This window comes from Hirundo rustica, chromosome 8, assembly GCF_015227805.2.
Source record: "Hirundo rustica isolate bHirRus1 chromosome 8, bHirRus1.pri.v3, whole genome shotgun sequence".
Taxonomy (NCBI): Eukaryota; Metazoa; Chordata; class Aves; order Passeriformes; family Hirundinidae; genus Hirundo; species Hirundo rustica.
The window spans coordinates 30,742,286-30,886,464 of record NC_053457.1 but is presented as its reverse complement, the minus strand read 5'-3'; the positions used below and the strand labels follow the sequence as shown (position 1 = coordinate 30,886,464).

The following is a 144,179-nucleotide window of genomic DNA, read 5'->3' as shown; positions in this document are numbered from 1 at the left end:
AATAAAAAGAAATGTCACGCTGCTATACTCTGATGCTTGCTTTATCTGTTCCCTAGGAAATTGAAATCTTTTCTTAATAACAAGCAGAAGCAATTGTAGTTCCTTGTTTTCTTACAATCGGCTTTTAATTTGTTGAAAAAGAACGGGGGTTTGTAGGAAAATTATCAAAATTAGTGGAAAGCCTTTTTTTTAATTTTATTTTTTTATTTAATGGGACTACACTGGGTTTAACTTTCATTATCCCTTGACTCTTTGGGTTCCTTTTGGTCCTACATTCACTCAGCCCATCTTCCTTCTTCTTTGGGTTAAGACAAAACTAAAGAATCATCATTACATCCTATTCTTAATTAGCTACCAGAGCAGCCTCACACCTTTTCACTCATATAGAATGAACACTATCTATACATCTGTAGGAGACCAAAAACTGCCTCAGGAGGCAAATCGGAGCAAAGCACTCCATGGTTCTTCAACTGAAAATGCTTATTCAGGAGAAATGAACATTTAGGATCTCCTTCCAGGGAGGAACTCTGATCCATCTTTCCTCCTCCAGGATTTTTCCTCCTAGAGTCTGGTTTTATTTCCAAATTCCATGCCAGCTCCTGTCATTAGATCACTGTTACTTCCCATTTGACTTTTTTTTTTTTTTTTTTTAGCAGAGTCACTGTTAATCAACCTCTGCCCTCCAAGGAGTCAGGATTTTCCCTAATTACATCAGTTTAATGTTTATTTGCTCTGTTGGTTCAACATTGAATTGTCTTTATCTTCCAGGCAAAGTCTCTCTGATAGACATCCTGTAAACCTCTGGGTCGTCCTTTGGCAGTTGTGATGTGTGTGGAATTATCTCAACCTTCCTGAACACCACGAGCCCATTCCTTTGGAGCTGGCTGGGATACAGCTGTGAGCAGCTCCCTCTTTTTTTGTGGTTTTGTACTGTTCTTTCTAATCAGTATTGGTAAATACTCTATTTCATACCCTACTCTATAATTCTTAGTACTTCTGTTCCATTTAACGCTTATTTTCTTACTCATATGCTCTGTCATATGTGATAGTCTCTCAAACACATATAAGGATATATTTTTAGGATAACATTCAGTGGCTATCATTATACAATATACTTATTGCAAATCCCTTTGCAGTGAAATCAAATCCTTCAGGAACTGTGGCTGTTTAATCTAGAGATGAAAAGACTAAGAGAGACTTCATAAAGTTCTTGAGTGTGTTAAATCACACTGTAAAGAAAACCAAGGCAATTTACTCCCATAATGAACGAGCATTTTTGTTGAAAGCACAGAAAACTTTTTTCTGTTTGTTTTTTAAAAGAATAACATTAGCACAGAACTTGCCTAGTCCATCAAAAAGGTAAATACTGTCTTTGAAACACTGATTGTGTCTGTCTTTCATGAATATGGAGAGCTACCAACAAAAATAAATATCACTATATAGGAAACCTGGAAAAAGAGAAAAGTATTGTTCTACAGTATGATTTTTTTTTTCTTTTGCATGAGCTGTCACTTTCACTCTCATTCAGAAGTTTTATTTTTCTGTAGAATACATTAATTGATTCTTGTAAGGGAGTTAGATGCATGACTTTGATCTGATTGGATAATAAAGTCAGCGAGAGCCTGCACAGGTATAAAAATTAACCATCAGTAGTTATGATGGTCTATGTAATTATAAATAAAACAGTTATGTCAAACATTTAAATTAACTTGTCACAAAAGCTTGATTTAGTAACACCCTGTAGGCAAAGTTCCCCTTCTGACCTCGCTTCCATTTTTAATTTATATGAAGAAAGGGTTGTGGTGAGCACTTCTATTTGCAGGCTTTATTCATTCACCTCTAGGAGAGCAGATCAATCTTCTGCACCCAGTGATGGCCACGGTGATGGAGCTGCTCCAGTGACTCTTTGTAAAACCTCTGCATGAGGCTGCTCTCCGGAGCTGCTCCAGCTCACCCTCTCACCTCTGACGGGAACACTGTGCCCTGACACCTCCAGGGCTCCCTGGAAACTCCTGGCACAGATTCTTCAGAATTCCTGACACTACACACTTGCAACACGTCAATTAAAACTCGCTTTCGCCGTTTTATCTTTTTATATTTTACCAGTGAGGTTGCTTGTGAGAGAATCTACTACTCTTTGACTAACAACTAACCAATCCACTGTGCTGGCACAGAAAGGGCAAGGAGGAAAATTAAGAAATCTTTAGAAAATGTAAATTAAGAAATCTTTAATTCACACTGGCTGCCTAAGAGACAATGAGAACCGTATGATTGGGTGGACTGTGCCAAACTCACTGTTCCCTGGACACAGCCTTGGAGGCATCAAGATGAGCTTAGCACCCACCAGACTGAGCCAACTGGAGCAGTTTGGTCTTCAAAACATTGTTTTTTAGTTTTTTAGCTAAAAAAGCTTTATAACGATTGGTTAAATTGGTAAGGACATGACAGATTCCAGCCTTGGTAAAATTAAGAAAAAAATGACAGAGAACTTCCACAAAAGAATAAAGCTACTCACACAGCCTTCAATAGGGAAATGTATTACAAGAAACAACGTTTATCAAGAAATTATTTTTTAAGATCTGTCTCAAAGCATGAATATTCTGAATGAGGTCCTAATGAGCAGTGCTCTTACTCTGATTAAGCAACTCTAATGACAGACCAACCCTATTTTTTCATTTGCACAGTTGAACCACGGGCTTGATGTAGAATTTTTCTTAATCTTGGAGGTTTCCGATGTATCATTTCTTAGAACCAACCTTTTATTTTGTTTCAAGCCAACTTTTTATCTTCTTCAGAAGAGCAGAAAATTAGAGTGGTACCAATCTGCTAAAGGGCCAGGCCCACTGCTTGAGCAAGAGGCTAACCCTGCTGTGAATGCTAGCAGCAAAAAAAATTGAGAAATTGCCAGCTGTTGTCTCAAACTCCTCAGGGAGTTGTAAATAACCATTATACACAGTTGATAGATGCCTCTGCAGGAGTTACCTATCATGAAGTCCACATTAAAGACTTATTTATGTCCTTAACAGGAGAAGCCTTGCTGATCTGAGTGTCTTTAAATGAAGGATTAATTGCCTCTCCCTTGAATATCTGATTTTGTTCCATCAATCTGATTACATCAGCTTCCCTGGTCTACAGCACAAAACTTCACTGCAGCCCAAGCCCTGCGAGCAGCTCTATTACCATAAGAGCCAAGCCAGCGGTGATTGCAATGGAGCACCATTATTCAAGGTGATTTTAGCTCTCTCACTTCATCCCTCATGTTTGCTTATCCCTGGGGCTTACAGTCTTGCAAACAGGGTTTAATCCTCCAGGACAGGGAGTGTGAGCAGCAGTCACCCCACATAACTTCAGGTAATGCATCTCAAGGAAGGGGGCTCAGTCCTTTCCTCGTGCCCGGTAACTGGTCACTCATTTATTAAATGTGGGAACTGGGCTCTTCCCCAGATCACAACAGAAAGAGAAGGGTTCTGTGAAAAAGAAATGCTCCAAAAGCCCAGCACCTGCCTACTCACTGCACAATCCACTAAATTGTTCAGCAGAGAAAGGGTTAAAAGTATCCTGAGCTAGAAACAACCAACAACAAGCCTGCTCCATGAAATTCTGTTTCTTTCTCTAATTTCTGATGAAATATTTTTCTGAAATATGTTGAAATTACATATGGAAATTACAATATGGAAATATGCTTAAGTATGTTCTGTCCCATCCCTGGAAGTGTCCATGGTCCGGTTGGATGGGCCTTGGAGGAACGTGGGATAGTGAAAGCTGTCCCTGCCCATGGGAGGGGCTTGAAAGGAGATGACCTTTAAGGTTCCCCCCAACCCAAACCATTCCATGGTTCTATTATCAAATTTCTGTTTCTCACAGCTCCAATTCCCTTCAGAATTGACCTATTCAAGTTCAGTGGAAGATGCAAGAAACTAAGAAAATCCTCCCTTTGCTTTCCTGGTAAATGAAAATACATTTATTGCTGTGGACATACCCAAAAGCTGATCATTCTAGACCAGGGATACCTTTATCCAAAGTTTAGCCCAAAATAATACATTTCTGTAAAAACTTTTCACTGGGAAGAACCAGTGGGCCCAATTAGTTAACTTTGAATTGAACACCCCAAAAGGAGAGGTTTCAGTGCCAGAATCTTGCCTTAACCACTCTTTTAAAAGCAAGCCCTAAAGGACACAAAGATGGAAAGGTGAAAAAGCACATTTATGCATTTTAGAAGCACAAATTGTACACTCCAGTGCCCTGCCTGACATTTCAAAGTAAAGGGACAGTGAAAGGGACTGATTGTTGGCAGAGCCAGTGGCTAAAATCCAGCATCTGCCCCACAGCAGGTCCCCAGCACACCCCACTGCTCCATCATTTCTTAGGCTCCCTGTGAGAATTATCAGGAAGAATAGCAGGAACAATTGCTGAGAACCACACAAAAAGAGCGCCAGGAATACTGCAGCTCCTTGGAGAGCCCTCCAGAAGGGCTGGACTTAGACACAGCTCAAGTGTTCCCTCTCAGGCACGTCCTTCAGTCCCCCTGAGCTTCCCAAAATCACAGTGCCTGGTCAGCCTGGACATTCAAATGCTGATTGCAATAATTTATAGTTCTCTATTAGAGATAAACAAAAGAACACCTCATTGAAAAGCAGTCTGTTTTTAAAAAAAAAAAAAAAAAACAAAAAACTAAACCCAATAACTCTTTCATTAAAAAAAAAAAAAAAAAAAAAAAAAAAAATTATGTGATATCACATTTCCCCTGCTCCCTCCTCATTTCAGGGAGCTTTATTTATTTATTTTTATTTATTTATTTATTTCCCCCCCAATAGCAAAAATAAAAAGGGAAGAATGCAATTTAAAAAGAAAAAAATAGACTGAAAGTTAAATCAATATATCTGTTCAAAAAAATTTACAAATAAACAACTCTTTCACAAATTCCACAAAAGATACTTGCAGTTTTTCACTTTTGTTAATGAAAATACAGTTTAAGGGGTTACATTGATCTGTAACCAGTAGTTTTAGGAGCTGAGAAGACTACACATTATACACGTACCTCCTACTCACACCTGAAATGTGATAAATACTTTGCTAAAGTACTAAAAATACTTTACACTTTTTAAATGACTTTCCGCTTTTCCAAAGATTTTCACACACACCCCCAAGTCCCTACACCCTTTGAAATGGTTCAGTTTTATTTTTGGAAATACAGCACTACAAAGAGCCCTACAGTGATGTCTCTACCCAGATCCTAATGAAGAGTCATCCATAAAACAGATTACTGAGAAGTGGCTATAAAGCCATTGAAATCAGACAAGAAGGCTGTGGCAATTAATATGTAGATAAATTATATTCAGTAATTAGCAGGGAGGTGCAAACATAAGCCTGACAAGGATCTGACAGCATAAAATGTAGCAGGAGCCTCTAAGAATGAGAAAAAGGAGGAAGATCCTCCAGAAAAAAATTGCTTTATTTGTTAATCTCAGAGAAATATCTGCGTCTTTCTACACCTCCCTGTTAATAGGAGAAACGTAAAAGGTCAAAAAGAAGGAGAGGAAAAAAAAATTATCAGCTGAGGTCTGGAATGGCTTGGCTAAGATACAGCCAAGCTGAGCAGGCTTGGAATTGTCACCCTGGGTGCTCAGGGGATATATAGCAAAGGGATGGAAATAAAGGAGGCAAAACCAGGAATTCCAAAAAGAATGGAGCTGTTTGAGCACTGTCTCTCCAGAATAAGAGCTGGGCACACCAAATTAATGTTCACAACAAGTAAAGAGAGGCAGTTGGTCATCGAACCCATTGTTCATATTAAAAATTGCACATCAAGAAACAGATAAGGACTGGCTGAGGATTGCTAAACACTCACACAAGTATCTCCTGGGGGGTTTGGGGGGCTGCCTCAGAGCCTGAAGCCACTTGGAGTGGTGGGAGCCAGCCTGTCCTCCAAGGAGCGCCCTCCTGGCACAGGCAGAGCCATCCTGCCTAATGCACCACTTGAATATTTCTGTTTTCTGCCCTGGACACCTGGGGAGATGATGAACACCACTGCTTATTTCCCTGCTGTTTGGCAGTCAGGCTTTTTAAGCACTCAGTTGTATCTGGATATTCAGCTTTTATCCTAATTTGCACTGAAATAGAGCAGAACGAGAATGCTGACTACTTTTGAAAACTTCATCCCAAATTCTGACAGGAACAGCAATCCCAATGACTGCTGTCATGTCTTTATCAAAGAATTCCATGTACAGAACTCTTTAGAGTAAACACTTGCAATTTTTTACTTAGAGTTCCCACTGGAAACTATGATAAAGATAATGGTAAGAAAAGAATATTTTTCTCTTGAAGCGTTTACCTCTCCCCAAAGAAACTCCTCTTCTTCCTCTGGGGTACCTAAAGCAACTTGAAATGCTTCTTCTTTATTTTTATAAATACAGAGAGCTAGATGTTATGCAAGAGCAGACCTACACTTTATCTTGGCTGGCTAACCAGTGTGTTTATTTATCCTCTCTTTCCACTCACACAAGAATTCTCTGAAGCCCAGAAAATTGCTGCCCTAAGGCAGACTAGATATTCACAGCCATGAAAAGTGATACAAAGAGCCACAGCTCCAACAACAATAACAAAAAAATTTAAAGCAACAAAATAATATAAAACCACCTAAACTGTCACCACCTTCCCTGCTGCAGGAGCACAGGACCCTCTGGGCTCAGAGCTCTTTCCCCAATTTGGACAGAAAATATTCTCCTCCTAGAAATCCCTGAAAATGTTTAGTACTAATTAACTCTGTTGGGCTTAAAATATTCATTACTAGTATCTATACTATGATACTACAGAATGCTTAAAGGATTGACTACAAGGCAGTTTGGTATGGTCAAGCCTTAACTCTTTTTGCAGATAAAAAAATACTAAATAAAAATTAAAGAAATAAAAGAAAAATAATAATATTGGGGAAATTTTACATCTTTCTACAAGGTGATTTTTTTATTTTGTCTGTTCATTGATCTCCCCACCCTCTGCATGGCATTTGTTGTACGTGCTGTACACCTTGTCCCACAATGACAAAATTAATGACTGTATTGAAGAATGCTTTATGTAAACAGAAAAACAAGTAGTAAAGTACAACTGGAATAATTTTGGGCTACATCTGTTGTTTAACTTCTATCTTTCGAGGGAAAGTGAATGACACCCCACATTTAAGTTCCTCACTATCACATCTTCCCTGGTTTACAACATTTGAGGACCTGCCTCACTAAAAGAGTAGCTCCACTAAGAACCATCAACCCTTAGATTATTTAGATTAAAATAAAACAGTTAACCTGAAGATCAATTTGAGAAGCAAAAATAAAAACAACTAAAGAGATGTGAAAATAAAACCCAAATCAATTGTGTTATAATTATGCTTTTAACAGATACATTCTGAATCCAGTCACTTCACTAATAAAAGTTGTCACTGGGAGAGAAACTTTAGAATTTTTACAAGCAAAAGTAGGGCAAGTCCTAGGAAAGCAGTCAACAGCTGTGCCACTTGCTCCCATTTCTGTTTCACTGCCTATCAGCCTCAAAGCTAAATTCTGTGAGTTTATTAAAGAAAAAATATGGGACAATCGAACAAAGAAGAAATTTAGAGAGGCTCTAAAAAGCACAATAAAGGAAGTGAAGACATTTACAAGGTCACTGAAAAATTATGAAACCTTGGGAAAACTGCATAAATATATTTGTCTGAGCTTGTAAAATGTAGGTGATTGATGCTGAAACTACAGCCTGGACAGACAAACTAATGTGATACTGAAGGAAAAACACTTTAAAAAGGTTTTACCCTGACATGAATGGTACAAGACACTGGCTTTCTTCAGCCACTTTAACTGGTTAAAAAGTGATTTTGTTATCTTTTCTTCTTTCCACAGGGGAATTAACATCCCATTTAGTACTACCTTGGGTGTGTATGAAAATTTATTTTTGTTGTCTCGTCACCTGTCTCCTTAGGGATTACCTGGATTTTATGCAGTGGCTTCAAAACACAGCTCAACACCATGGTACAAAACCCCACCTTCCATTTTTTGGGCTGCCCCTAAGATGGGGGACTTCTCACACCAGCATTGGCCCCATGGGAGAACAACTTTAGCAAGAGGAGGAGACTCATCCTACAGGTCTTCTCCAAACTAATAGATTCCCTGATTCCGTGACATCTTGGAAGAGCCAAGCCAAGGGTGTTGTACTTGCCAGGAGGTGAAAATAGAGCAAAGAAGAACCAATCCCTCATGTGGAGGGGGAGCAGAAGAGGGGAAATGCCTTCAGGGAGAGCAAGAGGCTCCCCGGTGGTACCCAGCACTGAAGACGTGCTGAGAATCCCTCCAGGGGCAGTAAACGTCCTTCGGTTTGACACAAGAATGTTTCACTTCAATTTTTTTATACAAAATATTTAGATACCAAAGTAAGGTATAGGTGAAGAAGCAGACACAAATATCTCAAAAGCATCCCTCTTCCACTCCTCCCTCTACTCAAATATTGGGTTTTCTTTTGATTTGAGCATTGGGCATAAGAGATTAGGGGGGAAAAACTCTGTCTCTTTTAAGCCCAAAGTAGCAGGAGATGAGCAATTGAGACGATCACTGACTCTTGAACAAGTACTCTGTGTTCTATTATACAAAATAATTTGAAAGTTTTATTCTCTGTTCTGGTGGGGGGCACATGGTGATAAGAATTTTAAAATTTATTTTCCCTTAGGTGTGTTATGTAGTCCCTTTGGATTTATAATTCCTGGGGTCCCAAAATTCTGGGTTCAAGTGAGAGTCCAGCACAGAGCAAGCCCATACCACAAAGAAGAGGTCATGTCTGGTTTTCATCTCTCCTGTTGGTGTTTAACAGTTGAGTTGCCTCTGCTGGAAACTCTCCAGAGCTCCGCAAAGAAACTCCCACCACTCTGCATATGTTGGGTAATTATGAACTGCAGAGAGTAATTACTGAAAATATATTATACTTCCATGCTTTGAGGCATCAGTGGCTGCAGGAAAAATGCCTTTTTGAACTCAGTTGCTGTTTGTTTCCACAATGAGCCATATGCTGTTGGCAACGTGCAAAGCTTTGTCCCCAGGTTACACAATTTTAACAATGGGCAACCTCTGGAAAACAACATAATAAATGTGCCACAAAGAGGTACTCTGTAGAAATGACCATTTATGATATTGTGGCACACTCCATTCTTCCTGCATCATCTTGTTTCTGCATTTTCTCATTTATTAAGCACAAAAAGAAGTTGGGAGAGCTTTCTTCCTAGGAGCTGCCCTGGACTGATCTTGTGTGGAAAACATGGAGCTGGGACTGGGAAAACTGAGACACTTCTGAATAATCCATAGCCAGTCTTGTGGCCGTTGTTGTTTCTGGATTTAATCCATGGAATACTTTTCCTTCTGCTGATCTTGGCAGTTTCCCTTTGAGGATGTCCTTGCTTTGCTGAATTTCACTGTTCTAGCATGGCACCTGCCACAGTTACAAGAGAAGCCATAAATAAATGGATTTAGGCTGGATCATGGATCCTGATCACCATCTCTGCATGTCCTGGGTAGAGGTGCCCTCAGCCTGATGCTCTGTTGGCTTATAAACAACCCCAGAGCCGCTAAAAACCCCTGTCCAACCAAATAAACATGTTTATAAACTAGACAAGCACCTCTGAGATACGTTAACAATTTCACATTTGGCATTGCAGTAACACAGACATCAATATTTTGGTTATGTGTAACAACAACTGAGAACATGGCACGAGGCACCTTCCCTTAGACTACATGACAGGGAATATTTATTTCCTTAAAATTTTATTATAGATATAATGGGATCAGACTCTTCATTGGCCTTTAAACCCTGGAATGCTAAGCAGAACTGATAATGAATAAAACCAGCAATATTTTCATGCACATGGTGGGCTTACAGTTGTGGAACATTGTTCTTCTTATTAATAATTAAATCTTGTTCAGCCAAGCTGAGATTGTTAAAACGCTTGACATTCAAGCTCCATAAACACTATCGCATGGCAATTGCCTGGAACAAGTGTCCTGAGTGCTACAGCTCTCACCTTCTTCTCTGTTGCATAGTTTGATAATATCGAGAGAAAAGCCCAGAGGAGGCACAAGAAAAGGGAAATCTGTTAACAGCAGCAGGTCAGGGATGCTCTATTCAAGAAAATCAAAGTCAAAAGGAGAGCAAACAGAGCAAAGCAGCCCCTGGGAGGGGCTACAGAATCAACCTTACTGCTGAGCTTCTACCAGAACATTGAAAGAGTTTGGTTTTCACCAGGGTCTGTGAAATACCGAGGTGAAATTTCACATGTACCTCAGCCTGGAGAGTGCTCAGACCCAGGCACGACCCCTCTGTGATCAGCAGAGACAACTGGAGACCCAAGAGACGGAAAAGAGAAGGCAAGACTGAACCCTGGGAACAGAAAGTAAGGCAGGTGACAGATCCCTCTGGCAAATACTTTATTTCTGTGTGAAACAGAGGCAGAAATAAATTTAGGTACACTGTTACTCACTGTCAAACGAACATGCCCTACTAGAAAACCTGGAGTTCTGTTGAGACCTTAAATAAAAATATCTCTAACATGCACGGCTTTAAAAAAATTCTGTAAGCTATTCCCCAAATGCTTAAAATATATACAGAAATGGGCAGCTGTCCCTGTAAATTGAATTGAGTGATGGGTGTTGAAGTGTGGGGGGTCTGAGTATTTCTCTGATTCCTCAGGATCTAAGAACTATATTTGTTATGGTCTTCCAGCAAACTAAAACAAAAAGAATTCTGGTGGAGTAGAAATGAATTTTTTTTTCTACTTTACACAACGATGGGGTATTTAGTAGGATTGCTAAATAGCAATAGCATGCTTTAATTGGTTTTGCATCAACTTTTAGAGAAAAAAAGTCCTGATAAATTAACATGAGGAAATATGGTTTCAATTTCATTGTCACAGCACCAAGTACTCACCAAAGTTTCTGTGTCCTAATAAAAAAAGATCAAAGAGGGAAGATGCAGATAATTGAAGTCTAGTGTCTAAAATCACTGGGATGTTTAACAAACACAAACAAAAAACACCAACATGGCAAAAAAAACCCCAAATACCAACAGTTTTCATGCTGTCCACAGCATTTGTGGAAGTCAAAAGGGCCCCTGTGAGGTTTAACAGCTTATTCAAAGGAACAGTTCAAAACTCTGTGTTGCTTTTCAAGAGGTAAACTCCAAAACAAGGAAAATACCTTTTGTGATAACCCCATCCTCTCCTCCCCTCGGAAGGCAGTAAGAGATGCACAATTTGCTCACACATTTGTTTGCTCCAGGTGCTGCCCTCGAGCTCTGCTCCCCTGCCAGCAGCACTTCAGAGCACCCAGGGACACAACAGCTCATGGCTTTGCCTTGTCATCTCTAATTAACAACAGTTAACATTTTCTTCTCACCCTGCTCCTTTCCTTTCAGTTCATTTTTTGCAGTGAAAAGAGATTTTTGACATCCTGTTTCATCTTCCCTAAACACAACTTAGAGATTTTGGAGACACAGCAGGATTTCAAGCTAGGGTGGGTTTAAGGTCAGGCAAGAGCAATTAAATTGTATCAGGCTATTTTCAATACATATAGATAGATAGATTTGGCATTGTCCCAGCTAAGACAATTAATAATGTATAAAAAGCTGAAATGTTGAAGTTTTCTGCCATTAAATTCCCATCTCGCTGTTCAAAAGGATTTGTGCTTCAACATCTGAAAAATCCACAGTGTTCAGACCCAATTTTGTGTAAACTGGTGACACACAGGTTTTGGGAGAGACATTATCCTCAGAGGCCATTATACAGATTTTATCCAGTGGGAACTGAGGAAATAATAGTTATTGCTGTGGATGTTGTAATTCTAGCTACGAGACACAGCGCAGCGATGCTCAAGGGTGAAGCCTGACAGAGCAATAAAGCAAAATGAGTCCATTATCCCAAGGAAAAAAGTTCCCTGATTCCAGCCAGGTTCTAAACCAATATTGTCACCAGCAACAACCTGAGGATTTATGCAGGCATTTCCATCTCCAAAGCCCTTCATGCACATTAAAGCAGTGGGCTCTTGCAGAGTGAGCAAACTTCATCCTGGCCATCCCTCCATCCCAAAGAAAGGAAGGGATTTTTTTCCACCGGCTCACCTGCTGGCTGCCCCAGTGTTGGCTCATTTACACCAGAGAGGTCAGGCTGCAATGCCATCCCACAGCCATAATCCCCCTCTAGTCACACTTTACAGAGCAGCCCCTTCCCAGCACACCCCACAGAGCACAGCCTCCCTCCCCGGGTGCTTTTCCTACAGTTCTCCTGTCCTATTGCCAGGGAAAACAGCCTCACACACCCCATAAATCTGCACCAACAGGAATAACGAGGGGAGAGTTACATCTCCACCTCTGAGAGAGCCATTGAGACAGAGTTTTATTGTCCCTGCTCCAGGCTCAGACTGGCAGTGAAGGAGTAGATGGAACATCTGTCTCTGAACCGACTGTACCGAGCAGAGCTGGGAGCCACAGGCAGCCCCGAGGTGCAGCTGGGCTGCAGCTCCCCAGCAGAACCAGCAGAATCCCTGGGAAGTGACCTGCAGGTGGATTAAACGTGGCCTGTATGCACATGGGCTGCCTGGAAAATATAAGGAGGTGGGTCTGGGGGGTTTTTATGGCTTTCTCTTCAGGCTTAGTCAGTGCCAGCAGAAATACAGTCCTACAGAAATACAAAAATCCCTTATTTGGGATCAGAGCTCATACCACATCAACCTCCACCCTTCCGTGCCCATGCCAGGCTGTAGGGTCTTTCTTGCCTCTGCTCCTATTAAAGCAGCAAGTCCTTGACCCCTGCTCCTATTTGTAGCAGGATCATTCGTGTGTGTCCTCGGGCAAGCTGTGACACAAAGGTTGGGCAAGCTCCTCGGTCACACGTGTGTCTCCAGAGCGGAGTGCCCGTGCCCTGGGAGCTGGGGCAGCACAGCCTCACCTGCTCCCTCCAGCTGGTGGGGACAGGCCAGGTGAGGGGCACACACTGCACTGCAAGCACAGCAGGTCACAGCAGCTCTGGCAGAAGCACATTCCTTAAACCTTCCTGGCAGAAGCACATTCCTTAAACCTTCCTGGCAGAAGCACATTCCTAAACCTTCCTTGCCAGGGCGTCGTGTTTGTGCTTGGAGAACACAGCGCTAACGATGTAGGCTTTAAGGGGACAAGGTCAGGCAGGAGGAGCAGGCTGGCCTCTAATTTGAGGTTTCAGGGGGTTTAAAGTCTCCTTAGATCACAAGTTAAAGTGTTCTTCTTCTTTTCAGCTTCTCTGTGTGGTGGGTTGACCTCGGCTCGTTGCCCATCAAGCTGTTCTATCACTCCCCTCCTCAGCAAGACAGAAAATGAGATGGAAAAAAAAAATAAAAATCCAAACCAAAATCCCTCATGAGTCAAGACAAAGGCAGTTTAATAAAGCAAAACCAATGCAGAGGAGCAAAGAAAACAAAAGATTTGTTCTCTACTCCCCAGCAGCAGGCAATGTCTAGCCAATTCCTGAAGGAGGGCTGCAGTACCTGTAGCAATCGCTCCAGAAGACAGATGTTATAATAATGAGCACACACACACTCCCCTTCTCTTAGCTTCTACTGCTGAGCAGATTTCCAGCGATAAGGCAGATCCCTTTGGTCACTTTGGGTCAGCTGTCCTGCCTGTGTCCCCTCCCTGGATTTTGTCCACCCCCAAGTGAGGAATGTTGGAGAGAGAGCCTTGACGCTGCGCTCCAAAACACCGGAGTGTTCTCAGCCCCTTCCTCACCCCCAGCACACAGCACAGCACTGGGAGGGCTGCAGAGGGGAAAATTAACCCCCTCTCAGGCAGACCCAACGAATTCTGTTCAGCCAAAACCCCAGCCACGTCCCCCTGATGAGATAATGAGATAAGCACCAAGCCTCTCCCAAGGTTTGTCAAGACTTTTGTCTGGAAAGCAGAGTCCCGCCCTGGATTTGGAACTTTGATTGAGATCACACTGCCTCAAAACAAAAACCAAAAAATTTCAAATCCAAACAGGCACTTGGGGCTGAAATTTGGCTTTGTCAGAAGAATTCTGAGCAGGTTCCCTCAGGACACAGACAGTGCTCCCTCATATCTCCTTTCCTCCTGATTCACTTTCATTCCTCCACACCCTTTAATTCTTCATTTTCCTGTGCTCTGGGTACAGCAGGGAAAGAGCATCTCAGGGCTGATTCTTCCCCTCTCTTCTTTTACACTGTGCAACCAAACCAACAGCAGCTTCAGGACCTTGAAAGACTGAAATAATAATTAACAAGGCTGATAAAATACAATTAACAAAGAACAAAACACCAAGCTAAGAGGCAGGAAGGATGGATGTTTAACACTACTTTTTTCTAGCCTAAAGACAAACAGATTGATTTTTAGGATTCACCCTCGTAGTGTTTCAAACAGAAACTTCATTAGTATGAGCCATTGATCTAACAGCCCGAGATGTCTCTGTTGTTTGGATTTTGCTGGCTGAGCCACCTGGGTGTAACAGCTTATTTCAAAGCTCTCTACTCAGAGGGAAGTCAATATATTGCTTTGCTTCTATAATTTCATATGAGCTTGTGCTCTGAAGGAAAAAAGAAAAAAAAGAAAAAAAAAAAAAAAAAAAAAAAAAAAAAAAAACCAAAAAAACCCCACCAACCCCGCACCCCCCCCCCCCCCCCCCCCCCCCCCCCCCCCAACCTAAAATATTCACAGTGGGCTGCAAAGGATTAACTATTTCCAAATTCAGGGCAGAAGGGTTAGAACTTTAAGGATCTTTAAGGTTTCTTCAAACTCAAACCATTCTGTGAGTCTGTGATTTATCTCAGGTGTTCCCATAAAGAACACTGATATTTTCTGACTAATTATAGTTAAAAAAAAAAAAAAAATCTCTGTTTTAATTAAAGAATTTGCTGCAAACTCAGCTGACTTCCTACACACACCTCCCATCCCAATCCTTTTAGAATTCTAATAGACATCCTGTTGTTGGTTTTCATAAGGATTATCTGACTAAGAAGGCATATTCCAGAAAGAAAACTGCTAAGTCTGGTTTGGATTGTAATACCTGCCCTGACTGATGTCCTGCTGTGATTATTCAGCAAGTCCTATGCCATGAAATAGATAAAACAATATACAATCACAATTTTTGCTCTGTGTGAAATAAAGCTCTGCTCCAATACACCTGATGTAACCCAGTTTGTTTCCCTTGCAGATTTTGTTTTATGTCCAAATATCCAAATTAATCATCTTCCTTCAAACTTAAAAAAAATTATGAAAATCACACCCCAAAAAAGCAGAACCCGAGCAATTTTCCTGCTGCCATTTCATTCTCAAGATAAATTTAACAAGTCCCAACGTGAAAACCAAATCCACTCTGCTAAGTTTTGTGAAATGGGCTCCACAAAACATGTGTGCAGCAACAAACAGGAATCACTGCAAATATTTATACAGGTATTCTTCAGGAAAATGCAGTGTTGCTCTCAATTTCACCCACATTCATTATTTTTTTTTTTCAAATTATGACAATTGGATAACACATTAAATTAAAATATGGCTTAAACTGAAATCAGCCAGTCCCCTGACCCTGTACAGCCCACAAAGGACTCTCTAGTTAAGAATACTGTGGAAAGTTTCTATTAATCCAAGAAGAAATTTGGAAAGTTTTTATTAATCCAAGAAGAAATTTCAGTCTTAGATTAATATGGACTTTTGCTTTCCCACTGCACCAGGTTACAACAGAATAAATTTACAAACTTAATCTCTTTGCTTACCAACAACAGCAATATGAAACAGGAAAAGCCATCAGAAACTCTAAGTTTAATGCTTAAAAATACAGGGTTGAAAGGGAAATTAATTATGGGGCTTTTTCCTTCTGGTTATGATTTTGGGGATTATATATATATTTTTTTTTTTTTTTAACAGTCTAAGCAGTGTAATCATGGCTGTATATTTTCTGGAGAGCAGGGTGTGTTTGCCTTAAAGGATGGTTGAAGATGAGCAGAATCTAAACCTCCACGCCAGGAAGAAATTGAGGTTTTGGGACATTAATATTCATCCATGAAATATGGATGGAAGGGGTACCAAAATTAGCCTCTTACCTGTGGGTCAAGTTCGGGGCCCTTGGCAGCAGAATTTGGGAAACACACGCTGCTGCTGCTTGGTGGAGACACAGAGACCTTCTGTCTCTGCCAGAGCCCATCTGGCATCCCCCACAAGCCCTGAATTCACTTACCCAACACAAACAAGTGAATAAGCCCTGTGTGTTTAATACTCCACAGAATTTCATCTTAAAGGGAGCTGGGGAAAAAAAAAATAGGAAGGAAGGGATCAGTCTGACTGTTTGTACAACAGACCACACACTGTTCCTCTCGGTCAGGGCTAATTCCATGCACTGATATTATTTGCATGCTCTGCTGATTGGCATTGGAAGAGAGACATGATCTCATACAAATTGAAAACAAGTAAGTGAGTATGGGTATTTTGTCACCCTAAAATAGAACAAATTCAAGTGGCTCAGTCAGATGAACGCTATTATTCTGTCAGTCCCACCTCAGTTACTAAATACTGTTATTTGGGAAAAAATACACGCACAACTTGGTCAACAAGCCAGGATTCCTTTAAAAGAAAAGATAAAACACGCTAGATTTTTTTTTTCCTCCCTTCTCTTTGAGTGCTGAGCAAGTGAGCTGTGAATTCAGCTGCAGAAATAAACTTTGCTAATGTATGAGGTCACCAAATTTGAGGATGCATTTAGTCAGAGGTGTCTGACACCCAGATCGGTGGACTGATGCCCTTCTCACTCAATTTTTAGGAGTGTTGAGGCACAATGTGTCTTTAAAGGTCTATTTCTAAATGCCATGGCAGCTGCATCAGAAGACTAAGGAATAAATTTATTTAATTATCTAATTATTTATTTATTAAAATCCTCAGCTGCTCAAGCCAGATTGCTCTGTAAGGATCTTCATTTTGTTTGAATGAAAATTTCAGTCTTGGGACTCTCAGAAACAGGTTTTTTGCGGGGTTGTGCTCCTTTACAAGATTAAATCATCTTCCAGGATTGTAGATAAACACTCTACTAACCCTCCTGTGAGCCCTCTGGCACCTTTCAGCATCACTCAGAGGCATGGGATTTACAGACATAACACTCACTTATTTGGCTTTAAAGATTGGTGGTTTTTTACTCTCTTGTCATGAGATCGCTCCACGCAGTTTCGTACAAGGTGTTGCTTAAAGCACAAGTGTAGTGATCCCATCCCAGCTGCTCCTGATGGTCAGCCATCATAAAGAACTGGGTAAAGTCAAGTTATTATGGTCATAGAAGTGTAAAGAGAAATTAAAGAGGAAGATCTGGTTAGGTAGGAAAAAACTGGGGTTTTTAAAACAAAAAAAAAATAATTAAAAAATAAATAAACACAAGTAATATATATTGAACTGCGTGAATAAGTAGTTTGGCTCAGGTGAGCAAAATCTTTATCACAGACTGTGCAAAAGGCAGCTTAGCTGAGGTACTTGGCCAGTCTGAAGCAGTTTCACAGGTAAAATAACTCATTCCTCTTGTATTATGACTGATCCATGCTTGTAGCTTATTCCTTTGTAACATCACAAAATTCCCCCTTGCCTTGTTCACATATCACCATCATTAAGTGATCACACTTAAAACTTCAGTGAAAGAACATTCAACACCGCAGCCAAAGCTCCTCTATGACATTTATTTGGTATTTGCAATCCAACATCAACTATAATTTGAGTCATGATCATTCTTCTTTAACGAGGAGGCAATTTACTGACAGCAAATGAACTGGGACTAACATGTTTGTAGTGCATAAATCCAAGTCATCAATAGTGTTTCCTATTGGCAGAGAAAGCAAATTTGTTTTAAAAAAAAGTAGGGGAAAAAACCCACCAAAATTATTGGAACGTTATAATTCTCAGTTCAGAACTGGCTCCATGGTAGAAGTCAGAATCCAAAGTGTTGGGCACTTTGGCATTGACACACCTCTGGTTCTGCCTTGGGTTCATTGTTTATCCCAGGTCAGAGTGAAAATATCGAGCCCCAGCTCTCCTACACCTCCTAGAAGAGGCCAGAGCTCCTCAACAGGGTGGGATTTCCCTGTTCTGCATTGGGCCACACAACTCTTACCACTCGATTCCTAAAGTCTTTTGTTCTTTCCTCTTAACTTACAACTTTCAGAAAAAGACAGCTTCAAGGAGCTGAAGCTCCAAATCTCATATTTCATGGAAAGTTGGCCAAGTTTATACTTCAATTCTCCTTAGAAATCCCAGGCTATGTGTTATTTGACTCTGCCCTATTTTCTGTTGCTTGAGTCCATACTTTCCTGGAATTTCTGATCCAGCTGCAGGGGGCTTAAGGAAAAGCTCCATGGAGTGGAGCTCTGGAGGGTGAGTGGGCAAAGCTGCTGAGCTCCAGGTGTCTGGAGGGTTCCTACACCACGGGAGGAGGTTGGAGAGCCAAATGTGTGATCATGGTGGTGTCTGGACACAACACTGCCCGTCAGCCCTCCCTCCGTGCTCGGTGGGTGCCGCGGGTGAGCTCACAGGAGACAGGGATGTCCCAGCCCCTGTCCTGGTGGCCCAGGCTGCTCATTTCCCACAGCAAATCTCTTCAGCTGGGAGAAGCAGAGCCTTTGGGATGCCTGGACGTGGGGCCAGGCCACCACAAGTGGCGTGAAGGTTCAAGTGGCACCATTTTCTGGCTCTGTCACTTCCACGTCACGCCCCTCAGAGTTTTTCCTGCGCTTTTTCCTAGTGCACAGTTTGCCTGTGTTGCCTATAAATCTGAATCCCTTTGGGGCAGATATTTTTCTGATTGCCTGTTTGTACTGGCAGAGGCCCCAGCTGGATTCTCCAGAGCCCAAACTCATAATTCCAGGGCTGCCTTTTTCTGCCTCAAGAACTGTTTTTCTTTAAGTCAGTGAACATTTCAGAACACGAATCTGGAAATCTACATACTGCTTTATTACAAAAGTGTTCATGCTTTTAATTCTTCCTTTTCTCTGTGTAACGAGATTACAAAGCAGGAATCTTTCATAATAAAATTTGATGTAGATATGCCTGGAAAATGAGGTCAGAAGGCAGCAGGGATGGGAAAAGCCACCATCAATCACTGCAGGCAGACTGCTCCCCTTGACAGCAGTCAGACACAGAGGTAGGAAATTCAGTAATTTGATAACAGCTGCAGTAGAAAACCGGGAATAAACATTATGATGCCAGTCACTACATATTTAGTATCAGATCTGACCTGCACATCAGGCTCACGAGCAATGGGTACAGCAGAAATTGCACTGAAGTCGTCGAGCTGCAACTGCTTATTCAGGACTGAATTGTTCTTGTTCTTGGTTCCACTGCCTGAAGAGGGTAACCCAGGACTTTTCTGTCACCTTCTTCCTTCCACACCCCCCAAAAATAATCCAGGGGGAGAGGCACAAGCAGATGGAGTTCCCCCACCTTACTCCTGATGAACTGACTTCTCAAATTTTTCTCCACTGACCACAGAGATGACTTACATTAGAAAACTGATTTTAGGATTGGTGTTTCAGGCAGAACAGCTTCCTCCAAACTTTATTTAAGTCTTAAAAGGATGAAATACTTTTATGGAATTCACACTACAGTACCTAAATAAACACAACCATTCACCTCCTCAGCATTTCTAAAGCAAGAGGGTTGAGGTGCCCTCCTCTCCCCTGCTCCACGAGGAGCATCTGAAACAGCTCTTTCTCCAACAGGAGCCTTGGGTCTGAACAGAAACCATGGCTTTTTATAAATTTACATTCATTAACTCTTGCACAAGTTTGCCTGCACATTTTTTTAGAGACTGGGAGATGTGCAATGTAGCGAATTGCTCCAAACGCCCAAATGTCTCTAGTTGTCTTCAAATACAAAACCAAAACCTGCATGAAAGCTTCACAGACTTCTTTCATTAATGGGAGAGAAAGAAAAGATTATTAATTTCAGCCCCAAGTTCAGGACTTACAAAAACCAAAGAAATAGTCATAAATCAAGGTTTAGACAGACAAGAAGATTCTTGTTGGAGTTTCCAGTTCTGTTTGCAGGTTGTGGGGGTCCTTTCGAACACAAAGGATAAAGACTAAATGATATTTTTTATAGCAAGCCAAAGCAAACTCTAGCATAAAATACAATAAAATGAAACACAAATTATTCGAAGGCAAACTCAAACTCTAATGTTTTTAATTCCAATTTACCCTAGTGAGTAATGGCAAAGCCTACCAAAAGACAGCCTCAGAAAAACTTCCAAGGGCCTCCATGAATTATCCTGTCAACCACAAGTATTCAAAAAATCTGTGTCAAACCAAAAAAATATTTTGCTGCCATTTTCTGTGAATTCAGGCAGCTGAAAATCATTTTATTGAAAGATAAAATACTCATAAAACATACCATATCTTCAGACAAAAAAAAGTCAGTCATAAGTTACGACCACACATTTTTTTCTCTCCAAGGATCTCTGCAACTCTTATTTTCAGACTTCTTTCTCTCAGTGAAAGAGAGAAAAATATGTTGGGAAAGCATTACGTTTTTGGAAGAGAAAAATAGATTTTATAGATTAAAATAAAACACCACTAAGGTCATAGGTAATCTCTTGAGAGAGCACTCCTGAAGCTTTAAGTCAACAAATGTGAAAGGCAAAATATTCTTGTGGAAAAAATGTATTCTGGCCTGGGTCCTTCCAGTGCATTAAGGGCCATCAGTCATTACTTGTTAATGGAGGCAGCACCAAAACACTGGAGCATCTTTTCTCTTTGTCACAGGCAGATCCGAACTTCTGAACCTAGGAATGCAAATAGCACCTCCTGTCATGCTGCTGCAACAATTTAATGTTTAGCCACCCCTCGTGACAAAGTAGATTTCAGTCAAAAAAACAAAGGTTGCATTAAAAAGATTTTATCCCTCACTAAAGGGAAAAAAAAACAAAACAAAAAAAAACATTGTGTTTTATCTGATAGAAATAAATATGGAACTGGGAAGTTCAGTGGTGTAAAATGAGCTCTTAAAAAAATTAAAAAAAAAAAACAAAACAACAGACACCAACTCAGCCACTCCATAAATAAATCTTACCGACCTGTTTTCAACAGAAGCCAAGTGAAAGAAACGAACTAGAAATATATTACAGGAAATTTCGCTTGACAGAGGAAGAAAATTTGCATTTTACGGCTGTTTATGTATATTTGTGATACATTTAATATGCTGCGACCTTCAGAAGTAATAAAATTTGAGTTTCCATCCCATCAGAACCTATTTGGCATGCTGCAGGCTGCTGAGGCAGACCATCACTCCAAACTGGGAAGCAATAAACTTGCTGGACTTATTTCCCTGAAGCACCCTGACTCCTGGCTGACACTTGGAGCAGCCCGAACTAATTATAATTGCTCCATAAAAACAAGACTTAGGCAAGGGCAACTTTTTAACAAAGTATTCCCTTAATGGCTTGGCAGAATTATATCATTTTCCCTTAACTGCTCGGAGATATCTTTAGGTGAAATCAGTTGAGTTACCTCTAGTTTCTCTACTGTGAAGTTTGCAATAACAAGGAATAATATTTCTGCTTGCCCTTGAAAATAAAAATACAGAGCAAAATCGCCATTGTTATAAATCCACAAACAACAATAAGACCAGGCTGACAAGTGAAAAAATAGCATTGCAAGCAGAGTTTCATGATAAGTAATTTTTATTTTTTTTAAATTGCATTTGTAACTTCTCGGCCCAGAGTGGCACTGTTAAATTGCATGTGATTTAAATCCCAGTCCCCTGGAATTTGTTGGATATTTATCACCAGGTCACATGGGTTTCCCACAGTGGATGTAAAAGGCAGTGCCTCTCCAGCGAGGAGCAGAGAAGGTGATCACATTTATCAGAACGAGGTACAAGGGTTGGTTGAGCACAGCAGACTGTTTGAAGGCGCAAATTAATTCCAAAATTTGCTTTATTCACAGGGATTCCCTGGCTAAGGAAACCGTTTCTCCCCTTTCTCCGTAAGATGCTGTGTGCAGCACGTGAGAAGAGACGAGTGCTGAGTCGGGGAACCATCTGGCTGAATCAACAGTGTAAAAAAGACATTGATAAACTAATCAGGGATAGAGTAACCAAGAGTTTCGCTGGAAATTCCCCAAGAAAACACGTAACTAACTCAGTCTGCTCATCTCTTTAGGTTCCCTGAGTCCCACAGTGGGAGCTGAAATGTCTCCCTGATAACTCAGCACCAAGGTGTGGCAATTATGCTTCTCACCCACTTTGGTTATTTACATCAATTTGTACAGAAGCACAGCAAAAAAACTGACTCAAGTTGTTTCAGCAGACAGCTGAGTCTTTAATTTTTACCACTCTTACCATAGTTAGATTACTTTTAAGGTCAAAATCCTTCTAATAGCTTCTCTTTTTAAAAGATTGGACAGTATTTCTTACAGGAACTGTTCTTCTCCCCCCGAGAGCCTGGTCACATCTTTGCCAGCTCTAATTTAACCAAGGAGATAGCAGAGAAATTAACCTCTCCATAAAGGCAGAAATATCTCTTTTACCCCAGTGGAATTTATCTTCACTTTCTAACAACACACTCCCATTTTTTAAGCTGTAACCAGACAGGCTATGACCCATCAAATCCACTCAACAAACAATTGGTGCCTCACACAACAATCCTGCGTGTTTTGAACAAGATAATTCACCCCCAGATAAATTTCACACACACACACATAATGTTAAAATACTTTCAAGGCCGTAGCAGCAAGATTCTCAAAAAAAAAAAAACAACACCAGAAGTGCTCAGCAAGCCCAATTGTGGCTGCTGGTGTTGTTCTCCCATAGCTTCACTGAGTAACTCAGAAGTAACTCAGAACATCTTTCTCCCCTCATTTCCCAAAGATGATATTCTTTTAAGTGTATAAAAGGTGAAGGCAAGGACACAGAGCAGTAGAGGTCACTTTGTGGCCTCGGGGTTTCCATCTTGACAGCACTAGAACTTTGCCCCAGCTCTGTGTTTGCTCGCTCAGCTCCTAGAAGGAGTCAGTTTTCTCTCACAAGCCATCACCGCTGTGTGGAGGGCTGTGTTGGAGGTTTGTGCACAAACACAGGGGCAGGAGCACTGAGACACATTCCTCGAGCTTTTGTTGTGACATCAACCTCATAATAACTGGGTTTGTGACAATTGAAAGATGGCAACAGCTCAGGTCTGCCAGCAGCAGCCAAAGATTTCTTTGTTACAGGGCATTTTAAAAACGTTCCAGCCAATAGCACATCGCTTACAGACGTGCTTACAGACAATAGCACAAAGCTTACAGGCAATTGCTCTGGCCAGTCACTAAAAGCACACATACACCTGCTCTGAACAATGCTTGCTTGTGCGCTTTCTGTTAACAATAAAAAATGCTCTTTTTAAGCTTAAAACCTTCTACTATCTCGTTGGGCGTATTTTTCTGCAGTCTTAAGGTCTATCCTAGCCAAACCTAAGACTCAGACTCTTGTTTCCTGCCCTTGCTTGCTGTACTATTGTAACTTTTCCTACTTCCAGGCTTTGCAGCTGCAGCTAAAACTAAACTCTTCTGCTCTTTCTGGGGCTTGCTTTCACAGCTTTCTGAAACCTTCTTACCTTTAATATTTCCCACATAGGGCAAGGCCCAGAGGCAGAAGTAGAATCCAGGGGGATAAAAGCAGAAGGTGTTGGAGGAAATGCAGGAAATTTTGCAGACACCAGGATAAGTTTGAGGTGGCACTGCTGGCTCAGTACACCCAAGGTCTGAGGATAGACAGCTACAGCCTGACGCTCTGCTGTGTCTGACAGGGATTTTTAGGGCTTGGCTTAAGAGTCAGATGCTCAGACACTTCAGGCTGTGGGAAATTCCCAAAAACTGCAGCTCTAAATGTTTGCAGCTTCTCAGAGGGGCAGCCTCTGGAGCAGTGCAATCACAGTCAGAGCAGAGCACTTGGTAACCCAGGGGCTCTGGAGGACACCACTCCCTCTGAGAAGCATCCTTTCATCCCTGGAGCACTTGCCCAGACTCCAGAGTTTTTTATTTTTCCAGACCTTTTGTAAGGGAGAGCTCATAAAGAGGGTAGAGGAAATTAAAGGCATGCAAATTTATCAGAGGTCAGCCTCCATGCAATTAACATTTTGTTTTAGTGCAGTCATTTGAGAAAACGGAAACTAGAGACAGACAAATTAAAAGTGAGCAAAGGGATTTATGATGCTGAGGACAAGGAAGGGTTTTTTTCACAAAGAGGATGGGAGAAACATTCCCTTAGCTGGAAGAACTAGAGAGGAAATGTTCTTTAATTTTGGGAGTGTTTATGCAGAGCCCGATTCATTTGAGATAGACTTCTGGATTTACAGGAGACAGAGAGAAGCAAGTAACACCACACCTGCTACTCCTTCTGTATGGGGTTATTTTTCACCAGCCACAGTTTTCATTCATCTTCTTAAATAACTACATACCCTGGAATTAAAAAAAAAAAAAAAAAAAAAAAAAAAAAAAAAAAAAAAAAAAAAAAAAATCTCATTATTCTTACAATAAATGCTCTGTTCACCTGAATAAGGTATTTATTTAATAACTGAGATTAGGAATCTTCAGTCCATCAGTATTTGGTTTCCTTCTGTAATCAGTGTAGTTTTCAACAGCAAAAAAAAAAAAAAAAAAGTAGATTTTTGCTTTGGGAAGAAAATTTTGACTATTATTATCATTGTAAAAAAATTGTCCTGCCTATTACTGGACCATGTCCCTAGATCTTGAAAACTTGTAGATGTAAGAGCACAGTCAATGTGCATAAATATTTATAAATTGTTTGCACTGATTCGTGTTATAAAATTAACTTCTTTGAAAATTATGTGTCACAGATTCTATGCCATCATTGTGAAATTTTCACAAGGTTCATGTGTAATCTCGCTGGAAGTCCTGTGTCATTTAATAGAGACAAAACAGCCTCAGCTGCTCCTCTTAAGATGTGTTTCCTTCCCCAGCTTCATCCCTTCTCTGGACAGCTCCAGCTTTCAGAGGAGACTTTGGAAAAACATCCTCCTAAAACTAACCATCCTCCTTTTAAAAAATAGCAAATATCTCTTAAAAAAAAAAAAATAAAAACACCCCTGAATCACCAACTGTAAAACCTGTGCATTTCTAGTTAGTCAGAGAGCCCAGCCTGAATTCCATGCTCCTTTCTGTCAAATTTATGCCCACTGACAAAGCTCCAGGCACGGCACAAAACCTTCCCGTTCCAAAGTTAATCCGTAAACATTCCTTTAAACAAAAGTTCATCCTTCCAAGCAAGTTTTCTCTGATCAGAACTTTGTGCCAGGCAGTCACAGCATTTCTGATCCTCCATCCCTGATTGAAAAGCCAGGTTTATCACATCATCAAGCCCCAGCTCAGCCTGCTGCTAAGCCTTCCCACCACGCAGCTGTCTGAAGTGTGGCTGATGATGAAAACATGGTTTGAGTTTCAATTTTTACCTCTTTGATCCCCATTTTGTCCAGAAATCAATTTTCAGCGCTAAAACGCTTGCATCCCAGATGTGAGCTGCCTAAACAAGGCAGTAGATAAATCTGTAACCATTTTCAGATCTTTTGTTTTTTCCCCTCATGACTAGGCACATGAAATTTTAAAAGAGGAAAGCAATAGTGGTTGTTTTGTTCCAGGAGTTGCTTATACATTTGAATTTCCCAGAGGTCTGATGGATTATAGCAGGTGCCAAGAGGAAGTTGAATAGTTTTATTCCCATAATCCACACTCATTCTTTTGTCTAAATTAGTGTTGGCAGTGCTCTCCTGGTACATCATCAGGCCTCTACATTAATATTGCAAAGAAATCATCTAAGAAATCTCCAAAGTCCAAACTTCTTGTTGTGTGATTTTTGCCTTATTTTACTTAGAGGGGAAGGTATAAACTGTTACTCTGTCAGGATTGCTCCATGAACCTCTGGCACCGGGCGCCCAGAGAGGTGGTGGATCCCTGGAAGTGTCTGAGGCCAGGTCAGACAGGACCCTGAGGAACCTGGTCCAGTTGAAGATGCTCATTGCAGGGGGCCTGGATGAGGTGACCTTTAAACGTCCCTTTCAGCCAAACTATTTTATGATTCTAACCCACTGAGCTGGAGACACCCCTGATACCTCTGGTCATCTCCCAGCTCAGAATGCTCTCACCCTTTCACAACCCTGTTGGGCCAAATTTTATTCTCCTGAGCCCAGGCGTGGCTGCAGATCCCAGGAGGCACTCCCTGTGCACAACTGCTTCTATTTCAGATAGAAATTGTGCGTTCAGCCTTTTCCCACACTGCCAAAGGTATCCCAGTGGCAACCGTGACTTCCTTGGGTGCCCAAGCCAAGGCAATCAAATCAGAGGAGCGCATTTCATCAGCAAAACCCCTCAGCAGGCACAGCTAATTAATCACTACAAACACATTTTCTCTTTGTCTGGCTGCTGAATTCTCTCACACAACCTCAATGCCCATGCACAACCCTTCCGAGAGTGATGACCTTCCAGTTCTTGTGACACACGAGGTGCCCTTCCTCCAGCAGGAACTGCTCCAAGGCTGGCATTGAAAAACTGATGAATGGCTTTCCACAGGGCAGGGAGTGAAGAATGAGGGGTCACAGGGGGAAAAATTAAAGCACAGCCCCAAAAACACCTCACAGGAGCTAGAGATTCCCTTGCTTCCTGCAGAAGCCATTGAACTGCAGTACAAACTTTGCTACTCCTGTGACTTACCACTGCTAATAATGAGTTATCAGGAGCTCAGCATCTCTCTGCATGGGAGTGCCTTAATTAATTCTGGAAACTAGTCTGTGGCATAACCCCCCCTCATTTTAAATACACAGGTGAGCTCTCTGCAGCCAGGCTGTAATTTGGCTTTGTTTAAAGTCAGTTGGGAGTGGGTATTCGAAGTCTTGAGGGTCACATTGACACTGCCTGCTGGATTTTCCTCAGCAACAGAAGGACAAAAGAGGGAGAAAAACTGTGAGCAAAACCGTGCTACAGTGGCCACTGGAGATCAGAAACACAGATGTTTGGGGGATTCCCTTCTCTTCTGCAAGTGTTTCTGGGTCACAGTCCTGAACTACAGCTCTTTGCTCTCAGATGAGAGCAGCATCCCAGAACATCCCCTAGGAGAAACTGGACCACTCTATTCTCTTGCAGCCTCCTGAAAAGAGAGAAGGATGTGCCGAAGCACAGAATTTAAAGCCTCTCACGTTCGTTTGTTATTCAGGACCTGGGCTGTGGAATGCAGGGTCTCTCACCAGAGCTGCATTGAAAGAGAACCTTTGGAAAAACCCCGCTGCCAGCTAAACACCTGTACAGACAAAGGGAGCTTGGAGCAATTGGAGGGAAATTGTACAGAAATGCCGTGGAGACTGGAGCAATATGTTTCCATTTGCACGTGTGTACTTCATTTTTTGAAACAAGAATCTACAGGGCAGAACAAATGTATCGTGCACGGAAGCCAGCTCAAAGACTCTCAGCAATTAGTTTTCTTCATGCTTTTTCTGTGACAATAAAGCCCTGTGACCATTCTGCCTCCCAGCAGATTGCAGTGCAGCTCTTCTGTAAATTCCCCAAAGCATCAGGAACGTATGGCAGGGCATGGTATTGCAATCAGGATGTGGAATGCTCTGAATGCCTGACTCTACCTTCAGCCATCTGGAGCTCCTCCTTTATTAAATTATTTCTAGTGTTTCTACAGTCTCCTGCTAATTCATTTAAGAGATGAAGTACATTTGTTGTCCCATGTTCAGAAAACTGTCGTTCTTCAATTTGGTGGCAACTCGAAAGGCTGCAGACAAAGTGATGATTATGTCAAGTATATTGATATAAAAATGCAAGGCTATTAACTTGAACACCAAACTCACACCACCCCCTGAACAAGAGCTGAAATCTCTGATCTCTGTGTTTGCTGTAGAGAAAGGAGGTGATGCAGTTTTGGGAACAATGAGGAAGGAGTTCTAATGAAGAAAATCTGGGCACAAAACAAAGTCTAGAGCAGAGCCAAACTGACACCCCATCACCCCTTATCACACGAGGTGTGCAGATACAGAGGATACAGAACCCTGAGGGAGGCAGGAACCAGCTGCACAATGAGATCACAAAGCTGCAGAGGCCTTGAGACCCATCAAAACCTGTGGGTTTAATGCTGCAGTTGCCATTACCCCAAATAAAGCATGGAGATATTGCGTATTTGGGGCTGCTGTTTGCCCCAAAGATCTGCAGGATTGTGGTTGGAGCAGCTGACAAACCAGAAACCGGTGTGGGGCTTTTAGGGAGGTTTGTAACTGTCGTGTGATTTTTTGTCTTTATTCTTTTCAACAGAAGCTTGAATTGCATTTAATCAGAGAAAGGGTGATGCACATAATTACACCACAGCATGGATGTGCCATTATGGGCTGGGTTGGGTTTTTTTTTCCCTTTTAATTTCAGTCAGTGATTTGAAGCACTGATAACCTTCCTAATTTTTTCTAACTAACATAAGCACAGATGCTAATCTTACTTACATAAGCAGCTCCCCCTCACCGCTGTTTTCCAGGGATTCAATTGAGTTCAGCAAATTCACTGCACTCTGCAAGGGAATTGATGAATCTGTCCGTGAACATTTGATCAATTCAAACTGCACCCCAGCTTCTGCCACCAAACCCTGCCTGAACCAGAGTCCAAACTGGTCTGTTTGTTTCTTACTTGGACAGTTGGCACTCTCATGGAGGATGAAATTCCCCTGAAAAATTTAGTTTCAAACTTTCAGAAGCGTTTTTACCAATAGATATCCAATCCTAAGGTATACAATTAATTGGGGACAATTAATTATCAATCAGTTGCCATAAAACCTAGGACTAAGTCCAGTCAATTTGCCTGCACAGAAGTGTATCACTACACAATCTCTAAAGAATTTAGGTCATGTATTCTGCCATTAAATTTTAATTTCCTCTTAATGAAACTAAACTTGCTCATTACAGCAAACATCCCAAGACCAGTCCCTTATTAAATTCTTTTCATATTGGTACAGCTTGAGAAAAATAGAATTTTATTGGGAACTGCCTCATATTTTTCACTGGTAAGCTACAAGAATTGAGATAACATTACTAAAAGGATTTCAAAAGCATTTGATAAAAGGTCTTTTAATAGTGGGTAGGTGTGAGAATTGAAAGAATCTACTAATTGCACAATTTATCTTGCAGTGCCTCCACTGGGAAGGAAGAATATCTGTAAGTAAAAATAATTAGATCTGTTTTTCAATATAAGAGACCACAGTGAAATGTTTGGATACTCTCCTAGCAGAATTCCAGGCTTAATTCTCCCCAAAACCACAAGCACATTACCCTGCAAAGACAGAAGAGCCATTTGGGTAAGAAAAAGGATGCTTGCAGGCTATTGTTTGTTTTTCCAGATTTAATTAAATGAGGAAAACTCTCCCAACTCTTGATGGGGCTGCCCGAAAAAAGATACTTTTAATCTAATGTAATTAGATTGCCCTCAAATCTAATTCATAGTTTGGACTTACTCCTGGGTTTTTATGGGCCTTTTTGAGGAAATACACTGAGACCTAAATGCTAGCAAGGCTAGTTTTATTTAAGCTTAACACTATGAAATATGCCTAAATACACAAGGGTGATTGGAAAAGAAATAAAATAAATACACAGCTCATTATCCAGAATTTTGTACCAAACCAGAAGAACCAAAATAACACCCCTGAAAGCCGCAGTCTTGTGGAAGGCTGAATCAGAGGCAATATTTCCAATAATTCCAGAAGAATAGCATAAAAGTTGTGGGAATTCTGATAAGTCACTTTTATCCTTTACTTCCTACAAATATAATCACACAGACACTTAAACACAGTCACTGCAGCACATTTACTCTTCACCATCAATTTATAAGCAGTTTAGGCTCCAGAAATCCCAGCTGTAGTTTTGTTTTGGGGTAGGTTGGGGTTTTTCGGGGTAATTTCAGGCAAAACTAAAGTCAGGTAAGCAGAGATGGAAGCAATTATTCAGAAGCAGAAAAACATATTAGTTCAAAAGTGCCATAAGTGTTGTTCCAGCTGTTGGGACCAGGCAGATTTGTCTTGCAGTGCTCCATGGTGCAGAGGAGCTGCCAGTTCACGTTAAAGCTGCCACTGCAGAGCACAGAATCCTTCCCAATTCCCTCGGAGCCGCCCCATTTCCACCACAAACACGGAACATATCACTGAGCCACAGCCTAAACACATCCCAGCAACACTGTTTGCATTGTATTAGACTGGTTTCATCAGCATTAGACACCCTTTTCCTCTTCAATTTTTTTTTTTTTAATACTTCATCATATTTATTCATTGTGGCGAAATGCCAGACCCCATTCACTCATTTCCAAACTTGTCCCAGCCACTCTCTACACCCTCACAGCAGCATCCCAGGAGCTAGAGCAGCGCTCAGCCCACTCTGATCTCTGCTGTGAGCAGGGCCAGGGCTGAAGCAGCTGCACTTTGAGCCTCTGTGACCACGCAGGGCTGCAGAGATCGATATCGATCCGGCTGCTCCCTGGTGCAGCAGCTGCCTCTCGCAGAAAACACAGCAAAAAAAACATCCAACAGCTGCTCAAGAGCTCCAGCAAAAGGGAAAACCAGGTGTAATGGGTTCCTCTTTTCACCCAATACCACCAGGTGGTATACAATTATCTTATTTCTGGGCAACTATCCTATTTCTGTAAAAATAAAATCCGCGAAGCTGCACTGGGATGAGCAGTGTGCTCACCAAATTAAAGAATGCAGCCTAAGGATGAACAGCTCATTAAAAGACCAGTATTTTCTACACCCAAAAAAAAAGAGCCTTGAATGAGGTTTTTTCTTAGTAACTTCACGGCACTGAGCTAGAACTTAGATTTGCTTATATTTGTCACTCAGATCCTTTGGTGTTGGAATAAAACATCAAAGTGTTGGAATAAAATATCAAAGAACGCAAGGTGCAAAGGTGCCCAAGAATCTCCAACAACAAATGTATCCTGTGCTGTCCTAAATAAATAAAACTGAATAAACCTTGTGGAAAAAAACATTCCTAGAAGTGTTTCATATCCCATACTGCATTAGAACAAATGGATGAGGCTGGAAAGCACAGCTTGAATACTGATGGTTACATCTGAAGGAGTTATTTTTCTGAATAAAATATTTTTGGTCTATTTCAAGCAAGCAGTTCCATTTCTGTTAGGTATTTTTAAGTGATTACCTTAAAAGACCATGTAACTTATTCCAACTTTCGCCTTGATTGCATAAATCTGCAGTCATTTTAATTTAAGTGGAAAATATTCCGACTCGAGACGCAAACAGGGCAAAGTTTCTGTCTGCTGGAGCACCTATGTAACTTGGGAAGCTGTGTGTTATTCAGCCTGTCATTTCTGGTTCCTTCAGCGGGGAAAGCTGTCTTTGATGCCACCAGCCCTGCCGAAAGAGCAGCCTGGAGTCTGCACCCCTGGCACCAGCCAGGGCCAAGCGAGCAGCTCCACTGCTGATGGCACTCAGCCTGGGCAATGCTGGGATTTAATTACTGCCACACGAAGCACCAGAGCTTCCAGGACCTCTCCCTCATCTATAAACTCTGCTCTCAGGAACAGCAGCCAAAATAAAAAACTCTTTTCCCAGGATGTGGTGGCCATCAGCCCCTGAAAGCAACAGGAGCTCTCTGAGCAGTGCCCTGGGGAGGGGGTCAGGAGAGATTTGGGACCAGGAGGATGCAGGTTTGGGTAAGGAGTGTCCATGCAGGATTTGGGACCAGGAGGATGCAGGTCTGGGGGAGGAGAGTCCATGCAGGATTTGGGACCAGGAGGATGCAGGTTTGGGTAAGGAGTGTCCATGCAGGATTTGGGACCAGGAGGATGCAGGTTTGGGTAAGGAGTGTCCATGCAGGATTTGGGACCAGGAGGATGCAGGTTTGGGTAAGGAGTGTCCATGCAGGATTTGGGACCAGGAGGATGCAGGTCTGGGAGAGGAGTGTCCATGCAGGATTTGGGACCAGGAGGATGCAGGTTTGGGTAAGGAGTGTCCATGCAGGATTTGGGACCAGGAGGATGCAGGTTTGGGTAAGGAGAGTCCATGCAGGATTTGGGACCAGGAGGATGCAGGTTTGGGGGAGGAGAGTCCATGCAGGATTTGGGACCAGGAGGAGGCAGGTTTGGGAGAGGAGTGTCCATGCAGGATTTGGGACCAGGAGGATGCAGGTCTGGGGGAGGAGAGTCCATGCAGGATTTGGGACCAGGAGGATGCAGGTTTGGGGGAGAAGAGCCCATGCAGGGAGCTGAGGGCAGTGCTTGGTGTGGAGAAGCTGTGAGGATACCTGAGAAAGATTATAGAAGCATGGAATGGGTTGGAAGGGACCTTAAGACCTCCTCCCACCCCTTGCCATAGGCAGGGACACCTTCCACCATCCCAGGCTGCTGCAAGACCTATCCAGCCTGGCCTTGGGCACTGCCAGGGATCCAGGGGCAGCCACAGCTGCTCTGGGCACCCTGTGCCAGGGCCTCAGCACCCTCACAGGGAACAATTCCTTCCTAATACCCAATCTAAACCTGCCTTCCTTCAGCTTGAATCCATTCTTCCCTTGTCCCATCACTCCATGCCCTTGTCCCAGTCCCTCTCCAGATCTCCTGGAGCCCCTTTAGGCACTGGGAGTCTCTAAGGTCTGTCTGGAGCCTTCTCCAGGTGAACACCCACAGCCTCTGCTCACAGGAGAGGTGTCTCAGCTCTCTGAGCATCATCTTTCATCGTTTTTCCAGATGTTTCACAGGCCAGCAATAAGCTCTTTTTTCTTTCTCCACAGGCTTCCGAGGTTTTCAAATTAAAATCCTCTCTGCTTTGCAAATAATTTTTCTTTCTGTTGCCTATTTTCGTCTTCTAAGCAGCAAATGAAGCTTCCAAGCCGGTGCTGAAAAAGAAGCAGGAGCGTGGAGGAAGGGCTGGTGCCAAGTCCAGAGCCTGCATTTGGCTCTTCCTCTGCCCAGGGCATGAGGAACCTTTCCAGAGCTCTGACATGGATATTCACACCTTAAATTCAATGCCATGACCCAACACTCTCCAGTTTTTGCCATTTCAGTGCAGCAGGCTCCTCACCCCATCAGGGTGATTTAGGCTTCACTTGCTTTACTTTTTTTCCCAATCAGCTGGATTTGGCCACTCAGTCACCAAACCTGATATTTTATCTAGCAATATTAATTAGTCTGTCTCGTAAGCCTAATGAAGAGCAAAGCTTTGTATTTCTCTATTCTATTTCCTAATTCATTCACTGTATGCACTTCACAAAGTGTTTTATAAGGAAACAGATACAGGCTGCCAAGTCCTCTTCCTCTGTAAAACCCAGGCTCTGCTGCTTGTATTGGAAATAATTTTAGCAGGCTGAAAAAACCAGAGTGAGGCATTGAACAGAAATAAACATTCATACTGAGAGATTAAATGCATTCCAGTCCAGCCATAGGATTTTGAACATTTCATTTCCACCAGGGTCTCATTTTATGAGCATCTAGGTATTTTTTTCCATGGCATGTGACTGCACTGATTTTGTTGTTGCATTGTCTCAGAACTATCTATAAACTCCCAAGTAAGGGACAGTGAGCTCTGGACAAGGGGATTTCCTTTCCCTCTTTCCTCTCCCATCCACAATCCCTTCTGAGCCCTTGCTTTGCTGTCAGCCACCATCATGAGATGGAACGATTTTTAAAAGAGAGGAAAAATATTGAGGTTGTTTGGTTTTGACACCCCTTGGGGAATGGGCGACACTCCACTGGCACTCCAGTGGGAGGAACAATTTATTTCAGTTTCCCATCGTTTGATTTCGCTTCCCTGAATTTACATATGACATTTTTCCTTAGCAGATATCAGCTTTAATGCTGATAAAAGGTTAATGTAAGTGTGATCTAGTTTTGGGAATTTATCCTTTTTTGGGTGAGGGGCTAAACATTTTAGGGTGTGTTTTAGTGGTTTGTGGGGTTTTTTTAAAGCTTCTATTTCAAATAAGCCATTTGATGTGAAGAGAAAAACAGAAGCAAGCGAATGTCATGCAGGAAAGCTGTTTTTATTTGGCACAAATAGTTTTTAAAAGATATATATTTATTGGCTGATTCCACACATCCTGTCCAGACTCCAGATTTTATCCCATTGCTTCTGTTAGTCTGTCTTAAATAAGCTTTCACAGAGTAAGGAAAGAGTTGGGCAAAAAGTTAATTTGAAGCAATTTTGATCTATGTGATTACACATTGCTGAGAGGAAAGACAATGGCGCAGAACCAATAAAAGGAGGGGGGAAAGCTGGAGAATGGGAGAGGAAACAAAGGTAAAAATGGGTTTAATGCACTGAGATCTATCACGCAGAGATGAAAAGCCAGACTCTGAAAAGCCAATTAGTGCACCAAATATGAAAAGCACCCGAATTAAACAGAGAGAACACCATCAAAGAGAGCTGAGATAGGGATGTTCCCAGCATGCAGACATAAAGACATTTCAGATGAGCATATAAGAAAATGTTTTTAAAAAGAAATGAAATGCAATGGGAATTCAGTAAAAACAAGCCTGAAATGGGCAAATGATAGGCTGTGAAATAAAGTATAAAAGCCAAATCTTTGTAGTGTCTAACACTGACAAAACACTTTAAGGCTGAGATTATGAGGGTCTGTGCCATAAACATCAAAATTTAGAAGGGAGATTTGTTGCTTGATGCATGTTTTTATTTACTCTCTTGGAGCGTTAATGAGCAGAAAGATGGATTCTAGTATAATACCCGTGTTACCAGAGCAAAAAATAAGGACCAGCATTAGCACTGATGTTTTAAATGATTAAAAAATGTCTAGAAAATTGTATCTCCTATTAAGCAACTTGGATCCTCTTTGTGGTCTGACCACACTGAGAACTGCTTTGATATAAAAATCAAATTTGTAAGTAATTTGTAAGCCATTTGGAATGGACACCTAATGGCTTTTATTCAAAGGAGATCAAAGAGAAATGTTTCTTTTAGTCTTTTTCCATTTGGATAAAGAAAACTACTTAGGCAGTACAATAACAAATAAAAAGTTGCTTGAGTTTCTAGCAATTACTGGCAAAAATGAGTTTAAAACCCAAACACAATGAGAAAATATTTGGGCAAACTATTTACACTGAGACATGAGAACCCTGAATTAAGGAATGTGAGTGCTTCCCGCAGGCTAAATGAATCCTGTCTCAATATCCTTGAGTATTTTATATTTCTGGAGGCAGTCAGTACCTCAAGATAATGTCAACACCCAGGATTCTCACTGAGCTCAGGTTAATATTTTAGTTCAGTCACCATGCCAAGATGATTTGCAGTGCGTGTGGAAACTGTGCTATGCCTGCTCTTCTTATGCGGGGTTTTTCTTCCAAATAATAAATTCCCTACAGTCAGAGGTTAGCTTTGCAATCAGGACAGTAAATACAGAATTGCTCTGAAACCTGAGCACTGCCTTAATCTTTGGGTTTTGTTTTTTGGGGTTTTTTTTGAATGTTTCACCTTTGTAGTTGTGACTGGTACCAGAGGCTCTGCTCAAGCTTCGAGGACAAGACTGACCTGTATCCACAGCAGGGGCTTGGAATGAGATGATCTTTAGGGTCCTTTCCAACCCAAATCATTCTCCAGTTATGAATTAACTGTCTCACTGATCTCTCCTCTCTCTGACACGCCAGGATCTGTTTTTTTCAGTCCTGGCTCAAAGGTTGCATCGTGAAATACGATGAGAGAGCTGGCAGGCTTTGGGTTGTTGCTCTGCCCAACAAACCACAGGGTCATTACAGGCTGGATATTTCACTTCCCAGAGAAAGCAGCTCCATGAAAATTCCCTAAAGAAGTTAATTCTAGCTTTGAGCTGAAATGACACAGCTGCAGGTCAGTGGAGACCTCAACAGATAATTATTGCTGAAGGAATGAACCTCCTGCAGCTCAGCCTTCAAGGAAACACCTCCAAAGCTGCAGATGAACCAACCTTGACTGTGTTAGAAACGGCAATTTTGCTACTTCACCATCTCTGCAACTTTGAATGTTTGATTTCACAGCTCTTCAAGTGTTATTTTAAAGCTGTTGACTGAAGACTGTGTTTAAGCTCCTGCTGATGTCTTTCAATTTATTCAGTGTGTAAAATTCAAACCTTTCCTATTTTTCTGTTACTAGTTCTTTAACCCACTAGAGCCAAACAACTTAACCAAGGATCCTCCAGAGATCTTTGATAACATTCTGAAGAATTTACGTATATATGCATGTGTCCATGTTAAAAAATAAATATATATATATTTACAAAACTTCCATGCCTACAAATGTTTCTGGGGTGAGAGAAATTCTCTCTCCTCCTGGAATTCTGCTTTGCTGGCTGAATTTTCAGACAGCACAAATTATTTTTTTCCCTAAATTAAGTATTAAATTCACTCTATTTTCCAGAGCAAATAAAGCCCCTAACAGATGGCCAGCCAAGGCTATTACAGGCTGCCATTACTTCCCACACTCACTTGTCCCTCCAGATTAGGAAATATGACTGAAAAGTTGCTTTTCCTCATGCACTTTTCCCTATTTCCATTGCCAGTGAACAGATGATGCCTCGCAGACACCTCCAGCTCTTCCCCAAACACTCTGCTGCCATTCCAAGGGGCTGCTTTGCTTTTCTGTCCGAGAGAAGGAAAATGGAAGTTTTGAAGAAGTACACCTGCTCCCTGCAAAAGGGAGTGCAACACATCACCACACAAATAAAATCTGGTTGGGACAGGACTTGAAGAAAAATCCGATTTATGTCCAAAAACAGGTGTTTTCCCCAGAGCCATCAGGATTACATGCCCACATCCAACAGGCAGACTAAAGCTGCAGAGTGATCATTCACAAAATAGACACATAGGTTGTTGTAACCAGAATCAGGAATTTCTCACAAACCAGGTGTTTATTTCTTCATTTCCAGCTCCTTTCTTCTCTCCCCTTGCCTTGTAGGACACTGAGGCACAGCAGCACTTCCAGCAGTGCAGGGAGGCTCTGGGGCTGGCTGGGGATGGATGTGACACCTCCAGGAGTGGAAGGAAGCTCTGGGGCTGGGTGAGGATGGATGTGACACTTCCAGCAGTGCAGGGAATCTCTGGGGATGGATGTGACACTTCCAGCAGTGGAAGGAATCTCTGGGGCTGGGTGAGGATGGATGTGACACTTCCAGCAGTGCAGGGAAGTGGGGGTGGATCTGACATTCCAACCTTTGAAGAGCAGCTCCCTTGACTCCCGATTTCCTCTCCCCACCTGAGCAGCAAACTGATCCACACGCAGCTCTGGGGGCTGTGGCTGTGCCCAGCTCAGTTAATCAGTGTTAAGTGGAGTGTGTGGTGCTGCCTGAAGGCAAACAGCAGCTGATTTGAGTTAGGATGGGTTTGTCATCAATTACAGAGATCGATTTCCAGTCTGGTCAGATTTGCCAGGACTGTGTTCCCAAGCAGGTGCTACAGATGCTGGCACCTCCTAACTTGTCTTTTTAGGGACTGCCTTCACCTGGCTTTTTGTCTTTATGTGCACAAGTATTTACACAGAGCATAATTCAGTCCTTCTTCTGCAAGGTTCCCCAATTGCTGCTGGTTAATTTGAGCACACACAGCAGGGCTGTGGGTCCTGGGGATGTTACAGCTGCTCCAGCTCAAGTCTTGCCCCACAGAAAACACAAACACTCCTGTGTTCAAGCAAATATCAGCTGAGCAGCAATTCAGGGGAGTTCCTGAAGGTGAACCTGAAGGAATGTTGTGGATGTGAGTGAGAAAGGGAGTTTTAACACCCACAGTGGACAAATAGATATTTGTTGGATAGATATTTGCTCTTGTTATGAGGCTGTTCAAACCTCCTGTCACAGGTGGAGTGGGAGCTTCAGACAAAGTTTATTAGAGCTTAAGTAACCTGGTCCCACGGGATTTAAAGATGGCAAATCAGAAAGGTTTATATAAAATTAATTATTTTCTTATGACAAATGATTAGACAAAAGACCTTAATCAGAATTATTTGCTGCACAGAATAAAAGCTAAAGCTACTCCTAGGGGAGCATGATGGAGTCAGATCAATAGGGGTGATAATCACTGCTGCCCTCAGTTCGCTGCCTTGCTCCTGCACCACCACTCAGTAATTCATTATTTATTAGTAGGCAAGAGCTGCCAAATTACCCTCAGGTTCTTTCTCCTCCTGTATTTACCTTTTCTCATTCAGAGAGCCAGTTTTAAACTCCAAGGTACTGTGTCACTCTGATGGGCTGGTGATTGAGGGGATCTCTACATTTTCTAAATGAATGTTTCTACTGTTGTAATTCCAACAGCCCTGCAGTGATCCTGGGAACTGTTGTGGGGGCAGTTTCACTTGGAGGAATGGCAATGGCAGCTGTCAGCAAAAAACTGAGCTCTAGAGGGCTCAGATGCATGATGGATAAGTAAAATAATTTTAATGTTTGTTACATTTCTCTACATTGCAACCCTTTGCCTGTCATAGAGCTCATATAAATAAAGGATTAACAACCTTCAGTTTGGCCTAAACCTTAGATTTATGCTGTAAAGGACTGTCTTTGATCCAAAGAAATGCAACAGTGTATTTAGCGTAACTTATTTCCCAGTAATTAATCCATTTTTCACTCTTCACTGCCTCCCCAGTTTTGCTCTGTATCTGCAGGAAAAGCAGGGTGACGGAGGAGCCACGGAGAGCAGCAGTGGTGCCTGATACAGCCCAGGCGTTCAGCACAACCTGAACAAACTCCCTGGATCCTGGTACCCACTCTGGTTCAAGTTATCCATTAACAATTCCAGTTCCAGCGTTGCCACCGCTCTGGTCACTGTCCCAGGCACAACGTGACAGCAGAGTTTCTGTGTGACTCCCTGACCCTGCACAGCCCCTTGTCTTGGCTTGCAGCGCAGGATGTAACCAGCAGTTTGTGTTCTATTGCCAACTGTTGAAATCAATTAGGGAAGATTTTTTTCTTTATCTCTTCCAGGACCCATCCTCCCTGCAGGGGATATCTGCTGTTAATGGGCCATCGAGGCTCACTGCTTGGCTGATACAATTACATCATCCCAGTGGGAGGAGCCCAGCATTCCCACCTGAATAAACCCTGAGATTTGGAACGCCAGCACAGCCTTTTTGCACTGGATTGCCAGAGAACACTGGACCCATCTCGCCGCCACTGGATCTTCAGGGGAAAATGACACCTTTCTACAGGATCACTGCTCCAACAGAGCCACATCTGTCACTGCAGGAGGACTTGACTGGACTGCTCCCAACACCCTGACCAACAGGGTGTCAGATTGTATTCTGACTCTGTCAGTGTTTTACTTTTTTATGTTTGCCTTTTTCTTCCTTTTTTTTTTTTTTTAACTACTTCATTTTTATTTTTAATATTCCTAGTAATTAATATTAATATTCCTGTCATTCCTATTCCCATATCTTTGCCTGAAAGTCCCTTAATTTCAAAATCATAACAATTCAGAGGGAGGAGTTTTACATTCTCCATTCCAAGGGAAAATCTAGCTTTCCCTGTCTTTCCAAACCAAGAGGCCCCTGGGCCAGGCACTGACTTTGTTTTCATTTCTATTGATTGAAGACCTGCAGGACACAATGGAAATGCATTTTGCTGACATGTCCTTGCTCCTGGTCATGCTTTGTGACCTTTTTTGTCAGATTTTAGCACAATCTCAGAGGCTAGAGCTCAGACAGTCCATGAGGGTGCTTGTGCACACAGCAGCTTCAGTACTTGAGCCTGAGACACAGAAAATGTCAGAATAAAAAGAAATGGGTTTTTTATTTTATTTTTTTTTCTTTCTTATTTTTCCCCCCACAATATCAATTCTACAGCTAAAGTTTACACTCAGTGGAAAATGAAAAACTTGGCATAATCAGACTAGATGGGGCTTCCACTTGCTGACAGTGAATTTTTTCAGCATGAGGATTAAGTAGATGTAACAACACTTTCAGAATTAGCTTCCAAACACCAGATGGAAAAGTAATTGGAGTCAATGTAAAAATCTGTATCCCAAATCACTGATGAATCCTTAACTCAGGGTTACAACAGGTATCTTTCATTTGCATTTTTTATCTCACCTCTGATCCCTCTGGGCTCTATCACGCTCAGTGATGATGAATCATAAGCAGTGAAGGACATGGCTGAAATTCCCTTTTAAAATGTCATTTACAGAGCAAGCAATAAGGCAGAAGAAATGCCTTTTGTTGTTGTTGTTGTTGTTGGTTTTTTTTGCTTATTAATTGAGCAAGCTCACCTGGGAAGACTAAAGTGACAAATAAATGTGCCATTTCCCAGTGCCACTCTCAGAGTGAGTTTCCAGAACAGAACCATACTTTAACTTGAAAGCAAAAATTACCTCTGCCAAGTAATTGTATGCCACCACATAATAAACAATGTGATTTTGATTACAGCTCATTAGTTTTTGTTTACTGTGTCAGAAAGTGCCTACGAGACAACAGCCTGGCCTGATGTTCATCAAACCCCTTGGGTGGATTGCCACCCAAATATTTTTTGATACTAAAGGAATTAAAAAACAATACTTACAATTTTGAATACACAAGGCTTTTCAAGGGATCCTTTTTAGCCCGTTAAGATTTCCTACTTGCAGGTTTTTGCAGGCCCAAAAGGCTTGAGAACAATCCTGTTCTCAATGGAGCCACTGCTCGCTGAGTTCAGTGACAGGTACTGCAGAAGCAATTAAAACCTTGAAGTGCTGAGCAGCTGAAAGAAAATTCTTGCTTTTTTTCTTGTGCAGAAGGTCACTAAAGTGAATTTGAAGCTGGTGTGATAGCACTGGATGGCTTCTAAAAGCCTGACACAGAGTTAGTAGAGTTTGACAGGGTGTGTCAAATGATTTCTGTGGAGCTCGAAATACTCATTCCTGATTATTTTGGAAGAAAAGTGACACAAGAATATGGAAGTGCTTCTTCAAAGTTAGATAGGGAAATAAGCTTTAATAATTTAAGCTCATCCATGCCATAAATACCAAGCAACTTCTACTCTGGAATTTCTAACCCAGAAGAGAGGCCAACACTAGCTCAGCAAAAGATAAAACGAGTCGCAGAAAATGTTTTTGATCATAGTAGTGGCCTCTAAAGCTCTGAGGATGTTCAAAAAGATAACATCAGCTTTTAGAAACTGTTTGACTTCAAAGAAATTGCTGTCAGAGAAAACTGAAAATTGATGATCCCATTTCTCTATCTTACCCAACCAGGTAGTTCAGAGCTGCTGTTGCTGTAAAGGGAGCATCACTCCATAAAATCCTGAAGTAATATTCACAGCCTCCCAATGAGAGGGGGAGAAACAGTGAAATATTGCCATGGCAACAGAAAAAGCTGGAATCTAGAAGACAAACCACTTTCACACAGGCTGCCCCTAATTTTGGGCCATCCTCAACCATGAAGAGCCAGTGGCTGCAGAAGGCTGCAATAAGCGGAGTTTTTTTCTCTTTCAAAAAGTTTTTCCCTCTTTCCTCTTTCTTGCTTCAGCTGATCATTCCTGGGCTCTGCCACAGTGAGCTGATGCTTCCCCAGCCTTCAGAGTTCTCATAATTATTTTTCTTTTGCTAGTTCTGTGAGTTTTTCCTTTCTTGTTCCTCTGAGTCCAGTAGTTGAGCAAAAGTTAGAAGACAGTGGTGTACCCCACTATGGAAGAATGCAATAAAACCCAGTTACATGCAAAAAAAAGAGTGGTTTCCATTCCAGAAAGAATCTGTTGGAATTTTACTCTGTTATTTATTCAGGGCTGCACTGTTTCTATGATTAATGCTATATTTGGTATAAATTAATTCTAACTTTTGCCCAGCTACTGCACTAAAAAGTATTTGTATTGCAAGCTGCCAATGCCAAAAGGTACAGCATAAAGATGTGAGTGTGTAGATTGGAAGGAAATTGATTCTTTTTGTCTACTTCCCTCATTTATCAATGCTCTGTGATACCTATCAGTGCATACTTCATTCAGAAATATGAAATATTATCTAAAAGTTTTCAAAAGAGCTTCCAGACCACTTGAATCTGCATCTTAAAGGATGTAAGCAAACAGGAAGGGATGAAAAAAACAGGAATTACAAAAGCCCAGGCTATTAAAGGGCTTTTTTTAAGGAAACAAAGCTTCTGTGAGCAGCACTCTCCTTTAGAACTTTAATTAGGTCTCTGTTTAAAGTATATCAAAGAACAGATGGTTTTCACAGTAAATAGACAACTTGGAACCATTCAATATCAGTCATCCAATTCTAACAGAGCTGGAACTTTCAGATCCTTCCATACAGAGGCCATACCTGTCCTCCCCTCCCAGTGATCAGGCATTTTCAGAGGCCAGTATCAACCAGGACAGAATTCACTCTTGTTTTGAAAGACAGCGTCAGATGTAGGACTTTGAAGCAAACTCTACCTGAAGCACAAATCCTCAATTCCAGGATCTTTTATTGGGTTCTGAATCTCACCCATGTGATGGAAAAAAAATCCCAGAAGAAACAGCCAGGTTCAAGAAAAGGAATTGCAGTTTGGTTCTACTTTTCCTTAGTAAGTCCAAGTTACGTTGCTGAGCTCTGATAAGGATCCTCTGGGTTTAATCCCTGCATTATCTATTAACTTCTCAGGAAAGTTCTGCTTAAGTTTAATCACTGTCTCTGCTCCCTCAGGTGAATATTTTTACTCCTGAATTCTTTATTTGGCTCTGAATTAAGTGCTACACAATAACAACCTCTCTCTTCTTCCCTACAAAACCCTGTTGACTATAATGAAGTTCTCAATGCCAAACAACTTTTCCCAGCACTGATGAGAACTGGATGTTGCCAGAAACTGAGAAGATTCAAGTCAAAGAAACAAAAAGAAGGGACCCTAAAGCCCATCCAGTGCCACCCCTGCCGTGGCAGGGACACCTCCCACTGTCCCAGGCTGCTCCCAGCCCCAGTGTCCAGCCTGGCCTTGGATATTTCCAGGGATCCAGGGGCAGCCACAGCTGCTCTGGGCACCCTGTGCCAGGGCCTGCCCACCCACAAAGGGAACAATTCCTGCCCAATATCCCATCTAAACCTACTCTAAAAGCAGATTATTTGCTCATTTTGGTTCATTGTCTTGATAGGGAAATGGGAGCAGGTTTTGGATGAAGATACTGACTTTAAAAAAATTGATTGTACTGTGATCAGATCCAGACACTCACCACGATGTGGAGCCTCCCAAAGCCCACAGTAACTTCCATATTCCAATATGTTCATATTCTGGCCTTAAAACAGTCTCATATCACAGCAGAGACAGGCAGCAATAATAAAGCTGCAGCTCTTCCTGTGTGATTTGAAAATAACAAAAGAAATTGGACTTTTGACTGATTTCCCTAAAGAAAAAATAAATCTTGACTGCTTGGAAATATAACTGTGCAGCTTTGGAACTATGCATTTATATAGCATTTTATGTACAAAAGTAGGCTTTTTTATCCTTTAGAGGGAAACAGAAAGAAAATACTGTATTTTTCAAGGTGAACTCGTTAAAGGCAGTGTTTAGGACTTGAACATTTAACCTTTATTGCTATAGTGATGCTGCAGTGATATTTAGCAATGCTCCAGTTTGTTCCACTTACTTTTATCTCTTTCTTTTCCATAAGCTACATATAGTGCACCATTTAGAGACTGATTTTTATATATGTATACAGGAAAGTGAACTCATACATATATGTATTTTTTTGGCCCTGAATCTTCTGTCCTTGAAAAGCAATGACCAGGAATTCCTGCGAGCGAAATGCACCTTCCATTTAAAAATAAACCAAATTGTAGCAAGCTGGCTTCATGTGACAATTCCTCCTTTTACTAGCTAAATACTCCAGATGGGCATTTTCCATTCTGAGAACAGAGACCATTATTCCTGGGTGACATGTAAAGCCCAGCTCCAGCAGCCTGGTGAACGTTGACGCTTTGATGAAGAGGATTCTCTGCCTTTCTGAAGGCTTGCAGGGAAATGCTGATGTTTGGAATGAAAAGCTGCCACCAACCAGCTGAGTGCTGTCCCACACACCTGCTCTGCTCAGAAACGCTCAGCTGAGCTGAATTCCAGGGTCACTTCTTGCCTGAATACTCTGTGGTTAGATGAGGTGCAGAGCTCCCTGATGCTCCTGCTCTCCTGGGTTCTGGTTTCAGCCACAGCAGGGCTGCACACAGGAAAAGCAGCCTTGCTTCCCTCTCTTCCTTCCCTCAGCTGCTTGCTGTAGCTGTGTCCATCTGTTCCTGCTGTTGGTGGGAGGGTTTGAGAAATGAAACTCAACAGGTGGTGGGGGTTGCTGCTGGCAGCCCATTAGTTATCATTAGCTGGTACAAGGAAAACAGTGTTCAAGCAAAACATTAAAAAAAAAAAAAAAAAAAAAATAGACAGGGCTATAATCCCTGTATTTGGCATTATTTTTAATTTCAACAAAGCCTTAAACTATTCATCAAGTTCTTTTCCTGGAGGAATTTCTCCTCTGCGTACATTCAGAAGACAGAATTTGCAAAAAATTACACTGATATGGCATCTATTTAGGACAAAAAAAGGAGAGTGATCCCTGTCCTTCATTCCAAAGTGCCTCGAGAGGAAGGCAATCATCCCCACTGAGTTACATCAGGCTGAGACCAAAGACACGCAACAAACACGTCAGAATTTAGCACAGTGTTCTATAGTGGCGTTAACAAAAGACACTGAACACTGGGAAATATTACATAACAGGCTGATCAAAAAAAATCATATTAAACCAGTCTTCTGGAATATATTTTCATCTGCATTAGACAGATTTTTTTAGTTCATTTTTCTTCTTTTAAGAAAGAGGAGCTGGTGTGGACAAGCTGAAGGCAGATTCCTGGTGGGACACTGGCCCTGCCTGCTTTAATCAACTGTTGTTCCTGTAATAATCCCTGCAAGTACAGCAAAGCAGGCAGCAGGAAAAAGCAACACAAAATGGTTTTGGAAAGGAGCCACCACTCCATCATTGTCCAGCTGACCCCCAAGCCCTCGCTGCTGCTCTGCAAAGTGCCAAAGTCACCTGTGAATGCAGGCTGGAGAAGGAGCAGAGCATCCACCCCGTGTCCTAAAGCCGCTACACCTGAGAACCCACTGCTGCAAACCTCCCCCCACTCCTGGTTCATTGGAGTGCTGGATGTCAGCAGCAGAACACGCAGTGTGTGATCAGGTTAGAGAGGATTTCGGAGAGGGAACTAGAATGGGCTGTCACAAATGGCAAGTGCCTTGCTCCCAGTGTCGCAAACATTCATTTCAGCAACTCAACAGCTCCCTAAGTGTCTCCCCCCAAGCTTTAAAGTTTTGTTATTCAGGATACTTTGCTGCCACTGCTTCATTTTAATATTTTCTGTGAGGTTGTCTGGGCTTTAGGGCAGGGTCCCACTTTCTGATGTTTTGGGGCAATACAGTGTTTTCTTCAGTACTTAAATTTAACTGACAGCCATAGCTCAGTGGGATAAGTGAGCTGCCCCAAATTGTTCCTGAATGAGGAATTCTCATGTTTCATTCACAGTAACCTCATTCTTTACACCTAAGCTGAGCTTAAAAAGAATGCCTGAGCCCAGGGCTGAGGGCAGAGGTCTCAGGTGAGTCTGTTTTGATGCCTTAAGTTTGAGCTTTGATGTACTTCAGGTTCTGCGCTGCCCAGGTGCAGCTCTGAGCTCACACTCAGGGTCACTCAGCTCTCTGCACACAGCAGGGACACAAAACAAATCCTTTTCCTGCTGCACACCAAGGAGAACTTTTAGACCCAAAAGCACAAACAGCAGTGGCTGGAGGGAGGAACAAGAAAGATGGGACCTCACAACCTGAAGCTGGAATTGGACAATTAAACCCCAATGTGCAAATGGACCAGAACTTATCAAAGTGTGAGACCTCATGAGTGTTTGTCCATTTTGTGACCATTTGGGGTCCATTTTGTGACCATCTTGTGTCCACCTTGGGTGTAGCCCTGGTCAGGCTCCTGTCCTACCCAGAATAAATCCTGGAGGCCTTTCAGTAAACACCTACTTTATTCTCTAGCCCTGTCCAGTCCCTGTTTCAGGTCAGCCTTCCCAAGGCATCAGTTTGGAGTCACTGAGGCTTTTCAGTGCCCTCAGAACGGTGCCAGAGCTGTGCCAGGCCCCTGGGTGGTGCAAACCAGCCCCAGCATTGCTTAGGAGTGATGCAGGCTTGAGCATTTTTAATCACCCTGCACTGCCTCCATGTGCCCTTCGCAGGAGGCGAAGGCAGAGGGGAGGGAGAAGGGCTGAGGCAGGCTCGGCGTGTCCCCAGAAAAGTGTCTGCAGGTGTCACAGAGCACTGCTGGGGGTCAGGAATGCACTCACCAGTCGCAGAAAGGGCAAGAGCAATCAAAAGAGAGAAGAGAAGCTGATCTGGGTTATATTTTTTGATCTTTCTGCTTTCAGGTCATGAGTGACAGCTGCAGCTTATAAAGGTCCCATTTAAGATGCAGTTCCTCCTGAAGCCCTGCGGTAGCTTTGCTAATAGTTCATGATGTGGGAAAACGCTGATCAACAGTGCCAGGAAAAGGAGAATAAAAATCCCTTTCTTACCTCTTAAGATTGGTTAAGAAAAATATCTTTCTTAGCTCTAAATATTTCATAGCACAATGAAATACAGTACAGAGCCACATGATTTTCACAAAATCACGGGATTTTAGGGAGCTCACCTGGTCCCACCTCCCTGCTCAAGCAGGGCCATCCCAGAGCACAGGGCACAGGATTGTGTCCAGAAGGTTCTGGAACATCTCCAGTGATGTGTCTGGTCTCTGCTCCAGTGCTCAGTCACTGCACAGGGAAGAAATTCTTCCTCATGTTCAGGTGGAACTGCCTGGGCATCATTTTCTGCCCATTGCCTTTACATGGTGTTAATAGCAAAGAAAATTAAAAAAAAAAAATAAAAATAAAAAATGGCTGCTGGTAAGCAAAGTCATAGTTAATGATTTTGCAAGGACCACCCAGAGCAATTTTATTTCCTGTCTTGTCTGGGAAATCGATCCTATTCTGCACTAGAACAGCTCCGATTTTAGCAGAGTGATGTCGAGAAAGAGGAAGGTGGCTGCTGGCACAATTCCCTCCCCTTTTGTACAGACACAGGTACTTTTACAGAGAACCCCCTCAGCAGATCAGATCACCAAGAGCAGCTGGGTTCATCCTGCCCTGGGCTGGAGCTGCCACGTTGCTCCTGTAGAACCAGCGAAACTCAAAAATGAGTTTTGGCTGAACTTCTTTGCAGAGCTTTATTTATAAAGGTGCTGTAAAACAACTTTATTCTTTCTTATGTACAAAGATTGCCTCTAACAGTTCAGATTGTCAGTTCTGACACATGCATGGATGAGTTTACAGTTTTAGGATTTGGCTGGATTTGAGAGAAAACATCATCCTATGCTGACTGGTAATAGTAGAAGTTGTACTTTTTTTCCAGTTTAAGGATTTTATTCTAATTATTTTGTTATATTTTAATGAGGCATTTTGATCGAAGGTCAATTTTAATGTATGTTGAGTTTGCTCTGTTAATTAGATCGCTTCCATCTATCTTACATAAATGTTTTGGTTGTAGGTTTATGTGTTCTGCAAGAACACATTGCAACCATTACTTCTTATGAGATAATAGAATGTCATAATTTCATGTTCTGTATTAGGTATAAATGGAGCTGTCATGCAATATTCCATTTCTGACAAGAAACCAATAAACCAAGGGAAGAAAGAAGGTAAAAAACGTTAAAAATAACAATCCAAACAAAGCTGTGATTGATGGGCACATAACTGAGCTAGGATCCCCATGAATAATGTTAGTTACACAGCATGCCAAAAGACAGAGTTTCCAAAGGGAGTGATTTTGTGATTAGCTGTAAATTGTAATCAGGACCAGAAGAGTTCCAGGAATTAAATGCTGCTAAGCACAGAAATGAAGAAAATGGAAAACCATTCTCATGTTAAACAGGGCTTTGTTTTTCTTGGCATCATATTTTGTGGCAGTTGTCCTGCCTATAAGGTATTGATTTGGGGGATTTTTTAAATAAGAAAAATCTTATTAAAACGAACCCCAGTGTGCCCTGCTGATGGTATTCCACGTTATTAAATCTGAAAGAACTTTTTAAAATCTGATTTTCTCTTCAGTAATTTACCATTCACACATTAGATGTCTTGAGCAATAAAAACATCTGTCATTACCTTGTTTTCTGGAATGCCATGTTTTAACAGGGGGTTGTAATATGTGAAGTGCGCACAGAGGTGTGTAGGTTCCTTTTATGTCAACAAAATGAAAATTCAAGAAAATAATTTAATCAATTTTTGATCCTACGGAATGAATTTTGCCTTCTCACAAAACTTATCTGACAACATTAATAGGTACAACTGAAGTGCCTGAGAGAGAAAACTGAAATTTGATATTCAGGTCCGACACGACAGAATAATTAACAAAGGCCATCCAGGTTGGTAGAATTTCAGCCTGTAATTCTTTCCTTACTGCTTAGAGATAAAACTAAAAGAAGAAAAAAATCGTCAGTGTGTGGTTTCACGCCTTGCACAGAAATTCTCCTGCACAAGGTCAACATTGCGTGTACTGTTCTCCCATGGATTGTCTGCACTTGCTGATAATTCATTCATTTTCTGGCTCATCAGCTCTTCCTTCCAAGAGATTAAATGGCCCTTGTGTCTCCTCCAGAAAGATGAGAGAGCTTGGTTGCACAGGGATGACAAGAAGGATGAATGGATTGAATTTCGACACGGCTCCTTCCTTTCCTTCTCTTATTTCTCTTCTTTTTGGGAAAAATCCATCTGCTGCCAGTGCAGGGAAAGCAGGATAAATTCATTGGGAAGTTTTGCTTCCCAAAAACCAGCTTAGGCCAGGTGAAATTTCCCTGTGAAGGAATCTTTCTGGACAGGAGGGTGCTGCTGGCTGTGGCACAAACAGGAGTCTCTTACACGTATTCATTCTTGTCTGGAGAAATCTTCTTGCTGCTGGTCTTTCCTTCCCATGTCGAAGAAGAAATTTTAATTACTTTCCATGTCTGAGTTTCCCTGTTCCTGAATAAAAATATGAATGAAGACCCCCTCTGAAACATGTCTTCCCAGGAAAAGTCTGTGTGAGCATAATCAATTTATGCTGCTCTTGTCTCAGAGCAAGATAAAGGTATTATATTTTATTTGACCTCCTTTACTCCTGTATCTGACTATTTAATGAAAATAAACATTTATTTTCCTCTTTACATCTTGGATTTTAAAAAGAAGGGCCCATCATGGGTATTTTCACATTCAAATAGGACTTTTGATTTCGCTGCACGCTTTTGTAAACTGCCTTTGCAGAGGTGTGGATTGAACTGGCCAAGGAGAGAGGGCAAGAGGTTGTCAGCAGGGCTTGCTCCCCAAAAACATGTCAAGTCAGATCTAAATCCCACTGAAGCACTAACCAACTCCCATTCTCTTTCAACCACCTTTCCATTTCTGATGTGCTTAATCCTCATTTTATATAATGCTTCCCACATTCGGTACTGGGCATGAAAAACAGCTAATTCTGCTCAAGGCACTCTCAAAAAGTTAAAATTAAAACAAGTTCTGCACTGTGTATGTGTATATAGATACATATAATGGCCAATACTAACAGAACTTCGAAAAGCCATAATTCCCTGTGTGTGTTGGAGCAGAATACACACCAGGCTGTGTTTAAACCAGCTGCTATCTTCGCAGGGCATGAAAACAGCATGGGCACAGAGTACCAAGGTCTCTGTTCTGCAGTACAGGTTATCTCATGGGCACCATCCCTGCCTGAGTAATTGGCATTATCTCTAGGAAAGTCATTCTCTCGTGCATATTAATAATGATCCACTAATTGAATCCTGGAGCTCATTGCTTAGAAGCAATGGATTCGGGGCTGATAGTAGTAGTATTTTATAGTTTTGGATAGAACGTGAGTGAGGGCGTTGCCAAGATAAACTCAAGGTTTGCTTTTACTGCTGGCACGCATTGCTGGAGCTCCTTTGTTAGAGCTGGAGTTCTGCAAAATATATCAGCACAAAGCTCAGCCCCAAGCCCTTAACTCACTGTGCTGAAGGTGAAGTCCTTAATAATCTGAGCTGAAATTCCCTTAGTAAAGAGAATTTAAGAAATTCCTTTCCCTCCTGAGGGAATTCTTTCTTGAAACTCAGTGTGGAAAAGTAAAGATTGTGGAGTTCACTGTTGTTTTAAAGTGCCCTCGAGAGCAAGAAATGAGACATTTATTACCTTTGCATTGCAGGTTGCCACTGGCACGTGAAGTTTACCACTGGATAACGGGGCAGGAACAATTTTTATCCACAGCAAGCCCTTGTTAAAACATTGGCAGCGTGTTTTGGAGGCACGGTCAGACGCGCCGCCAAAAAACTGCGCACAAGGAATTGCACCGCTCTTGTTTGTCCTCAGATGCGCTGTGCATAACTCCTGTGGTTTATCAGGCATCTAGAACAGACTCTTTTCCCTCTGTATTCCAGTGGGATTTTCTGATCCCTCTCTTGGGTACCTACAAAGGCAATTCGTCCAGAGAGCTGTGCTCTTCACACAGACCTTTTCTCTGCAGCTCTGGAGTCAAGGGATCGCGGAGCTCTGTAACAAATCTTGGCAAGAGGCACATATTCACTGTGTTTGAAAGTTGGTACATCCCTAAGGGAATTGCTTACAACGATGACAAGCCATCTGTCCCTACTTCTGGTGCTTTCTCTGCTTCCACATCCGTTAGTTAAGGTAGAAATAATGTTTTACACTCAAAAGCCTTATTTGGGCTGTAAATTGTAGGTTTGTGACGATCAAATCTAGTTTAAGCCAGGCAGTGAATATTTTTGCGTTGCCCTTTCTTCTTCTAGCACTGATGCTTGCAGGTTGCTGCTCTGTTATTTGCATTTAATATGGGATATTATCACATCACCAAGTCCACGTTCTGGGCTCCTGTTTGTTTCACCCAGATCCAGGGTTATTTACAGTAACCACTCTGCTGCACTGCTCTCTCCCAATTTATTGGGACATTTTATGGATATTTTATTATAATAAATGGGGGCAGTGTGAAAAAAGAATGTTGCTGAATATTGCTCTGATTAGCAAAGGTGCATTGTGAGAGTTACATACACGGATACCTGGAATGAAGAGCAGCAAAAGGAAAATATTATTTCATTTCTCTGCAGACACATTGTGTGGGCAGAGCTGAGCCCTCCTGCAGGCCCTGAGCCATCACAGCTGACTCTGTGACCTGAAGAAATGAGCTCGGAGTCGATGCAGCGGGCAAGGAAGGGTTTTTGGATGAGGCATTTTCCTTGGGCAGGATAAGGGGATAAGAAGCCCAGCAGAGGCCCAGGCATGCTCCCATCAGGGGCATCCCAGCTTCTGTGCCAGGTAAAGTCCTGCTCAAGCCCAGGAGGGTCCAGCTGCCAGCACAGACAAGTTCTCTGCAAAAGGTTTTTCTGCCTTGCTCCCAAATCCATCCTTCACGCTGCTCTTCTTAACAATTTTCAGCAATTAAGGTTGTACAGACTTTTCCTTTCCTTCCCCATCCTACCATCAGCTTCAATTTTAAATAAATTTGGTGAACTTCAAATTCCTGACCCCTGGCAGTGAAAGCACAGGATGCCTCAAGCTTTCCTTAGGGCTGGGGCTGATAAAGCACCAGTGTTGAGCTCATTGAATTGATGCCTGTTTTGAGTTTGTCCTTCCTACAAACTTCCAAAGTTTCCCCACTGGCCAAGCCCAAATCCACAACGTTCTTAGCCTACAGATTATTTTAACTTCTGCTGAACTAATCCCTAACTGCTTTACCCTCAGTGCTTCCAGTACAACATCTGATATGATTAGCTAGGCCATTAATTATCTTGTACTTTAACCATGAACCTCCTGCTGAAATCCAAGGAAAGGTCAATGCATATCTGGAGAAAATGATACCTAACAAGGCACATTTTTCAGCAAATTAGGCACACTGTGGGTTCAGCACACACAGACTGTCCAAAGGGTTTTTACTCCTGCGCTAATGCTACTTGAGATCTTTTGCTGAGGATATTTGTTTGTAGTCAACAGGAGACTGCCCGGCTAAAAACCTCCCATGGCCAGCGGTGAACAAAAGTCCTTTACACGCTACAGCAATGACTCAGATTAAAGGATGCAGAAGATCTTTGTTAAGCAGTCCAGCCTGCACAGATACCAAACGACACCTGAGGAGCTGTTGTTGCAGACAGTAAGTCTGTTATACGTTTTCAACTCAAATAATAAAAAAAATAGCTGTTGCCACATCAACCTCCCAAGGAACAGCTTGACAAGCATTTGCTTCCAGCAGTGTTGCTGGCCTAAGTTCCACAGCCCCAAGCTGTTGCCTCTGCTGTGGCTGAGATGTTGTTTGGCTCACCAGAACCAGGAGCTGCTGCAGAGGAAAAAGCCTTTTTTTAAAATTCTGAACTACTTTTAACCCGAGTTCAGGTCCCCAGGCAGCCTCACAGCTGCACAGACACATCCAAGCAGGCAGCTGAGTGATCAAAACAGGGAAAGAAGCTTGTAGGGTGAAGTTGCTACTCCAAATATGTCAAAATACCACCTGAGTGATTGCAGAATTAATTAGTAAGTTCTCATTAGAGTAAAAGGAGCCTGACACAGGCCTTTTGAACACAGCACAGACATTTCCACCCCTACCTTGAATCTGCTGTCAGTGGTCTGCTGCAGCTGGCATTTTGAACTTAATGCCATTTAAAAGAAAGGCAACAAGTCAAGGTCATATTCAAAATATATTGGGGACACATTAAAATAACTCAAGTGTATTTGAATTCAATACATCTTCGAGGGTTTATAACTTGTATAATTCTTTCCTGGAGGAAGGGTTAGGCTTGGGATCTATTATCAAAACAAAGGACAAAATAATCTGCCCAAAAGTATTTTGCACTTCTTTATTTCCTCTTCCAGTTTATGAGTACTAGAACACCTGGGTGCACATGGCAGTTCTGCACAGATGGTTGAACTCGAGAGGATTGGGAGCCAAACCCAATTCACTGCAGCTCCTGCTCAGGCAGCTCTCTGTGCCCAGGCACTGAGGCTGCACTGAGCTCCTGCTTCAGAGATTCTGTGCAGAGCAGAGGTTCTTCACAAATCAAAGAACCTTTCAAATCAAGCATTGATGTTACAGGAGAAATCCCTCTTCTGGCCTCAGGACTTTTCAAACAGGTGCCTCATTACATAAACTCATAATACATACATATGCATTTATTCCTAATTGTTAATTCTATCTTTCATCGTTTCTGTTAACAGCTCTGTTGCTGCTGTCAGGCACCACTGTTTTCTAGGTGTGTTATCTCCTGAGAGGATTTCACAATGCATTCACTGTGAGATGTCACCACATCTCAGTCAATATGCTTGTATCATGACCCTGTTAACAAAGGGGCTTCCAGCGGCTGAAACCACATATATTGTGCAAAGGATGGCCTGAAAAGCAAAATTAATCTTGTTTATTGACAGAGCTCAGCTCTGAGACAGAATGGTCCCTTAACAAATCATTTAGCCAAGATATTTTGCAGAAATGCTGCCACCTCCATGAAGGAGGTGATTTATTTCTGCTCTCCAGCTACAACTCCCGATTTTCACTGTCTGTATTTTCTCCTCACGGAGCTTCCACTGAGAAGCGAAGGAGGAAAACCAGAGGAAGTATTTGCATGACAAAGCCGAGCTCCCCTTTTCCTGGCTACTTTATATGGGCAGAAATCTGAGACCTGATTGTCCCTCATCTCCCTTCCACACCATTTTACACCCTCCCTGCCCGCTAGAGCTCCAGATGATTATTTAGCTATTCAGAGCTGTATTTTCTTAGTCCTTTGTGCAGACAGGAAAGTGGGGACAGAACAATCAGACCTGAGCATCCTGCAGTGCAGAGAACACCGTGAATCCCCTACGCTACCAACAGATGAATAACCAAATGCTTCACAACACCCACAACAAACCTCTGCTCAGGAAAACCTGGCTTCTCTCTCACTCACTCAAGTGAGCTCCTGCTTTCTGAATAAACCCTGTCCTACTCATGCACTCAGAGCAGTCTCTGGTCTGAATAAACATTGCTTCGGTTGTATTGATGAGGCCATTTTAACCAAGATTACATTAGAAGTTATTTGAACAGTTTTTTGGCAGAAAGTGAGCTGTAAGGTGAACTGCTTGCTCGGTTCTCCTCTCAGACCTTTGTTCTCTATAACCATCTCTTAAACAGACACACTTCCCTTTTGATTGCCTGGATTTATATGGATCTGAAGCTGGGTTATAGACATATAAAAGATGTTTCTTTTACGGCCTCCACATGTGAAGGAAGCCTGAGAGTGCTGTGCTTTAAGAGCCATCGAGCTGAAAGCACCACCCCTCCTGCACTTTGGGGAGCTGCATTTTACCTTCAAGGGGTGCTTTAGGTGGGGCTCTCTGCTCCCCAGGCAGCTCAGCTGAGCAAACCCTGTACTCGTGGCCACCTCTGCTCAGATCACTGAAAATTTCCTCTGTGGAATAAAAGACAAATACTTTGGGATCTGCAACAGAGGGCAGAGCACTTTGTTTTTCTGTCCATAGGTCGCTGTGCAGGTGGGAATAAACCCTAAAAGCAAGTGCCGGGTGATGCTGTGCTGCCTGTCAGGGGGATCTCAGCAGGCTGGAGAAATGGGGGCTGTCCAGCAGGAAAGCAGCTCTGCAGGGACAGCCCTGGGTGCTGGTGATTGGGGTAACCCCTCCCTACATCCCTGCTCCTCTTACCCCTGTTTGCATCACACAGCAGAACACAGGGTTCGGGTATTCCCGTGTTTCCTGGTCAAACTCCACACGCAGGGCCAAGGATGCTGCAGGACCCTGTTTGGATGCAGCAGATCCCAGCTCAGTGCTGCAATGCCCATTTTCCCCTCAGCCTCCTTCCTGGCAGACACCCAGGAGCTGTGTGGTACCCAGAGCCCATCTTCTGCTGCCCTTTACCCCACCCCTGCCACCACGGGATGCTCTGGAGAGGACATCCCTGCTAAACCTGCACTGAAGCAAAGAGCGAGCCCCTCAGTGGCTCTGTGGAAATCCCTGCAGGCTGCCTGGAATCATATTTACACTGGGGAGGGTCCAGCAGCCTTGGGGAATTCATCCTGATTTACAGTTATGAAAATCAAATCTAGAGCCAAGCTCAGAGTTCAAGAGTTGCTGTAAGAACAGTGTGGAAAAAAAAAAACCAAACCAAAAAACCTAGACTGCTCCTATTAAATCCAATTAGTTGTCAATGATTCCACCATTTGGATTAAGGACAGGTTTGCCAAGAGCTCTGAAATGGGAACAGGCACGTGAAATAATATTTCCCGTTATTAAACAGAAATTAATGGGATTTTTTAATTTCAACTCTGGGGAACACACGCCAGTTCAAAGGGATGATTAAAATAATAGTCCATCAATACAGCTCTTCCCCAATCCCTGCTCCTATTTGAACATCCACTCTCCACCAGCAGCACCCTGGCACTGATTATTTTGTAGGAAATACGAAATGCTAGATTTTATTATTCATCACATGTTAAAAAAAAAAAAAATCACATGCAGGGAAGACAGGGAGAATATTATTATGGAAATATCATTTTAGACAGAGTTTGTGAAACATTCGTCATATTGCAGACGCAAAGTTATAAATATTAATTTAACATTCATTGGGAAAGCACCAGGACAATTCCAGCACAGCTACTGGAAATTTTCTGTGCCATGCAAGGCATCTCCCAGCACAAGGAGGAATTATGTGACTATGCTCATTTTATGAACAGCTGTGTGAGGAGGTGTTCCCAAAGGACAGGAATATTCCTACTGGAACGAGCAGGGAATCCTGGAACAGAGGGAGAGAAGCAGCAAATAAAAAGTTTTCCAAAAGAAAAAGTTTTTGATAAAAAATTACTTCTGTCTAAATGAGAATTTTTGGCGCAGGTACTGGATTTCTTTGAAAGGCTCCGATTATTTTGCTTGCAATTAATTAATAAAAAGTTTCCACCTCCTTTCCTGTCCTACTATGCCCTGTTCCATAGATATTTTTATATTTAAAAAAAAAAAAATCTTCTGGACAATCTTTTTCTTTTTCTTTTTTTTTTAATGCATGCAATCACTTCAACACAGATGGAAATATAGCAGGGAAAACTAAATTTTTGTGTATGGATTGTCTAATTAAAGTGTAATTAGCCTTATATGTTTGATTATGCATTATAATACATGTAAATTAAAATTTACTGGATATCCAGGAAGCTGTGCTGTGTATGTTGTGTGTTGCAGCACACAAGGAAGATTTCTGCTGAGGAAGACAAGTATTCATTTGGAGCAGATTTAAAATCACCCTCTAAACTCCATTTATTTTATTTTTCCTCGTTTTATATAACCATAGGTTAGTCATTTTTTCCTTCCTTCATGTCTGAACTTCCATTTGCACTTAAGATGTAAGAATGGCTTGTTGCTGTAGCTGCAGCCCATTTTTTGTTTCTGTAACTCATTTTTATGCCCTATTCCCAAACCAATCTCTGCCCTCCCAATGCTCCTCACTCCTGCAGCATCCTCCTGTTCCCTCTTCCATTGCAAAGGCAGCTCCTTGCCAGCCAGGCTCTCCTGCAACAAATCCTCTCAAATACCCATAAAATCTGACTGTTCCTTGGTGCTGCCATCCCCTTCCTAGGGGATGTGTCACAGCCCAGCACCTTGTTAAAAATGCTATTTAAGCAAACTCCTCAGATTGTTGTGTGGCACAAAGTTGATAAATACCAGTGTATATAACCCTCCACTCTGGTATCTAACATGAAAATGAGGCCAGTGGTCCTGGAGTTCGTGTTTTATTTATATATATTTTTAAAAATTGTGTTCTAACTAACAAAGGACATCGTAAAGCTTAAAAAATTCTGTCTGACAGGTTAATTTATAAGGATACAAAGACATTTGTCTGTTTTGGATAAAAAGTTTCCTTTGGCAAACTTGCTCCCCAGAGCAAGGAGGATTTTGGAAAGCCAGCTCAGCGGGAAGCTCCAAGAATCACTGGAGGGTCACAGCCCATGGCAGGCAAGGAGATGCCAAGGAAAGCATTGGGTCTTGAGAAGTCAAACAGGAAAATCTCCTTGTTGTCCTCAACTATCCAACGTGAGAGAACCAAAGACAGAGGTGTTACTCTTGAAGATGCAGAGAAAGGACAAAAGGCCACAGATAAGAGCTCCACCCAGAAAACTTCAACTGTGTATTAGGAAAAAAACTGCAATCCCGGCAGTCAAGCATTACAACAGAGCACCAGACAGGCAAAGGATCTCCTGCCTTGCACCAGGCCCTAAGCAGGGACTAAGCAACCATCCAAGCTATGTTTTTGTGGTTAAATACAAAACCTTGTTGTAAAGACCCACTGGAAGTAAGGTAGTTTTAATTACAGCGATCAATTTATATACACAATAATGTGCATTTTACATATATCAAGGAAAAAAAAAAAAGGACATACTGCATTTCAAAATTTGTTTACTGCAATAACAGAGGCAAAGAGTCAGGAATAAGATTAAACCACTAATATTAAGGAAAGCCACAATGTGTGTGCAGATTGAAGCCAGAGGAAAGCTACAGAAGCTCAGTATTCAGAGACACGAATTCCAAGGGTTTCACAATACCTAACTCACCTCAACCTCACCACATGAAAATGGAGTCTGGATTGCAGGGCTGGATCTAGATCATTATCTAGCACCCATAGGCTTCAGGCTCCTATTTACAGTAACTGTTTTGAGATGTTAAACTGCAAGGTCAAGGTAAGTGTTTTAGTTCTCACAACTGCAGCCTAATTTCAATAAAATTGCCTTAATTAAATTAGAATTGTCTCTGATTCTATAATTACCAGATCAAAATGTCTTTTTAATTCATTCCTCACTTCAGGACAGGTGAACACTGAACTGGCTGTAACAAACTTCTAGTATTTTCAAAGTCAAAGGTTCATTTTTCACTTAAAAAAAAGCCACAATAAAACTCTTAACAGAGGCTTAAAAAGGTCTTTATAAAATAATCTCCATCACACTTACAATAGTAAGAAAATGATTCTGGTTGCTAGTTTTTAGTAAATATGAACTGGTTTGTGTGTAGTAAAGACGGTCATAACTACAGTTCACATTTCATTTCTTAAAGGTGGACGAACAAATGTGTCAAGAAAAGTAGATTATTGCTGTTCCTCATCGAGTCCTTTCTACTAAGGACACACTGCCTTGGTAGGCAAAGCATGTCTGGCAGCCAGCTGAGACAGGAGAGCTGAAGGAGAGAAGTTATGATTTGCATGCCAAAAACCCCTTCTTCAATCACCTTGTATTTGGCAAAGGTACAACTGAACTGATTTAAAATCAAAACTCTGCCATTCCATCCATCTCCTGAATGACAGCACTGATCATCTCATAACTTAAGTTTGCTTGAAGTGACACAAGAAGGGAGAATCCAAGCAAGTTCTGGACTGGCAGGAAAAAGACCTCTGATGTTTCTCCTGTCACGGGCAACTATGAAAATACCAGATGTTCTTCAGAGGGTTTTTCACCAGGAGCAACGGGTATGGCTGTGCAGAGAGAACAGAACATGAACATATTGGAAATAGGAAATCTATCAGGTTTTCTATTCCTGCAGTAGTCCTAATCAAATGAAATATGCCACCATTCAATTTCTAGAGGACACAAAAAGATCTAAGAATCCATTCACGTTTTTAATCAAACTTTTCACACAGTAAGCCTCTGAAATGTATTTTCTGTGGACACAAATTGGCAATTACAACTGCAAACAGAAAAAGCTCACAACTGCTAATAAGGTGTCATTCATTATACATTTTAACTAGCTGTTAGATTCTTTAGCTTTTGGTAATAAATTATCCTACTGAGGACTGGTGATAGTTTGTATGTCCAAGGTTTAATCTGCTGGTGAACCTCTTTCCATTGTTTACATGAAACCTTACACTACTGTTTCACAAAGAGCAGCTCCAAGATGATCTAGAAGAGCTAAATCAAGTCACTCCTACAAAATAAAATGGATGTTGCTGTCAGAGGCACCACTGGATAATCCATTACCTTCACACCGAAGGTCTTAAAAGAACAGAGAGAAAAAAGGAAAAAACCCACATGACCGCTAACACTGGGGAGAATTTTCCACTTCTTCCAGATTCCTTGTGATAATATTTCACACAGCACATGTAAAGACATTTCTTGTCACATGGAAAAGATCCTGGTGGTGTGCAGCCTCCCCAAGACAGCACTCCAGTGCATTCTGCCCTCCCATTTAAGCCTCTGATATCTGAATCCCAGTCTCAAACTGTCCAGTCCAGCCAGTGCTGAGGGACATTCTGAGCAATTCCTAATGAAATCACAGACTTCCCTGACTGTGCTGTGTGACATCCTGCTAAACTGTCCCCTGAGCACGCAGTTCTCAGTGAAAAAACCACAATTATCCCAGTGCCTGCTGCAGCTGAGCAACAAACTCCTCAGAGCTCTGCACTGATAGATCATCACATCCCACTCCCCCCTGCAACGAGGTTTAAAGGCATTTCCTTTGCAATGAGATTCCTAAGATTTCAACCAGAGACATCATAAAGAATTAGAAGTGGAGGAAAAAAATCTTCAACTGTGACTTGAGACTCAGCACAAGCCATTGTGATGACTGATACACCCCTGTCAGAGCTGTGCAGCCAGCTGGTGCCTTTTCCTTTTTACCTCTCCACGCTTTAAAGAAACGCATTTGATCAGCCTTGACATTTTATTTAAAAAAAAAAGCTGCTATCAACTGACCATCAGAAGCATTCTGTTACAAGAGTACTAAAACTGGGTGGTAGCAATGAAAGATACCTAAAATATTCCTCTGAAATGTCAAGCATTTCTCTTCATGCTGGGTATTTATGTACCTTGACATTATCAGTTCTTTTGAAAATGGAGAAATATATCAGAAACTATCTTGTATGATTCCAAAAAGGCAAGGTGCATATTATTTCTTCCTTGCCTCTCAAAAGGAAGTATTTTCTTTTCTGTGACATCCAGTGATGCAAACTGCTACAATACAGATCCTCAGTTTGGAAACCTACATCTTAAAATAAAAATACCTGCGAGAATATTTCAGATCTAAGATACTCAATTATAATTTCCATTTAATTTCTTTTCCAAGCAAACTTCTATGCTGTGTCATTTCACTTGTTCTACTGAAATTCTTAATCTGTACAAAGGTAATAAAATACTGATTTAAATAAGGGTCTCATTAACTTATTAATAGCAATGTTTAACAGCTTTTTGCTGGCTAACATGCACCATTGCTCAACCAATCCCACAGGGACATTGCAACAATGAAACACTGTTGGGGCTCTTCCATCTACTGCACTGTAAATAAAGTTTCATCATATCCAATTTCAAGTTTTCCTATTCTTGGACATTCACAGACTGAACTGAGGGAGAAGCATAACAAAGAGATCATACTTTTGTTGTATTTGTAGTGGCAATTATCATCCAGTACCAAAAGCACTAACATCAGATATCTTCTGGGAATGAAAGGAAGAACTCAAAGACTTCGTTTGCATTCAAGTTTAGAAATTGTTTTTGCAATCAGAATGACATTTTATGGCTTCACAATTTAAACTTCAGAGGAGAAAGGGAAGGTAAAGACATCTAAGCTGCAGCTGAATTTGATGAGAGCACAGAATTTACATTAGAGCAAACTTACAAATTCATGTTTTTATACATCAATGCTGTGGCTGCTCAGGATTGATATTCATGGTCCTGTATATCTCTTTGAGAAACAGCAAGGCAGTGTCTTCAGATCCCCTATGAAGAATGAAATAAATAAAACAAAAGGGAAAAAAGGGACGGAAAAAAAAAAGAAAAAAGAAAAAAGTTAGTTCAGTATGGTCCATCTTCTAATTCTCCTAAGTCTCTAAAAAGTTGGTACAACCTCTTGGCCTAGTATTTATTTTTCACTAATATGGCTTTACCTCTATCAACTTCCTTCAAACTATAATTCTACACAAGTTTTGAATCGGTTCTGCAATCCTAGCCTATGCAGTTACCTTTTTTCTAGAGCATTTCCTCCTCCTGTCCTCCTTGACTTCCTATGCTGCAATTCTAAATCCCCTCTTCTGTCCACCTCTTTGATGTTACTTCCTTGCCTTAATCTCCTCAAATAATGCATCACTTTTTGTCCTGAATATACTCCATGCTTCATTCTACTCATTTTGTCCCATTCCATTAATTAACCGAGTTCTAGCAACAATATTCTAATTCTTCTCTAACTGGCATGCCCTTAATTGTAAACAGACTATGTTAAATACCCATAGTTTTCCTCTCTTCTTTACCATTAAAATGTTAGATCGTTCTCAAATAATTTAAAGATTAATATCACTCAAATGGCTGTTTTCCAAAAATCAAAGCTTTGGGCTATCTGAATTTAAAGTCAACATGAACAGACTTAATTTTCTTCTTCATCTATAAAATGCTATTTAAACACACATAAACAATACCAACATAAAAAATAATGTTAAACAGGGACATTTTAACAAAGAGCTGCAGGAGTTGTTAGATGAGGGCAGCTTCCTGTACTTTTTAAAATAAATGATATAGAGAGCCAGTAAAAGAGATTTAGATGGTCAGAACTGCGATGCTCCAAATGTGAGGAGCCTAATTTGCTGAACACCAGTACAGAATTCAACATTCAAGCTAAGGTACTACATGTATTTTCCACAATTCAGCACAGGCATTTCTTGATGGTCTCTGCATTAAATGAGCAGCAAACAAGCAAGCAGAAGGTTCAACACAGGAGCTCCAATCTCTCCAACACTCAGAGCATCATTTGGGTCATTAATCACCCTGCTTATCTTCCTTACTCGAATGACAAAAGCAGCTACAGGTACCAAGTTTTGAAAATCCTGTGATGGGCTGCCACCCTGTGGAAAGGATTCCCATCCCTTCAGGCACTGCCACCACGGGTCACCTCAGAGCTCAGGGCTCACAGCAGCCCCGGGAACCCCTCCTCTGGCAGGTGCTGAGCTTCCACGGGCAAGTGATGATGGCTCGAATGAGACCCTTCAGGTAACGCCTTCAGAGCTGTATTTTAACCTCTGGAAAAAACGCCTGCTGCTCAAATTACCTACTGAAAATCAAAACCCTCAGAAAGAACAAAGAGCACTCTTTGTCCAGCACTTGCTGAACTCAAAATGAGACAAGTCACTCCTCCCTCACCGACACCACTTTGCACAGCTCACAGCTGACACCCAAGGTTGGCCATTACATACCAAGGGGTGGTGTTAAATATAGCTCACATATCCTTTGCTCCGCCAGAAGAAGCAATAAAGTTTTATCACTTATTGTAGTCTAATAAAAACCCTTTGTGAACAGTTTTGTTTGAAAAGCTATAGTTGCCAAAATGCTTCCAGAGCTCTCCTTGCTTTGAAAATGACAGTAGTTAAAACTCTGTGTTTGAAGTGTCAAAGATCAAGACAGTGTTCAACGTCTTTATTGCAAAAAATTTGCTCACTGTGTGTTACCAGGGGATTTTATTCTGAAATCGGATTATCACATAGTGACATCCAAGCACAACACCCTGAGCCTGACACTCCTGGACAATCACAAATACTGTGTACCTTAGGCAGCATTTCTGGAATCACAGGTATCTCCCCTTACCAGTAGCACAGGTGACTCTGCAAAGCAAACAGGTATTCATTGAAGCTCTCTATTGGCTTCTCCTGTAGAACATAATCAATGCGACGCCCTCCATTCAGCATCCCAACCTTCACTGAAACATCTTCATCTTTTGGAGGTTCTGGGCTTTCAGTGATCTTCTCAGCTAAAATCAACGAGTTTCAGATTTAAACTATTTTTAAGCACAGCCTGCTTGACTATAATTAAGAAATATTACCCATTTTTCCTGCTGTAATTTCCAAGTGTTTGTAAGAAAATAATAACAACCTGAATCGGCTGGCATGGTTCAGAAACATCACTTACTTTTAAACAGTTTTATCAAGAAGTAACTGCTGAGTGATCGCTTCCTGAACTCACCCCAACCCAAAGCTTTCGTTGTAATTTCTCTTCCACCCAGCTGAGGGGGAGAGTGACGAGCAGCTTTGGTGGGAACCTGGCTTTTAGCAGAGACCTCCTTAACAGGGTCAGGAAAATCAACAGCAAACAGTCACTGGAATTATCAAGTGTCAGCTTATAAGTAAGTTACAGGAAAATCAGTGTGTCCACGTACCTTCCACCACCTGCTTTTCTTCCTCCTCTTTGATTTGGTTAGCTACTTTCTCCAGCTCTGCTTGGAGTTGGGTTGAAGATGTATGAGCACGTGCAAATTCATTAAGGGTCTGCCACGCACTCTTCAAAGAGCTAATAAAGCCCTGCTTCAGATCAGATCCCATCCGAGACAGAGAGTCTTTCAGCTCTGAGAAAGAAAAAAAACCAAAAAAAATTAATTCAGAAGGATTTAAAAATACCAACTAAAGCCAGAATGATGAAGTTCTGTTCAATAAAGATCCCAACTACCAGGGGAAACAGGCCTGCTGTGTCATAAATGTGTGTTTCTTGCTTCTCCATCCCATTTCAAAAGATTAGGTGAAATGCAATACACAATTGACTTCTTACGGAATGGGTCAATGAATCCACCTACATCAAAGTTAAAACAGTAAGGAGCAACAGACCACATTTTTCTCCTTTCCTAAACACACTTTTAGTGAGTTGTAACCTGAAACAATATCTTGTGTAGTCTGGCAAAGCAGACTCACTCTAATGGACAATTCCAAAGGAGAGATGCTGCAGAATCTCTCCAAGTGCACGAAGAGAAGCTCTCAGGAGGGCTCTGAACTTGCACAACAGCAAAACTGACTTTCCTTATTAGATGGGCAAAATTTAGAGCAGAGCACCTTGCTCTGATGTGCACCCACGAGTGACAAAATCAGTCCCTGCCCTCCAGCGGCTACAGGAGCTCCTTTTCCCTCAGGGTTTCCAACACTGAACAGACTCTGGTTAAACACATCATGGTGGGCATTAGGGACACCAACAAATTTAGTTTGTGTTTCTTCTTAGAAAAGAAGATGATCAAGCAATGTGCAGCATTTTTTTAATGGAACTCTGGTAGAGTTTTAAGAGTTTATTTAACTCTGGTTAAATCTGGAGGAAATATGATTATTACTTTTGAATGATACTGTGAATGTCCAACTTATAGGGCTGGGTGGAATTACCTCTGATGTTTAGGAAAAATGTGGAGTCAAATACCCGGGGATATTCATTGGTCTGTTAAAATCGTACAGTATTCTAATGCATCAAATGAGTAAATAACAGGATCCATATGAAATAAGTTTTATTTTTACCCAGATGAAGTCTTTTTCTGCCTTTATGATGTGGAATGAGAACCGGTTTTAAATCCATGTCTTCAATGATCATTGGTTCTAACCTGTAAGCTACTGGATCAAGCTGTTAAGAGACAACACATTGGCATTTAGTTATCTTTAAAATTATTCTAATTATCACATTTCAGTGAAAAAAAAAAATCTCTATTTATGGTTTATAGACAACCATTTTTGATTCTGCACTATTTGAATTTACAGAAATTCACTTCACAATATATTAAGCAGGTTCATGAACTACTTTGGTCTTGTTCTGCTACAGAAGGAGATTCTAATGAGGAAACACAACAGGCAAGATTTCCTTGCACTCAATCTCTATGAACGTGTCACTGTTAAATTGTTAAACAAAATGAGACAGAGGAGGACAAATGCTGCATGTAAAAATACAAACATTCCATAAAAATCTACAAATTAATGAAAAAAAAAACCAACTTCCTTAATTCTGAAAAGAAACAAGGCAAATATTAAAACAACCCATGTTTGGAAATGTTCATAAGGGAACAAGAGGTGTAATGCTCCAAAGGTAAAACTTAGTATTCTGCCTTTTCTGTCACCTACATCAACTAAAATCAAATCTCAAAAGCACTGCTACTCACTGGGTGATAGATATTGAAGAAGCCCTTGCAGGTAGGGAGCCTGTAGTTTTCATCAATCTTCTCCACACCCCTCACAGTCAGGAACACACCAATAGGGGAACCAAGAGCAAAGAAAATATCTGGTTCAAAGTCCAGTGCGTTGTAAACCACAGAAACCTACCAGAGAGAAACCAGACACATCATCTCTCAGAACAGTCAGCTTCAAAGGAAGTAGCAAAAGATCATCAACATTAAAAAAAAAAAACTAGTGAAAGGAGAGGACTGATCAAATCCTTTAAATTGTTCAAATCACTTAGACCTATGTAGTCTCACCTGGCCAGTTCCAACTTCAAAATACTCATAGTCAATGTTCACAGAAGACACGGATGCACCAACTGGGAGCTTCCTCTTGGAGTGCATCTGACCAGACTCTGAAGGTGAGACAGAAGAACCCGCCTCTTTTGGTTTCTGGGTGTCTTCTTGAGTCTGGAGTGTGGCAGCCAGCACTGCTTTCTTTTCTGCTACTGCTTTCTTCTGTTCCTTTTGAGAAAAGTTTTAAAGTTAGGGGAAAAAAAAAAAGTCAATTTCACAATTGTCAAAATTGCTTTAATATATCCAGGATGTTAACGAGAGCATTCAAGAATAGAAGCTACTCTACAGCAAGGAAGTCAGTTACAGTTGCTTAACAACTCTTAATTCCAATCCTGAAATATGTATTTACCTGCTTGGCTGCTCTGTCTTTTACAAAATTAGCTATTTTCTTTCTTGGTCCTAGAGGTATCCCCATCTCCTTCAGGTCATCAACTGTGCACATGAGCTAAAGAAACAAACACCAAATACACACATCAAAACATATTTTTCTAGTAGAAAAAGTACTTGTAACTTTTCTAGTAAAATGAATAATTTCTTACTGGCAATGACCTCTGAATTTGTTAAGACAATTTATAAAGCTACAGAAAATAAAAAACATTAAAAAGATATGACACAAAGTGCCTTAACATAACTGGGAGGATGCACCACACCAAGAAAAAACAACAAGAGCTGCAGAACATTCAGTCTTCAAGTCACGCATTGATTATCTTATTTTTGCAACTGCTCTCATGGCCACAGAACCAAAAGGAAAACCAAAACAACAACAAGAAAACCCAAACATAAACCTCCATAGCCTGGGCAACCCCTCCAAGCCAAGTGAACATTTTTGTACCAGAGACTCCATGTCGATCCGCTCCTTTTCAAAGGTGCTCACATACTCTGACAAACTGAGCATTTCCAGAGTCTTCTGCAGCGTAGGGACATCTTCCTCTGCTTCAGGCTCACAAAGGTCATCAGCAGAAGTAGCAATGGAGGAGCCCAAGGAACTGGTGTCTTCAGTCATCTCAAAAAAACAGCACAGAAAGAATCACATCCTCTAACAGTGGAAAGCCAGCAAGCAACAAGCAAAACCATGGCTAACTATTTTCTCTCAAAAACGTTATCAAGCAAGCTCTGTAAATATATAACCATTTTTAGTGAAGCATGATATAGATTTTCCACTAAAACAGACCTGCAAAACAAATATTTAAAACTTACTGTGAGAGACAAAACACTCAAAAATGCTTCCTTTTATTCCTCAAACAACTGGTCACCATTTCTCGACTAAACACAGATTCCTTCCCTTTTATACATGTCCCCCACCACTTCAGATACTGTTAGACCAAGTTACATGTACACAATGTCAAAGGCGTTACAAGTTTACCATCAAATCTCATTACTGGCCTTGAAATTTAAGAGAGATCTAATTAATTTGTCCTGAGAAATGACAATATTTACAAAACAGTACCTTCCCATTAACATGTTTAAATGTACTATCAAAACCCACACACTTGGTTCAGTTTTAAGAAAAAAATGACTGAAAATATCAGACCTATTGGCCTGGAAATACTAGCATGCAAATTACCTGTTTATCATGAACAGCCACGTCCTTCACACTCCCATTGACACCAGAGAATGGTCCAGAATTTACGGATGAAGCCAAGTCCTTCTGGTTAGAGAGTATGTCAAACAGAATTAAGGAACCTGCAAACAGGAATTAGAATTGATTTGGGAAAAATATCAGGTTTTCCTGTCCCTAAATCTTGAGCAAGATTTATATGCAATAGTAACGTCACGGTATAGTTTGATCAAAAGCGATGGCTGAATTAAATATATTAACTTGAACATAATCACTCTCAGCTAAAAGCAACCCCATTTTTTCCCTGTTTATGTTATATGTAGTTGCCACGACTAAACTGTTTTTCCTTAAACACCTGAGACTGCTTGATGAACTGGAAGAAAAGTTCCAGTCCAAACCAGTATGTCAATACGCTGCTCGAACACTTATCCTTCCAAAAAATTATTGTACTTTTACTAAGTGGGGGTTCTGAGATACAGACATCACCCACCTAACAAGACAGGAAATAACCTGTTAACTTTTCAACACAGACCAGACACTGAGTTTTCACGAAGGCAAGTACCAACTTCCGTTGGGAGGAGTTTGTCAGTTATTTTCTGAAAGACAGCCGGCATGGCTGTCTACCAGCTAATTTGAGTTTCATGCATAACAAAGGGGCCGTTTTCCTTGAAGGAGGAAGTGATGCGGGATAAAAGCAGCGTTCCTCAGTCACCTAGGCTGTGCCCGGCCACAGAGACTCCCCCTCTGAAGTCGGGGTTGCGGCTCATGAAGAGCGCGTAGAGGCGGTTCATTTCCATGCCCACTTTATCCACGATGGTCTGGCAGTAGGTGGGGCTGTTGTAGAACAGGATGTCGAGCAGAGTCTCGTTGGTGAAGTGCCTCAGGCGACCAATGCTCGGCAGAGTGATTTTCTTTATGTTCCTGATAACACAGAATCGTTAAAAGCACGAAAGGCTTTAAAGAAACACCCGTGAGAACTTTGAAATTAATGCAATGTAAATGCTACAGAAAGGAATCTCTAAAGAGATTTTAAAAACCCATACAGCCTTCTGGCCTTGTTGCATATTCACACATTAATGCTACCTGCTGATTGGAATATTTGAGAAAGATACAGCTCTTTTTTTCTCTCTCCAGGCTGGAGGGATGCCTGAAATAACCTCTTCTCTATTCCAACACTGCTCTCATAAAGTACCAGGGAAGTTTGGTGAGCAGACTGAAGTGGAAGAGGAACTCACATATAAAATTAGAATCACAGAATGGTAAATGCTCTCTTTTTGAAGAAAAATCTTGGCATCACCATCTGCCTGTCTGCAGTCAAGACAGCTGCAGTGGAATTGCTATAGACTTGAGACTGCCTGGTTTGATTAGCAGAATAAGGATCCCTCCCCATACAGTGCTCAAATGCAAATAAAACACCAAGGCTGGAGGAAAGCGGTGTGATCTGACCGAGCTAGAACAGTCTGGAGAACATCAGCGTCACTTTAAGTGGCACAGGTTGCCACCCTCACAATTTTTATTTGCCCAGCTTTGAGCAAGGAAAACAACTTGAAATGTCAAGTCACAGCAAAGGGGTAGGTACAGAGAAGGGATTTAAAAACAAATTTTTAAATGCTGTAACACTCCTACCCAAATGTAGATACTTTGCTCCAAAACAAGAACCCCCCTAGCTCAAGTACTTAATCATAATTCAGGCACTCCTCTAGGAATGGACTGCTCAATGACGTCCTCACAAATAACTCCTACAGTCAAACCAAATCAGACTGCAGGAAAGTAAAGAACAGAAAAGTCTCCACTCTAAATTGCCCACACCTCATGGACAAAACATCTCCAGGCTCACCACCTCATCCTTGTGATCATAATCTCTACACATTCACTCATCACCAAGTACCATGCGCTCTGATGCAAATCCAGTACTGAAAAGTTGTGTGCACGAAAATAAACAAGAGAAATATTCCTCACACCTTTCCAGCTTTCCAAATACTCATCAAAATGTTACTTTAAAAAATCTGCAATTCTCTAATCCAGTCATACATTTACTCATGCAGCCTGCAGAGCACATAAACTGCTTTTTCTCCACCTTCCATAACCCACTAAAAAGCAGCTTTTTCGATGTTTTCAGCATTAAACAACACCCTCACCTGTCTACACCTGTTGCATCTCCATGCAGAGAACTGTGCCAATGAACTGGGAGGAATTCCACCCTGCTCACTTTGCGTTCCTCCAAACATTTCTTAAAGTGAGTCTGCAACAGCTTCAGAGAAACAGTCCTAAAATCATCAACTGTGAAGAAAAAGAATAATGAAATTCTGATAGCTGCAATACTGAAGTAACACATAAATACTCCTTCCTTCCTCTTAATTTCACAGATAGTCAGAATACCAATGATGGAAACAGGAAAGATCTTTTCAAGTATTACTATTTTAACAATAAGAAAGTACAGATTTTTGTTAGAGTAGATTTCCTAGCAAGCTTCTATTCCTCTCACAGTGACTGCCTGTTCACTCCATAACCAGACAGGGCTTTCTTAATTTACTCAGTTGTACGGGAGTGTATTTAAAAAAAAAAACAAAAAAAAGGCAAACACAAAACCACACCACACAAAGCAAACACATCCACTCACACCACAAAAAGAAAAAGCAAAATAAACAATCCACAAAAAAAAACCCCTCACCACATACCCTGCAAGTGTGATATTGAGTATTAGTAATAACCGCTAAAGCTTCAGGTTTGACAGAACACAGATTCTGCCTTTGGAAAATAATGATGAAAATTTTAAATTTTTAACATTAGAGACTTTTCTTTAAAAAAAAATTATAAAGACATGCTTATCTAAATATGAGCTAGAGAGAAAGATATTTAAACAGCAAGAACACATCTGCTTATTATACAAGCCCAAACTTACCACATTCAACAATGCTTCTAAACCTCAAGTCACATACAGGACCTATGCCATGAACCATAAATACCAGATGGTCAATTTGGGACATTTCTCCTGTAGAACAAAAAAAAAGGGCAAACATTCAGAGTACCAGTATGTACTGCAGGAGTGAAGTTCAGAGTCTAGGAAGTGTAATACACACTTGTTTTATAAAGTCTATTACATAAGATGGTTCAGGACATAACAGAGCCCACAGGACTCCTTTGATTAAAACACCCCAAAACCAGATAACCTCATCAAGCAGCTGAGATGGAGGAATAACTTTAATCTTTCAACTCCAGGCAGGACCAGCACACAGCTACTCCACCCACTATTGTGCACAGATCCAAACTGACTGCTCCCAGTGCAGAGCCAAGTACACCAGGAATCTCATCACCTACCATCAGGAATCTCATCATGGTCATCATCAATTCCACGTTTCACTACCCTTGGCCTTGCCTGCCCATCTTGAGTGGTGCCCCATTCATCTGGTGTGGCAGAAGGCTGGAACTGAACTATGACCTGCAACAAATACAGTGTCCAATTCCAACCACAGAAAACCCTCATGACTCATACTGTTAGTCTGAAAGCACTGCATGGTTGAGCATATTTTTGATTGCTTTACCTTGCATCTGAAAATCAAATGTTTTCTGCCACAAAATCCTGTGTGTGTGTGCGAAAACCAAACAGATGACTCAAAGAAACCGTAAGGCGAAGAAGCTGGGTCTGCTCAGTGGCTCTGAACCATTTTAACTCCTTAGCCAAGCATTATTCAAGCTCCTCCTTCCTAGTCTCCAGTATCCACTCTTCCTTAGCAGATTACTGCTAATGTGAGGGAAGTGAATGCTACCTGATTTACAATAACTCCATCACAAGGAGAAAATGGGAAAAAAAAAAAAAAAGTGCAGTGCTTTTCAGGGAAGGACAGCAGCACCTGAAATAGTCCAGAAACCCCAAAAAGTGAGGAATTCAGTTGTTTATAGGACTTACAGTCTGAATTCATATTTAAAGCAGTTTAAATGCGCCTTCTCCAGATTTCCACTGGACAGAATTCCCTAGGCAGGATTATTAAACACTTTAAGCAGGAGCAACCATGTTCCTTTCTGGCCCTTGACAGTTCTGTGTATTAATTGATGCATCTGTGATTAAGTGAACAGTTAACAGCAGCGATCAATAAGGCTGAAGTCCATGTACCCCATGAGACTGTTCACAGAGTATTCAGAGTAACTTTAAAAGCTTGTCTTGCTATACTTTCTTATGGCCTGAAATAAAGCAGAAACCTTCTCAGGCCTTGGAGAAACTATTTACCTTATAGCTAGATTAATGCTTTTCTCCGCATGAAAGCTCTTCATTTTAATTTTCTTTCATTTGGTACAGACTGAGGTTAAACTAATTCAAACTGCTTACCATTTGCTGCCAGTTATGCTTAGCCAAAATATTTACAATGCAAACCTTTATTCTCCTTATGTTTCAGAAAGCATTGTCTTTTAACCACACGACAGCACACTGAAGCAACACAAGTTCAGTGCTCTGTAAACTCGATCACCTTTAACGCACTCACACCCAGAACAACCAAGCGGTACATTTCATGCAGGATTAAGACCACATTCAGTTTATGCTTCCATCCATTTGCTCGCCCCCCCCTTAGTGAATCCTGCGAGATGCAATTGCCAAAATCCGTTACCTTGGGATTATGCATAACAATTGTCTCCCCATTTGGAAATTCAAGTCGCCGATGCCACTGATTTGTAGTTACAGCTCTTTTATATTCTGCCTGAAACAGTAAAAAAGTTACACAAAATCAGCATGGCAACCTTCTCAACATTTTGTGGCCTCATGTAATGCTACACTTAAAATTTACATAACTTTCTTTATATAAAAATGCCCCATGTAGAGCTACACAAGCAGATTTTAGGTCCCAGCAGGGCAGGACTGATGCTTCTAGACACTCCTCTTTCCAGGATTTGCTTACGTTCCAGAAAGAGCGTTCTGCAAATCATCTTCACGAAACAGAGAGTTTCTAGGGTGATCAATGCAATGAACTACCAAGGTCTCTGTGACCTGCTAACCTCCAGCTTGTCACTGAAGTCCTCAGTGTAAGGGATGAAGCGGCTGTCCTTGTCTCCCTTGTAGAACCACAGGCAGCGCCTCACTTCCGAGGGCTCCTCGTCCCAGTACACGGCTTTCCTCACGCGCTCGTACAGGAACACGTCGTAGCGGCCGCCGTCCGTGCTCAGCACCACGCTCTCGGGGTCGGGCTGGACTGGGACACGCAGCCACACGCGGTTACCACACTGACACACCTCTGCTCGCTCTGCCCAGCCCCTGCCACCCCTGGCATCAGCACCAGGCCTTTAGGAGAGACAGCCACACCACGGCAGAGCAGCTTTGTAACGCTGTGATGCCTCTAGAATGCCTCTATACGCTCTGTACACGGCAAAAAGCTTGGAGAAACTCCCAAATACAAATACTTACTCCAGAACTGGCAGTTTAACGAGGCAACCCAAGACAAAAATTACAAGGAGTCCTATATGAAAATCTGATAAGCAGTGATGATGTCAGTGAAATAAATTAAATTACAAATTTAAAACAAAATACATCTTCAAGACCTTACTCATTACACATGAGTGGCATTACCCCAATATTTTCCTTTAGTCCTTCTGCTCACGTCAGGACTTACCAGAATTGTAGATCTCCTCCAGTTTTGCAGAATCCAGAATGCTGAATGGCATCCATATTTGCTTGTCCTCCACCTCCTTACAGTAGAACCAGTGGGGCTGAACTGGCTCATATTGGTTCTGCAGCAGCACAGGAGGGGCTGGGACCAGAGGCCCTGCAGGCCTGGCAGGCTGGAGCTGGGACTGTGGAAACTGCAAAGAGATGGGCTCAGCACCGCAGTCTCACGGGGTTTTTACAGGATTCTTCTATACTTTGTTACAGGGAATATTCTAAACCTTTATTTCTAACATGTTTTCCTCCCCGAGAACATTACCTTCCATTCTAAAAAGATTTTCCACTTCATCATGTGTTTGAAAACTCACACCTTCTCAAACTGAGAAAGAATGTGAATTTAATTACCACAAACACTGTTAAAAACTGCCATGGTTTAGCATCATAGTTACGTAAAATCAGTGAGATTTGAAATATTCTCTTAAATTTTCAAAACTTGAGCTGAACTTGTTTTTCTTACAGCCAGAAAATTTGACATGAAAATAAAACCACATTCTTCTCATTTTTCATTTACACATAATTATGCTTTTGCATAAAGACTCCTGATTTTAACAGATAGCCACTTCAGCAATAGTTCTCTTCCTGAAAAGTGACCAGAACAGGCAGATTTCAAATTCAAACGTAGCATCAGTGGCACAAGAAAAGGAACTGATTTGGAAGTGTCTACAGCTTACATAAAGCTGATTTCACACAAATTGTACAAAAATCACAGCCAGTATAACTAAAAGCAACAGATGTCAGCAGTAGCAACTGCCTTGGTTGATGATACATTTAAAGAGGAAAGGAAAGGGCACCAAAATATCGTACAATATATAAAATCCAACAAACAGAAGTTCTGAAATTATATCATCTAAAACTCCAGACTGTTTAGGTTCTACTGCCATTGCTATGTTTTGTCATTACATAACCTTCACATTCTTTATTCATGATAACAGAAATATAGCAATAGCTCAGGCAAAAATAAAAACAGTTTTTGCTGTTTTCAAGGCAAATGTGCCAGGCTTTATTAACCCATTGGCATTGCTTTAATAATGCTTTTGTGCAGGTAAAAAAGAATGAAGATTACTGTTTTATATCACACAAAATCTTTAACCAAGGTGTTTCAAAGAGTTCACTGACAATTTTATGTGACTTATTTTCAAAAAGTTCCGGCTTCACCAACAAAACCACCTTAAAAAGAGATTTTAGCCCATGTCTTTGAAATGGCTGAATGACCTGATTTAAAGCTCAGGCACAAAAAATGCAGCAGCACAGCTGAAACTCAGCAAACTTAGAAACCCACAGAAAAGAGCAACAGAACTTCACAACCTGGCTTTGTTTCTGATGCCCAGAGGCTCACAGAGCTACAGCCTCAGGGTACACTCACTTCAAAGATCAGGAAGTTTTCCTGGAACAACAGTTCCAAGCTACTTCTACTGAAAAGCTTTTGCCATTATAAACGGTTCAAGACTACTTCTGGGTTTTGTTGTTTTTTTTTTTTTTTTTTTTGCAGAGAAGAAAAATCTTCAAAAGATAAAAATACACAGCTGAAAGAGGAAAGAGACTTGTCAGGCTGTGGTAGCTGGAAGGAGCCACGTACCTGTGTCAGTGGCCCCGGGGGTGTCTGGTACATCTGCACGGGTGGCACAGGGGACGCTGTGGCAGGGGGGTGGCTCTGCTGCAGCTGGGGTGGCGTGAGGTAGGGGTTGGCCCTGCTGCTCAGGGTGGTGTGCCTGTAGGGGTTGTAGCCCTGCTGCTGCGGGGTCCCCGCAGTGCTGGCAGGTGGGGGACAGCTCTGCTGAGGGGGCTGGTAAGGAGCCATTCCCACCTGGGAAGTGGGTGGTGCGCTGTAAGACTGGGATTGGGGAACGTGTGGGGGAAAGGCGTTCTGCCCATCCTGCGGCCCAGACACGAGCGGAAGTGAAGGGGGAGGTCTGGAGAAGGCTGGTGCTCCCACTGGTGTTGAAACAGTTGTTAAGGGTGGCTGCCCAATACTCCCAAAGGGATCGCTGCTGCTGGGAACTTGAGAGAAGTAGCTGAAGGTCTGTGGTGGGTTGGGGCTGGCTGATGTCTGACCCAAGAAGCTGTCCTCTTCCCCAACATCTGCAGAATCATCTGTGAAAACAAAAGGGTCAGCAGAGAGCTTGTGAGAGCTTCAAATCACTGTATGGGGTCAAAATGTTCCGTAACACCATCAGCTATGGCCAAAACTGTTGGTCCCTGTAAATCTTACACACCCTTGATGCAGCACACCATAAAATGAAACAAAAGATACCAAGTCTTCAAGAATGCTTAAAATGGACCGTGAAAGTCACTCGGTGTACACAGGAAAAGCAACAAATATTAAATAAGAAATCAAAATATAACTGGAGTTGAGACCTTCCCAGGGCAATCTGACAGGCACTAAAATTCCTTCCAACTTCACTTATTCCTCAAATGCAAGAACAATCTTATCTTCACCATGAAAACAGCTACCAATCATAGGACTTTATGCTCCAATTTTTAGGATAGAGCTTGAAAACATTCCTAAATAGGCCAAACTTACAGGTTAAACCATCCATTCTTGCCTGCTCCTTCAGCAGAGCCCTCTCAAGGTTTCTCATCTGACTTGCAAGGTGGCCATAACTCATGATCCCAAGCCACTTAATGAGCAGGATTTACTCCAGTTCTCCCTAAAAATCCTACTCTAGACTCGCATAAAAGCCATTTTTTCTCTGATGGAGAAAAATCAGTCCCCATTATGCACAATTGCAGGAGAGGATTTAAAAAGATGCAAAGCCATGAATGCCATTTTGCATGGAGAAAATAAATAAAAGAGGTCCTGATCAATCACAGTTTTCTACTTTGATCTAGGAACAAGTAGGAAAAAAGGAAGTTTGTCATGATTTGAGGTCTCACAGTAAGCTCACCCAAGGATGGCATGAGCAGCAGTGCCTGCTGCAAGGAGTCAGTGCCACCTGCAGAAACCAGCAGTGTTCCACCTGCCTGGCAATCAAATTGATCCCAGGTGGGATCTCTGTGGGGAAGTCACCACAGAGCATCTCTGCTGCTCAGTCCCCAGGCAGATCCCAAGAGTCTCTGCAGCTGTGAGCAGCCAACAACAAATGCCTTTATCCACAGCCAACACAACTGTAATAGGGAGCATCAGGGGAGAACAGGGGAATCCATGGAGAAGTCTCCCCAGGAAGCTGCTGTTCTAATTAATTAATCATGAAAGACTCAGCTGCCAAGATTAAAAAGGACTATTTTAACCATCTTTTATTTAGTCCGCGCGAACAGTGTCAATTTGAGGCATCACCTGCGTTTATCAGCTTCTCTTGCTTTCACTAACTTGATTTCACTTTGAGGAACAAAGCCAAAATCTCTGTGTGAGCCACTGTGTGCAGAATGCTCAAACCACTTAGACTCAATGACCACCCTGAAGTCAGGCCTGGGGATCATCTCCCACCTGCAAGCAGTAGCCATTTATACTCAATAAAAGGTCTCATAAATAGATCCACAGATAAAATCCACCTTCCTTTCACGTTTCATAAAGAGTGTGGCAGAGAGAAGCACACTGCAAACCACACTGTCAACTCTCTGCTTTCCCAAGCAATTGGCAGCAGAGCAGGCCCTTCACCTCACTGTGTCAGGCCACCATAAACATGCAGCAGCGTGCTCAAGAGTCCTCAGGGCCTTTAGCAAATCAATGTTCACAAAACACCAACTACTCTCCAGTTTCAAACAGGTTTTGGAGATTTAGCCTAAGTGCAGCTTTACTTGTAAAATGAGGTTGGCAAAGTTCTGCCAAAAACCACCCACGCCCCCAAAAAAAACCCCCCCTACAGGTATATGTGTACACACACACAGTTTTCCAACATAAAATGTTACTGTTTATCTTGACTTTTTCTAATTTTGCACAAACTATGTTGTAAAAACAAGCACATCATACAAATATAAAAAAATGAGTGTACAGCTCTGACGTGTGCTCTTCCCAGGCACAGAGCAGTCTTTCTTCACCCGTGACTGTGCCAACCTCCTGCACATCCCTCCCTGCACAAGGCAGAACTTTGTCATTCACAGGCTGTCACCAAGCACAAGTGACATCCGTCCACGTCCTCACTGGGAACACTCCTCCCTACCTACAGCAAATATATTGGTTACATCACCTGAGCCAGAAAATGCATCTTACTGTCAAACTGCACAGCTCAAACAACTAACTACTCACTCCTGGAGACAGATAAATAAATGAATGACTGCACACAGCTCCCTAATGTTGGCTGGCAGGCATCAAACAAACCCCTGGATTGACTCTTATCATATTTTACACTATTTAAAATTATGATTCCAAATACAAAATCGCAGCAAGAAGATCCCAACAATACCTGGCTGGACAGATGGTGAGGACACTTGACTGTGGAAACAGAACATTTAACAGGACATGAGCCTGACTTGGACTGACATAGAATGTGGCAAAACTTCTGACACTAAAATTCATTCCAGCTGCAAAAGCATGAATCCTCACCTGATCAAATTTTAAGTCACACGGAGAGCATAAGATTCACCACATTAATCAAATCCCATCAGATTTTATCCCCAGCTGGCTTCAAAATGTCCAGGAAATTGCCAGGACAGTCATTTGTGTAAACTAGCCAGATCACTTAAAAGTTTCTTTATTTTCTTAATTAAAAATTAACATATATTTGCATGAAAAAAAACCCTATTAAGATTGCACAATGGAATCAGTAAACGTATCAACTATCTAGATACCACAAGTTAAGAAGGAGCAATATTTTAATGCTTTTATCCCTTCTACCCAAAAAAAATGTAGTTGATCTAAAAAACTACTCCAAAGCCATACTTGGCAAACATTTTATTAAATCTGCAGAGAAGTACTGCATTGATTTCCAGCTATATTAATACTTATTTTAGCTAAGATACAACAGTGTTGAAATGAAACCTTGAAGACTAAGCATAGAATAGTTTGGGTTAAAAGGGACCTTCAAAGGTCATTAGTCCAATGCCAACATCTACAATACAGTAAAATTTAAAATACATGGTTTCTAGATGCATTCCTAATGTTTCAAGCGCTAATCTCTGACTGAACACATTCCCAGAAAAATCCATTCCTTTATCTGAAACTGCCCGAGCATCAGATTTTAAGTTGAACGCGCATGTGTTGGGAACACCATTAAAGCTTTAGGAGAAAAGGATATTAGAACCAGGATTAAATTAGCAAGGATATTTAAGGTGGCTGCTTAAGGTGCTATTTTCAAACGGCGAAAACAGAAGATAACATACGAGAGGGGTTTATAAAACGCGAAAACATTAAGTAGACACTGAATGAAAGCACTGACGCGTCGGTGAGCTGGAAGCGCGATGATCAGCGCCCGTCCTTAGACACAGCGCTAAAAACCACACACACACACACAAGCAATGAGTGGGGGGAAGTAGAAAAAAAATTAGTGCCGGAAAGCGGAAAATGTAATCCCGAGCAGCGTCTCTCCCGAGGCACCACCAAAGACACCCGGCTCGCGGAGCCCCAGCGCCGGGTCGAGCCCACACGTACCGGGCCCCCCAGGCCCGCAGCCCCGCTTGGAGCCCGGGCTCGGCTCTGGGGGCTCCCCCGGCCCCACCGCCCCTTCCCGGCGGCAGCGGGACCCGGCGAGATCCCGCACATCGCCTGCGCCCCCGGCTGCCCTCCCTCCCTGCCCCCGCCTCTCCCCGTACCGGCGGGCAGCAGCGCGGGGCCGGGCGGCGCGGCCGGCGCTTGGCTGACGGGGATGAAGGGCACGTTGAAGCTGAAGTCGGTGGCGGAGGAGGAGAAGAGCAGGTTGGTGCCGGTGCCTCCCCCGGGCTTCGCCGCCGCCATAGCCGCGCCCCGGCCACGTCCCTGCCCCAGCCCCTTCCGCCCTCAGCCAAGATGGCGGCGGCGCGCAGCCGTGAGGGGCGGGAGGCGGGCCCGGCCGCCATTCCCGCAGGAAGAGGAGGAGGAGGAAGCGGCGGCGGGGCCCGCGCTGGGCTGGAGAGCGGGACTCGGCGGCCTCAGGTTGCCGGCGGCCCCGCGGCGAGGAGCGACCCCGCCATGCCGTGCGTGGGCGACTGGCTGAACTGCCCGCTGAGCATCGTGCAGGGCATCTTCGGTGAGGCGGGGCCCGCGGCCCCTGCGCGGCAGCGGGAGCGCCCCGAGGGCGCCCGGAACCGGACGGCGCTTCCCCTCGCGGGGTGGTGGCGGGGGAGCGGCGAGGCCGGCTCTGTGTCTTATATATCTGACTAAGATATATCTTCTATACCTTGTATACAGCGTGTGTTCGGTATATCTCGTGTATCTCCGGGTTCCGGCAACAACGCGTGCTTGTCTGCGCGCGTTTCCGAGCGGTGCTGATATTCCCGGTGCTATCAGCCGCTGCTATTTCCGTGCTGGGCTTGATCTTAACTAAAAAAAAAAAATACCGAAATAAAATTTTCCTCAGCCGACACAGCGCGAAAAGCTGTGCCTCGGCTCCTGCCCTTCCCCGCTGGGGTGTTGCGGAGCTTTCCCTCGCTTCCAGGAATGGCTCTGTGCTTCTTGGTTGGCCTGAAAGGGCTTGAAATGGGAAGCCAGTGAATTGCAAGGGGAATAAATTAGTCTGAGATGCACTTACTTCCCTAAGATGGAAGTGAAAGTTGGGTTTGTTTGATATGCTGGGAGGATGCTGGATAAAAGTCTCTTATGTGGCGCTAATAGGCACATAAATGTGTTGGTTTTTGTAGCCCAAAATGTTCCAAATTCTGACTGGGAGAAGAAGGTAACCGAATACTTCAAGGAGAAATTAAAAGAAAACAATGCTACTAACTGGGTAAGAGTGTTTTATTCTTTTCGAGTTACACCTTTTCTTAAACTTTATTGGTTTTTACATTTTATTGCAGTGGCTTGCTTTTGATAAGCCCTGCCTTTTCACGACGAGGGTGCACCTGCGTTTCAGTCCCAGGCTTTGGGATGTGGAATTTACACCTCGGCTGCTTTAACCTGGGTGCAAAGCCGGGATGTGAAATCCCATCCACCCATCCCCTTCAGCTCCCTCCTTCCCGCAGCCCATCGCTGCTGGGTGCTGCCACTCTGTAGCACAGTCAGTAGATGGCAGGAGATGACAAATATTGTCATTTTTGGGGAAGTGTGAGTCCTCTGTGTGCACCACAATCTTCTCAGCTGCTGCTCATAAACCCCTGCTCTCAGGAGCTTTTATCACAATGCTGTAAACTTGTGTGGGTTGAATAAATAGTTGCCTGGACCTTCAGGTTTTAAGGAAAAGATGCTTTTCCTACTAAAACTGTGTTTTATTGGGCTGGGTCAGGCCTGGTTTGTGCAGTTTAGGAGGGAAGCTGTGCTTTAGGTTTTAAAAATGAAATGTGCACGGTTGAGTTCAAAAGCTGGTACTTTTCTAAAAGGTTGTAGCAGAAATGACATAATGGGACTGATAAGGGGTTTAGAAACTTTCTTATGAAATCTGTTCTACTTATGACTAAAAACAGGTGAAAATTATTTGCTTTTTCTTGGTCAGTGAAAGTATTCTGTATTTAGTGTTAAATGGTAGCATAAATCAAAGCCTAAATGGCAAAATTGAGTAAAATTTACAACATCCAAAGGAATTGAAATCATATTTTCTTACTCAAAAAAAAAAAAAAACAAAAAACCACAAACCATGAGGGGCTTTACTTTTGTTAAAATGCCACTTCCTATAGGGCCGCTTAGGGTTTTGGTTGCATTTTAATGTTGGATGTGGGCTTTTTCAACAAATATTTTATCTTCAGATTTGGAAAACTCTATTCATATTGCAGGTCTTGTTCTTTGAAGTTATACCATGTGCTTAGGCATTTATTTTTTCTTTCTGTTTTCCCGTTGTCATGTTAGACTGTGCACTCAGAAAATATTAAGTGTGCTATATATATAGGGGTTTGAGGAGGAGGATAGACTGGATTTTTTGCTGGTTTTGGCTTACTTCAGAGCACTGCTCAATATATAAGAGTTGTATGAAACAATCTCTTTTTTCCCAGGTTCCGTCACTGAATGATGTTCCTGTACATTACCTAAAACCCAACAGCTTAGTGAAATTTCGCTGCATGGTTCAAGATATGTTTGATCCTGAGTTTTACATGGGAGTGTATGAAACAGTTGACCCAAACACAAATGCACGTGTAAGTGAAATGCTGATTTACTATTTTAGCAGATGTTTGTCACTTTACTCATTCTGGTTTTTATGTTTCTCTAGTTTGTGAGATAAACCTCTGGAGTCTGGAGACTGATAGTAATTGTGTTCAGCTCCAGTGGCATCAGTAAAATAAAACTGTTGAGAAATAGAAAATGATGTTTGTGAGGGACTTTGGACTGCAGTGATTTTGGTGTGATTCATGTTCAGGATGCTGTCAGAAACAGAATGATTGCATTGCCTTTTCCCTTTTGACAGGTTTTGCATTTTGGTAAATACAGAGATGTGGCAGAATGTGGGGTAAGTTATATAAATTATATGAACTTAGAGAAGAAATATTGGATGGAATGTTGCAGTTTTATAAATGCGACAGAGCTTCTTTGGTACTTGGCAATGGATTCCTGAAGATACTGCTTTAAATGCAAAAATAATCTTTGGTTTGGAGAGCAGAGTATTCATAACTGCTCACTGGCATTCTAATTTCAGCAGGCTTCCAGCTGTTTCTGTTGTATTTAAAATTTGTTTTGGTTGAGTGGAGGGAGGAGTGCCCGTGACCTTGAAACTATCTGCTATGGAAAACAGTTACTTTTGGTAGTGCAGTGCAATTTGAATCAAAACATTATATATTCACTTTTTCTTGAATTATGTAGTCTTGCATGTCAATTGTATCTTCTGGCTGAGTAACTGAATCTGTGGGGTCAGCTTAAAAAAAGAAAACAAACAGTAATCAGATTTTTAACAACATTTCTCTTGGGATTCCAGCCTCAGCAGGAAATTGACTTGAACTCCTCACAAACAGTCACCTCGGAGAGACAGACTTTCTACTGTGTTCCAGTGCCTGGTGAATCAGCATGGGTGAAAGAAATATCTTTTTTGACTGAGCCAGTGTTTTGTTATACAATCAGTGGTCACCAGCAAATTAATTAGATTTGAGGAGATAAGTTTATTTAAAATTTGTTGTTTTGTTGTCTTTTTTTAGTGGATCTGGAAAGGTGATAGGTGTAAAAAGAGGAAAAAAAGAAAGTTGATGGTGTGTAATATGCACAAAGATGATGCAAATGAATTTAGGAGCACTTGTTTTGATTTAGTAGACATTTTTGCCTGGGAGAGTCTTGAAAATTTCTGTTAATTTCTAGTTGCAAATACATGGGAAAGTAGAAACTTCAGCTGAGCCATTGGCATTTTCTACAGCAGGACGCTGTTACACAGCGAGAGTCTCCTATAAAACAGCTGTAGCTGAGCACGTTAAGATTAGGATTTTGTTAAAAACCCAAAAACCAACTCAACCTTAGCGTGGCTGAGGCTCAGGATGTGGCTTCCTTAACCCGCAATCCCAGGCGTACGTCAGCGCCAGCCAAGCCCGAGTGAGCCCTTCAACCTCCTACACCCCCAGTCGCCACAAGAGGAGCTACGAGGAGGATGAGGACATGGATCTGCATCCCTCCAAGCAGAAGGAGCAACACGTGGGTAAGAGCTGCTGTCCGTGAATAGTTGTTCTGATATCTTTCCAGGATTTGGCAAAAAATCATTGCCGAGAACTGAAATATTTGCAGCTGTTTGAATTATTAGTGTTGTTGCAGCCTTTATGATTTGGAGGCTTTGTTGAAGTCAGTGGTTTGATTTGTGGTGGTATATGTGTGTCATATGACTTGCTGACCATCTACAGAGATTTTTAATATAAACTGGTTTTTATGCATATTCTGACCTGTTTTTTTAAACATGAAGTGCAGAAAAATATTACCTTTGCAGTCCTGGGGGCTAAGAAAAAAATTATTCCCCTGGCTAAAAGAGTGCATTTTGAAAATCAGATTTCTGGCCACGTGTGGGTTTCCAGGACACATAGATCTTTGCTAGTACTCTGTCTCACACTTAATACGTTTACATAAAATATGCGCTTGTGAGACTTCTCATATTAAGAGTATATTCTGTCAAGTATATTGCATTATTAAGTATTCTTGTCTCAGGTGCCTCGTTAAAGTAGTTTTATTCTGTGTTTCTCACTGAAGAAACTTGTTCATTTCTGCATTTCTGTTTAAAAAGCTTGCAAATCCTGTGTTTTTCAGGCAGTGGAGGTGATATCCATGGCTGCGTGGAGCCAAAGAGATTAGAAACAGAAGCTTCTGCAGGTCATCATGTTGTTTCCCCCAACTGCTCCCCTCCACTTGACCTCAATTTTCCCTTGCCAGGAGAGAAGGGACCAGCGTGTCTTGTGAAGGTGAGAGAGGTGATGAGCAGGGCTGTGCTCTCTGGGAGGCAGGCAGAATCAGCCTTGCAGTTATTTGTAGGCACAGAAATTGTATCTCAAGTTCACAGTTTTGTTTTTAGAGATGATTACATTCTTTCTCTTCTCTAACACAGTGTTTCTCTTCTTGAGTGCTGTGTTTGAATTGCTGGAATCCTTCAGCAGCATTTATTAGACCTTTCACCTTCTCACCCCATTTAATTTAAAAAAAAAGATTCCAGTATTAGATGCTTGAGTGTGTAGCTGGTATTGAGCCTGGTATTTTTCTTTTAGAGTATCTCCTCTAATTGAAAAACAGCTGTGAAAAACCAATAAACTGTGTATTGAATTTGAAATAGTCCTTGATTCACTGCTATGCTATGTTACTATGAAACTTAAATTTCTCTGCTGTTGCTGGATTGACTTCTCTCTTATTCAGTAAATCTTGATGAATCAGAGTAGAATACCGTTGTTTACACTTGTGTGGCAAAGAATGCCAATAGCAAAAGCGTGGAATCAGAGAAACTCCCGTTTGCAGTGTAAGCTTGCTGACACCCAGGGCAAGCCTGTTCTCAGTCCCCAGCTGAGTCTCCTGAGTTTCCTTTGTCTGTGCTTTTCTGCTGTCCTGCATGTGGCCAATCTGCCTCTGCATTTTAATTTCTGTTTGGGGCAGGTCTATGAGAACTGGGAGAGCTTCAAAGTCAATGATGTGCTGGAGGTGTTTGGTGTTCTGTCTGTGGACCCAGTGCTGAGCATAGTGAACAGTGAAGAGAGGTAAGGCTGCCCTGAAATGCAGGTTTTTATTGCAATGAGCAGACAAGGAAATGTGCAAATACATGATAATTATGCTTAAGAAGTTAATTTTGTTGCTTTAAAATAGCTTGATGAGGAAAGTGTTACATCCAGCATCCTGGAAACTGAAGCCCAATGTGCTCTGGTACATCCATATCCTTGGATACCCAGTGCATCTTTTTTTAGGTTGTTGTACAGTCTGTAAAGCAGAAAATGCTTCTATAGCTAAATGTTTTATACTCTTTCATGTGTACTAACCGTTCAGTGAATAGTGAACAAGGAAGCATTAAAATTAAAAAATATCCTTTTTGAAGTAATTTCTAAGTCCATGAAGGCTGTGACCAGAAATGTAAGCATTTCTGAAGAATATTAAAAAAAAAAGTTTGCATGTCTGCATGGAGAGTTATAGTGACCAAAATGAGTAAAAAAATGGGTTCTTTTTTCATTAATTAAGGTATCTCATCTTGTTAATCCACTGATAGAAACTTCCCATTTCAGCTGCTGTTCTGCAATTCCTTGCCTGACAACCACAAAACAATTTCGGATGCAAGAAGTCAATTTTCAAAATAAAACTCTTGACCAAAATCTAACATAATTACTGCTGTTGTCTTGAACCGTTGCACTCTGAATCATTTCTGTTGATGAGTTTATCTGTCTGGCAAGTACAATACCCAGGGTGCAATGTGAATCCTTTATAGTGCCAACTTCTTAAAAATTAACTCAGCCTGGTCAGCTGCTTTTTGTTATCATCTGTGTGACAGCTAATCCCAGACTGACAGCTCAGTTGCTCTGTCACAGGTGCTTGTGGGTTTTTTTCCTGTGTCATTCTATAACAAGAAGACAACATGGTGGCATTTAGCAACATTTTAAATGCAAACAAAAGAAATCTCTTTTAATGGAAAGAGTGGATAGTGTGTGGGTGAACTGCTCAAGTGGCTTTGCAGTTATAAAGTCTGACAGCTTCTAAAACCAGTACAGGAAGAAGAAATTTGTGCTAAACTTTACTGCCATGTGATAGAGTCACTTTAGGGATTTTACCTTCTAAAAATAAAAATTAAAGCCTCCTGGAAGAAATTTTGTAAGACATCTTCGGGGAGAGCAAAGTTTGTGTATCTGAACTCTTAAATTAAGAGGTAATACCTCCAGTTTCCAGCAGAGGTACATTAGGATTGATTTATTCACAGTTCTTTTACTCAGCCAGTGACAGGGCTGTGATGTGACTGTCTAGAAAAGCTTGTCAGGCTCCAGAGCCTGGTGGGATATGAAAATCCCACGTGTGCATACAGACACAAATGTAATAAATGACCTTATTTTTTTTAAAGCTGCTCTTTGGACTTCACTCAGTACAGGCTGGACAGAACAGTGTCTAATATTTTACTTGAAGTGACAACCTATTAAATGGTGCAGCAGATAATAAATGTGGTTTTGTTTGGTGGAGATTTTTGTTGGATTGTTGTTTTTTTCCTTCAGAAAAATATGACTTGCTTACTTTCGGAAAATAATAGAATCCAGATATTTTGGGTCAAGCCTGCTTTGGTGTTCATATGTCATTATGTAACTGTGATTCAGTATTTATGGTGTTTATAAAGATCCTAAAGAAGGTGGTTTGACTGTGGGAGGAGTCACCAGGGGCTGGGCATGTTGTTTGTTCCTCTGCTCTTGGCCTGGTTCCAGCTGCTCTGGGTCGGGGGGGAGAGAATTCCCTGGAGTGTTTGTAAGTGCAGCTGTGCTGTGCCCTCTCCCCAGGGACAGCTCAACCCTTGATCCTATGGAGTGCATGGACACTGCAGAGGAGCAGAGAGTGCACAGCCCCCCGGCCTCATTGGTGCCCAGGATCCACGTCATTTTGGCACAGAAGTTGCAACACATTAACCCCTTGCTGCCTGCCTGCCTTAACGAGGAGGAGAGTAAAACCTGTGAGTGTGTGACCTCTGGGCACTTTCCAGGATATCTGAACAAATACTGCTCTGCTCAGAGGCAAATGCCCTGACAGCAGGGTTTGAATTTAAATCTTGTTAGATGGAAGAACCATGCAGTGCTGCACAGGATGCAGATGTTGGTGTTTATGTGATGCTTAAGTTTTTATTTGGCTGAAGTAAATGTGATTTATGTGGAATTTGGTTTTACATTCTGTGTGCCCAAGGATTTTACCAAGTTGTTCAGCCATAGGATTTGATTTGTTTTCAAATGGAGTTTTGAATTGCTGGAAAATTAGATTTCCAATTTAGTGTGATAGTGGAAAAAAGAAACATACAGATAATATAGAGACTCATAATACTGTGCCCAAAATAAGGCAATTCTGCTTTTAAGCAACTGTGCTATTCCATTTTTTTTTTAATTGAATTATTGCTTGCAGACCTCTGATGTTTATAACTTTCTTCCTTAAGTGCCTTGTATTGCTTGTTCTGAGCAATATGTTAGAGGGTTTTTTCTGCCTTTAATATAAAATGGAGCAGCTATGGATTTTAGAAGTTTGGCTCTACATTTTATAGCCTGCTGCAAATGCATGACATTTTACATGAAATCATTACACGAATATTTAATTTCTTTTAAAAATCACTTCCAAGGAAGTGTTGAGTGATTCAGGTTATCCAAAGCTAGGTGGAAAAACCAGTGAACGTTTGTTTATTTTTCCTTGACTGCTTTGGAATAAGCATTTTTCTTCTTCAAACTGTGACAGAAAATCAAATTTATATAGAGGGAAGAGGGTGAGAAACAAGAACAATTTCTGACACTTGTCTTCTGCTCTTTTGCCAGTTGTTTCTAATTTCATGTCTGAGCTGTCACCAGTGAGAGCAGAGTTGCTGGGGTTCCTCACCCATGCCCTCTTGGGAGACAGTTTGGCTGCTGAATACCTGATATTGCATCTCATTTCTACAGTGTAAGTATTTACATGTGTGCTGAGACTTTATGTATTTATCATTTAAAAGAAATCCCCTTCTGTGGGGTTCTTCATCAGTCTGCAAATAAATGGCAGAAATAGCTGAAATAATGCTTCTTTCAGTAGTACTTTGTCCAGGTAGAGTTGTCCTGTCACAACACACAAAAGCAGATTTCAGTGTCTGAAATAACAGTAAATACTGATAAAAGACCAGCTTTATGGCAGTGTATCTTTTCAGTGCTGCTTTGGGAGCTGACAGAATCTCCAAGACACTTTTAAACAGAGGTATGAAAACATCTTCCTGCCTCTGGCTTCTTCTAATGAGTAGGACATGACTGACTTCCCAAAGACAGCATTTCCTGCCTGCAGGAATTACTGCTTAGGTACTGAAAGGTACATTCTGGGAATTTGTTTAATTAAATGTAAGCCTGCTTAATGGTAAGTTCAAGTGATCTATTTAGCATGTGATAGAAATTTATTCTTTTGTTGATTTAGCTGTCTCTGGCTGAAAGAGCAGCATCCTTTGACTCATTAAAATTTTAAGTGTGAGACTTCAGACATTATAGTTGTCAGGCCCAAATTTAGTGTTAGTAATTTTAGTCTTCAAAATCAAAATCAGTTCTGCTTTCATTCTTTTTAGTGGGACTATGAATGTTCCAACACTTAGACTAGAATGTATTTTCTCTCTTAGCTGGTATCACAAAAAGGTTGAGAGTTGTCAAGAATGGGGAGAAGATACACAGTGAGAAGAGGGAGAGGAAAGCTGAGGGCAGGTAAATGAGATGAACAAGTGTGATAAGGAGGGAAGTTGAGATTGGGCACCAGAAAGGAAAAGAATGAGGTGTGTTCAGTGAATAACAACAGAGTACAAAGAGTACAGAATGTCTGGAAGGCCGTTGCAGGATGCCAAGCGCTGTAAATTACTGCCTTTGTGTGGTGCTGCAAAGCCTTGAGGAGCAGCTCCAGCCTGGCTCTGCTCCTTGGGCACTGCAGAAGGGAGGGGAGCTGGCTGATTTTGGTGCTCTGAAATCCTGCTGGCTGTCAGATAGCACACAGCGCTGAAGCTGAATGACACCTGCACCCAGTGTTGGCCAGGTGTTTGCCTAACCTGTGCTGGTTTTTGGTGCAGTTATGCCAGAAGAGATGTGCTTCCTCTGGGAAAATTCACCGTCAACCTGAGCGGCTGTCCCCGGAGCAGCGCCTTCACGGAGCACCTGTACCGCCTCATCCAGCAGCTGGTGCCAGCAGTAAGCACTGCGTGGGGCAGGGTCTGGGGATGTCCCACTGGTTCAACCAGCTCAAGGCGGGCTGAAATACTCTCCTGCTCCCCATTTAGAGGGCAGGCAGCAATAAAGATGAGGCTGGCCTCTGTGTTGAAGCCTGTGTACCTCATCATCTAGGGTGAACGTGGAATGAAATCCCCTCCTCAGAGGTATTGAACTGACAGGCAGATGCTGCGAGCTGTATTTGGATTTCTGGATTGATACGTTTAGACATTTGGGTCATCTAATTTTGGTGTCATTAGGGTTTGCTCAAGTTTGTGGATACTTCTCTGCAGAAAAGCCACAGTAATATTCAGCTTGGGGTCACACTAGTGATAAATCATTTGTTATTGAGCTCATCCTAGATGTACAGAACAGGTGACAGGAGTTCCTAATGGCAATATTTTCCTTTGGGAAATTTTTAAGTATACAGCATTTGGATATTTGGGATAAAGAGTTGCAGTGCCGAGTTTTGTTTTAGCATGCACGTTCCCAGCCCAGCTGTGGCTGCAGGAAGCAGCATTCCCTGGGGGAGCTGCAGGAATCCCAGAGCACAGGTGCTGATGGGTTGTTTCTCCTTGCAGTCCTACCACCTGCGGATGAGCATCGAGAGCATGAACCACTCGCGCTTCATCCCGCACAAGGACTACACGGCCAATCGCCTGGTCAGTGGGCTGCTGCAGCTGGCCAGCAACACCTCCCTGGTCATAGATGAGACCCAGCTGGAGCAGGGACAGCTGGACACAGCAGGTACACAGCTTTGGGTGGCACTTAGCTCATTTGGGAGGTTAAAAGCTGCTGTGTTTGTGACAATCGTGTCCCGCTGATAAGGGGTCTGTTGCAAAACTGGCTGTGGTTTCTACATCCTATTTCATCGCTTCGAAGCAGCTTCCTGCAGCCTTCTCAGCCAGCTTAAGACAAATTGGGAGTACTCTTTATTACCAGAATAACTCTGATTCATTAGAGTGGCCTTTCAGTTTCCTGTGATAGTGCATGAAGTGGGCAAAGCATATGTTGATGCCTTATGCTCTACACTTTTACTGTATATTTGGAAACCATCCCTGAGAACACAGCAAAAAACCAGAGAAAAAAGACTGCTATTGCGGTGTTAAAAATAGTGGGGATTCTGTCTTACAAGCTGATGTAGCGCTGTGTAGCCTGCTTTCAGCAGAGCTTCAGAAATTAATTTAACTATAACTCACATAAAAGAGCTGAATTGCATATTAAAAGCTCAGTACCTAGAGAATGAACAGTACAGTTTCTTTGGTGAGTGCTGGGGCTGTCCTGTGCAGGGCCAGGAGTTGGAGCCCAATGATCCTTGTGGGTCCCTTCCAACTCAGGAGATTCTATGAAACAACAACAGGAAATCACTGCAAGTAACTTAATTTTAAAATAAAAATGCTGTCTTGAGAAAGCTGCTTCGGTTTTTTTAATTACTGCTCTTAAAAGTTGCTAATTGAAATTATTCAATTGCTTGTGAGTTTTCAGTATTTTTTGTTACTCAGCTTTAGTAAAGCTACAAAATTTTACTAAAGGAAACAGTAAAACTAGTAGCAAGCTCTGCATTGTCTCTTTCCAGAAAAAGTGTGTTAAAATATGATAAACTCCCATTTAGAGAGAACTCCTGCTGTGCTGGTTTATAGGTTTTCTAAAGCGTTTGTCTGCAATGTCTAAAAATCCTTAGCATTTTCTATAGTGAAAAAATAATATTTTAGATATTAAAAGTAGCAGATAAAAAAAGGCTTGTTAATTTTATTTCATTTTTGCTGATGTGATATTGTTTTCTACTGAATTTAGAGTAAAGAAGTAAAAATTTTTCATTTCTTACAGCAACATTGGGAACAAAATGTAATCCTAGAGAAGAGTGTCTTCAGATGTAGTAGTTGGTTTTGAACTGTTGGAAGCTACAGCTTAGAAATTTCAAATGGAAAAATGTCCCAGAAGTCAGCCTTAAACTTGTCTTTGTTTGCTAATTTTGCCTTTATTTACAATATACTAAATCATTAATTATTATAATTATCAATATTATAATATTAATATTATTGCATATTATTAATTAGTATTTAAAGGCACAACCATAACAGTACTTTTGTCATTTGATGCAGTAACTGCTGAAGAGAAATTCAATTTGTCGGGTACAAGTTGGTATTACAAATAGAGAATTCCAAGAGTCAACCAGTTAATTTGTCAGTTTTAACATTTTATATTTTAAATACTTTTGTTCCAGGTAAGGCAAGTGAGTACTGTGAAAAAAATTTGGTAAAATTAAATTGGTAGTGGTTTTCTGCTTTTGAGGAGAGATCTCTTTTTCCGGTGTTACTCTGTAAATAGATACCTGGCTTTGTAGGGCCAATGGAAACACGAGCTATGAACTCATGTACTAATGTACTAAGCCAGACAAAGTTTAGGTCTAAAATCAAGAATGCTTCATTTTAATTCACATTAAGAAGTGGTTGTCTCTGTATGGAAGACCCCTCAAACACAGGAAGGAGCAGGATGATTGCAGGAATCCTTCTGCTGGCTGCTCCTTAAGGACAGACGAGAAACAAAAATCAGGGCTGACATTTGCTTCGGTCCAGTGGTCAGGGAATTTGTTGTTGCTCTTGCAGGTGTCCACAATGTGACAGCACTGGGTAACCTGATCACTTGGCAGAAGGTGGATTATGACTTCAATTACCACCAGATGGAATTCCCATGCAACATTAATGTCCTGATCACTTCCGAGGGCCGCTCGCTCCTGCCGGTATGGGAAGGGCTCCCAGGTTCTGCTGGAGAGCTGTGGTGCCAGCTGCTGCTCAGAGCAGGCCCTGCCAGGGACATGTGGGGACAGGAAACGTGTCTTGTGACCAGGGAGGGTGTGACACTGGCAGTAGCTGCTGCCTTCTCCCTCGTGGCCGGAAACCTGTTCGTGGGAAAACACTGAGATGGAGCTTCCCTCCTTCCGAGCAGGGATGGTGAGGTGGTGAAGGACCCAGGGGTGGGAAAAGCTGCAGAGATGTGCCACTCCCAAAGCCTCCCTCTGCCATGGTGTGTTCTGAGGTGATGGGCTCAATGTGGCCTTGCCCCTGCAGCAGCCTGAGCTTGCAAACATCTGCTGAGCCTTTGCTCTCCTGCTTCAATAGGGAGCTGTTCAAAATGTGAGCTGGGGAACGTTTCAAGAATTGTCTTACCTTAGTTCTAGGAAATAGCAACTTCTGCTGCTTTTGAGAGTAAATTAGTCTTGGAGTAAAAACCAGTGGGATATGGAAGGAGATGAAATGTAAATTTCTCTTTCAGTCAGATTGCCAAGTCCACTTACAACCGCAGATAATTCCCCCGAACATGGAGGAGTACATGAGCAGCCTCCTCACTGCAGTGCTGCCCTCCGTGCTGAACAAATTCCGAATTTACCTGAGCTTGTTGAGGCTGCTGGACTACAGTATATCTGATGAGGTGACCAAGGTATGGACGCTTCCCTAATACTTTTTCAATGGTGTATTTGGATAGAAAGCACTTAGTAGGCACTTAACTGTACTTTCCCTCTCAGTGTTCTCCTTTAAGTTTTACAAAACCCAAACAGTTTTCACATCCTGACTGTGCCTTCAAAGATTTCTAAAGTGCATACTGAATTTATTACAGATAAGAAATAGTGTATGGAACCTGCTTTCGAACACTCACTTTGAAAATGGGTTCTTTTCAAAGATGAGAAATAGCCTGGTTTTGACAGCAGTGAGCTGAAACATTGAAATCTAAAGGCTGTTAGTGTTCAGCTCCTCAGAAGCTTATCTCAGTGTGGAGATGTGTCTTGCTCCATAACTCCACGCTGTGTTGTTGCAGGCAGTAGAAGAAGACTTTGTGGAAATGCGCAAGAACAACCCCGAGAGCGTCACGGCCGATGACCTGCACAGAATGCTGCTCGTGGCCAGGTGGGTGTGCTGCTCTTGTCACCACTCAGGGCCTCCCAGCAAGCTGCAAACTGAGCCAGCACTTGGTCTGCAGCTTAACTCAGCTGTTCCAGACTAGCCGGATAGAATCTCCTCTGCCTTGTTCCTCTTGGTGAGGCAGAGTATTCCCTCCCTGCTTTCATCCCACGCTTGCTTATTCCTGGGATACTGAGAGACAGCTGGGTGTGAGCTGTGCTGGTTTCTCAGCAGCTGAAGGAGCTGTTCCTGACTGGTTCTTTGTGCTCCCCCAGGTTCCTGTCGCTCAGTGCGGGGCAGACGACGCTGTCCAGGGAGAGGTGGCTGAGAGCAAAGCAACTGGAGGCACTGAGGAAGGCCAGGCTGCAGCAGCAGCAAAGTGTCAATGGCAATGAACTTTAACACCTGCTGGATGTCACCCTGAAAATCCCTCTAATCCTAGGTGGAACCCATACTAAGATTGGAATATTGTTTATACCAGTTTTTGTAGATAATTTATACCAAAAAAAGTTATGGAATATTTACCCTTGCGGTCTGAACACACTTAACTCTGTTCAGCCACCTAAACATATTTCATGGAATTTTTTTGGACCCTGTTTTGTAATTGAAAATTGGTAACATTGAGCAAATTGTTTGATATTAAACTTTAATACTGAGGTTGTATAAATTTATTTCCTTTAATAATAAGAAAATTTAAGCCAGAGCTGTTCATACATAGCAGTGGTAGGCTCTGTTCTGGAGTACATTTGTGCTGTGATTTTTGCTTGGCTGAATTGTAAGGATAAGAGCTCTGAGCTGGCCAGCAGCTGCAGCTGGAGGAGGCGCTGACTTCACTCTCTGTGCTGTTCTGTGAGCTGGGGCACATCACTCAGAGCAGCAGCATTGTGATGATATCACTGCTTGGTACCACACTGTGATTTGATCTTACCCATGACCAGCTCAGGTATGAAATATATTTGTCTTGTGCTTAGAGCAGACCATGACTTCTCAAATTTCTCCAATGAACTTTATCCTGGTACAGCTTCCTAAAAAACCCACATTGACTGGACAATGGGTGATGCTCCTGTGCTCGTACAAAACCTATCCTTACTTTCTACCTCAGCAGTACTGCAGGGTGTTAGAATGGTTTGGATAATGTCATTGAAGCATTAAGAATGGTCTCTCCAGCCCTGATCCTGCAGGGGATGTGCTGCCCCTACTGGGACTTGCAGAACTCATTTACCAAGGGTGGTTTAAAGAGTGAAATGCTGGTGCTGTGGAACCAGCCTGCAGGAACTGTGATGGATCCACTTCAACACTTTGCTTTAATTAATCCTCTCCAGAGCAAGATAACTTGGCAGGAGCTTTTTTTCCTTAAGCTCAGACCCCCTTTACTTAGTGCTTTCTGCTAACTGAAATCACAGGGACAGGAACCCCCTTTTTTACAGCTTTTTCCTGTTCTAAACATGAGGGATTTTGCTTTATGGCCAAGCTGGAGATTTTGTCTCTTCACACTAATACTGAGTACTTATTATGGGGAACAGTTTTTGTGTATCCTAAACAAGCCAAGTTTGGTGCAGTTTCAAATCACTGAGAGCTTCTTTCTTTTTTTTAAACACTACAAATGAATATTCATGGTTTCATTTGACTTGTGCTGCATTACTGTGGAATGCAGGGTTTTTTTCTAAGAGTGTCTCCGGCTGGTTTTGTGCACGTTGCCATCTCCAGTACTTCATAGCCAGGGATGGGACAGTGCCCAAGCTGGAGAGCAACAGGACAAGGGGTGATGACTTCAAACTCACAGAGGGTAGATTTAGATAAAATATAAAGAAATTATTCCTTGTGAGGGTGGTGAGGCCCTGGCACAAGTTGCCCAGAAAAACAGCAGCATTCTAAGAGGATAAAGAACTGAAGTCATGGCTGTGTCCTTTGACTACAAGGGCATCATGTCTGTAACTTTGAAAGAAACCCCCGGAGCCCTGCAGTCCCACATCCCTTAACATCACATACCAAACCCATCTTTTGATTCCACTTTTTTTATTAAAATATCTCATATATATTGCTCACATTAAAATACAGCAGTAGTTTAATTTTAAATATAGCCACAAGTATAGACGACTCAAAAAAAAAAAAAAACCAACCCCAAAAAAACAACCAAACCCACATCACTTTAATAAATAAACCAAGTTTGTTTATCAAAGTTTCAGGTGATAAATGATTTCAGACACAGTACAAGTCCTAAGACACAGAGCTACCCTAGCCCAGGACACGACGTTGTGGGGACACCACGTGCAGCCTATCTACAGTACAGGGATGAGGACAGAGGCACTGGGGCTGTCAGGGTGGTTGCAGTCACAAACCACAGCACTGGAACGTCCTGCTTCACAGCAGCTTCTGGACAATGTCCTAGACTAGAATGGCATGGCAAGGCATTCCTGGGAAGGAGTATTTAATAGATTTAATCCTTTGACACACAGAGAGGAGGGGATTTTTTAACCAGTTCCCAGCACGAGCGGATGCTTTACCCTGCGAGGTGCAAAGCTGGAGTTGGTCACGAATTTGGTCTTGAACAGATGCTGACAGCTATGCTCTAATGCAACCCTGATCTTACAAAGCAGTGCACTGGCCTTCTGCTTTAGATGGTGGTAGGGATTTTGCATCGTTTTTCACACCCAAAGAGAATCCTAGCACAGAGGGACAACAGTGCCTGATGGGCGGGTACCTGGCTCATCTTGCTTTACAGAGACAAAAAATTAGAGCAAATTGGCAGAGTTTGGAATTAATAAAAAAAGGAATTGCTTTAACAGGGGCAAGATAATTCATGTCAACAATTCAAAGACATTTGCTTCATTTCCCCTCACCTCAAAACAAGTGAGGAAAAACCAATCTACGGAAGAAATCTGCACTGCAGGATTGTGGGTATTTCAGATTGGGTCTTTTAAGTTTTATAATGCAAGTGTCCCAGGATGTCTGGAAAGAAAAAGACAGCAAAGAAAACTTACTTTCTGGTTAACATACTTAAATTCAACAAAAACACATTGGTTCCCGTTGTAGAGGCACAATTCATAGAGAGCTGCATCTAGAACTTCAATGAAAACAAGTAAAAATACTAGTCCAAAAATAAATAAAATGTAATTTACCGGTACTTTATTCTGCTGGTGTAGTGCAAGGTAAGTAAGGTCAGAGAAGTGCAGTATCATCTTTTGAGTATAAATACTTTCTACATAATTCAGAAGAGCTACAAAATTAGTCTCAAAAAAATAACTGTGCAACACATCTAAGATAGACAGCATGCTCATTGAATCCCAGTGTCTAAGCTACCTGTTTAAATATGGTTTATACAGGTTCTGTCTCACCTGCCTGAGGGAATTCTGAAGCTTGGTCAGAACCAAATTCATTTGCATCTCTCACTGCTTGTAAACAATTTACCTGTTATCAACCCCAGTATCCAGTAGCAGTTCATGCCACGATAGTCCTGACGCCACTGTGTTATTTTAATAGAAGCCACGGCTAAGACAACGCTTCCCGAACGAGTGACTAGATCTGAATTATTCGCGTCTGGCATTGCGTAAACATTTCTCTCAGTTCTTTTTGTTTGATTTCATTTAAAGCTTCTGGTTCCGCAGGGCTCTTTTGGACCTTTGCCACGGCAAAATTAATCCCTTGAGTCAAGCCCGCCTGGGTGATGTTGGCAACCTGGACCATGGAGCTGCGGATTTTCGCGAAAGGAGACACGGCCCTGCTGCCGCTGCCGTCGGCGGGGGAAGGAGTGGTGTGGAGTCCCGGCTCGTGGTTCCCAGACACAGATCCCGGGCTCCTGTGGGATTTACTGAAGTCAGGCCCACCGACAGCCAAGAGCTGAGGATTCGGCTCGGAAGACCGAACATCCAGCTTGGACGGCCTGGAGGGAACGTCCGCAACAGCTCCGGCCTTCGGTTCCGCCTTCCTGGCCGCGCTCCTGCCGCTTTGGCTCAGCGTGCGACGGGGCTCTCGAGAAGCGGCCTCGGGCTCCGCAGCGTCACACTCCTTGCTGCGGGCGTCCTGCACGAACCTCTGGCAGTAGGCATCCACGGGCTTGGCGAAGCGCGGCTCCGCGCTGTCGGCGGGAGGCGTGGGGGCGTCCCGGCCCTCGGCGGGCGCGGGAACGCCGACGCTGGCGTCCGTGCCGCTCAGGGACTGCGAGCGGCTGCCCAGGCGCGGCGCCGAGGCGATGATGCCGCAGCTGGGCAGCACGTAGTCCGTGGGGCCGAGGTTCTCCAGGGAATCCGTCAGCTGCGTGTCCTCGTCCGATTTGGAGTTGGTCAGGAAGTCATCGGAGTGGAACGAGTCGTTGTCCGAGGCCTCTGTGTCAGATTCGCTCGGGGCTTTGGGATCGACCCCTGGATTCTCCAGAGTTTCGAGGCTGCTGTCTGACTTCCAAAGATTCACTTTCAAATTTGGCTTTAAAAAATTGACTTTGACTTCGGGTTTGGCAAAGCTCCCCAGCTTCCGAAGGTTGCTGATGTTCACGTTGGATTTGGTTTGTTTCACCTTTTGATTGAGGGAGGAGAACTTGCTCAGTAAATAATTCTTGCCTTGGGCCAGGGACCCTCTGTTCTGAGACCGAATGCCAATGATGTCTTCGTGAGGTTTGCTGCTCCTCCTAGAAGAGGGAAAAGATCTTTAATGTACAATCAAAGCACCGAGTATTCGCTGTCTTCCAGTCTATTTCTGTAACAGAGATGAACATTTTAGTTCCTAAGTTACCCTTTCCTTACATAAATAATAATCCCTTTTTTACATAATAATATTTTACCCATATAAGCTAATCAAGCTCAAGCCAACGAAAACAAAGGAGGGTTGATAGAGAACAGTAGCCAAACAAGGGGAACAGGCAGTTTCTGCAGGCACTTTAGTTTTTGATGCAAAAGGGATTTGAATTCTCCATTTTTTAACCCTGACTTTGTGTATGCTGTACTCAGTAGCCAGATTTAGCAAATATTCAGTCCTCAGTACCTGTAACAAAGAACCAAGGGGGGTTTTGCTACACTTTCTACTCAGCTGGGAGAAGCAGCTGAGTTGAGAGCAAAGGTGGGATACAGAAGGTTCGCATCGTTCAGGTACTCACCTCTCCAGCTTCTTCTCAATAATGGGCACATCCATTCCCATTGCTTGCTTGGTGATTCTCAGCATTTCTGCAATGCACTGAAGCGTGTCTGAAATCCAAGCAGTAGCCTGTCAGACCCTTTAAAACACCCTAGAAAGCCCATATTCCACAATCTACAAAGGAACAGGTCTAATTTTAACATAATTAAGTTTGTTTGATTTTATTGCTTTTTTTCCTTTCTCCCCACAAAGCAGTTGTGCCCTACATGTTGCAATTTTGATTTAAAGCTTACAAAACAAACCTAAAGAATAAACTCTCCTTCAGCCCTAAATACTCAGCATTAAGCAAATCACTGCCTCACTGCCTCATTCAGGGAAAGAAGAGAAGCAATTTTATTTGTTCTAATCCTTGTTGACAAAACTCAGTGCGCTCCAGGTATGAAGTGATATTTTTTCCCTTGTTAGTGTTCATTCAATCTAGTTAAACAACAAGCAAGAACATTTCCAGACATTGATTTCACTACAGAAATCAATTTCTTTACCGCTTTAGGAGGTAATTTTAACTTCATTTTCTAAGTTTTTGGAGCAATAAAGACCTGGACAGAGAAATTACTCTAGTTCTAGAGAGAGATTTTGCTTTAAACCTGTATCTGAAACTTATTTTTCTTTCTACTAAAACAGCAACATCTGAGTGGTTTTTTTTTTTTTTTTTAATTACTTTCCTACTTCACACAGCTGGATTTTATTGGAGTGATTTCTGAAGGATAAATTTTAAGAGCAATGGAACAAGTGTTTTTTAGAGAATCACTGAATACACGTCTACATCTAAAATTTTTCCATAGGATACAAACCTTTTCCATCTTCCTCTGGGCTGCGAACCACAGCCCTGAGAGTGTGAAAATATCCACTCATTTCTTTGTACTTGTAATGCAGCCTCATGCAGGAGAACTTGGGTTTGCCAAAGAGAGTAGGCTCAGGCCCTGAGGGAGAAACCAGGAGAAATCTGTAGAAATCTTTAACCAAACACTGAAAGAGAGCCTGCACCTAAGGGTATGTAAGTGCTTTTTCAGCCTAAAAGGCTTCATGTTTTCATTAGAGCAGGACATACACTTTAAATGAAAGATTTTCACTTTAGCTAAACAATCAATAACTTACAAAAAGTAATTAGACTCTCTGTATGTCTGTTACAATCCAGCCTCATTGTTTAGCGCAGATCAGCCTTTCAAACAGATGTTTGAAACACTTTTTACATCCTGTGGGGTTTTTTAGGGAATGCTCCTGCAGGGATTAAAGGGAAAGCTAATATTTTTATCAGGAGGATGTAACTGAGATTTCAAGATTTAGACCAAGTACTTCAACTCTTCAGTGCACTGCATGATCTGTAGCATTCCATGAGGTGTGGATGTAGATATTCCACTCTTTTCTGTACCTCAGGATACAAATCTCCACAGTACACAAGTGAGGGAGGCCCTTCCCCTGAACTCTCAGAAACTGCACACACAGTGAAAGTTTCAGTCAGGAGATGATGAAATCACTGTGTGTTGTGTAATGGAGGATTAAACTCCAGCAGGAGGCCACAGACTCCCTTCTCTCCAACTGGATCACCCTTCCTTGTTTCAAAGATATCACATCTTTAATGCTTCCAGCAGAAAATGCTGGATTTAGCCTGCAGATGTTACATTCTATGGCAAATAAGTTAAATCAGCACAACAAGGTGCTTTTTAATAGCATGTTTGTTATCAGCCCTTGAGAAAGAAGTTTTACAAAGCTATGAAACAGATCTAAAGTACAATTCTGAGCCAGTTGCTGTGATCGGATCAAAAGAAGAGAGCACTGAATGCACAAACCCATGACACAAGACAGAAGTTGACAAAATTGTTACTGCCATTTGATAACTAATGAAATCTGTTAGGATGATGCCGTGGTTCTTTCAGGAATGTGAAAGAGGGAAAATTTTAGAACCCTTGCAGTGATCAAAGCTTCCATTTCCAGCAGTAGGAACCAGCCAGAAGGGCCATTTCTAGGTGGGCTGCCCAGGGTTTGTGCCACACTTCAAGGGCTGCTGCTTCAATACATTGGTGGGATGCTTTGGTAAGTGCTCAAGCCATTGTTAAGAGCAAAAAAAGACAGAGTGACTGTTTTCTTACCTATTTCTATTTTTTCCAGAGCTTCAAGACTTAACCTTTGGTACTGATTCACTTTGTCGATTTCATCATCGTAACTAGAAAAACAGGAACAGAATTTAGTGCTTCCTACTGATCTAAAACAAAGTTACTAAAATAAACTACACATAGTAAGGGAAAGTGGTAACTTACTAGGCCACATAGTAGGCAGAATTTGAAAGTAAAAGCAGCACATCCACATCCCTATGAGTGGCATCAATGAGACTGAAGGGAAGAAAAATAAATACATATTAGATGGTTTTATCTTCAGGGCTGTAACCCATGCCCAGCGTGTTCTGGGGAGACTCTTTCACATCTGAACGTGAGTTACAAGCAGTTTCAATCATGGTGTGTTATCAAATGGATCCATGTAAGCAACACTCTCTCTCAAAACTGAAGTTACCTAACAGCTCAAATACGTCAGCAGAAGGTACGAAAATAAACAGAAAGCCCACAAGCTATTAAAAATGCTACCAGAGAAATGGAAAAATACCTCAGACTCGGTGAGGGTGATGAGTCTGTGCCCCGAATAGCTGTCATAACAACCTGCCCTGCTATTTTTAGATACTGAAGTTTAACCTGCAGGAGATCTAACCACTATTTTTCTCTTGTAAGCTCGTGAACTCTGACCTTGATAAGGAGTGAAGTTCAGAGTTTATGCCCATTACTTTCCATGAACAGAAACCCAGACTGTCCAACTGCTGACTCATTCCCCAAGGATTCAATCTGATCAGCGAAGTTACACTTTCCCTATGAAGCAATAGGGAACAGCTCCTCAAGCACTCCCTTTTAACCACTCTTAGTTCTACAAGTTCTCCTCATGGTACCTGCCACATTTTGGCAGTATTAACCAAAGGCATCCATTTCCAGATGATGTCTCAAAGGTAATTTCAGCATGCACCATTTTTCTGGCACTTTGGGAAAAGCACATGTTTAGAGGACTTTTCCCTTTACAACTGCAAGTATTCAAACCCTTCAAGCACTCCTGTGCTTCTACAGAACCATCCAATTGCTTTCTGTTCACACCTCAGCTAGAAAAACCTTTTAACATCAGCAGTAATTAACAGAGGTGTCAAGAGTAGCAGCTGATCAATTTTAACTTTCTTCAACAAACCTTGGATCACAGTCAATGAGTGCCCAACCTCCGTGGAATTTCTCATCATCTGGCAGGAGCAGTTTCATGTAGCTCTGCAGCAGCTGGCTGATCAATTCCTGGTGGCTCCTCAGGTTCTCCTTGTGCAGGGCTTCATGCTCCTTCTCTTTCGTAAATATGGAGTACAGGTCCTCTGTCACAGGGATACCCTGCATCAAATCTAAATAAACCCCAGAAAATATCAAGCAAGAAATAGTTAAAAGTGACACATGGCAAGAGTTTGTAAATTCCTTCCAAATGCTGCATTTTAATGATGCTCTTGGTAGTCTTTCTGAAGAGAATGTTGCCTGTAACTGCAAACTCAGAAGGTATAACCCTACTTTCAGTGAAAAATAAAGAGTTCCTCATGATTTGAAGAGAGACTTGCTGCATAAATTTAACTTTGTCTTAAAAGAAAAAAGATATGCTACAGGACATTTAATGCTAAAATGAAGTTGGGGCAAAGTCTCCAATGAGTCACACTGCACGCAATCCCTCTGAATTGAGTGCTGTGTAAATTCCAAAGTGAGTGAGACTGTTCCTTACAGAGTCCAGTACAGACATGAACCCACTCCCAGTGCTTTTAAGCAACAGGAACAAGAAAATCAGTCAGAAAGATGAAATCAATATGATTTAATAATCTTTTGGAAATAGCACAGCTCAGCTTGGTTGAAATTGTGCTCTTACCTATGACTGCTTGCCTGTAAGCATCCCTGAAACGATTCAGGTAGTATCTGTTGGCAGAGTTCACTCCATCCTTCATCACCCCTGCCAGCTTCCTTTCACCAGTCCTTGTGAAGTCACCCTGTCACACACAACATGCAAATCATGCACACGTCAAACTTCGGAGCAGCAGGCTCAGCTCAAAGGATTTGGCACTCTGAAACTCAGAACTGCACAGAGCAACTCAGGAATTATCTTCAAGTAAAGATTTCATATAGGAGTTGAAAATATTGATTTTTTTCAAAGAGCATCTTCTGGCAATGACTCTGCAGAGAATCCTTACAAGTTCAGTAGGAAATTCCAACAGAAAACAAATTTGGACATATAAGCCAGCTACCACTGAAGCAGGACTTTCAACACATCAATCACTGTGATGCTTCAATACCTCCAAAAGAAAAAAACCCTTTATTTTTTTAGCCTTTAATGTAAAAGGAACACTACTGGAACAATACAGAAGACTGAAGCTTACTGAAAAATGGTTTTCATCTCACTGCTTTTGCTACCAAAACAAGACAAACATAACATACTGGGGGAAAGCTGCACATACCCTCACAACCTCAGAAACAAAAGAAAGTTTCTAGGCCATGGAAGGCTTAGAATTTGAATAAAAAGCTGGTTTGGTAGTTACTTCATTAGAGGATTCTATTTTCAGAGACACTCTAAACACTGGCACACAGCATTTCTAAAAGCCACATCAACTCCAATGAAGAATATTTCAAGTGTGTTTCACTTTCAAATTAAAAGTAATATCCCAATTAAAATTTATTAGTTTAATCCATGAACCTCAACAGTGAGCGGAGAAATCTTCCAGCAGAAGGCCTGAAAATGTAGATCTATAAATTGAGGTCTGCACTTCAGGTTTCAAGTTTAATACACTCAATGAAAACAAGCATGTCAGGCTGTTTTTTATATTTTTTTTAAATATAGTGCAATCAACTCATCAAAGTTCAACAGGGGTATTTAAAGAGAGATTTAAGTGTTAAGGATTTCCACCAATCCAATAATGATTTTTCCTATGCCAAATGCAAATACTACTAAAAATTGTTCCACCAGTTACACCCAGCAAATATCTCAAATTCTAAGACTTTTCAAAGCAGTAGAAGTGCAGAGCAAGGAGCTTCACGCTTGATTTTGGTAGACAGAGTGCATTACAGCTAATTAAGAAGAGCCTTTAGAAAATACAGCTAATTAACATCACCCTGATCTCCAGAACTTTTAGAGTATTTTTTAATTATTGCAACTGCTCAGAAGTACTATAACCACAATAAAATATAAATGGATGCAATGATTAATGTATCTCTCAAACTCGGGTGAAGTGCAGGGAGCGCTCAGCTCTCCTCCCATCCACGCCAAGTGCGACACAGAACATCCTTCCATTGCAAAAATGAGCAAAACCACGCAGGATACTGGGTGAACCCCTAGATCTCCCAGCTTTTCCCAGTGCACAGCAGCCCTGTAGCAGAAGGCATTCCTGAGGGCAGGTGAGGCTCTGCCCCTTACCTTCAAGGCCGCCGTGCCCGCGTACTGCCGGCTTATGGCATCGCCGTTGTTGGCCCACATGACCTGGTAGATCCTGTTGCATTTCACGGGCAGAGGCTGCTCTGGTGGCATCACACCCAGTTTCTTCAGCTGGAATTTGACACGTGTATTAATTCAGTGCCCAAAGTAAAAGGCATCCTCGGTATCAGAGCTTGGTAAAGTAAATGGGAGCGCTTGCCAAGCGTTTAATTGGTAGATTTTGTGTGATGGGGGAAAGGAAGCCATTGTGCTGAGTTGTCAGATTAAATTAATGAATCGGTGGTTTATTGCTAAACATCCTATCGCTGGAGGCAGCAGTAACATTAATTATGGATGTTAAGTCAATCAGCAAAAAAAATTAGCTGAAGGCAAGAAAGTTACTGTAAATTATCAAGATATTGGAAATTTTTCAATAGAGAACCATCAAAAAGACAGACATCACAATTTTAAAATAAACAAGTTAATATGTCTTCTACTGCAAAAGCATTCGTGACCACGAGGGTCTGAAAACAAAGAAAAATACCTTATTCTGTCGGTTTATTATTCGTGTTTGCACATTTTGGACAGTTACTGTTTGTCTCTGATACTAGAGTAAGATATCTTCCTCTCAGAACACCCAGTCCTTCAGGTTTCCCCAGATAAGCCTTGGGTACAATATCAATGTCAGGCTTTGTACACACACTAGGGGCAGACATACATAACTGCAACGCAGTTATCCCTAAATGATAGGGATAACTTGGAACAAATCATAGGAAAACTTCCATTTACAACTGAAACCAAACGCTCAAGCACTCTTTGCAAGTTAGATGAAAATTAACACAAAGCTGCTCATTAACTTTGAAAGCCCTATCAAGTTTCAGATGAGAGAAAGCAGATCCAGTGGCTCCAAGGAGGAGAAGTGTGAGGTACATGTAACCCTCAGTCCTTCACTCCGTGCCGCTGACCCTGCAATGCTCAGGGCACTTCTCAGTCATGAATTGATTCCCAAGTACTTCAGCTGCAGGATGAGGACGATGCAGCACATCACAAGCTCACACTTCAGCAGTGATTAGTGAAGCCTCTTCACAACTATCTGGTACACTCTTGTTTTTGAAAGATTTGCCCTGGAACTCAAGACTTACCCTGGAGAGAAACCCTATTCTAAAATATTGACTGTGGGATTGCTGATCTCCCCTTGTTCTTCTATGTCAGGGGTTCATAATAACAAAGAGGAACTGACAGGCACAATGGCCAGATCCATTCACTTTTCACCCTAATGAAGGACCCACTTCATCCTTTCTCCTGCACTTGAACCTTAATCAAATTTGCTCATTTTGGGCTGTGACTGGGGCTTTGATATTTCAGTTACACGACGTGAAGTCGGCATTAGGTCTGCAGCAGTGGCAGTGAAGTCTTCACAAGGGAAGAGAGTTCTGAGCTTGTGGAAAGCAAGTGAGGGCCAGAGCAAAGAGGAAAACTAAAGGAAAGTCTGCTTGGAAATCCCTCCTGTGTACAGGGAGAACTATTCCACAGCACAACAGCCACCAGGGCTATTTACAGCATGAATTAATTATTCCTCTACACACAGAAGGGACAACTACTTGCTGCATTACAGTATTCCATTTCAAAGCACCTAAAATAGCATCCAGCTTGTTAGATTTTAGTCCTTTAACATCATTTCAGTGAGGAAAGGCTGAAGGTGTCTTGTTTCTAAACTCTGTATTCCTACATAACTTAAACTGAAATTACTAAATCCAAACAAGACAATCCTCTCCAAGTGGTGGACAGTCAGTCCTTTCTGAAGGAGGACAGAAGGAGGCATCACTGTTTCCTATAATGATTTCAAGTTTTGCATTTGTATATATTATTCCTCTCGGCTTCGTGGCTCTTCAATTGTTTTGCAAAGATATTTTTCGTAGAGGTCGGTTTGGCATTTTTCAAGCACAGAATTCTCTGTGAACAACAATTAAGGTGTGAGGCACTCAGTGCTTGACAGAGCCCCTCAGTTTTACGTGCCTGCTGCTCCATGACCACCCTGGCAATAGCAGCCTGCACAACGTTGGTCCGATCCAGGCAGTCCATGCAGTTAACGCGGAAAATTCCCTCCTGCTTACAGATCACTCCAGCTTGGTCCACCCTTTCAACAGGAAGAGAACAAAAGCACACTGAGACACTTAAAATCCAGTGTAATTCATCAGTTTCTATCTGTAAAGAAGACTTTACACATGGAGCACTATTTATGGTTGCCCTCACACCCCAGCCACACCCCACGCTGAATTAACTCCTCTTGTTCCAATTTATCCCCCTCTTTAATCCAGGCTGGATATCAGACATAAATCCTGCTGAGGCCGCAAACTTGAGATGCAATCAGATGCTGAATTTAACTCATGCATACATAACACAAGCTTTCAAGAGCAAAGGCATTTAATTTCAGGAACAGAGAAGCCAGTGATAATGACAGCAATACAGAACAATCTAAAGCAACTGACTGAGGCTGCAGCCATGCTTGTTACCCAAATGGATGAACTTTAATCACTTCAAACTAAAGGTCAAACCTGTCTGCTTGCTGTCAACAGCAAGGCTGCTTTAGGGTTTGTGGGTCAAAACCAGAGTGTTTCACATTAAATGTGAGTGACCCTCAAAGTGTGAAATGCAGGGAACCTTGGGCAGGAAACAACACCTGAGAATTTTTGCTGTTACATGAACACCAACACTTCAGAAGAAAAAGACTCTGACAAACAAGCTGGACACCAAAAGAGAAATATAAAACACTCTGGTTTGGAGAAAATTAAGGTCTCTGAATATCTATTGTTTGTTGGTGTTTTCCTGTGCAAATGTTCCCTACTAGTCTAAAAACAGTTAAGTACCTACCAGCACCACTTCATGTCAAGAATAATATCATGAATGGCATCAGTCAGTGTCTGAACATTTTCGAACTTCATTCCTCGGCTGAAACACAGATTTACACAGAAGTTAGTTTGAACTAGAGCAGTGACTTCACTTAACAACTTTATCTTATTTGTAATGTTAACTAAGATAGTGTTTTAGCTAATTGAGAGAAACAAGCATTCTCTCCTGCAATGAGCTTTAAAGAGGAGCCAATAGTCAGAACTATTTTGCAGTACAGTTCAGCATCCAAATCCAAGGCAAGAGGTTAAAAGATCATTAAATTCCCAAGACCTCACATTTTTTAATGCCGCTTCCATTAGGAAGAGTAAGTGTGCAGCTATTCAGGCATGTGCAACATTCTGTTCTCATTTTAGTCTCTAGAAGAGAAACTACTGTAGATTTGGAACTGGGATGGTGAGTCCTGCTTTGCCAGTGATTGTACAGAGAAAACCACCAGTAGACACATCACCTCCTCCTCCCCTACCCCATCTGGTTATTTTTCAGGACTGTTCTCAATTCACTCCTGCTCACAGTGCAGAAACAGTCCTGGGTCACTACAGCTGATCGTAGCAGAAAAGTGAATGAAGGAAAATGAAAATTCCTCTGAACAAAAGATTAATTATCAAATCAATCCAGGGTGCCAACAGTGTTCTGAGAGGGGTTTCCCTTCCCACTGCCCCCTCTGACAATATCCACTAATGCCATACTCAGTCAGCCAGTAATGCTCTCCCAGGGCAGCTGCAATCCCTAGATTAAGTTTGGAAGTGAAGATTAAACCAGTTCAGGCCCCACACAAATGCAGCCTGCTTGAGGGGAGCAGGAGAAATACATGGCTGTGACAGATGACATGCTTGGGCACGTGAGCACTGCTTTAGAGCATGGCAGCATCAGAGGGCAGTGATGAAAACAGCAACTACTCACACTGGATTAAGACAAAATCCGTGTATTTTATATTGAAATAACAGCATCATGAAAGAACCCATCATGTTTTTATAGAAACAAGCAAGAGTAACAGAAGTAGAGAATTAAAAGCAAAATGCTACACAGGTTGAAAAAGCAGGTCAGCCACGGCTTTACATTCATGGCATGTTTAAGGAAACTCTTCAAATGTGTGACAGTTAAGCTTGGCCCAACAAGTAACTGCGTGTTTCACAGGTCAGGGACACAACATCACAAACAGCAGTGCTTGGTTACCCATACTTTAAGCTTCACAGTGCTTTAGTTCAAAAACTGTATTCTTGTTTAAAAGAACAGTGTTTCACGCAGAAGCAGAAATAAAAATTAGTTTTCTCCTCCTTTATACTCGCCTTTCATGCCAATAAAAAGATGCAAAGTGACATTTTTAAAAGGTTTCTTACCAGTGCTCATGGAAGTCAAATGAAACATAAGTCAGATTTGCATTGTTGTAGAGAAGCACTTGTTTAAGGTAAGCATCTCCAATAATCTTCTCTCTGCCTGTCTGATCCACCAAGTTAATAATAACCTGTTCAAAAGTTTAATTATTTAACACTCATCATCTGCTACACAACTTGCTTAGATTTACACCATGCAATAACAAACAGCTCAAGAGTTAAAGATTTGTAGCAATCTTGCTGAAGTTACAATCTTTGATAGATTGTACCTAAAGCACATAAGCTCCAACAGTTCCCTGCCTACACAAATTTAAATACAGAGAAGCTCTGAATGCACGGGACAAGTACACAGAAATAGGCTTTACACATTTCCATAAGTTATTACGGGGTTTTACTGGTTACTTACAAGAATAATAGAATTTTACTTTAGGTTTTTCAATTTATGTACTAATCCTCCAATTGTCAACAAGCTTCTAAAAAAACCCACAACACATCACCAAGAAAAACAACCTAAAACCATTAACCTTCAGCCCCTGCATTTTCATGAGACTGCCATTCTGTCATGTAGCACCCACCTGCTTTTTGTAATTTTTCAGCTGCTCTTCGAAGTGTGCACGAAAACAGGACACGGTTTCATTTTCACCTACAAGGCAGAGCAGTGTTAGACAGAAACAGCCTGTTCAGCAATAAATCCTGTTTGATGTATTAAATCATGCCCAAATTTGTACTCTAAAAAACCAAGATACCTTAGCTTAAAGATAATAACGTTGTACAAAATTACTGTTATAGGTCTTTCATTAATTTGCTCAGCTTCAACATTGCTGTTACGGTCTAGTGTACAGCAAACACGTTCTTGAATTTTGCTGCATTTTGCTTTTTTGTGCAGAGGAGATGGGACAAAAATTTAACTTTTAATAAGCCTGCTTCAACCTTCTACATATGCACCCCATTCACAAACATCTCTTCCAAAAAAAGAGTTCCAGGGGGCCCTGGTTTTTAGGTTTTTCACCCAAATACTCACTCTTGTCCAGCCGGGGCCGTGGGTTATATCTGTATCCAACTTGGCTCCAGAAAACAGGCACAGAGCCTCGTGTTTGGATATAGGAAAGGGTGTGATTATGGACATGGATCAGTTGCTCTGTCTCAACATAATTTGCCACGTTTCCATTTTTATCAACACCTCTGCGCTTATACCGCATTCCTAGGGGCAATGAGAATGGTCAAGTCATATTAAAGTGTTTGCCTTAAACATTAATAATCTATGTTGCTGTTTTTGACAATGCTAACTCAAGACAATGGTTCTAGCCCAAATCCATGATCAACAAGTCACTCCTATCCTAGTTTTATTCCTCAAAAGTTATTTTGCCTACATGGATAATGTTTATTTACTGGTGCACTATGAGCAGCAGAACGTAAGCTGACAGCACAGGGCAGTTTAAAGTCACAAATACCTCTGGTCCATCTTAAAAGACACATTTCCTCCTGTTCTGTCACGTTCAGCACAAAGTTTTACTTCAATGCTCAGTGTTTTCCATGAACCTAAAGGCCAATTTTACTGACAGAGGCTGCACTTCTCACAGTGACCCCACAAGCAGAGAATTTGCATGTTCCACAAAACAGAAGCCTTCCCCCTCCTTGTTTTAACTTGTGTAACTAATTCTGCACATTAAGAAGAGACAACGCTCCTCTGACTATAGTTTTATGCCTACCCAGCTCTGAACTGCTCATTAAACAGAAATGTGTTTGCATATCCTTGACTCAAAGGACAGTACATCATTATCTCAGAAAGGATGCAGGTGGTAGCAAAGGAAAGGGAAGGAATAAGAGAGCTGGAAAAATATTCAAGGTCATGGAAATTCAGTTCCAAGTCCTGAAGCAGCACTGAACCAAACTTTGAGCTGAACCTTGATGGCACAGAAGGGAAGAGGTTAAAAGCAGGGAAGGGAAAGGAATGTAAAATACCTAAAAAAGGGACCTTTATAGAGAAATTGTCAGGTCAGCATTACAGCCTTTAATCAGGGAGAAAATTCTACACAGCTTACGCTCTGGACTAGAACAAAGTGATATTAATAGTAAGAAGGAATCAATATGAAATTTTCCCTCTAGAATTCAGTTGCTGTAACAAATCAGTATGAAAAAGGCAGACTGCAAACTAGGTACTACTCTGAAACCCTGAAGTATTTACTCCAAGTTGTTCTGACAAACCATTTTCCTTGGAATTGAATTAAATGCATCCAAGTGAGCTGTGGTACAAAGGCACAGTCCTGTAGCAGGGTAAGCTCCACAGTTTTTTTTCTGGATTTTTTCGACATGTTAAAAACCCAACTATGTAAGAAAGGAGTTGGAGACATTGCAGAGTGTCACACAGACTGAAAAGCCTGGAGATGGACAGGATTTTTTAAGCTGTAAAGTGATTCAATCTTTCTTTCCAAGATCCCAAGGGCAGGGAATGATTTCTGTTTGCCTTGCTACTCTAAGTCAAATAAGGTACAAGACCAAAGCACGGCCACATTTCACACCTTGCCCCTCAAAAACATCTCCTGGGACACAGGCATGCACACAAATGGCTTTTCAGCCTCTTCAGCTGCTGCCAAAGCCCTCAAAGAGCTTTGAAAGTGTAACTCCCATCCAAGCCTGCCAAAATCTATCAGCACAGAGTTACGAGCAAGGTCCTAACCAGGGGCATCTCCGCAAAAATGGGAACTCTGCCTCAGCAACGTGACCTCCAAGGAGCTTTCAGTGCTGCTGAGCAGCCTGGTGAAGCTCAGCAGCAGCCAGCCCAGGTGAGAGCCGTACAGAGCTGCGTGCTCTGCAGCCTCTCCCCTCCCTCCTCGCAGCAGGGCAGGCTGGCAGGGGCTGCCCATCCGCCGAGCACTCAGCAGTGAGCAGTTCCACCGCTCTGCAGCGCTCACAGACAAGCCCAGCACGCCGAGGTGCGTTTGCCCACCTGCTCTGTGCCGGCTCCGGCGGGAGATCAGCGCCACCAGGAACGTCGGGTGAACGTCGTCCACGCAGGAGGACTCCTGAGGAGGAGTGTCAGGACTGCTCTTATCATCATCAGAAGATTCGCTGTAGTTTACCACGAGTTCTTCAATCTGCACAAATCCTTGAATGATGGGGATAATCCAGAAGTCCACTTCGGCATTCTGGAGGTTACAAAAAAAAACCCAAAACATTTACTTTCTTGTTGGTCCAACAGTACCTACAATTGTTTCTGCTATTTCTCATGTTTGTAAAACAGATGCTTCACATGCTTTTCGTGCTTTAATTTTGGCCATATCCTTATTTCTGTAAGAGATACCAGCATTTTTCCTCCATCAGTCACAGGGCTTTTAAATCAGGAGGAAGAAAAAGGAAGCATTTTCTGCTAATTTCTGCTTTAAGGCAGGTTTAAAACCTCTGTGTGGACACATACTGTATCACATTTATACAGGAAGGTAGATGGTAGCATGTTTTCAGCAAGACATAACAGTATAAAGCTCCATATGGGTTAATTTAGTCCTCCAGACAACTGGTTCATGGCTCTGCACCCTAAAACATTGATTTCTTAAACAGAATCGAGATCCAAATTCCCCACTAACTCAAGGTTATTCATTTATATCTTATAACATGAAAAATACAACTCATTAAATTCCTGCATTACATAGAACTTTTCACAGAGGACATAGGTTTACCCTGCTGTGACTCCATAACCATTTTTTCATGTATAATTGTCAATGAAAGAGGAGCAGGGCATAAGGCAAGATGTCTGCTGTCATCCCTAAAGACAATCAGACTCGATCTAAACTGGCATACAGAAGTTAGAAGTTAGCCCTCGTTCTATGAGGTTAATTTAAAATGATGGAAGGTCATATATTGAAGAAAGAGTGATGGTTTGCTGCTTCTTGTTGTGCTCATTAGCCAGGAAAATGTTTTATTTACTGTGAACAGATGTTCAGAACAACTTGTTCTCCACTGCTTTTACAGTGAGCAGCTACTGTGCTCAAGGAGATAAAACACTGTCCTCCACCATGGAGGACCAAAGTCTTCTCTCAGGGAAACTTTGGAATTCAGTGCTTATTTCTTTTCTGGCTCCTGCCATTTATCAAGTTCAGCTCTGTTCAGGGATAATCCATTTCACATAAAAATACAACTCAAATTTACCTTCAGCAATCAGCACAAACATATCACACCAAGTTATTCTACACTGCTTTATGGCAGCAAATGTTTTAATTCTGCTGCAGCTCACTCCTCAGCACTGATCACAGGCTGGTTTGGGGAAGGAGGCAGTGCCAGCTGCTCAGCCACAGAAGGCACAGCCCTGATCCTGACCTGTCTGCCAAGCAGGTTTGTAATCAAACACCCACGAGGCCTTAAGCAAACATTTCAACTAAAAAGAACTAAAGAGTGGCTCTGATAGCACACGTTCGAAATAAGACTCACATCAATGCTGATGAGATCTTCAATCATGTGCTTGTTCCAAAAGAATCTGTCATCCACCTGTTTAGAAGACAAAAGGGCAATGTTTGCAGTATTACAAGTTAGGTTTGGCAGTACCTGTGGGAAGAACACGGCTGTCCATCAGTTTATTCACTGCACCTGTACAGACAGGTCAGTGCCTTCAATCAAACACTTCAGCTCAGGTCGTGCTGCTGCACACTTTTGTTTCCTTGCACCCCAGCTGGTTGCAGGACAAGGTGCTCAGCTGCTGTAAAATGTGACCAGGCAGGTTTGGACCACGACCATTATTGGCCAGCTCATCCCCCAGGTGGAAGAAACAAACACAAAGCACTCACTTTCCGCCACAGGGGTAGGTTGGTTTTCTCACACGCGCTCTGCCTCTGCACAGAATTTGTCAGGTCATAGCTCAGGCTGTAGTAAAAGGAGTCTGAATCCATGAACATCTTGAACAACTCCTCCAATAATCTCTTCTCCAGTCTCTCTTTCTCTTTGCTTTCTCTGATCTGAGAGAAAAAAAAAACGCCTGTCATGTTCTGTGGGTGAAAAAGACTCCAGTCATATTTTCCATCTCTAACCTTGGAGGACAAACATTTTCCCAGTGATGAGCAGGACCTTAAAATTCCCAGCAGAAATAAACACAAGAGACAGCAGCCACAGAAACATCATTCTAATTTTAATAACTGTTGTTTTGGCTTCCTAATCCAAGCCGTTATTGTGTTAAAAGCAGTTAGATGAGATTGGATGGTGTCCTCTGAGGAACCAGGCACCAAATTTTGTGTCCAATTCTATATTGTAAGAGATACTTATGCAAAGCAATTTCTGGAAGTTCAGAACCTCACTAGAAGCTAATCCTGGTAAAAAAGAACTCTATTAGAAATTCTGCCAAAATTAAGTAATTACAAAATGAAGAAAAAAAAAAATCACAGAAGAGCCACAGCTAAATAATAATAAAAAACCTAAACTGGGCATACAGACAGCAGTTCCACATTCTGCATTTTTTTTTAAAGGTCTTTGTATTCCATTTGATCATCCATCAAAACCTTTGACTTATAAACTCAACATATTGGAACAAAGAAGGAAAGAGCAGGAAACTTTACCTTCTTTTTATTTGGAGCAGACACGTTAGATTTAATTTGGGTAAGAGTCTTCAGCAGGAATTTTGTGTCATCTGGGGACTGTGTTATCTTCTCTGGCTTGTTTATCCCAAAATGGTGCTTTTTACAAAGCTAAAATAATGACATTCAAATAAAGCCAACATTTAAATACTCTTTAAAAAGTTCAAAGAAAACTGAAAGTCTATAAAAGCACAATTTTGATGTCTACAAACCTAGGGGAGACACTGAAATAGAGGGGGAACATGCAGGTTTCCATCTGTAGCCTAATTCCCACTCTTCTATGAAAGAAAAGCATTTTCTCCTGTGATTGTGAGAATCTCTGCCTCAATTTGACATAACTTGAGTACCCAGACCCACCCCAACTTCCACCAAAATTAAATCAGTACCACTCATTTTTATCTTTGTTACTTTGTCCATTCTCTTTTGGGGAAAAAAAGAAAAATTGCAACATTTTAGGTAAGAACTTCCCTTCAAGCCAAATTATAGAGCTAAGATTCCAAAATGAGATGAAAGCAAGAGAATCCATTTAAAAATATACTTTTATACTCCCGGTTCAGTAAATCTTATTCTTGTGTGCTATTCCCAATGATCTTTATGAAATTTGGGTATTATTTTGCTGCAATTTCCCTCCCCAGCAGAACCTGTGATTTCTGTTCAAAAAAATACTTCTTATCAAAAAACAATATCTAAAAAAGTACAAAATGTTCAAGATGTTTGCTTATACCAGGAAAAAGAGATAAGAGGCATTTGACTTTTATTTCACTGAAGCAGGAGGGGGACAGTCAGAGTTTCTTGAGGATGGCCTTACCTCCAACTCCAGATCCTGAGGTTCTGTCTCAGAGAGAGGAATCACTGCAATCTTTGTTATTTTGCAAACCTCGTGATCTCCTGGAAGTTTGCCAATCAATGCTTTCTGACGAATTAAGAGCAGCCACCATGGTAAATCTGGGGAAAAAAGAGATTAGTAGATGCTTTCACTTGACCTGTCAGGAATTTATTTTGATTAGTGTGCCAGAAACCGTTTGACCAGAAGAATCCTGTGAATGATGATTTGTTATTGTTGCGTTTCGTTATTATGCATTGCAATAAAATCAAATAAAACTGAGGAAAAAAAAAACCCTTAAAAATATTTATTCAGTCTCTAATATACTAAGGAGATTAACTATCTCACAGACTTACATTAAAGTTACCCCTGCTTCACCTACAGTAATTAATAATCTCTGGGATAATGCACATTCCCACTAAAAACAGCACAATTTGAGAACAGCTGGAGCTCAGGCAGCGAGGTAAGAATTTCCCTTTGTAGCTCCTGTCCTGCATCAAACAGCAAACAAGGCGGACACAGGTAACACCTGGTTACAAGATTCATGAGTGAAGAAGTCTGATGAGCAAACGTGGACTGCACCACAAAGCAGTCCACACGCGTTTAAAGGCTCGTGGCACCATTCCTGAAGAGCAAAAAGTGGTGGAGAAATTCGTGAGATAAAAATGAACTAAGGTTTTAGTCTTGGTCTTGGTGACCGGTGCATTCCATGCACACATCCAGCCTACAGCACCTGCAGCTGTAGCACCCCCACTCTAATGAGACAGGGGGACAGAGCAAACATTCCCACTGCCTGCTGGAGAGTGCCTGGACATTCCCAGATCTCAGTCCCCTGGCTAGAGCAGCAGCTGTGTGCTGGGCTTGGAGGAGTCAAAAGCAAAAGCGCTGTTAAGGGAGATGGAAAAGGCAGAGAAATTCTTAGAGACAAACATAAACACTCACTACTTCTCCCAGCTGAGAGGCAGCCAGCTGAGGCCAACTGAAAAGGTGACATAAAGACACAAAAAGCCTGCTCTGATAGACTTAAATAGGCTCCCACATTTGTGATGGCAGAATGTGTCATGTATTATGCCTCTGAATACGATCAACAGCCTTTGAAAAGCCTAGCTAGCAGCTCTACAGAAAATACAAACTCTGTTCTCCTTGCTCAGTAAATTCTAAACAGCATTTCATCCTCTGAATGCTTAAGAAAAACACAGAAACCCCCAGCAGTTTCTTTTATCTAAAGAACAGGAATAGACACTGCCAACAGAAAACTCTCCACTCCTCCCTTTGACTCTGCATTAATGCCCTTAAAAAAGAGATATATTTATGCTAAGTATTAAGAAGCCTTGACAAATTTTAAATCCTCATAACTACAGAAGTGCTGTGAGAGCCAGAGGGAGCCTGCCAGGAAGGCAGGAGGGGACGGGGAATGAAGACAAGCACCTCTTCTTTCATTTCCATGGTCCTGTTCAGGATTCTGATCTCTGCAGGGTCAGAGACACCTCAGGCCAGCAGGGATCTCAGGGGTCACCCTGATCCAGCAGGGTCAGAGACACCTCAGGCCAGCAGGGATCTCAGGGGTCACCCTGATCCAGCAGGGTCAGAGACACCTCAGGCCAGCAGGGATCTCAGGGGTCACCCTGATCCAGCAGGGTCAGAGACACCTCAGGCCAGCAGGGATCTCAGGGGTCACCCTGATCCAGCAGGGTTAGAGACATCTCAGGCCAGCAGGGATCTCAGGGCTCACCCTGATCCAGCAGGGTCAGAGACACCTCAGGCCAGCAGGGAACTCAGGGGTCACCCTGATCCAGCAGGGTCAGAGACACCTCAGGCCAGCAGGGATCTCAGGGGTCACCCTGATCCAGCAGGGTTAGAGACACCTCAGGCCAGCAGGGATCTCAGGGGTCCCCCTGATCTCTGCAGGGTCAGAGACACCTCAGGCCAGCAGGGATCTCAGGGCTCACCCTGATCCAGCAGGGTCAGAGACACCTCAGGCCAGCAGGGATCTCAGGGGTCACCCTGATCTCTGCAGGGTCAGAGACACCTCAGGCCAGCAGGGATCTCAGGGGTCACCCTGATCCAGCAGGGTTAGAGACATCTCAGGCCAGCAGGGATCTCAGGGCTCACCCTGATCCAGCAGGGTCAGAGACACCTCAGGCCAGCAGGGATCTCAGGGGTCACCCTGATCCAGCAGGGTTAGAGACACCTCAGGCCAGCAGGGATCTCAGGGGTCACCCTGATCCAGCAGGGTCAGCCCTGAGGCTGCAGCAGCTTACTCCAAGCTGTCACACAAGCACCATCTCCTAGAACTGCCCAAAGGACACCAAATCAGGAGAGGAGAGTGACACAAATGCCACAGAGGGTGCTGGAGCAGCTGCTCTGTGCAGCTGTAGGGAACATGCCTTGGAGAACACCTGCCTTGGCCCCCAGCATCCCTCCAGCAGCCATGGGGAAAAGGAAAACAACAGAGTTTATCAACAGCGAGAAGAACCAACGAACAGGTTAAAAAAAAAATCCTTTTGCAAAGGAGAAATTGAAATGCTGCCAAACCCACTGGCAACACATAAAGATGCCTATCAGTCCATCTGAAAAAGCTGATTTCTAGCAGGCAAACCCAGCAGTCTCTGAAAAGCCAGGGCAACTCAAGCTTTCACCACAGGGCACCCAGGCAGATATTCCTGCTGGGCAGTCCTATAATCTCATCTACTTCACCTGCAGAAGGCTGGCCACACAATTTACTCCCAGGAGATCACCAGTCAACAAACAAAACAGACACTCACTCTTCTAGGAAAGGCAACCATCTAGAGCTCCAGTGAATTAATTAGTAAGGTTCTAGTGGAGATTAGTATAAGGTAAAGGCATTTCTGAGCAAACATGCCATAGTTAAAAACTGGAAAATGAAAAATCTCTGCCCAATCTATATTAACAAACCCTGGTAACAAGAACTTAAGAGCTTAATACGGACAAGTGAGTGGAGTATCCTTTTGTCATTTTTAAAAATGCACTGAAATGTCATCTTGGTGTAGATTGCAAAACTCTTTGTATTATAGCCAGAGCCACAGAACAGTGAAAGAAAACAGGAATTCCCCAGCAGATCAAAAGCAAACAGTCAGGAAGCAATTATGCAGATAAAGTATGCCCTGAAGTAAAAGCTTCAACAATAGCCATAAAGGCAGCATATTATAATAGCCAGCAACATCTAAATAACTGAATCCCTAAATGCAGAGAATGCGCTTCTGCAGTCAGAAGGAAAAAAGCAGTTCCACAGATTTGTTATTGCCTGCTCAGAGTGTGAGGCACGGTGTGCACTGCAGAACAGGACAGCTGTGTGCCACTCCAGAAAAACGCACGTTTCAACCCATCTCTCAGGATATAATGTTCATTTTTAGTGTTTTATGAACTGTGGCAGAGCAGATGGCAACAGCTAGCTTGAAGTATTGCATCCAAAGGAAGCTATTACCTCTCATTCCTCACTAAAATGGAAATTTACTCCTCTGTTGTTTCAACAGTCAGCACAACGCTGCTGTTTTTTTCTTAACACTTCCCCAACAATCTAGCATTTACTTTCCCCCAAATGCTTTTGCAGTAACTTTTCACAAACTGTACACGAGTTTACTAAAGATGCTGCTTTCTGCAAGTATTTTGATTTTAGCCAAGAAATTCTACACTACCAATTTCATACTTTTTGCTACTTGAGTAATTTAAAAATTGGCTGCATGCAGAAAGAATGCTTTGGGTTTTTGACTGTATGAAATTCAGTTATATCTCAATGAAGAGATTTCAGACGCTGAACAGCCTGTAGCTTCTATCAAGATTCAGAGGCATGCTAACAAAAAAAAGCTGAGGATAAGGAAGGAAGAATTCAATTTCCCTCCTGTTTACAGAGTCTGTGGACTCTTGCCAGCAGCATTTAACCTGGGTCTTAATTAACCAGAAGAAGACTCCAAATGAATCCAAGTACTGGGGTGTGCTTTGACCAAGAAACAGAAGAACCTGTGGCAGAAATGATTTTTTTAAGTGGCAGCTGCTGGAACTGGTTAAGAAATCCAGCTTGGGTTATAGTCAGATATACTGGACAACAAAATTAAATTCTATAAAGGAGATACTTTATGCAAGGGATGTGTTTGCCCCTACATGGGAAGATTATGCAAAGGTAATTTTAACTGTGCACCTCACCAAGAAAATGTGCAATGATCTGTTGCAGTAACATCGCCACAATACACCCTAAAACCCTTTTCCTTTTAGTCCCATTGTTACTCTGCATTTTCTTACAAGTTGTTTAGGGATGGGCCAGAAAATGGTAAGCAATTATATTTTTACACTTTGATATTCAACCAACATTTTATTGGTTGGGTTTCAGTTCCCCACAGACACAAAATGAAAAAAGTATCTGAATGTTCAAGAAAATTCACCGTGGGGAAGAACAAAATATTGCTTTAAATAGATTTGAATCTCAAATGTGAGTGTATGGTTATGTTCAGAGGTACAGCTGGCCCTCTCATGTGAAAAATTCCTTGAAGAATTAAAGAATAAACTATTTAATATTGGCTAGCTGGTTTCTATGAGACAGCTTCACTGCCACAGCAGCTTTCCTACAAATTCTGTATGAGGCAAGCAATAAAACCAGCAAGATTAAGAGTAAATTAAAAGCCAACCCTAGTTACAGCTCATTGGCAAGGGTATTCCAATGCTAAATTACAGGCAGCCCATGACTGATTACAGGGACATTTCAAGGTCATCTTAGACAATTCCAGCAATCTTGCAATAAGCAAATCTTTCAGGAACACATGATGATCTGTGTCCAAGACATTCAAGTGCACACAGACTTTGTGACAGCTCTGGAGCTCGCTAGTAACAACTCCAATACTTAAAAAGGCATTAAAAGTTTCCAGCACTTGTGTGTGCTAAGGATTTTTAAAACCTCTTTTCAACAATAGCTGGTAACAAGGCTCTGAGCAGGACAAATTCACCAAATGAGCTTCAAATTAAGTTTCCTGCTCCTCATACCCTGGGGGCAGAGGAGAAGAAATCAGAGCAGCAAGTCCTGTAGCAGGTCAGGCATTTCACCCAGCTGCTGCAGCACAGTTCTCCCACTGAGTCTGGACAGAAGGGTTCAGCAATGTTAAATATTTATACAACTTCTGCTGATAAAGTTTCCAGGTGACAAAGATTTATACAAGAATAAGTAATGAAGACAGGTTACTGTTACAGACTGCTAGACGATTCAGCCTGAGGATAACATCAAGCTGCACCTGAATATGATCAAGTAGGAGTTCACTGAAAACAGCAGGTTTGAGTAAGACACCTCAGTCCGCCCTCTCGTTGTGACTGCAGCCTGATGGATGAACACCCAGCAGGAAATGGCAGCAAATTCAAGGAGCTCTCAAGAGAAAAGTAAGGATAAACTGCTGGAGGTTATTTTGCTTCAGACGTTTAATAGTAGAAAGCAAAACATCATTTATATTTGGACAGTTGCACCACTAAATACCAGAATATCTACAACAAAAAGAAAGGATGAAGAGTTTGTGATGGTGTCATCTGAACAAGGCAGAGGCAAAAGGAAACGCTTCCCCTGACCTAAACAGCAACTGAGTGGAATGCCTGGATGAGCTTAATTGATTCACTAGCTCCATAGGACACATGGAAAGAAGAGATATCAGGCTTATTACCTGATAATCTTAATTTACCTGACAACAGCAAGCTGACACCTGTTGAAGTGTCACACTCCGGGGAAAGTTTCAACTCGGATTTCATAAGCAGAGGAAGCAGCTCACAATAAACACACATGCAAAGATCTTCAGTTGCCACAACAGACTAAAAAGCCTTCCAGAAAGCATCTGAGGCCTCCCCTTTCAAAGGCTTTTATAACTGGACTCCCCAGAGAGAAGGGGGGAAGGCTTTTGTGTACCCAAGGGCCTGGCTTTAAAACAAAACACCACGCCCCACACAAACACAAAAAACGTGTGTCAAAACCATTCACTGAGCATTTTCCCACAGCAGAAAAATGTCATTACTGGAGTTTAGCCATCATTCATCATGGACAGCACATGCTGAACAGCACAGACAACCTGGATGAAGAGGAGAGAAAGTGAGATGGAGTCTGAACCACTTCACATCACCAGATCTGAAAAAGGATGGCTGAACACATCTGGAGAAGGAGCAAAGACAAAAATATCAGGGGAAGTCAAAGAAGATGAAGTGATGAGCTAAGAAGAGGACATGATCATGAACTTCATGGAGAGTTGAGCTCTGAACTACCACTCCCAGGAACAGGACCAGGGGTCACAGCACTGATAATTCCTAGCACTTATCTGCCCTACACTCGTGCCAGGGTGACCCAGCCCCTGTTCTCCATCCCATTATTGCCATGCTCAGCAATCTGTTTCTACTCAAGGGACCACAAACATCTGATCCATTTCAGCACTTAATCCATCCTGCCCTCCTGGAACACACTTGAAACTTTACCTGGATTGATCATATTGCCAGGCACTACTTTAAATGCAGGGGGTAGGCACTCACAAAAAGAAAGGCACACAGCAAGGGTTTATGGCCAGCTTTCCTACCTGCCAGCAAAGAGACAGCCTGAGCTCTACTGGCAGAGGTATCTTCCTGGACAAAGCTGGTATATATCAAAATAAATACTTATTATGGCTCCAGGAATTTGCAGCTGATAAAGCAAAAGGGGCACTGACTTAATTTCCCAGGAAACATTACTAATATCTGTTAGAGACAAGCTTATCATTAAAATAACAACGAATTCTACACCTGCTTGAATTTTATAGCTCTGTCATTTAACTGCAAACAAGTTTAAGTGCTCCATTTTGCTCCTTTTCAAATATTCCTCCACCAAGGCAGCAATTATTCTTCAGGTTTTCATTGAGAATTCAGGCCTTACACTTTTGTGAAAGCTTCCCTTATTAGTTTTTGCACTGTACCACAAGAGAACAACAGGAATCTCCCTGAAAGGATTATTCCAAAAGGTGTAAGAATTTTATAAATCTCACACAGAGATTCAAATAGAACTTCAAATACAAGTTTCCACTATCTGTGAATGCAGCTGTCTATTTTTACGAGACAGTGCCAAATCACAACACGTACATCACTGGAGAGCAGAGTGAATTTGCATGTGCAGCTATAACATAAGCACCTTGACAAGTCCATCTGGGGAGTGCTCCTCCACAGCAAAGAGCACCACACTGCTCCACTGGAGTGATTATTATTGTTTGCAATACCACAGAATTTCAGCAGTCAATAAATAAAAAACTCACCAGAAGTGAACGAAGCACATACCTGTATGAAGCTGGACTTTACCGATGATTCCCTCCACCAGGCCCAGACAAATGGGGTTCCAAGCCAAAAGAAGATCAGTGGCTGCAAAAAAGAGCAAAGCTCCTGTTTTTAAACAGTAAAACCAAACAGGACAATCAATCCAGTGACAGTCACCCTCTCCACTTTCCCCACCTTAGAAGGTAGAAAATGTACAATAATTCCCGCAATAATAAGAGGATGCACACGTCCGTCTTTGCTTGCTACCAAGTAGCTATGAAAAAAAGACTAAGTTTCCAACATAAAGCCCCACCAGAGATATTTTCCAGATTTTTGAGGGGGGAAAAAGTTACTTTAGGCAGCAGTAATTGAATTTAATAGAAGCTTAGTTCTTCTCCTATCCACTGGAATTGTTAAGGTAAGCAAAATTTTACATGGCTGTAGTGAAACTGAAGAGAGGTCACTGAGTTAACAACACAGCTTCAAAACCTAGCAGATGTTGCCTTTCACCCCCAGCTCCCTCCCATTTGGATCCAATTACTATTACTTTCACATCCTCTTTCTATAAACATGCACACACAGACACTTCCTCTTTTGTTAAAACCCTCTCCACAAGTACATGGAATATCAAAGCACACGCAGTAAGGTTTAGGTTTCTCCTGCTCTTAACAAATTCCAGTGAACCACATAGGAAGTAGAAGAGAAAGCAGGAAGAAAATGAGTTTCTAACTGTGGTGCAGTACCTGTTCAAGGATTCGAGAGTGGGGGAAAGAATGAAGTTCCTAATTCAAATCTATAAAGTGAAAACAAATACTTAAAAGCAAATGTCTGTGTAGGAAAGAAAAATCTCAAAAAGGAGGGCTTTTTTTTCTATACCACGAAGGACAAGCTTGTTATTATTTACCAAAACACACTTGTTCCAAGGTAAAAGAGTTTATCCAGTTTTAACATCCAGACAAATTGAATATCTTAGCTATTGGTGTAAGTAGATGAACATTTGAAAGAACAAACTCACAAAAGAGTACAAATCATCTACAAAAACACTTTATCTACAATACTGATGTTTCTTTTTATAAATCTGAGGTCTGCAGGCGACAACTGATAGCATGATTTTATTTTTTACACACTTGTTTTAAAACACTGAATCCTCCTTGACACATTTGTAATTGAGGACTCGATATTCCAAAAGCACACACTTTGCTTTCCCAGCTTCCAGCATGACATTTAATAGTACTAGATACAGCTAATTTCCTCATTACATGCAAGCATTTCCATGAGCTGCGAAAGAAATTGCAGTCAGGGTAGATGTGGAATGAACCCATTAAATGGGATGGATCACAGGTGCCTGGACACAGACAAGCAAAAACTAAAAGCCCACAGCAGCAGAATTTAAAGCGATGTTTGCAGCAGCATGCAGGGCTGCAATCAATGTGTGCAACCACGCTGGACCAAATTCCTGCTTCCTCCTTTCTCCAGACAGTGACCTGAGCTGCACAGAACCCTGTGTGAATTATTTCAGAATAAAATGAACTCCTTAAGGAGACTAACACAGAACCCTGCGTGAATCATGGCAGAATGAAATGAACCTTTTAAGGAGTCTAACATAGCTGAGCATCAGGAAATCAGTGACGGTGGCACAACAGACTGAAGGGTTTGATGCGCTCTCAATCCCTGCTGAAGTTCCTGAACACATCTTGTATCCTCCTGACAGATTTGTGCTCATACCAAACACGTTCTAGAAGAGCCTGAGCTCGGTTTCACTCCAAATAACACACAGGAGTATCTCTGTGCCGAGTGGGCAATCTGCACTGCCAGCAAAGAGGAATGCAGGCAGCCCTCCTCTCTCCCGAACCTTCCACCTTCTTTCCCAGTTCACCCACACAATCCCAGTTTCGTCTTCGCCCTGGGGCTCTTCTAGAGCTGCACTGTCTCACACTTCATCTACTTCCTGCTATCTTTGTAATTAGCTTTAAATTCATATTTCCACCACAATAGGTAAAAGTCAGACAGAGATATCAAGCAGCAAACAAAGCCAGGCACAGGAGGAATTTAAAGAACCAAAATCAGAGAAGGTTTACCACGGCTACCATAAGCACAGTAATCTAGAAGACATCTTAGGTGTTTCTCTAAAACTCTCATTTCCTGCTGTGACAAGATATTAGCAAGAAAACCTCACTTGATATCCAGAGCTTTCCTCTAAGAGTTTACAAGATATTAAAGAATGAAGAAACAAGCTTTTTTTTTTTAATTAGAGGAATAAGGAAACAACACTTTAGAGCTGCCTGTAAAAGGACAGAAGAGAACTGGTGCTGGGGACTGCACAGACAATCCAAGCCCTCTCCAGGAATCCTACTGCCCCAGCAGCAGAGACACAAAGAGAAACTGCTCTAAACTTTAAGTACATTTGGAAAAGAAGAAAATGTATTTGGAATCAAATGCATATTCCACTTCCAGAGTTTCAAGGCAGCAAATATGGATCCACCCGCTGGGCAGCACTGGCTCTTAGGTAAGTGTGATCATCAAGCTACTAATGGTAAAGGCTGACTGCGTGAAGAAAATTTTCCATGGGGGAGGCAGGGCATAGGGGGGAAAAAAAAAATATATATATATATATATATATATATATATATATATTTAGCAATTTATGAGGGGATTATCATGGGTTTTTTTCAGTGCCCAAGAAAACCTAGATGCAAAGAAGCCTTACAGGAGAAATGCTTGTAGGCTCTGAGAAAATACCAATTGTGGAATCACACTGACTTCCTTTTGGTGACAGCACCACAAAATTTGTTTTTCTTACAGTATTTCTAGAGAACTTTCTACATGAAAGTATGTGTGACAGCACAGAAGCAAGACAGTTTTTTTTAACTCAATAAAACATATCTGGTCCCAACCTGATCAGAACTCTGTTATTGGTTAGAATCCAGTTTCCTGTGTGACAGCCGTATCTCAGGTCAGAGTAAACACCTCATCATGCTGAATAAACGTCACTACAGTGATACCAATATGAACCTCCTCCTCCTGATGAGTACACTCTGGAAATACGAGACGGATGAACCAAACAAAATAAAGGTTTAAAGATAATTTCCCCACCAATCTCCAAAGATGGGCTTTCATGCACTCCTATTTACACTGTATAGGAAGATTTTTTTTTTTTTCAGCTTTTGTCTGACACTAAGATTGATCAAGACTGTTCCCTTGTAGCCATTTGGTAAAAGTGGCAGCAGCAATCTCCAGTCACTATCTTGCATCTCTGAAAATTAGAACCACTCTATATTTAAAATCATTACATAAGCAAAGATTCAGAGATCCAAGAATGTTAACTGCAAGCCTGCAGGATATAAGTATTTAACTGCATTATATTTTACAGAATTTAAGAGGCAGTCTAAGATGGTAGACAGTGATACACGCTACAGAAGGTATCCACATTCTTTTGAAGTCATTAAAAAAAAAAAATCAATATAAAACAAAACTGAAAATCCTCAAAAGTTTTCAGGTGGCATACATGAGACTTGGCCACATTTCTGACTGCTGAGAGGACTCGGGACAAGCTTGTTTCTTATTTCTTTTTTAAAGAAATACCTATCAGTAAGAATTAACCACCACAAGGCTCTATCAAAGCAAACTGAACTTTGCTTACAGACGAAATAAAAGATGTTTTGAGATACAATGTGAAATGCAATTTATCAATAGCTACTCTTGTTTTCCCATACAAACTTAACCTATATAAATGTCATACTAGTCCTCCTTAGAAACTCACAGAGCCAGGAATAAAGATTGATCAGCTTTAAACTGCAACACAATGATGTTGAAACAAACTTCTTACAGTACTGTGCTGATGATAAAAGAGCAGTGTCTGCTCAGTCACTGCAGAAAATCAGAAGCTGTGTCCAAAAAGAATCACTGTCAGCAGTGAGATGAGTCCCATGGAAGATCTTCCCCGAGTTGAAGAATTCTCTGCTGTCCTCAATGTGTTTAAATTTGAGAGAACTGCCAGTGCCTGACAGGCCTTAACACTGATGTATACACTTGCTCACCAAGTTTCCATGCTGAAGTACAAAATTGCTCATTCCTTCCCTTATCCTACTAAATAAATTCAAGTTACCGAAACAAATGTTGAGGTTTTTTGCTGATTCCTGTCAGAGATTAATGACCACTGCACAGCATTTACCATCACAGCGATTGTATCAGCATTCAGTTGCAGCACAAGAGAACTTCTGTCACAAATCCAGAACAAAACCAGCTTTGATGTGATTGACTTCCACCACCACCCTCAAAGCTCACCAGCAGCGCTGCAGAGCCCTGCAACACCAGATAAAGTCTCTTTAATTCTCTGTGTTTACACAAACACGACCCTGATAAAGGTGATACAAAAGCAACTTGGAAGAGCATCAAAACCCAAAACTGCTTTCTGGCTCTTTTTGCTGTCTACCACCAGCTGAGTCGTCCCAAGGTCAGGCACAAGCTCTGATAAGAAAACAAACCATTGCAGTGGGATAAACCACTTGCTCAAAACAGAATGGCTGGAGGCAAGTCTGGAGAGGCAGGCTGGCAGCTTCCACTGGAGAAAGCAGGAAGAAAAAAATATTTGATTTGTTATCATTTGAATCCAGCCCATACTCCTGAGCTGCTGCCTGGTTCAGTCCATTGAGCAGATGTAATTATTTCTCTTCCAAACTTGCTGTAGCTCAGGGGGCACACACACACCTCTTATCTCCTTTGCTGTTGGCATTTGGGAACGAACCTCAGCTAGAAAGTGTTTCCTGGCAGTGTAATATAAAACATACACATCATCACTGAACTTCCTCTGGTTACACCTAACCGTATGAGCATGAACATTAACATGTTAATTCTCAAAAAGTCTTCCTGGACTCTGACAGAGCACTAATTCCCCATCATTTCCACCATTCCACACAAGCCATAGATATTTATATAGGAAAAAATAAAAGCAGAATGACTCACGTCATTTGGCTATGTATAGCCAAAATAAATCACACGGCTCCACTAATGTAGATTTTAACACCAGAAGCGTTAATTGTCAGGAAGAAGCTCCAATACTATTTTAAAATAGATTTCAGGGTTGGGTATTTTTTTCTTTAAATTGTGTCTGCTTTAGATCAAAAACAACTGAAAGACTTTATTATTAGCATTATTTGACCTTCATGACCCCCTGCAGCTTTTTAAAGGAAAGTCTGCTTTCAAGTTTCAGTTCATCTTTGAATAGAGTTCTGGAATTTTAGCCAAGATTAAGAGATTACAAATTAACTGGGAAGACTTAAGAATATAAAGCTGAACTTCTTTCTCTTGGAGGAGATAAAGTACTATTTATGCAAATAAAACTCAGGCTACCTGAGCTTTCCTTTCAACACAGATTTTTAAAACTATATTTAAGCTACTTGCAGAAAGATGAAGCATTAAGACATTCAGTATTACGCGCTCTTAGTTGTTGTGAAGTGTTAACTTTATTTACGTGAATGTCCTCCTCCAAACTTTAAACAACTTATCAGCTGATCACCTGCCTTACTGGGACACTTCCCCTCAATATCTCAGCATTAAAAGAGATGAACACAAACAGGTCAAGTACAATTCAGTGACAGATTTAAAGCACTGGGGACAGGAGCATTTGTACATGATATTTGTATTGCTGCTGCCAAAGCAGGATGCAAATCCCAGAGAAAGTACCTAACAAAAATAAATCCCTACTACTCATCTCGATAAAGAAATACTTCTTTGTATTCTGGTGCAGTCAGAAAATCCCTTGAGTCACCAGGCATTGCTTGGGAAACTGGAAAACATACTGAAAATGTTCAGTAGTCTGGAGAGTGTCCAATGTTACATGGAATTGCACAAGGAACCCCTGTACTAGAAGTGGAAACAAACTGCTGTTACCAGTGTTTGTTCCAAACACTGGTCCTGTGCATCAGTGGCCTCCAAACTTTATTGTCAAATGCCACACCAGGAAAAACAAAACTAGCACACATCCCAAATATGTATATTTATTTATTAGTCCAGTAGAACACATCGTTTATATTGCACGCATTATAAAACATACAAAAGATAAGAGGTTTAATTGATGAATAGACACTATTTTAAAACAGCTTTTCTCTTTATTAATGGTACAAAATATTTTCTTCCAACACCTCCAGTGGACTGCCTTGAGCAGCCGCAAGGTGTGTGCACCCCACTTTAGGTGTAGGTGGTTAAATATATGCCACAAATTGCTATGTGCATTTCAACCATTTGAAACAAGAATCAGCTCCTCCCACCCCTTCCACAAACCTGTAAATACCATTCAGAAAACTGCCCAGCAGGGACTCTTAAAATTCAAATAAGTGCCAAGCCACTGGAGCTCAGAGGGTTGGTTTTTTGCTTGGTTGGTTTGTTTTGTTGTTTGTTTTTTTTTTTTTTTCAGACTTTAGAGCTTCCCTTTATTCTTCACATTGCTGAACTCTGTTAGCAGACACATTTTCTCAGAAGTAAAACCGAAAAGGAAAAAAATATCTTTTATCCTTCCAAAAGCAACAATTCTGCACAAATTAATATTGTTCCCCACCAACATACATTCATTCCCATTTTTAGCTGGTATTTCAACAAAGCTCAAGTTGTGTGAGGATATACCCTTAAAGCTAAGAAAGCAGTAGATTTTCTGCATTTCTTTTTTTTAAACCTATTTACTCTGCAAGAAGGAAACTATCAATCAGGCAGGAGAAGGATTTTATGCAAACCTACTTACAAAACTGACAGCTTAAACACTGTGTTCACTCCTTCCGAAGATTGTCTATTAAAAGTTTGCTCAGCTACAGCTACACTGAAAGAAGAGCACAAGAAAGCTATTCTATGCCCAAAAATTTAAAATACAAACATTGACTGAGCAGAAGGATTTCAGAATTATGGAAATTTGTTTGTTTTACTAATCACTGAGCTGACTTATGCTAATGCTTCTTAAGAGCCATGAGAGAATTACAGCATGAGCCAAGTGTAAACAAGGTGAAGTTTTCCCTCACTGTCACCTGTTCTTCTGATGCCATAATTAAATTTCCTCTCTGATTGTCCAACTAATCAGTCTCAAAGCACAAGAAGAGTTATGGATTGGAAACAGCCATTTCTAACACTAAATAAGGGAGTTAAACTCAAAAATTTGGCATGTGTTTCAGGAACAGACAGGATTTCCAGCCACTCCCCACCCCCCATATTCCACCTTTTTTTTTTAACTATTAGGGACAATTTCACTACCCAGATAACAAGCAACAAGCAGAAACATATTTTTTAAATGTTACTGGAAGGCATGCAAGTATAAGGAGAAACTTAACCATCACCCCTATGCGCAAAAGTTGCTGCTTTTCCTTCACTGAGAAGCAGACAAAGAAAAAAAACCTGAAAGATAACAATGAATGACAGACCAGCATATCTGCCATTTACATCTTGCAACTACCTCTTGGGCAAGGGCATTTACTTTTATATTTGGCTCAGAACTCTGTTTTCCAGTTCAAAACACGTTCGAGGGCCTTGTTTTCAGTTTTTCAGAGTCTCAGCAAACACTGCTCCAGGGCTCTATTCAAGTAAGATTTCTGCCTTAAAAGGAAAACCTCAGTGTTCAAGTGCTATTTCATTCATTTGGGATCAGCTTTTCAAAAGAACAAGCCTCTCCCAGATTTTATTGGGGAAGATGTTTGGAGCAAGAAAATACCACTGAGGATTAAGTATTAATATTCCTGTTTATACTAAAGCCAAGCTTTAAAAAAGAACAGTTTCTGCACTATTTCCAAATCCTTCTTCTAGATATGCAATCAACAACTTCTCCTCTTAATACTCCACTCCTGTTCCTTTATTTTCTATCCCATTCCAATCTACACCAGTTGTTTTGAAAGAACACAAGCAGCATATCAAACAAGTGGCTGCCTTGTCCTGCAGTTTAGAGTTTAAAAACTTAAAATCACAAATGTTTGAATGTTTCCTTACACACAGAGCTGAAATATCACCCACACCATTAAACCGTGAAACAACCCAACAAGAACAGTGTTCTCAGACAAAAAACCACAAGGCCTTGGTACAGATGCAGACCTTTCTTAATTGAAATCAGTGTCCTCTGTTCTAAGTATTTTAGCTGCAGTTAGTCTGCAATTTCCTATTCAATATTTAGTTAATACTAACTTATGAGATCAAAGATGAGTCACTTCCACCAGCAAAATACAAGCCACAGAAATCCACTTGAATTAGATTCATTTTCATTTTGGGGAAAAAGAAAACAAACAAAAAAAACCCAGCAACACCAGAATATCAAGACATGAAGCATTAGGAGTTTTTCATGTATTTAAAGCCTCAGGCCATTTCAGCATGGGCAGGAATTCCAAGACATCTACGCATCTGAGTTGTGAAGAGTTTGGCATTTTCAGAAATCTTCATAGCAGGAAAGGGAGAGGAAAAAAAAAAAAAAAAGAGGAACACCCTTGTCATACTCAACCCATCACCTACTAAGATTCAACAGAAAAGTAAACACCTCATGTCAAAGTTTATTTAATTCTCACCAGGCTAGGCTTTAACACACTATCAACCCACTGAAGTCTCAGTTTTATGTTTACTATGCTCTATTAAAAAAAAAAAAATTAAAGAAAAAGAAAAAAAAACCCAAAACATGGATGGAATTACAAAGTAGATCTTGTTTATAAAAAGTATAAAATAATTTCCCTTTGATAAACATATAGGAGGAACTCTCCTCAGAATCAGAAGCTACAACCTTTAATAAATGTATGCAATATTTAACCAAACAAAGGGTACAGAATACATGCAATATTTAATCAGCCCAGCTCATTCCCCTGGTCCCCTCTGTTCTCTTTCACAAGAAGGAAAAAGCAGCAACAGGGACCCAACTGCTGAAGGTTTTTTCAGCCTACATTCCCGCTGGGTTGCAGCTAATGCAGATCAGTTCTGACATCTGGTTTGTCACATACGCCACAAGTACGTGGTGCTGACAACCAAGAAAGAGTAGGGAAAAGAGGGAACAGAATGAGCAAGCAAGGGTGAGAGGCAGTGCAGAACCCACTGCAGCTAAAAAGGTGTCAAGAAACAGCTTGAGGTTCCTTAGGAAGTAACTTGAAACACAGAGATAATTCCTCTAAAGCTCCAGCCTCCCGTGGAATTCGTTTCCCAGAATAGATAGGCAGTTTCCAAGACATACTACTGAAATTCAGGAAGGCAATTTTGTATGAAATGGTTCAGTAGCATGACTTCACACTCAGGCTGTCACCTCTGAGAGCCATGTCTAGGACTGCTCTGCAGGCTTAAACTTAGCAATACACATTTTGGTAGCGCTGGCACCACTCCTTCGCTCAAGGCCTTCACCTGAGCACTTCCAGCCCTCCCACAAAGGAACTGCTCCTCCTCCTCCAGTTTACAGCCATGAAGAAGAGCTCAGGAATTCTGACAAGTCATTCCTACATGACTCCTGCAACGCCTTTGAGGAGTAAGGCAAGCACACAGCTGGAATATTAGATGCCCTTATGATTTGTGATTCAGAGATGATTTCACACTATCAGACCGACACCTAACCTGAAATGTGTTCCCTGCTACTCTGAAAACACTGTTTGGTAACGCATCCCTCACTAGAAGTATTCAAAGCGCATTGCTTCAGCTGCTGACTCACAAACATTTTCAACAGACGAAAATTAAGACTGTAACAATAAATTCCTGAAGTGTTTGTTTGAAACAAACAAATGCTCATCTGCCTCTAGTTTACAGTTCCAGAGATAAAACACAACCCATCTTACCCTTTCAGGCAGAGGCAACACAGCCTTTGAGCATGACATCCCCAAAAGCTGTGCTAGACTAATTCCAATCTGTGTACCCCTCAAAATATTTGGTTTGGTAGGTTTTTTCCTCCAGAGCGGTGGGAATCAGCATAATTACAAGAACTAGTTTTAGTAGCAACTGTTCCCAATCTTACTTGGCTTTACTGCCTGGAGTATGATCAAGGCCAGCACAATGATAACAAAAGCTTTCACACCACAACAGCCTCATTCCTTTTTCTGCTGCTAAAAAAGTGGTGGTGAGAATTCAGCGTCTTCAACACTTTTCATCCTTTACACACACACACATATATATATGTATACATATGCAAATATAAACACGTATTTATACAGACATCATCAATAAAAAAAATATTTGTAATCTGTGTGGAACGACCAGACAGGAGCAGCCACACAGAGCATAAACAGAGTAATCCAAGAATTAAATCCTGACCAAGACCTGATGTAAGGCATTTAAGGCATGGTTGAACAGCACATGTTTTCTCACTACATTGAAAAAAGTACACTCTCGACAGCCAAATTCTTTAAAAAAAAAAAAAATCTATGATGCCAAGTGATTCATGGATTTCCTGCAGGTGACTCATTAGTGCTTTCACTTTAGAGAATAAAAAAAACCCAGAAACATCTTGTAAACACAGGCTGACATCCTTCAAAAGAGGGCCAACCTCACACTGCTTATGGCAAATATTTACCAAGACTATTTGCCTTTTTTTTCTTTATATTTGAACTGTTATCTCCATGATTCAAAGAGGTCAAATACAGCTTTCAACATCAGCAAATTTCTGAACATGCCTTTATAGCTGATGGAGGAGAGTACTTTAAAGCTTAGCATCAGCTCTTTAGATTCAGACCTACCCTCTCAAGTAATGATTTGCAAGGTTTACCAGTATTATCTATTTCAACCCATGAACGTCCAAACATTAATTCAGAGCAGCTTCTGTGAGACAGAATTTTTAAAACCAAGGCCTCCAAAACCAAGCAGAGACACACAGCTAGATCACAGCCTTCTGACAGATTTTTAGACATGTCAATGAACACAAGTTATGACTTCGTTGTTTAACACAGCAGTGACTCATCACACAGAAATCCATTTACTCATTTCCAGGCAGTGGCCTCAATAATAAATAGTCAAATGTAATAAAATTGCAAACTTGAGGATATGCAGTTCTGTCGTAATACAAGAAAGAGCTATTGATCCAAGAAATACTTCCTGTGAGAGAACTGTTTCTTCCTTGGGCTTACTTCCAACCGACTAAGGTATTTCATCTCACAGACCTGGAGTCCGCTGTCAAGAAGATGACCCACAGACTGGAAAAACAAAGCTGCAAACACAAGGAAATGGGAAAGCTTTGCTAACAATCGAGAGTTTCAAGCAGGCATGGGGACTTCACTATCACATTACCTTTCGTTAATCTGCAGGTCACACACAATAGGGATCACATGGAAACCACCTGAAAATGCAGAGGCAGGCGAAGGACAAAATGCTGCTGGAACAGGAGGCAGACAAACTGCTGGGAACTGGTAAAGCCTCCATCAAGTTAAGGAACACCAAGAAAAAATAAAACACAGCAATGGCTGTGTGAAAGCAAGGCACTGATGGTTTTAGAAGGTAAAGTTATCAAACACTAATCTCCAGAACTACAGATCACTGTTTGTGTTTTAATTACTGTGGGTCAAGGAAAAGCTTTTAGCCCCTGCAGGAGGCTGCAACCATCACAAACCTAAACCTGAGGGGGTTTCCCCCCCGTGAAAGCACACATTTCACTGACTGGCAGTATTGTCTGCTAGCTTAACACCAATCATTTTGTAAGATTACTTGCAAATCAAAGTATTGCCGGATTAGTGAAGCTGATGGACAAGAATTAGTCACACTAACACAGATTGCAACTGTATCTAAGAGAGAAAAAAAAAGCTGCACTGAGAAGACACAACTCAAGGATGAAAATATAACACAAGAAAGTGAAGTATGAAAAACAGTTCTTTGGTAAAACACAGATAACAGTATTTGATGTTTATGTTTAAAGTTTGTCCAGCCTTTCACAGAAGCTCATAAAGCTCAGATAGCAAACCTGGTAATATACACGTTTAGCCATCTTTTTTGGCATAACACAGATCCCAATTTTAGAAAGCTGTAACCTCTGTGCAGCCTGCCACATCTGGTGAAACACCCAGCTATTTAGAGTTTCTTTAGCACGTAAGTGGGGTCAGCATGGTCCTTTACATGAAAGGTACATGTTAGAATCACAAAGAATGACGAAAACTCATAGAATGGTTTGGCTTGGAGAGGACCTTAAAGACCATATTGTTCCAACCCTCTGCCATGGGTAGGGAGCCCATGTTACGCAAAGCAAGATAATTTCCACGGGTGGCATTTTATTTTTTTAGACACCTTTACTGAGTAACCTCCTAGGTAGGATAGGAGAATTACCATCGTTTCAAAATTTCCTTTTACACAACTCCATCTCAATCTTTGTTTGCACTGCCTCCCCTTCAGTCTCATATTAATACACAGCGGAGCTCCGTGTAATTGTCACTTGCACAGCCCGTAATCACCGAAAAATTTAGAAGCACTTTAGAAGCCACAGAATCACAGAACGTCAAAGGGTCGGAATGCACCTTACAGATCACCCGGTCCCCACCCAGTGTAGCCACCTGTTCAATTCCTCCTGGAAGAGGCCACCGCGGGACACATCTGCCCAAAGACCGGGAGCATCCCTGATGTAAGGCTGACACCGGCCCCACACGGCCCTTCTCCCCCAGCGATGCTCCCCGGGGATGACCGGGAGCCTCCGGACACCGCCAGCGATCCGGGTCACACGGGGCGCGGGGCAGCGCCGCTCCATCCGCGGGGAAACGACCGCACGGAGAGGGAAGGCAGCGCTCCGGCCGGGACACCGGGACAGCGTGACCTCCCGCGGCCCGGGGGACTGCGGGGCGATGGGCGGCGGTACCGAACCCCGCGGTACCGAACCCCCGCGGTACCGAACCCCCGCCCGTCCCCGGCGCCCGGGCGGGTCCCAGGCCGCCCTTCCCCGCGCAAGCGGCGGGCGCGGCCGCGGGGGTCTCACCGGCTCGCAGCTGCAGGCTGCCGTCCCTCCGGCTGCACCACAGCGCCCGCTCCCCGCTCTGCAGGATGTAGTGGTCCTTGGCTTGGAACAGCTCCATGCTCGCACGCCGGGAGAGAGGGACGGAGGGAGGCAGCGGAGGAAGGGAAGGGAAGGGGCGCTCCCGCCGCTCCCGCCGCCGCGCGCGGCCCCGGGGCGGAAGGGGGAATGGCCGGCACCGGGGAGGGGGGGGGGGGGGGCGGGGGGGGCGGGCGCGCTCCCGAGCAGCCGCGCGCGGGGGCGCGCACGCGGGCGCTGTCCCGGAGCCGGAGCGCGAGCGGGCGGAGCGGGCGCGAGCCCGGGTTCCGCTCCCGCCGCCGCACGTGACAGCGCCCGGCCCCGCCCCGCGGGCGCTTAAAGGGGCAGCGCAGGGGGCGGGGCCTGAGGGGGCGGGCACCGAGGGGCGGGGTTGGTGGGCGGGGCCGCGCTCCCGAATCCGCCTGACGGCTGAGGGTGGTCCCTGCGCCCCTTCCCCTCACACCGGCTCCCCTTGGATCGGCTGCCCTCAGCCCCTTCTCCGCAGCCCCTTCCCCTCAGCCCGGCTCCCTTCAGATCTGCTCCCCTCAGCCCCTTCCCCTCAGCCCGGCTCTCTTCAGATCTGCTCCCCTCAGCCCGTTCCTTTCAGCCCGGCTCCCTTCAGATCGGCTCCCCTCAGCCCCTTCCCCTCAGCCCGGCTCCCTTCAGATCGGCTCCCCTCAGCCCTTTTCCTCAGCCTGCTGTCCTCGTTCCCCGCTCCCCTCATCCCCGCTCTCCTCAGCTCGGCTCCCCTCAGCCCCGTTCCCTCCATTCCCGCTCCCCTCTCCACATCCCCGCTCCCCTCAGCCCAGATCTTCTCATGCCCTCTCCCCTCCGTTCCGCCCCCCTCAGCCCTCAGAAGGTGATACACGGGAAAACTCGTGGTGAAAGGAAATCTCAGGACCCTGGCACAGGGCTCATCGTTATTTTGAATATTTATCCAGGAGGCGGCACCTCCTGATGGAAGAGCAAATCATTCCCTCCGTCTTTTTTGCAGGCAACTCTGAACAATGTCCCTGCAAACTTGTCACTGCTACAGACCCTTCCCAGCCTTACGGAGGGCTTGTCCACAGGCTTCCAGAGCTTTTGTTTCATTACAGAGGCTGAAGTCCCACTCCCTGTGAAACTGAGGAAGAGATGGACACAGACAAAAAGCATCCTGTTCTGCACACAGGGATGGGAGTGATGGAGCAGCTCTGGTGGGCACCTGGTGTCCCAGCGAAGGGCTGCTGGCTGCTTCAGTTTGCAAATTAAAAGATTTGCCAATTATGGTTAAACCACCTACAGTAGGAGAAAAACAACTACTTTCAAACCACTCTTTGAAAAGATTGGTTTCTCTCATACTATTTTTCTCCATTGATACATAATAGTGATGCTACAAAAAACTAAGTGACTAAAGGACATTAAGAAATGAGAAATCTCGTTATTAAATGTGAACATTCAAGAGCCAGGGAAGAGCTTGCTTTTGGGAGGTACTGAGCAGCCAGTCTAGAAAAGCATTTAAGTGCAGGCATGACTACAAATGTACAATTTAAATTGGCTTAACTGACCATTAACATCTTTTAAGATAAGCATGTACTTCAGAACTTTTCTGGTTTGGGACTAGGAACTAAACTTCACAGTGGGTCAAAACATTATTTTTGCTCCCACGTCTTTAGTCTGCACTATCAGTCACTAAATATTTCTCACTTGCCATATCATCTCTATTCTGCTTGCGTTTCCCAAATCGTTCAGTGTTGTAGCACAATGCACAGGGTTGCCATTAAAATGCTTGCAGGGATTTCAAGGACAGACTTTTGCTTTGCCCTTTTTTCACGCTTTGATCAGAGTTTTTTCTTTCCCCCATGGGTAGTTTTCTGTTTGCATTCAGTGTGTTTTCCATAGATTCACAGCTGGGTGCAGTTCCTACGAGCCTGTCAGCTTTAGTTAGCATAGGGGGAAAACACTGAAAGAATAATTTTGCATTTTTGCAATTCATTGTCACTGGCTAGTGTTAAGGAAATGCATCGGCTGATAATTAGTCATGTGCTCTCTCAGTATTACCTGATTGCCAGCAGCTTGATTTCAGGTTTAAATGTTGATTAACGGAAAGGGATGTGATTTAGTAACACTCCACACCTGAAGTGCAATTGGCTGGATAGATTGGACAAATACACCACTCTTCCTGAGGCGAAGGGTACCAGATTTGGAAATGGCACTGTAGGCAGTGTGAGGAACTTTATTTCTAAACATCCATCATTAAAAAGTCGTGAAATAATTTTTTTGTTTGGCTTCAATGCTCCTGGCAGCTTCCAGAGAAACATTAGAAAAATCTTGGGTCATCTATTTTGATGCCAAAGTAACTGCAGAAGCCTTTCTTCTTACCCTTCATACTCCTTGCTAGTTTTTAATCCAACTGTGCTTTGTCCTTTCTATTTTCACCCCTGAGTGTCCGAGCAATATCTCTGTATTCCTCCTTGGCATTCCCTTCCCACATCCCTGTAATTCTATTTTCCTTTACAGTCAGGTTACTTTGCCCTTCTGAAATGTGTTTTTGAAAAGGCTTCTGTGTGCTTTTTAGAGAGAGTCTGTTGTGCATTAAACAGAGATTGGAGAGTCTGGTTTGGGAAGGAACCTCCTCAGAACAAGAGTAACACAAGAGGGTCTCCTGACAGGCAGTACAGAGGATAAAAGAGATTTGTTTGGGACTAGAACATTTTCTGAAGTGCCTGTAAATGTACTGCTGAAAAACAGCTGTGTGTTGTGTTTTATAACAGAAAAAATACAAAACTACTGGAATGAACCATTAGCTTTTTGGCAAGAAAATGAAAACTCTCAAAACCCAGTGAAAGCAGCTCTGCATAAGAATTTTCACCTGGATTTATTTTTAGCTTTCTTTTAACTGAAGTAACTTTTTGTGGCAGCTGCAGTTACCTCTAAAGGAAGAGGAACTCTGGTATTGCCTCCTTCCCCATGAAAATCTCAAACTTGCAATGGGAATATTTCTATTTCAGTGAGCACTAAGAAAAGAACAAGCTACTTCCTTCAAAGCAATGTGTTCATGGTTAATATCTGCAATGTACACTGTGGCTTATGGACAAGGTATTTATTTCCCTCTGTTGCACGGGCTGTTAAGAGCAAATCAATGGGACCATTTTCAAAATCAAATTAGAATGTTTTGACTTCCTACAATTCTTTTATTCTGGAATGGCAAATTGCACTTTGATGACTACCAAGCTGGTGCACATAAAAAGATTCCTTAATCTACTGTTGGGCTGCCTTCCTCAGTTAAAATACAGTTTATACTATACCAAGGCCACATTTAACTCATAATTTCTCCAAAGTAAATGGCAGGCTGTTCTTCATGGCCACTGTAATAAAATTTGCATCTCATTTAAAACAGATTCCACTTGCTTTTCCTCAGTCTGAAAAAAAAATTGGTTTCATTACCCTTTGGAAGGACTTATCTCCATTTCTTTACTTTTAATTTGGGCTGGCTTTTTTTAAAGAGCAAAATAGCTCACATTACAAAAAGAAAAATTCTGCATTTAGAATGGATAAAAAGTAAAATTTCAGGATCATTGGAATATGTCTTTTAGCAAAAGAAGATTTTTTTAAAGGTTGTTGTTGTTGTTGTTGGTTTTTTTCTGATACCATTTAGCCAACTTAGATTGATTTTGCAATTAGCTTTCTTGGAAGTTGCCTTAATTTCCCTAGGTGTTTGTTTGTTTGGTTGGTTTTTTTAATATTATAGAAACAAAAAAATCATCATCTTTGTAACATTACTGGTATCCACTGACTCTAGCTTTTTCCTCAAGATGTATCAGAAGATTAGACAGTAAAACAGCAAAAGTAACAAAATATGCATATTCCATTTTTGCATCACTTTATGTGCTGTGAATACTGTGGAGGCCAAGCATCAAATGACACCTGAGGAAAAGGAGATGTTGCCAAGTGCTGAAGTGTCATACATGTCTTTTTGTCACTTTTCCCTGGGTTTGGCTGTCCTTGGAAAAGGAAATGTATTAGCTATTCAGTGTAAAAATCTGTCAGTCATATGTGATGGAAATAAATGCAGGAAAAGTGAGGGGGGCAGAGGGTTGAATCACATTCCTCTTGCTCCCTGCTCTCCTGGCACTCATTATTTGTCCAATATTTATGAATCCTTATGCATTGTTTCCATCTGCGTCATGCCCAGGAGCCCCAGTTCTGGACAAGGACCCCACTGCGCCAGGAGCTGTGCAGGGACAGCAACGTCTGCTCAGATCCCAGGGATTCAGCACTGTTACAAAAGGCAAGGTCAACAACAACCAGGTGTTTAAGGGATGAACAGAAGATATGAGGCGTTTTTCATCAGCTTGGAAGCTAGTGGTCTCAGCATTCCAGGATTTAAGCACTACCGAGTTTTGATGGAAAACATACTTTAGTACTCTATTCAATTAAGAAAGTTTTAACACTAAATATTTATATCACTCTAGTGGACTCCATTCTCTGCATTGAGAATAACACGCTTTCAAAACAGCACATGTGCTTGTACAGCTGCAGCAAGAGCATGTGCAACAAACTAACTCGGGGTCAAACTCTCCTCACCCCAGAAGTTGCTCCAGAGGGAACTTTTCAGAGTAAATTCTGACACGCTGTGACATTCAGCAACAATACTGAATGCTGCTAAAGCCAGTTTAAATAATCCTTTCCTCCTTCCCAGCTGTGTGTTTCTATTCCTGTCCCATGCCTGCACTGGATAGCCACAAGCATTTGTGCAGCATATTGTCAACTGGATTTGCAGATGCACAATAACCTATTAAGTACTATTTATGAAACTGGGCTCCAAATTGTAGTAACTGAAGCTAGAACAAACTTACCTGGCCTTACTGAGCAGAAGGAGCCTAATTCTGTGGGGTCAGGACTCACTTTGGTGTCACTCAGACAGTGCCAGTGTCACAGTGAGCAGAGTCAGACCATGTCTAAGGTATGGACACATTAATGCCAACCATACCTACGTTAGGAAACAGTGCGATAAAATTGGAAAGGGCTTGGAGAGCTAAAGAGCTGGTGCTGAGGATCCAGCTTCTGAACTATGCACACTCCAGGGGCTTTATTTAAGATTAGATCTAGTTTTGTCCTACAGACCCCTTAGCAGCTGGAGCCTGTCAGAGGCAGTTCTGAAGTGCATCTCCTGTTTTCTGTGGTACCTCTTAAGGAACCCAATCCATGTGCTCACATAGAGAACAGCAGAGCCCTGGGATGAGCCAGGATGAGAGAGTGTCATCCAAAGGAGCTTTTTCAGGGACCATCACCTTTCCCAAATGCCATGAGGTGGCACAGTAAGAGTGGTCTTCTGGAAGCCTTGCTGTACCTCAGACAGATTCACTAACACACAGATGAGGTGACTGTTTTTAACACTGTAAGTGAAATTGCTCTGGCAGAAATTTGGAGCCATAACAAACCTCGCTGACACATACCACAGGTCTCCAAGAGAACTCATATTTACAGAACCTCAGACTCTACATAGTGCTGCATTTACACTGCAGATACACCTCAGTGTTTAGGAGGAGTAGGGATGTGTGAAGTTCAAAAAGTGACAGTCTCTTCCCAAGAGCAGAATCTGTAGCTGCCAGGCAACAGTTTAGGTCAAAAAATACTTACCAGCTTTTCCTTCATCTGTGGCATGTGGATAAAAAAGTCCTATATAGATCTTGCAGTCCTCAAGCTCTTGATGCTCAGTTAAGTACTGTGCCAGTAATTAGAATTCTTATGACTCTCAAGGGTTGAACGAGAAGATTAAAAGAACTTTATTTTCCTGTGAGATTATATGTTCTATACTTGAGTGGCTGGGAGAGATGATCATTGCTATATGCAGGCTAAAAGTGTTTATTGCTGGCTTTGCTTTTCTTGTGCAATGCTATGTAGGTCATTGTCAAACCTAGGGAAAGAAGATAGAGATGAGACTGAAAAAGAAGACTGAAAATCAGGAATCGTGAGTCCTCGTCCTTGAACACACAGCAGGTTCTTTACACCACACTTCTACACTTCTAAAAGTAACATTGTTCCCTACTATGCAAAAGTGTTATAGCCTGACTATATTGATCTGTGTAAAATGTTTTAAACGGCCATGGCAACAGTTTACATTTGTATTTACATGCAGGCAAATGAAAGCAAGGTCTATCTTTTATGGTAATAATAATAAAATAGAATTTATGTATGGTCACACCTCAAACAAATTGGGGAAGTTCTGTATTTTTGTTGGAGTCAGTCAGGTTCTGCATTTGCAGGGGGGACCGCCAGTGAGAATCAAGATTGGAGTGGAACAAGGTGGAATAAGAGCCACGTGAAACACTTGGCAGTGTGCTTTTCATTTTGATATTTTAATTATATTACAATGTCTATCTATCTGAACAATTTATATACTGCATTTCTGTAATAGGTTTTTACCCTGGCTCTGTGGCTATGTGTGATAAATTAGACAGCTTTGACAGCTATGGAGCGACACAAATGACTCAGCTTCACCCGATGTTTCTGAGATAAGGTCAAAGGCATTCCTAAACAAAATTTTAAAATCTCCTAGAAACTTCATATAAATGGTCAATTGCCTCTTTGGGGGAAGACATACATGAAGAATTGCAAGGCACCCTTTCGTTTATTAAGGCCATGTACACCATTACACCATATAGGATGTGGGAGGAAATGTAGGATGTAGGAGAACTGTCCCTGAGTAATTACTGAAGGGAAAATTACAAGCATGTGTTGTTGTTGCAGGAGTTGCACTAGGTCATCAGTCTGGTAGGACGGGGTGGAGACATGATCAGCTTGGGGAATTAAGTGCTGACCTTTGAAAACTGACAGCGGATGAGGGCCCAGAAAGTAGGAAAAGTACTCGGGTTTCTAATTTCCTACTGTTTTCCAAGGTCTGTGAAACCACTGGGCAGTTATAACTTCCTATATTGAGGAACCTGTGCCACCATCCTGACCTTAACAAAGGGATAGGATGAAGAGTCACAGAATTTTAGATCAGTCAGATCCTTTTTCTCAAATGAAAAGAAAGAACAGAAAAAGAATTATCAAAGTATATCAAAGTATGTACTTTCAAGTACCTGCAAGACAATGGAGTGAACAGTTAAGATAATAAGCATGAAATTGAATCGACATCCTTTGTTCTTATGACAGTCTAGCAGTCCTGGGCAATAGCTGTGTCTGCATTTAATATAACCTTTGATCCTGTGATTTCCCTATAACTATCTAAGGAAACATGGCCCACTTCTGGCACCTCCACAGCCCTAACATTTGGGAATTTTCTCCTGGAGAGTGGTTACTAATGGTTCACACTCTAGTTTGGTGCCATCCTGTATCTTTGCCAATTGCCCAAATAATGGAATAACAAGTGCACTTAGTAAACACATCAGGTCAGAAGGGTCAGAAAGCCCACTGTGAATCAGGATTCCATTATGAGGTTATTGTGGCAAGGTGAATAAATTACCTGAAATGAATGAAATGCCTGGCAAGAGGAAAAATTTTCAAGATTAATAATCTTCTGTATAAATACAAGCTCAGGAACAGCTGGTTAATCAGGAGTTCTGGGGTAATCCTAGACCATAAATTGATAAAGGAACCAGTAAAAAAAAAGTGGAAAAAATCCATTTCTACTACAATGAATACACAGGAGCATTATGCATAAGATCTATGCAGTAATCCTTTTACTCTACTCTGAGCCAGACCTCAGTGGCAATTCTATATTCAGTTTGATACAACTATTTTAAGAATTATCTATAAAAAACAAGCCAAAGGAAATCAAAGGTAATCTAAACTTCAAAAGCTGAGAACTATTATTTGAACAACAGGGATTTTTTGGACTAGTTTCTCATTGGAAACAGGAAAACTGTCTTGAAACACACAAGAATTGCTGGAAAGAGGACAAGAAAAACTGGTTTCCTTGCCCAGTGTCGCTGAACCGTAGAATGGTGGAGACTGAAAGGTACCTGTGGTTCAAGCCCTCTGCTCACAGCAGGATCAGCTAGAGAAGGTTGTCCAGGTTCATGTCCAGTGGGGTTTGGTATGTCCAAAACAGGGACTCCACCCCCACAGGGCAATCCGTGCCACCGTTTGACCACCTTCACAGAAAAATAAAAACTCTTAACTCTAAGGGAAATTCCCTGTGTTTCAGTTTGCAGCCATTTCCTCTTGAGCCTTCACAGGATTTCCATGAGAAGAGTCTAGCTCCATCTTCTTTTCTTCCTCCCATCAGGCATTTTCACACACTGAAAATGTTCCCCCCTGAGTCTTTCCATTTTGGGGCTGAACAATCCCAAGACTTGTTCCAGAAAATACAAGTACTGAGCATAATCACGGGACGAATGAGTTAGACAAACAAAGAAGGAGTTAGAAACAAAGCATTTGGCTGAACAGGCCTGGGAATAGAGGGCTCAATGACATTATCCACCGCTGCTGTTGTTTATGAACATGTTAGGCAAGACAGGAATGAGGTAACGTGACCTCTTCCTATTCACAACCTAAAAGGATTTGCTGCACCCTAATTTTTATGAATCTCAGTCTCTTTGCCCATTTCCACATTTCTTTAACCTTTTTTTCACCCATTCCCTGTCTTCCTTGTCTCATGCATGTATCTGTTAAGCAGCAGTAGAAGTTTCTGCCAAGGTGTAGCAGCCCCACAGAACCGCAAACCCTTGCCAGCTGCAAGAAATTGCAACATTCACCCTGCTCAACCCTCTTTGCTTTCTGTGCCCCTCCCGGCTGGGTTCTGAGCCTTCGGAACAACGGCCTGAATGCCGTGTCCTGCGTGCAGCTCCTGTGAGGTCACTGTTTCGTTATCAATATTGTGCAAATTGAACTTAGGCAGCCAGAGCCACCTGAGAAATGGTGTAGGATTGTCACATTTCAGGCCAGTGGATTCCAGCACTTCCCTGAGGCTGTAGATACTTCACCAGAAGGTTTGGGCCACAGCTTCTCAATTTATTGTTTTAATTAAGAAAAGAAAGCCTCCTCCGTAAGAATTTTGTTTATTTCTGTGACATTTATCAATGCTTTCTTATTTTTTCCTAGGCAGCTGTTGTAAGCTGTGGAAGGAAAAAGGAAAAAAAAAAGAGAAGAAAGGCTGACATTCCATTTCTCCCCCTTAGACATATTTACCTCTTTACAGGAAAAGCAGCCCTGAATGTGCCAAAAAACCCACCCCAAAAGTGAGAAAGCAAACATGAGCAAGTCCCCAGATAACTTTCCTGCTCAACTAAACCAGTTTGAAACGAGGTTTCTGAGACCAGCTGGTGCATCACACAAGCAATTGTTCTGTTCGGCTGATTTGATTTGCCTTGAGCTGCGACGTTGATTACAGTGAAAAAATAAACACAAACTCCAGTTAAATTTGCTAACAATCTTAAAAATAGGAGCACCTGCCCTGCTGTTAACCAAACACAGCATCCAAAAGCAAACACAGTTTAAGACTAACAAAATTAACCATGGTCATAAGTTTGATTCTCAGTTGGAGTATGCAATTTTAAATATCAGTTTTATTTAATATATTTTACTCCGTTTAATAAAGATGAAATGAAAAATTTACGTCCTGCTAGAGTTTTATAATAATGTCTCTGGGGGAAGGGTTTGGGGAGCACTGGGAATTAACACACTGGGTTATATAACTGACACTGCAAATAAATCACTGTGCTACTTGTAAACTGGAATAATGGGCACAAGACCTATGCCCATGGAGTATTTCATGACTGGAAAGCACTTTGGAATCAGGTAATTAAAAGACTACATAAGTACGCACAGGAGCATGCAAAGTTCCCTGAGATGGAAATTAGGTGAAAAATAAACCCCAACGATTGTGATAATAGGATTAATTTACGTGCACACTAGTTCCATGGTGCAAAGACCAAATTTTGCTCTGTGCTTTACATATCCTCTTCCTACAGTCCAGTTTGTTCAAGGGAAGGCTGTCTCAGCTATGCAATCATAAAGATTGGAGCAATCCTTAGAGCCGGATTTGTGGCTCCTTGGCAGCTTTTATTGGTGACATAAGTGGCTCTGAAGGGATAGGAAATCACATCCTCCTGGCAAAAAGTGGCTTATATGAATTCTGACCTGGCCTGGCTTTGACCAAGAGCACCCTCAACAAAAGAAATATTTACTGAATAGATTGTGATTTTAATAACTTGCCCTTTCAAAAAGGGTTTTTTCAGAAATCGAAGTGTAGCTATGCCCATGCTGGTCAGAAGGGAGCTCTGCAGATTGTTAGCCTAACCTTCCACTTGAGGCAGCGCTTCATTTAAAAGCAGGGCTGAAATTTTATACTTCGCTCCTCCTCACGGTACATCTTCCCAGTCTGTAGAAGGAAAAATAACCGATACAAAGCACTGGAACTGCTTAAAGCCCGCCCTTATCTTGTAGTTTTGAGGTTTTGAAGGGTTCAGACACCGCTGAGAGCAACACCTGAGCGTCTGTGCCGTGAGACCGATACCAGCACTGCCCTCTCCGGCCAGACGCGCGGGGCTCAGCGCCCGCCCCCGCCCCGGGGCCGGTCTCAGCTGGGGCTCTGACGTCACATCCCCGTTTTTCTGGAAAATCGCCGCTTTGGGGTTTCGGCCGCCATCCGCGGGGCGCTGCCGCCCCCTGCCGGCCGCGCTGCGTCACGGGGCTCTGACGTCATCCCCTGGGTGCGGCGCTCTGCCGTGCCGCCCCCTGCCGGCCGCGCTGCGTCACGGGGCTCTGACGTCATCCCCGCGGTGCGGAGCGCTGCCGTGCCGCCCCCTGCCGGCCGCGCTGCGTCACGGGGCTCTGACGTCATCCCCGCGGTGCGGAGCGCTGCCGTGCCGCCCCCTGCCGGCCGCGCTGCGTCACGGGGCTCTGACGTCATCCCAGCGTTGCGGCGCTCTGCCGTGCCGCCCCCTGCCGGCCGCGCTGCGTCACGGGGCTCTGACGTCATCCCCGCGGCGCGGAGCGCGGGTTTGTCACGGGCTCGGCTTTGGTGCCAAGGCTCTAATGGAGCCTTTTCCGGGCGCACCTGTGTGGAGTCACCGAATCGCAGAATGGCCGAGGTCGGGAGGGACCTTCGGGATCATCCAGGGCTGTCGCCCGCCCCGAAACCACAAACCGCATCGCTCTCCGGGCTCCTCTCGCACACTGCCGGGGATGGTGACTCCACCAGCCCCATGGGCAACCAATTCCCAACGCTTGAGAGTGAAAATGCAGAGAGTGAA

General features: G+C 42.2%; 3 protein-coding genes across 5 annotated transcripts; 1 reads left to right on the top strand and 2 right to left on the bottom strand.

The window, feature by feature from the left end:
- Nucleotides 1–57,295: 57,295 nt before the first annotated feature.
- Nucleotides 57,296–78,302, bottom strand: SEC23IP (SEC23 interacting protein). The gene is made up of 19 exons (XM_040071437.2): nt 78,113–78,302; nt 74,004–74,518; nt 72,375–72,564; nt 71,764–71,957; nt 71,379–71,468; nt 70,096–70,216; nt 69,680–69,769; nt 68,916–69,057; nt 67,490–67,698; nt 66,784–66,902; nt 66,052–66,222; nt 65,569–65,664; nt 65,181–65,387; nt 64,869–65,024; nt 64,237–64,339; nt 63,126–63,311; nt 62,558–62,720; nt 60,606–60,706; nt 57,296–58,470 (listed from the first exon to the last, which is right to left on the bottom strand). Exons 1-18 carry the CDS (start codon nt 78,252–78,254, stop codon nt 60,625–60,627), a joined length of 2,976 nt encoding a protein of 991 aa, XP_039927371.1. The 5' UTR covers nt 78,255–78,302; the 3' UTR covers nt 57,296–58,470; nt 60,606–60,624.
- MCMBP (minichromosome maintenance complex binding protein) lies at nt 78,161–92,279 on the top strand. Of its 3 annotated transcripts, none has more exons than XM_040071440.2 (16): nt 78,161–78,215; nt 79,136–79,221; nt 80,417–80,557; nt 80,827–80,868; nt 81,331–81,432; nt 81,906–82,035; nt 82,632–82,783; nt 83,463–83,563; nt 85,328–85,497; nt 86,339–86,462; nt 87,592–87,709; nt 88,309–88,474; nt 90,334–90,467; nt 91,001–91,165; nt 91,541–91,629; nt 91,899–92,279. In XM_040071440.2, the coding sequence occupies exons 3-16, from the start codon at nt 80,483–80,485 to the stop codon at nt 92,023–92,025; spliced, it is 1,695 nt and encodes a 564-aa protein (XP_039927374.1). In that variant the 5' UTR covers nt 78,161–78,215; nt 79,136–79,221; nt 80,417–80,482; the 3' UTR covers nt 92,026–92,279. The 3 variants fall into 3 exon arrangements, with proteins under 3 accessions (XP_039927374.1, XP_039927373.1, XP_039927372.1); XM_040071439.2 differs by lacking the exon at nt 78,161–78,215 and adding an exon at nt 78,372–78,525 and having other exon boundaries at nt 81,912–82,035; XM_040071438.2 differs by lacking the exon at nt 78,161–78,215 and adding an exon at nt 78,372–78,525.
- Nucleotides 92,280–93,692: 1,413 nt separating this feature from the next.
- INPP5F (inositol polyphosphate-5-phosphatase F) lies at nt 93,693–133,149 on the bottom strand. The gene is made up of 20 exons (XM_040071436.2): nt 132,943–133,149; nt 120,096–120,176; nt 112,806–112,942; nt 111,980–112,108; nt 111,218–111,385; nt 110,865–110,921; nt 109,390–109,588; nt 107,464–107,643; nt 107,018–107,085; nt 106,449–106,573; nt 105,073–105,150; nt 104,218–104,338; nt 102,205–102,333; nt 100,669–100,786; nt 99,964–100,162; nt 99,003–99,074; nt 98,835–98,908; nt 97,539–97,667; nt 96,710–96,797; nt 93,693–96,244 (listed from the first exon to the last, which is right to left on the bottom strand). Exons 1-20 carry the CDS (start codon nt 133,037–133,039, stop codon nt 95,140–95,142), a joined length of 3,354 nt encoding a protein of 1,117 aa, XP_039927370.1. The 5' UTR covers nt 133,040–133,149; the 3' UTR covers nt 93,693–95,139.
- Between the last annotated feature and the right edge of the window lie 11,030 nt (nt 133,150–144,179).

Excerpts from the sequence above, each read along its gene's own strand:
- SEC23IP (XM_040071437.2), bottom strand. The coding sequence starts at position 78,254 with ATGGCGGCGGCGAAGCCCGGGGGAGGCACCGGCACCAACCTGCTCTTC. Across the intron at positions 65,665-66,051 it reads GGATCGACATGGAGTCTCTG|CTCATGTGCACAGTTGATGA; the intron begins GTACAAAAATGT and ends TTGTTTCTTTAG. Across the intron at positions 65,025-65,180 it reads TTGAAGTTGGAACTGGCCAG|GTTTCTGTGGTTTACAACGC; the intron begins GTGAGACTACAT and ends TCTCTCTGGTAG.
- MCMBP (XM_040071438.2), top strand. The coding sequence starts at position 78,468 with ATGCCGTGCGTGGGCGACTGGCTGAACTGCCCGCTGAGCATCGTGCAG. Across the intron at positions 78,526-79,135 it reads CATCGTGCAGGGCATCTTCG|CCCAAAATGTTCCAAATTCT; the intron begins GTGAGGCGGGGC and ends TGGTTTTTGTAG. Across the intron at positions 88,475-90,333 it reads GGGACAGCTGGACACAGCAG|GTGTCCACAATGTGACAGCA; the intron begins GTACACAGCTTT and ends TTGCTCTTGCAG.
- INPP5F (XM_040071436.2), bottom strand. The coding sequence starts at position 133,039 with ATGGAGCTGTTCCAAGCCAAGGACCACTACATCCTGCAGAGCGGGGAG. Across the intron at positions 120,177-132,942 it reads CAGCCTGCAGCTGCGAGCCG|CCACTGATCTTCTTTTGGCT; the intron begins GTGAGACCCCCG and ends TCTTTTTTGCAG. Across the intron at positions 96,245-96,709 it reads ATTGAGAAGAAGCTGGAGAG|GAGGAGCAGCAAACCTCACG; the intron begins GTGAGTACCTGA and ends TCCCTCTTCTAG.